We start from the raw sequence: 144,179 nt of genomic DNA on the forward strand, positions 1-144,179 counted from the left end.
TGGAGGGACATCACAGTAGGGCATAAGCCAGGAGGTTGCTAGAAAATGTTGATAATAACTTCCTGCTCAAAGTGACAGGGATGCTAAGGATTAAAGGTGTTATGATGGACCTGGTTCTCGCCCACAATGAGAAGCTGGTGGGGAATTGGAAACTCAAGGACAGCCTGGGCTGCAGTAACCATGAAGTGTTGGATGGAGCTCAAGAGCCTTAGAGAGAGGAGGGCACACAGCAAACTCACTGTCATGGATTTCAAGAGAGCAGTTTTGGTGTCTTCAGGAATCTGCTTGGAAGAGTATCATGGGATAAAGCCCCAGAGGGAAGAGGGGCTTAAGAAAGCTGTTAAATATTCAAGGATCATCCCTTCCAAGCTCAGGAGCAATGCATCCCAGCAAAGATGAATTCAGACACAAGCACCAGGAGGCCTACATGGATGAACAAGGAATACCTGGAAAAACTCAAACACAAAAAAGAAGCCTTCAGAGGATGGAAGCAAGAAAAGGCAACATGGGAGGAATGCTGAGAAGTTGTCTGAGCAGCCAGGGATCAGCTAGGAAAGCTAAAGACCTAGTAGAATTAAATCTGGCCAGGGATGCCAAGGAAAGCTTCTAAAGGCATTTTGGTGATAAAAAAAAAAACCTAGGAAAAATGTATGCTTCTTCATAAGGAGATGAGAGACTCGGTTACTCAGGATGTAGAGAAGGCTAAGGTACAAAATGTTTTGTCTTGGTCTTCACTGGCAAGTGCTCCAGCAGAGAGGACACAAGGATGCTCCAAGGACTGGAGCTCCTCTGCTCTGGAGACAGACTGGGAAAGCTGAGGGAGTTCAACCTGGAGAAGAGAAGGCTTTAGGAAGACCTCAGAGTGCCTGCCAGTGCATAAAGGTGCTCCAAGAGAGCTGGAGAGAGACTTTGGACAAGGGCCTGGAGGGACAGGATAAGGGGGAATGGCTTTCCACTGCCAGATAGCAGTGCTAGATGGGATATTGGGCATAAATTCTTTGCTATGAAGATGTCAAGGCCCTGGCACAGGTTGCTCAGAGAAACTGTGTCAGCCCTATCCCTGGAAGTGTTCAAGGCCAGGTTGGACAGGGCTTGGAGCAATCTGGTCTAGTGGAAGGTGTCCCTGCCCATGGCAGGGCATTGGAACGGGCTGATCATTAAGGTTTCTTGCAACCTAAATAATTCTATGACTCCATGACTTTTTATTTAGCTGGAGATATAGATTTTGAACTCCAAGCAATGCTTTTTCTCTATCAGACCAACAAACCAAAAGAAAGGTAGCCAACTTACCATTATTGCTTATTGAAATCCCCTTAAAATTATTCAGCAGCTATTTATTTCTCCCCAGTTATTCTCTTGTATGGTCCTGTTATCAATCGAGAAGGAGAAAAGAGATACATCTGATGCATAAATTTAATTATCTCATTTTAGGATCAGCTATAGAATTCAATTATTTTTTTATAAAAATAAATGGACTTCTATTGCAGGTGACAATTTTCAAAGGATACCTGCTGAGTTTCTGAGCATGTGTATTATCTTCAGTATGATGACATGTTGTCTGAGGCTTAGATATTTTAAGTCAAATTAAGACATGATTTACAATTTGCATCACTTTTTCCAAATAACCGCGGAAAGTCCCCAGCTGTGAAAGTTTCACCAAAAGAAGTGATGAGCTGGTATTTGGCAAGAAACCCTACAGACCATTTTAAAAATTAAACTAAAAAAAAAAAAGTGGGGAGAGGAATGTGTGGTTTAAAATGATTAACCAGCTTACATTATCCCCTCTCTGTAATTCCACAGTCTTGCTGCACAGTTGGCCACATCCTTAAAAGCAACCTTATTTGATAACAGAGTCATGTATACAGTGGGACCACACCACACACCACAGCCATGATGATACATCCTGGGCCTCATCCAGACTTGGCTGGAGGTGATGGAAAAACTGTGCTTGCCACCTAGTCATCCTAAGTTGCCCATCACTCACAAGGGCTCTGGAAGAGAGCTCCCGTCTCTGCTCTTCTCACTCACATCAAGCTGAGTCAAAATTGCTGGTCATCATCTCCAAGGCATTTGGTAACCTTTCCTGGTGTCTGAAATCTCCCAGCTCCTCAGAGCAAACCCAAACAGAGCTCTTGAGTTGTGTATCAGCTGCAGACACGTACAGCATGATCTGCTATGGTTGAACATATCATTGTGTCAGATGATGTGTCCTGAGGCTCCCTCCCTTCCCTTCCCCTCAAGGATGACCTGCACCCAGGTATTATCCCAAAACACTGTTGACACCCTTATCCATCATCATGAGATAAGAATAAATGGTGTGGCTCCAGCAGGAAAACAGTTGGGATCAAATCAAGCATTGCATCAAGCCCTGCAGATTAGTGTCTTTACTCCAGCAGCCACACAAATCACATGTACCTCCAAGGAATTACAGTGGCATCAAAATGGCAAGTAACAAAGTGAGCTGTAACTGGTTGAATGTGAAATATGAAAAAAAAAAAAAAAAGTGAAATATGAAAAAAAAAACCCTTAAAAAAGGAAAAAGCTGGCAAAAATCTTGTGGCAAGTTGCTGCAACAAATGTGTCTGGCCTCACTTTGAGCAATTTTTCCCAATTTGAGGTGAAATTGTCAATGGCTTCCTCAAGTGACTTGCTCTCTTCTGGCCTTGTGGTGGGAGCACACCCGCCACAAATGACCACCACTTCAAAATGAAGTAAGAAGGAACAATTTTATTTTCATTAATCCAAAGACTTGCACAAGATGATTTATCTTGATGGCAACAAATCCTTAGGAAGAAACTACCACTCACTGACACATCCTACTGCAGACCCATCCCAGATATCCAGACCCCTCACAGTTTGAATAGCAGAAGACCTCTCCTAGGCAGAAGAATTCAGCTTAGGACATCACAGTGTCCTTTGTTTAACCTTTTAATGCTATGTAGGCTCCTACCTGATAGGTTCTGCTTATCACTGACTATAAGACAACTCTTAGATAGAAATGGTGTTTCTTTACGTTCAGTTTCAGCCAAATTTGGAACAGCATCTTAAGAAACCTGACTTCTCTGCAAAGCTTAATGTGAATCCATCCCATGCTCAAGGCTTCAAAATCCCTTACAGATTTTGGGAATGAAAAGTTTAAGTGTTTATTGCCTTCAGACCTGTAAATCTGTGAGCTTCATAAGCAGTTAATTTTGTGTGATTCTGCAATATTACACTTTAGCCCCTTTTTTTGTGAATGAGACCCAGTTTCCACAGAAATGAGATGTTCTCACAACAGGTTTGCAAACAAGTACTGATAAAATTAACTAAAATGAAAGCGCTTTGAGGATGCAAAGGTCGCTAGGTAGGAGTGAGAGCAGGAGATGATGTCAGGCCAAGGGAGAGGAAATGAAGAAATGGAAGCAGTCTATGCAATGGAGACCTTGCTGCTGGAGGAAACATTGCATCATATCTCCGAGTGGCATCACTTGTGGTGGCACGAGCAGGTTTGGGGGACTTTTTACCCTCCAGTTCTGCAGGTAGGGGGATGGTGGTGACTGAGACCAGCTTAGACTCATACAAACCTCTACCCACGCACAAAGGTAGAAGTGGGTTTTCAAGTATGTCTTGCCCTTCTCAGAAATTACTGTCACAATTTAGGGGAAGATAATTTGAATTAGTTCTAGACCTTCTTAGGCCACACGTCTTCAGTAGCTAATTACAGCTAAGACAACTCTGAAAACATCCGGGTTACCAAAACCCGTATCTGTCACACAATACATGTGGATTTCGCCTCAGAACATATAGCCAAACACTGGATTCAGAAAACTGAGTTCAGGGGTAATTTGAGCAATGAAGAACCTCTACCTTTTTTTACCAGTATTATGCAAAATTGAGCTTAGAAGCTGTCTCAAAAAAATCCACTAGAAAATCACATCAGTAGGATTAGGATTTCAGAATTGATCACTTTTGCTCATTTTGAGCCCAGCTTCTGTCAAATCCTTGCTCTGCCTTTTCATCTCTTCTCCCAGGCTTCAGGGCACTGTTGCTCACACATCACCCAATATCAAAATAGTCAACAGTGCAGTGCAGTGAGTGGTGCCATGGGTGTCACAAGTGTCATGGGTGAAGAGACACCTAGGAATACATCCTGGTGACACTGCTTGGCTCAGTTATGATCACACTTCTCCATCACTGTCCAGCTCCATTGACCTGCACAAGAAGAGAATGGGATGAGACTGGACTCCAGTTGCTGCAAGGACGGTTGCACAAGCTCCAGACAGAGACTTCATTAACGTGTGATCTCAATGTGTGCAAGATGGGGACATCCCCAGGGTGTGTCTGAGAGTCTGTCTTTGGGTGTCTGCTCATTAACAGCCTGGAAACCACCACGAGAGGTGATGCTGATGTCTTAAAGAACCTAGAAATGAAAAAACACTTTTGAGATAATATTAGTCTAGGAGGTAACATAAAGACTGGTCTTTACTGGAGGCCTCCAAGGGCCAGATATGGAAAATGCCTAAATGCCCAAATGCCCACCCCCGCCGGGGGGGAATACAGTTTTATAAGTTTAGCTAATTAACATAATTAACAAAAATCACCAATTAGGAGCACAAGTATTGAGGCAATTCCTTCCCAGTTCAGCCCCTTTCTAAATCCTTCCTCCTCAGATGGGAACTAAACTTTGTTTATGAAAATGTGTCTCAAACAGCTGTTTTCAACCTTGGTTCCCAGGAAGAACAAAGATACCATAGGGGCTGTGTACCCCCCAGGGCTTGGAGCTCTGGAATATGTTTTTCTGCCTAGGGAAAAGGTAGGGAGAAGTATTGGGACTAACTACAAATACAATAATAGACTACAAATATATGTGTAAAGAATATAGAGAATATATAAAAGTGAAAATTCTGACAACATTGCCACCAGAGAGCTCAGCAGCTCAGCAGCCAGCCAAGGCACTCAGCTGCAGTGCAGCACGAGAGCACCAGCAGCTGTGTAGGTAAATCCATAAATTTATGTCACCCACCTGCCCCCCAACAATATAGTTTGATGTATTTTGAGGCAGTCAAATCCCTCTGGGCCCCCACTGATCCTCCCTCTTGTTCTTACAGGGAACTGAAGGGGAGATTATATGATGAAATTCTTCCCTGTGAGGGCGGTGAAGCCCTGGCACAGGCTGTTCCACTCCTGGAAGTGTTCAAGGCCAGGCTGAATGGGGCTTGGAGCAACCTGGTGTCCCTGCCCATGGCAGGGGGCTTGGACTAGATGATCTTTGACATCTTTTCCAACACCAACTTTTCCAAACCATTCTACGATTCTATGAAACTCAACATTTTGCATAAAGCCCTGGAGTCAGAAGTGACCTTGAGAAAGGACAAAGAAAAATCTGTTGACCAGAACCCCCTACACATTATTCCCACACACCAGATAAGATTTGTCTTTCAGATTAAAAGACTCTGATATTTACAAATCACTGCGTAGGCTTCCTGATAAATAATTTTTAAGTGTAAATTCCCCAGCTATTCCAGGCCAAAAGCAAACACTGCACGAGAGAGAAAAAGAAGCTCATAAGACTTTACAATGGTAAGATAGGACTAAAGGGATGGGTAAGAGAAGCCCATGTGTGCCCCTATGTAATGAGGCACATAGATACCTATGTTATTTGCTGTGAGATGCATGCAGCATTTATAAGGCAGAAAGGGAAAGAAATGGTGTTAAGAAAAGAGACAGGTCTTTTGAGCAAAGGCAATCTGCAGCTTTGGTCTGTATTGTGGAGAGGGAGGCAGTTAGACATGGAATTCAGTAAGTACCCAATGCCCAACTTTTAATGGCCACAACAATGCCGTGTTGTTCACAGCTTCTAGATATGCTGGGAAGGAAAACTCCAGGATAACCAAGATTTTGGTAAATGCCAATGAACCTTGTGTTGTGCTGGTTTCCTGGTGCAGCAGAGGAAGCAACCAATCTGCTTAGTCATTAGTAGTTATTTCTGTCCACATATCCACCTTGGATAACATGCAGGACAGTGCCATATTGATTGCATTTCTTACAGACTGAGTCAGGAGGACTAATAACTGCACCAGTTTCCCTTGATGCTTCACCACGTTTACTTCAGGAAAAGCATTGATTCCCATGGACTGTACTGGCGCGAATCTGGAGAAAAAAAGAACAACCACTGGTCTAGAAAGAATAACCTAAAGCACTGAGATTGGACATGAATTAGAAATATTAATCATAGACTAACAATGGTTTGGGTTGGAAGAGACCTAAAAGATCTTTGGTTCTAATGCCCTGCCATGGGCAGGGACACCTTCCACTAGACCAGATTGCTCCAAAAACCATTCAACCTGGCCTTGAACACTTCCAAGGATGGGGCTGTGCCAGGGCCTCAACATCTTCACAGCCAAGAATTCCTGCCCAATATCCTGTCCAATCCTGCCCTCTGGCAGTGGAAAGCCATTTCCCCTTGTCCTGTCCCTCCAGGCCCTTGTCCAAAGTCTCTCTCCAGCTCTCTTGGAGGCCCTTTATGCACTGGTAGGGTTTCTGAGGTCTTCCTAAAGCCTTCTCTTCTCCAGGTTGAACTCCCCCAGGTCACAGCCTGTCTCCAGAGCAGAGGAGCTCCAGTCCTTGGAGAATCCTTGTGGCCTCCTCTGGACTCACTTTACATGGTTACTTACCCATTGAGCAAATCACATTGGTGTGCAGGGATAAAGGTATGATACATCACTGACTGTCTCCCTCTGCTGCTTAACAAGAACTCTAGATCCATTTTTTCCCCATTCATGTCATTGAAGCAGAGCTGGTATTTCCTGACTGACCCAATACACTGATTAATATAATCAACAGTCACATCTTATGATTATTCCAACCCACTTATTCCACTCAGCCTGAGCAGAAATTAATTTACCCCCTCAAAAAAAAAGGCCAATGACTTTTATTTTTATTTAGTTTTAGACTCTATTCAGCCCTTCAATGTGAGTCAATCCTCTCTAGCTGTGAATCTCAGCTAGTTCCCTGGCAAAGTAGCTTTTATCCTCCTCAGGATTCCTTTGAGAGCACTACACCATGGGAACTGTCATCTTGCTGTTATTCTTCAGCACCTTTGCCTTCACTCTGAATGTTAATTGCAGACTAGAGGTGCCAGCTGGGATATTTTGTAGACTGAAGTTCCTGAGCAAATTCCCTCCACTACTGTAAAGCAGGAAAGAACATAAATTTGTTATAACCACATAGACATATCATCACAGGTATTGTGAGTTCTCTTGGGGACTTTATGGTTTTGGATAAAGAAACCATTCCCTTAATTTGGACAGGATTCAAGGGTGAGACAGGTGTGGATTAGGCATAAAAGAAAGCATGGAGTTTATAAGAGTTAGCTTCTGAGACAGTTCTGTGTCCTATATTGAAGTTAATTCCTCAAGATATAAATAATAGAAATTTCACAAGGTCAGAGGGGTGGGTTGCACTTGGTTACATCTGAGCTGGACCAGGAAACAAAGTCTAGGTTTAAATAAACAACTTAAAACTATGGAGAGAATAAGACGCTGCAACTCTGAGGTCTTGACCCCTCAGTTACACCCTCTTTTGCTGTCAGACAGACTTAGTGGTGCCTTTAGATAGACATTAACTTAGATACACGGAGAGATGTCTGCCAACACTATTATGATGCCAAATAACTGGCTTCAGACCCCACTTGCCCCCACAAGTGCAATTTCTGCTTAATCACTGTGCAAATTATAGATGGGCTGAAGTCTTACGAGGATTTTTTAAGGTTCATTACTTTATTAGTTCTGTTTATCTTTTTGTTCCATAGTGACAGCTGAAGTAATCCCAGACTTTATGAATAAACTCACCTGTGTGATCTTCACCTGTGTTTAGTTAAAGACCACAAGGCACAATATTTTCCACAAACATAGCCTTGTCAGGGGAATCATACACCATGTATGGTGCTGGAAATTATATTGTCCACATTTAGTGCCTGTTTGGTGCCCAGTGAAGCTGATGGAAACTTAAAAATGCTGACAGCAAATAAGGAAAACAGCTCTTTATTTTTAGTTCTGCCAAAATCTCAGCTGAAGTTTTGTCAAGAGGTCACTGGTCCACCTTTCATTACAAACTTGCTGACTCTGAACTCATGTTGTTTGTTTGTTTGTTTGATTTTCTTAAGTGTCTGATAATCCACATGAAAGACTGAAACAGAGTGTTACTGAACAAGTTTCAACTTTGCAAGGGAAGCAATAGAAAAACAAAAACAAAACCTCCTCAATAAATCTCCAGTTAAAATGTTGCATCTGAGCAAACTACTGGCATCAGTTTCTGCTCTGGGCTGAAACTTTGTCCGTTCCCCAGTGAGCCTTTGAGCCAAAGTAGTTTTTGGCCAAATACAGTTTCTTCAGGAAGGTTAAGCCCTTAACCTCCAGTCCTTTTTTTGCTGGCAGCCTGGAGCCTGAATATTTTGGGACAGATGTTCAGGGCTGTGGATCACTTAAAAAATAGGGGAACTTGTTTGCTTTTCTTGGAGTTAGTCTGACAGATATTATTCAAAACTCTTTGCTGCATGAGGGATTTTTCATTTTAGTTTTAAGTTTGAAGATCTGTTACCTATTTTCTTATTGCTAGTGAAAGAAACAACAAATAATTTGTCTCCTCACCTATATATGTGTGTATATATACATATAAACAGCGGTCCTGTATGGGACACTTAAGAAAAGAGCATGTAACAACCACAAAATATTTGAAGTATTCAAAGCAAGTGAAAACCTTCATAACCTTCATCTAGGAGACACTGGCTAACCATCTGTGCTACACAACTTGGCCTTTCACCCAGCTGCTGTCCCGTGCGGGTTGTATGGATGCACCAAGATAGTGTTCTAATAATCTCCTTGGGGACAAAGAGCAGAACAATTTACATCCTGAATGAAGCAGGGATCCAACAGAAGATTACACTTCTAAGTGCAAGTTAGTTAATGCCTGGATGCCCAAGCTTGCTCCCTAAATCCATATCTGGAAAAAGGTGTGGAAGGAAAAGGGATTTTTGGCAGAAGGTCACTTATTAACTGCATCCTGAAATGGTTGGAGTGTGAGATGGGCATTGGGGAACAGCAAAATAGTAGAAACAGGAAGTATTTCTTGCTCCTAAATGTCTGTAGGAGGCTGGGAACCTAAGACATAACTAATTATGGGTCTCATTTCTCTCGGTAAAGATGCTACCAGTAAATGCTTCTGGCTTCTGGAGCACTACACAAGTTTGCTTGTCAGCCTTTTATTGCTGTTGTTTTATTGTGATTGTACAGACACCTGCACAAGAAAAGCAATGATAGACATCTCTTTACCTTATCCTTACCAAAAATAGGATTCATTAGGAAAAAAGCATAGGCGGAAAGCATATTCTTTTGCTCCTGCATGAGAATGTGCCCTGTATCATTGTTTCTCAAGACATGGTGTGCAAAGCCACATGTGCTGATGCATAAAAGATAAGGAATGATAGATCCTTCATAATATGTTCAGTATAAAGGGAGATGGAAAGATGCAGCTTGGTCTTAATGAAGTTTCAAGGACTTTGAAGGTTTGTGGTCCAAACTAATTTGGAGCCTTTTTTCTAGACAATCAGAAATGGGCAAGGACTGTCCAATTTCTGAAGAAATTGTATAGTATAAAAAAACTCTAGAAGATAAGAAAATACCTTGTGAAAATTAATAGCCAGTACAGTCTTTTGAGCATCATCTACTCCAGTAAACTAAACACAATGAGGACTCAGACTGTGTGTCAGTGTCAGTGCTGCTGAGCTTCCCCTGGGATGCCTCTGTTCTGGCTGAGCCAACTCCATCCTCAAGTGCCACTAAGCAAAGTCTGGGAAATAGCAGAAGATGCTTAGACACCAGGTTTTGGTGACAAATAGATTTCAGTAGTGTGGAAAAGGGGTATCAAGAGTCAGTTGGTCTCAGCGCTGAAGAGCAGCCATGAGCAAGTCCAATTTGTTCATGTAGACAGAACCTTAGAGAGAATTATTTACACCAGACACGCTCAGGATACAGAAATAACTAGCGCTTTTTGATAGGGACAGCTCATGTGCAACTACAACCCAAAAGAAAGAGAGGCTCAAAATTAATTTCCTGAGCCTAAAAGGAACAATAATTGAGCCCTCAGAGAAAGGGATCACAAAAATTCCAACATGCTTTACTACCTGTGATAAATATGGATTTCACGATGGAATTATTCTTTGTTGCTTCTTAGATCAAACACAATACACACAAGGCCTATCAGCACCCTAATGCTTTGCTTTTGCCAGACAAACACCCTTTTTTGCCACTTTGGAAATCTGACTCAGCTGCACAAAGCTGACAGTGACAAAGCCAAAGGAGCAGCTTACATGAGCACAGATTGATACTGCTTCACACGCTGTCTTGGTTTGAAAGACAGGGGTCTGCCAATGAAGGCAGGAACCTCCCTTGGAATGGAGAATATGACCCCTTTCCTTCTGAATTATTATAACCTCGACATTTAGGGGCTTTCAGGCAAAGATATAGGAAAAGGAATAACAGTTCTTTACTAGTATACATAACAAGGTAAACAAACAGCAACAACAGCAACAACAACAAACAAAACTGGGAGCCCAGTCACATCCCTCTCTCTCCCAGTGGTCAAAGCCCTTTCCCCTCTGGTGCAGTTCCGGTCACGGCCGGCAGGGGCGCTGTTGGCTCCCGGCCGGGCAGGGCAGGTGCAATGATCCCCCCCGGCTGCAGGGGGCGCTGTGGCACACGGGGACAATGGCGGATGGGCTCGGCAGACAGGGATGGAGCCGGGGCTGCCTTTACAAACCTCCACGGCAGCCGATCCCCTGCCTCCTCTGGGTAGCAAAGAGAGCTGGAGCTGGAGCCTGGGAAGCTGCAGGCTGGAACGGCAGGGCGAGCTCACCCAGGGCAGCAAGCAAGAGGCAGCAGAAGGAACTGCAGCTGCAGCTGGAACCGCGGGGTGTCCCGGCAGGCGGGGGGGGGGAAGAGCTGCAGTGCAGGGAATAACCACAGCCTGAGGCAGCAGCAAAGAGCGGCGGGGCTGGGCAGTGGCACTCAGGCTCCTCCTCAGCAGCTGCTGCACCAGCTGGGGAGACGTGCCCTCTGGGAAGGGGGAGGTGGTTTGGGTCCTGGTCTTTTTCTCTGAGGCATCCAAACAGATGGCAAGGGTTCTGTCCAGTGGGGCAGGGTGCCAGTAAGGTCCCAGATCAATGGCTGCTCTCACGAGCAAAGGCTCACCCATGTCAGGAGAGGTGGTATGAGGCTGTGCTCCAGCGGTGGCACTGTATTCTCCCCCCAGTAATGGACAGCTTGACCATCCTCCTCCAATGCTGAGAGGAGCCAAGCCTAGCCCCTCGCCCCCAGCCAAAATGTGGTGATATCTCTGCCCTTCCCAAGAGAACGCCCCTCAGCCAGCTGCACACCTCCCCCTTCTCTGTGGCTACTTCTTTTCTCTCTCTTAAGTACTGGTCATTATTGTCTCTTAGTAAGAGATGGGAGAAAATTCCTTGAGAGAAAGAAATGAGTGCAGGCTGCTCCCCGCAATGCCAGTGAGTCAGTGGCAAAGCTGGGAAACAAACTTAGGATCTGAGTCTTTAACCTGGTGTCTCCAGCAAACAAACACTAGAAAACCAAATAAACAAAAGAACCCACCACAAAATAAGGCAAGAATTTCTGGTAAATTTTGCCTGGAAATGTGGCTGAAGTAGCTATGGATAATGGGTAATAACATAGACACAAAGCAGACCCACTGTCCTGGTATTAATTGGCAAGAATTGTCTAGCAACTCAATCTAAACTTCTGCAGGGAGAGTGAGATGGGAAGGGACCCTGAACAAGTCACAGAGGAATTTATATCACATGATACACTTCACATGTAATGTTTTCTCCCCCACCTACTCACACAGTAGGTTTGTGATTTTAATTTGTTTATTTTTAGTAGGAAGTATAACTATGTAAATACATGCTCTGAGCTGATGTTTTAGACAGGGACGTTTAATAGTATATGTGTGCTAATTGTTGTTATGTTTCTGGGTCTTACTGATTTTGGACTTGCTCCTGCTCACTCCTGCACTCCAGGAGAATAGGTTGTTTGGCCACTATCACAAACACTCCCTGCTACTACTGTACAAACTGCTCAGGGTGGAGGTTTCCACACCTCCCACATCTCCCTCCTGTTCTCTGATTAAGAAGCTGGAACTACTGGAAGTTGCCACATAAGTCTTTGGAGAGAATTCTCTTGTATGTCTGCAGGATGGGTGGAGGAGAGACTATGGCCATGTAGGTTGTCCCTACACTACACTGGCAAAAGGCAGCCACCACCAAAGATCATCAAATGAGACACAGGCTCTGCTGTTGCTCTGCTTTTGCTTCCTTTGCTGCAAGAAGTGATGAAATCAGCAATACCAGTGTAGAAACTGGCTGCAAGCTTTGCCCATCTTGCTAAACTACTTGATGACTTACATCTCACTGCCTCCAACACATCAGGGAAGACGCTCAGGGTTCAGGTTCATAACAAACAATCTTTCACCTCATGCCTATGTTGTAGGTCTGCAGTCACTCAAGTAGTCGTGCAAGCACTTGGCCCCAGTTCTAAGTCCCACAAACAGCATAGAATTCCTCAGTCATGCACAGATATCTTCTATCTGCATCTATCCTTGCATGGGAATATTTGTTGAAGAAAACTTTATAACCTGGTAAATTTGCAGTAGACTTGGAATCTTTACACAGCCCTTTCCTTATTCCCTATTTCATTCTGACTTCCTGAGTTAAAAGCTCTTTAGGTAAATATCAGATTTTTTTATAAACACTCAAGTTCAATTCCAGATGATTTACATGGTTTGGGTAACATCATCAAATAAAACACAGTATAAATAATGCCAAAAACCATAGTGCAAATAGGTAAACAAACTACAAGGTCTTGTAAAATTACTTGATTTTGATTAAAACAAAGAATAAAAAGGCAGACCAGAGTTTAGTCTTCAAATGGCTGAGGTCAGATTGGCCTAGTTGAAGATCTCTCAACCAAAGTGTTAACATGCTTCATTTACTTTCTAGACTGTAAATCAAACTGTAATTAATCACCACCACTCCAAGCAAACAATCTCTTCTAATCACCTTGTCATGACAATACATCTTTGTAATATTGCAGATGCTCAGGGACATCTTATAAACAGGATGTAAGTGAAAGTCTATTAAAAGAATTAACTGGATTACTGCAGTTGCTAAATATTATTCCAAGTTTCATAATACCATGCGCTTTAAGGCCAACACATAAAACACCAGCTGCTGTTAGAGGAGTTTGTTTTTCTACTAATAATCAAATTTTGGCTTGTGAAAGGCTGTTGTTTTTCTACCCTCATTTTTTTTTTTCCGGGGTTGGGAGGGGGAGCTGTCTTCCTGATTTTTTAAAATGTGTTTCTTTATTTTTGTCTTTAATCCATCTACCTCCTCTCATCAATTGTTGGTAGCTCTCTTCTGTTATGCTGGTGCTGCTGGAGACAGCTCATTCTCTCTGCATTTATATTGCTAAACCAGATTTCTCAGATCCTGTGTCCAGCTAGGTGCCCCAAACCAGCTCCTAGATCCACATCATGATGCTAATTTTTAACTCAGATTCTTGTACAAATTAGCAACATAAAGATGTTCTTTTTGACACATATTACTACACCCAAGGGAAAGAGCTCCACCAGTCCTGCCAAGAGAAAGATGATGAGCCATCCTGCATCAGCTGCCAGGGTGGAAAACATAGACCAGGACATGGCTTTCCTGCATCATTGCAGCACCCTGAAGGTTAGCTGGAGAGTCTACTTGACTCAAAGTCAAAGAATAAAGCAAGGGGCAGACAGGTCAACACAGACAAGGGAGCACAGGGAAGCAACAGTCAGGCTCAACAAAAGCCATCAAGATTTCTGCAAGGTGTAGATTAATCTGAAGGGGAATTTTATAAAGGGTAAGGCACAGAATGGAAAAGCACAGACTTGTGCTTTTGAAAGTACACATGATCTAATGAAAGTGTCCCCATCCCTGGCAGGGAGTTGGACTAGATGATCCTTAATGCCCCTTCCAACCCAACTCATTCCAAGATTCTCTGATAAGCAACCATGGCCACATCCAGGCAGAAGCAGTTGGCTTCTCTACATTGGAGAAGACAGAGGGAACAATGTCTTTGACAGAACAAAGTTGAAGAAGGTGTCCCTGAACTTTTTCCCACAAGCCTTTTTGCTAGGGCTCTTCTATCTCTAATCTTATTCTGTGTATTGGTGTTGGGCTAGATCATGATTTTGGTCCTCCATGTCTCCTTCTATCCACCTTCCCTCTGGAAGTATTTCATCCATGCTTCTGCCATCCAGCCACTGGATGCTGGAACTTGGCACTGGCTTTTTAGCTCTCTTCCCCCTCTACCTCGATACAGGGAGCTCTCACTACCAAGACCTGCATTTCAAACACACTTCTTGTTCCCAAAAGTGAACATATTTTCCTTCCAAGATCCCACCTCTCCACCTTGTGTTGACCCACAAACCTCTGACTCTTTTTCCTCCTTTTCTGCCCTTGGTGCAGCACATCACTCACGCTTTTCTTTCATTGCCAAGTCCTCACTTCCATCTTGGAGACCAAGAATTCACACAGTATTTAATCACAGCTGAAGTTACAAACACAGCTGTGCTAAGACCTCTTATTTTCTACCTACACTACTCCCCAACCTTCATAACTGCAGTTTTTCTACTCAGGACCAAGATCCAGACTATTATTTCACAGTGCATTGGCTATCTCTATCTTTTAATCTAATTTCTTTTCTTATCTCTTCACATTCTTGGCCTTGTGCCTTTGCCTTTTCTCTGTGTTCATCAGTCAAATATCCTCTTTTCTTCAAAGCAGTGCTTAAGATTCAGCTCTCCAATCAGCACTCCTCTTTTCTAATCACTGGCAACCTCATATAATCCTTGTGATGAAATATTTTCTCATGCCCTGCCAAGTGTTAAACTTGACTACTTTAGACATGTACGCATTTCACACATGTCAGAGTGTCCTAGACATGGAGTATGTCTTACATGCAGTCTATAAAATACTGTTCACATCTACGGTACCCTACAAATGTTTTCTAATAAATGGAATTCATTGCACTGTATTTATGATCAGCTATAAAAGGATGAGGAAGATCAGCTAAGATGTGAAGTTAACAGTTTAAAGCCTAAAACAAAGAACCCAGCAACGTGAAGACTTGGATTAGGCTTTGAGCTGAAGGCAGATAGATTTAGATTGGATATTAGGAAGAAATTCTTCCCTTTGAGGGTGGTGAGGCTCTCTGGCACATGTTGTCCAGAGTAGCTGTGGCTTCCCCATCCCTGGAAGTGTTTAAGGCTGGGTCAGATAGGGCTTGAAGCAACCTGACATACTGGAAAGTACAGAGTGGAATTGGATGAGCTCTAAGGTCACTTCAAATCCAAACCATTTTGTGATTCTATAGCTTTCAAGTGAGATTTTGCTTTGTTGTATAATGAAATTACTTTTTTGCATTTCAGCAAAGTACTGAGTTTTGCTTCAGGGCTTCCACTTAGGCAGAATTTACTCTGAAGCATGTGCCTCAGATCTGTGAATAAGCATTTCAGGTTGCTTTGCATGAATAGCAATTGTGTTAACAGTTAAGGTCTTGACAATCACATGAGTGTGCTCTGATCCTGTTGGGCTTACTAGGAGAGTTGCAGCCCATGAAGTTAGGCTACTGAGACCATGTGTATTGTTGTAAGTCAGGAGAAAGGGAATAACAAAAGACAAAGGTGGCTTTTTACAATTTAGAAGAAGCCAGAATGACCTCCAGTTACTTTATAGTCACCAAACTGGTACCTCCTGACCTTCTGTGTAGTGGGAAGATCACTGGGGAATAGAGCAAAAAGCAGTTTAAAATATTAAAAAATCAATGGAATTGAAGCTCATAAGCAGATTTCAACCAGTGTAGCTCTACTACCTAGAGACTCATTGATGTACAATCTCTTTGAACCCAACTAAATCATCTTAACCTAACCCTGTAAAACACTTTATTTTGTATCAGAACTACAAACACCTTGGACATCACTGCATGGTTGTATTTGCACAGTCATAGCTATGACTTCTGTGGATTTTTTAATCTCACTCATAAACTTGGACTTGAATTAAGTAATAAAGGTTATACACAGATAATCAGAAAATCTCTCTCTATATAAATAACATATAATCTAATAGCAAAATAAGGCTAAATTGAGCTGAGGAACAGATAGTGTGGGGAAAATCCTGGAAGAGGATGTTAGTTGGGACTTATTCTTCAGGCATCACCAGGAACAATGCAGGGAAGGGAGGAATTGCGCCAGAAGAGAGTGATGATTTGGCAATTAAAAGCTGCTAGCTGGAGAGAGAAGTTGCAGGGTCCTGTAGAGAACTGCTGAGCAAGAACACCAGATGAGCAGCAGCTTGGGATGTGGAACTAGCCCAAGGAAAGACACAGCGGTTGGTTAATTACATGAGGAGGGTTGGAGACTAGAAAAAAGACTCTAGAAGATGCATTTTTCTGTATATGTACTTCTAATTTTGCCTTAAGTGCCAACAGTATCCAAGTGACTCAATAACAAATGGATTTTATCTTTACACTACACTGTGGAGAAGGTAGAGGGCCAAAGGCTTGGGGAACCAAGGTGAAGAGCAAAGCAAGTGATTTACCAGGCAGGGGTCACAGAGATTCTGGTGATATGAGCCCTTGTTAAGCCTCTTCACCACAAAGGCATGCTTTCCCCAAAGGAAGGAGCTGATCAGCAACCTACTGGTGTTGATTTGAAAAAAGGCCTGAGGATAGGAAAACACTAATCATGGAGACATTAGGGTTGGAAAAAAACTTCTAAGTTTATCAAGTGCTCCTTAAACCAGCACCACTGTGTTCACCATTTAATCATGTCCTCATCTCCATATCATGGAGAGGTGTCACACGCACACAAAACTACAACCACATTGTAATTATAAATATAAATAAATATATAAATTATTATAAGTGTGCCAAGCTGAGACAGAGCTTACTCTGCATTGTACTGTTGGGTCTCCTCATGAGAGAGAGTTGTGGGATGGGTCCTGATGAGAGGCAAGTATTGGTCCACTACAGCCATTCCTGTGGGTTTTTTTCCATAGGCTACATGAAAAGACTCCTGTGTACTTCTCAACTTTAGAAGCCACAGCTGGTCCAGTTGTGTTTCCCACCATCTGAACTGTTTGGTGAGGTTAACACATTTTCCCCAAAACAACACCACTTCCTTGTGGCTCTTAGACTGGAAGTTTAGTACTGATATAAACCTGATTATTGCCAGGTGATGTTCCCATAATTCGGATACAGCACAGTCTTCCTTGCTTCAGCACAAGGCTTTTGTTTTCTATTACAGAAGTTCACCTGTAAAAGCAGAATATGGGAGATGTGTGAACAGCAGAATAAGAAATTCAATGCAGAAACATATTTTTTTAATTTCATTTGACAGATAGAATCATAGAATGATTTGGGTTGGAAGGGACCTTGAAGATCATCTACTTCCAACCCCATAGTGAAGAATTCATTCTCATAGTGAAAAATTCATATTTATAATGTCATGGTACGTGGCATAACCACATTAAGTAATTTGGGGATTTTCTGGTATTAACTTGATGTTTTTGAGCTATTTCTTTTGTCAAAAGATTACAAAGAAGACCGGTCTGCCACCACACTCAAACTGAAACATAAGAACTGATTAGGTACTGCTCTTCACAGGAAATCATTTATAGCATGATGCAGTTTGGGCTGTTCTGGCTTAGCTTTACTGTGACACATCTGCATGGGATTGTTTACACTCCTGGAAAATGAGAGCTTACAGCATGGCTGGAGAAACCTGGCTATATTCCCAGAGAGCTGCGTGCAGGTGGCATCCAATAAAGGCACCTGCACCTGCAATTTGATTTGTCTTTTCCATCAATAATTGTATGTTTTTGAGGGGAACAGAGTGAAATCATATCTTGAATTTAAAACTCAGGTACATTTTCTGCCAGCAAAATCCTTCATCATTCATAAAAGAAAAACAGAATCATATGACATCATGAGCTCATGTTTTAAAAATGAAGCATCCAATTAAAAGTCAGCCTTTTCGAAACAGCAGTATTTCTTCACTTTCATCACAATCAAGTTATATTATTTTGGCAAAACTATTTACTTTTTTCAGATGAAATAATGAATTCTGAGTAGCTGTACCTGAAAGCAAACAGAAATTGAAGCTGTGGCAGAGAAACCCATGGAAATCAAGGGGGGATCAAGGACAATTGTTTTAAAATAAAAGGAGAATTTTAGACTAGAAATTAATTTCCCAGAGAGTAGTGAGGCCCTGGCACAGGTTGCCCAGAGAAGCTGTGACTGTCCCATCCCTGGAAGTGTTCAAGGACAGGCTGGATGGGGCTTGGAGCAACCTGGTCTAGTGGAATGTGTTCCTTCCCATGGCAGGGGGACTGGCACAAGATGATTTTAAAGGTTGCTTCCAACCCAAGCCTTTCAATGGTTCTATGAAATCCAAAGTATAATTGGCCTTCAGTTTTGTGGTTTAATCTATCCACACTACTCATGGCCCTGAGCTACTCTTTGTCCTTAGTGCATTAGAAATTGCAGGGGCTCCTTGCTTTTTTATTACACAAACAAGTAGTATCCTACATAGTTCAGAAGGGTCTGGTGTTACCTGAACAGTAACAAAATAGTAAATAACAGAAAAGTAAATCTGTGGGCTAATATGAGACTGTAAGGAAAAGGAAGCAGGAGCAAGGTTGAGCAGTCCCCCTGGTGGCTCTTCTCTGGTGAGGAGAAGGTGGACCAACACAAGGTACTAGCATTAAGAAGAAATTTTTCAAAATGCTTGTGAAAGAACAGGACAAATTTGAATACCCCACAATAGTAAAATGGGGATGTTACAGCCACAAACTAGGAGGAACAAGACTGTAGCCAAGACACTGTGCACAGCATGGAACATGTTATGGACCTCTGTAGGGTGGGTCCCTGCCAAGCCAAACCACAAAATATCTACGCTAAGCTCTCCCAAGTTGGAAAATTCATTTTGGTATCACAAAATTAAATGCACAAATTAAATACCAAACAACATTTTTGATGATACTCCAACAGAGCAATAGTGATATTTTAAGTTGCTATTACAAAACATGTCTGGCCAAGGGAAGCAGAAGACAAGTCTGATGGAGAAGTCACACCAGGAAGACACGCACCAGAATTTCAGGAGTGAGACTATTCTGCTTCATTGGGCTTATTGCATTGGTTTGGTGGAAACTTGGGACTCTACAAAAAATATCATGATCGGCAGAATGGTTGGAATTTAACAAAAGGAGGGCTCAAATCACAAGACATTGAATTTTCATAAAACATCAAGCCAAAAAGTAGAAACCTAAATTAGAAACAGATTCTTAAGTCTACAGAGACTTTTACAAGAGGAACAACCACCATTTTCTTTAGGAATAAAATCCAAGCTGTCCAAGTGCATCCTGATGTTTCCATTGCCTATTATATTCCAGTGTTCAGGAGGGAGCTCAAAAAATAATGCACAAGCTGTCATTGCTTTAAGGGACATTGTCATAGGATGCAGCAGCAAATGGGATGTCCAGCAATGGGGAATGTTTTTGAAGTGTGGAGTAATTTATTTGTGGAGGACTGTGGAGCACCCTGCCAATAAACAAGGTGAAGGATGAAAACACATTAGCTTCCTCACAGGAGATTCCACAGGTCCTTGGGGGTCATTATAATGCCTGCCTTTGCTTTTTTTATACTGCTTAATTTCATCACATCCAGGGCTCTTTACATATCCCATGGGAGAGTTGTAATGATTGCATGGTTGATGTCACCACATCTCTCAGGGGTGTGAGCGACAACCTGAAGTTTGAAAGCTGTGTCATTTCACCTGCTGAGCTCACCAGGCTACAGAAGGCATTCTCTTTCTTCCTTCCTGCTTCTCAGTGGCCCCATGAACTCCACTGACCTGTGCAGTAGCTCATGTGTCTCTCCAAAGAAAAAGTGCATGTGTAATACATCGATACCTTGGTCTGTGCCATGCATTCAGAGTGCCACAATCCTCCTTCAAACCATAAACGACACAATTGTTTAGGTTGGGAAAGATTATTGAGTCACATTGTTACCCCAACATTGCCATATTCACCACCAAGTCATGTTCACATCTTTCGGACACTTCCAAGGATGGCGATTCCACCATTTCTGTGGGCAGCCTGTTCCAGTGTCCTATGCCACAGCAAAACTCAGTTCTGTTAGGCAGTCTCCATGGCATGGAAATCCAGATCTTCTAGGCCTATAGTAAGGAAGCTGTCTCATGCTTTTCTTACAGTCATCATAACCAACTAAGGAATTTCTTGGCAATTTCCAAAGGGAATCTAATTTAGATTTGGTCTAAGAACCTCCATTCCTTACATTACTGCTGTCCTGCTAATCTCTAGGCTGTAGATTACTGCATTATGACCACAAAGTCCAGGAAGAAAAGGACAGAGAAGAAGGGAAAGGGAAATCATGAAGTCCTTTGGAAATCACACAAAGGATGCCCTTTATGCCTGACCCAAGATCAAGACTGATTTGTAATGAAAATGAACCTCACTCTCATAAAAAAGTTGTTGGACATGAAAAGTAATTTCTAGTAGCTTTAAGAATGAAGTTGGGTAGTTTAAACTTCTTTTTAGGAGTGAAAGGTAAGGAGAAAAGAGATAAAGGGGGACATAGTCCACCTCAGTCAGGAACTTGGTAACCTTTTGAGTTCTTCTAAGTTTTGCAAACAAGGGTACCACTACCAATTCAACCATCTAAGTGCAAACCATGGCTGTGTCTCACCATAAGAGGAGCTGCAGCTCTCTGTAGGGGATTTTGGTAGTTCCCCTCCAGTTGTTCTGCTGGCATCTGTACAGTGCTGTTTTTCACATTCCATCTGTACACACCACGTACATCCAAATCAGGCAATTTACCAGATCAATTCTTCTATCCAAATTTTGCAATGGGACTAAAGCTCTGGGACCAGAGTGTTCTTGTGCCATCTGCACCTTGATTGAAAGAATTTAAAGGATCGAGGTTACATTTCCTGGGGAATCCTAGTGTTTTGAGGAGGCTGAAATCTGATCTTGCTCTCCTTATGTTATCTCCTCCCTTGACCCAAGCCCTGGACTCCCTCCCCTGCAATACTCGATAAAACCCCACCACCCTGCCCCTGCACTCTCTTCTCTGCCTTCTCCTCCCTCCCTGGCTCGGGGCAGGGGGGGAAATAGAATGGACTCCCGTGCTTAACAAAGTAGAGACTTGTTTCATCTGTTTCCCTGCTGGCGGCTGTACCTTCCTGGACACGATGATCACTGTAGCCATGCAGGGCTACATTTATCCTCAAGTTTCTGGTTTGCAACCCCTGTTCCTCAACCCCAGTTTGTTTCAGCTTCAGGTTTCTATTTTATTTCCAAACAATAGCTTTCCATAAAGCACCTGTGCTAAACCAAACCAAAAGTAACCCCAAGCCCTACAGTACTTCCACAGTGGCTGATCAGATGAGGCAATTGCTCGCTGAGTCCATCCCCTACTATCAGTCAAACTTCATAGCAATTATTTGTAATACAGCTATTTGATAACAATTATATGTAGTAAAGCCTTATCCTGTGTTCTCTGTACTTGCAAGCTCTGCTTTGAAGCATCTTCCTGGGTTGTCTTAAGATGCTTTGGCAGATTTTTATTATGATTTTGGTCGCCTCAATTCTATTTATTGCAGGAGAACACATGCATGCCTCAGGACAAACTCAGAGGGGAGCACAATCTGCAACCAAATGAGTATGTGTATCCTCAAGGAATGGCTCTAGCAAGGCTCTGTCCTGACCAAAATCCCTGCTTCACAGGAAAGGAAGCCCTCCAGTTTTCAAATTAGGCATTCTGCACTTGCATGTGTCACATTTACATGGTGGATTTGAACAAAAGCTGAAAATCAAGAGGAAAAACTGTGCTGTGGTCACCTATAGATCTATATTATGTATTTTCATGCAAAAAAACCAAGGCTGCACAATGCTCAGTAACAGCTATTGCATCCACCCGTAGATTGATGCAGTTGGAAAAAACATTTCCAAGCCTTCAAATCCTTCGCTGGACACCTTTTTAATATTAAGAAATACTAGAAAGTGACATATGATGACACTGTTTTGTTAGTACCCTGTGTCTCTGCAGTCCTGAAGTGGCTGCAGGGAGAACTGAACAAGTTGGAAGTCTGTAGAGGAAAACAAATATCCCTGTTTCTGGGAACACTGCAGCTATGACACTTTGCTCTCACTAAATTTGTGCTTCTTCCTGGTGGTTTGTTCTCATGCTGTTGTGACCCTCTTCTCCATATAGAGTATTTCTATTTCACATATAAAACAAACCAAGAGGAAAAACAGAAAACACAGCACAAACTAGGAAAGAAGAAAAAAGAATGAGTGGGTGGTCACTGGAAAACATTGTTGAGTTTTCGTCATGCTAAGTTTCCAAAAAACCAGCTGGACATAGTCCTGAGCAGTCTGACCCTGCTTTGAGCAAAAGGGTTGGACCAGATAATCTCCAGAGGTTCCTGCCCATCTCAATGATGCATGGGCACAAAGAACTGTTCCCAGCTCTTTGCTGTATGCAGGCCTTGGCAGCATTCTTAACAGCAAAAAAAGCCTCTGCAAAGAGACTTCGAGAGCCTTTAGCTGGTTTCTTGTAATGCCTGATATGAAGGAAGTCATGAAGTACTGGAGATCTATGAGCTTCTGGGACAGTTCTGACTAAGAGCTGTGACAAGCTGAATTATTTTTTTTTTACTATAAAAGACAATTTCTGAACAATGTTTGCTCTAATGAGTAATAAATTAAGCTCTTATAAGTAAGCATTAACCAAGTTTTAGTACAAGTGTCATCAAAAGGATTTATGCTAGGTCATTGGGACATTCAAGTGACAGAATGAAATAATCTTGATTTCTTCCTTCCAAGCCATTCTGTGGAGTCTAAACCCCCTATGTAGTCCATAAAAGACTGGCTGATGTGCCTACCACTCTCTGAAGTGTTCGATAACAGCCCAAAAATCCCATGGTCCTAATCACCCACTCCAAGCTGGGTGACAAGAGTAGCTTTTCTAAATCCATTTAATAAAGGCAGCTACAGAAAACAGGATCACCAGGATCACAGAAAATTTCAAAATTCCTGAAAACCTTACTGAGCTAGAAAGTTGATAAAAACATCAAGAGACCTAAAAAAACAAACCAAAAAACCCTACAAACATACATCAACAAAAAAACCTTGAACAAACAAACAAAAAAGCAAAACAACAAAAACACCAACACCGCCTCACCCCCTGTTTTTTAAAAACAGAGGCCAAGGATTGAGCAAAACTAAAATCATAGAAAGTTTTGAGTAGGACCAGATCTGGAGTATTGGACATTTCTAACAGTTATCACAGAATCACAGAATGGTTTGAGATGGAAAGTACCTTATCATCCTGTTTCAGTCCCTTGCTGTGGGGGCAGTCCTGGGCTTCAAAAATGATATAAGACCATTTGATTACTCTTCAGTCCACAGTGCGTGAAAACTTTTTAATATCTTTTCTGTACCAAATAATTAAAAGACCCTTTTCTCTAGAACTAATGAGCAAGTTCACAGGTACTGATTTTCCTATTTCAACACTTAAGCAACTTTTCACCAAAGTGAAGTGAAAACACCAGCCTCCCAAACCCATCCAAGATGACTAACCATCTTTGCATGCCCTCATAGCTCTACATGTCTCAAGGTACCACCAAATTCTCCTTTCTTTTTCTTCACAGTTTAAATCCTTAGCATACCAATGCAACTCTCAAGTCATTGCTAAGATCAGATCACTAGATTTCTACCTGCAGCATGTGTGCTTATTAGAGAGAAAAGGCTGCAAATTATAAAAATACTATACACTTTGTCAATCTCAGTTAATTATCCTTTTTTTTTTTTTTTTTTCCTCCCATCAGAGTATCAAGGTCCTGGCACAGGTTGCCCAGAGAAGCTGTGGCTGCCCCATCTGTGGAAGTGTTCAAGGCCAGGTTGGACAGGACTTGGAGCAACCAGGTCTAGTGGAAGGTGTCCATGCCCATGGCTGGAGGGTTGAACTGAATGAGTTTTAAGGTCCATTCCAACACAAATAATTTGATGATGATACTGTGCCTCTATACCAGACTGAAATGTCCAAACTACAATTTCTTCTTGCAAAGGAACCCACAAATACACCTAAAGGTACTTCTTCCCTAACTTTCTCTTTGATAAGCTATGTTAAGCTCTAAACTTATCATAAGGTTAAGTGTTTTTTTTCTACTGGAAGAAAACAGATCCAAACATTCTCAGGACAGACTTTGAGTAGGGGAAAAACTCAGTCCCACAGTGTGGAAGGAGACCATGGCTGTTAGCAAACATTCTTCATCATTTACTTCAAAACTTAGGGAAAGAAGCTGAGCATAGACACACTGGTGCTAAATATACTTCTTTTTCCAATACAGGCAAACCCCAAAGCAGTATTTTTCTAGCTCATTATCCTAAATTATGATCAGTCTTCTCTGGATTGAATGTTGCCAAGCTGAAATCATCTGCCTTTGTGTGCACCTGTGGGGATGCAAAACCACCTTCAACTGTGAACTCTTTAGGCTTCAGGAACTATTTCTGCATTAGAAACAAAAGCATATATTCTTAATTCGAGATTTTTTTATTTTTTAGAAGGTTTTAGATAGGTGTGGTTTGTTTTTTTTTTTTTTTTTAATCCCATTGATTTAGTCACGTTTTATGTTCAAAGGGCCCTAAGGGGCCTTTTTCTCTTTAGCCCTGAAATTTCAAGGGCTTGTATTGTCAGTGGGAGAAATACTGAGACTGAAAATAGTTATATAACTATAGCATAGTTATTGCAATGCTTTAACCTTTCCAGAAAACATGTAGTCTTCTGTGATTCCCTGCATCTTTAAAGTATACATAAATTCCCCCTAGTTTCAGTACTTCCTCTAACTTCAGTTCACTTTCTTAGCATCCTTTTTTGAAAATTCATGTATTACTGCAGTACCAGAGCACGTTCATTAAACTGTTGAATTCAAAGAGACTCACTAATGCCATCTCACTTGCTCTACAATTTATCCACAGCTTTCTAATAAGATACAAGCCTATTGCCTGCTAATTCCCAGTACCAAAAATTATCACCACCATACCTACTCTTTCTTCTATTCCAGGAAGGGGCATCAAATTAATTTCAGGAATGAAGATGCAGCTTATGAGGGATATGGGATATGCAAATATTATTTTACATACTGATGTTTTATTTTTAGCAGTTCGCTGATATTTATAGGGCTGTGAGAAGTGGATACATGGCTGCAGGGGGATGAAGTGTCCCAAGGGCTGGTAGGAAAAACTGCACATCTGCCAGGGAGGACAAAAGAAAGGGCAGTGATACCTGGAGTTCATGCAAAGGAGAGAGGGCCAAATGCTCCAAGCACCTTGTCTTACTGTCAGTATCAAAAATCAAGAAAAAACCAGAAACAAAACCCTCAATGTATCTACCCTACATTTTAGCTCATCTTGTCTATTTCTTATTTGTAAAGGTATTCATATGATGAAGTGCTGAAACAGACAAACTAAACAAAAGAATCTGAAGAAAAACAAGTTGAAATTTGGGAAAGCAGCAAGTGAAGAGTGTCAAGAATGAACACACCAATTACCAAAGTCCATTCTTCTAAATTTCTTACATCATCCCTAGACATCATCACCATGTGCTTGAATTTGCCAACCTTAATTCAATCACTTCTCATAGAAACATGAAAAGCTTTGAGGTGTTAAAACAATTTGCTGTCTTCAAAGAACTGTCAAATAATCCACTGTAGTTGTCCATACCTTTGCTCCAGTCATCACTAAAGAGGCAAATAAAATCTTACATAAAACATCAGAATAAACGGGACCGGAACTCAACAATATAGTGAATGCATTAGGTGTTGAATTCACCTTAGGCCATTTCTTGGTATCTATTTTTGGCTGGGGAGAGCATATATCTTCACCTAAAACTGAAACTAAAATTAGGGCAATGTTCTTAGTCATAAGTGCTTAAGAAAAACCTTGCTCTCTCTTATAGTCTCATGACCTTCCAGTCCTAGATATGCCAGGGACACTCAAAGCACTTCAAGAGCCCAGGTGACAATAAAAATTTGATTCAAGCCAGAAGAACTCTGTGTGTCTCCTGCTTTGGGTCCTTCAAAACTGGGTATGGAAACACAGACCATTCCTTATGCTGGCTTATGCAAAGCACAACAGACTGTCCACTGCTGATAACATCAATATTAACCCATTTTTTTGTCAGTCTGTAGCAATGTGGAACTTTCACAACTTAGAGCACAACTTCTTCACTTTTGTTGACTGCTGTGATTTCAGTAAAAAAAAGAGTAAAATCTCCCAACTAAACCTTAACTACCTACAATACTGGTAGGATTATTATCTAACTAAAGAAAGAAATGTGAAATGCTTAATTTATAACATATTTTTCTCTTCAATCCTGAGCACTATGGACAGCAGAACTCAAACCAGTACTTACTTCAATACAAAGGTAAACATAAAAACCATTAGTTTCATAATCCACTATTCCAGTATTTGCATGTCAAATAAAATCTGGACATTTCTCCACAATCATAAACTACATTATTTTGGAACTAATGTTGATGGAAAAAGAAAACAGAAGAAAAAAAAATAACTATATGAAGGTCCTAGTGACTCAGTTTATAGGATAACTGATGTTAGAGAAAACCAAGAGCCCCCTCTAGGGGTTACTCCAAGTTCTAACATAGGTGGATACTCAGGACAGGTAAGATAAGTGGTTTTTAGGATTTGTATTTTTCAGTTTGAGTTACTCCAACTGGAATTTAACCTTAACTACAATATCAACAGTAAAATAACAGCTTAAGAAAAAGACTGATGCAAAAAAGCTGTATTAGACTTTGGATGAAATCTACTTACAGTACTTCAGCACCAAAACGTGGGCAGTTAGGCTTATACATGTATATACAATTAAATGATATGTCAAAGTCATAAAATGCTTAGTTATTTATAATGAAATCTATACAAAACAGTTAAAAACATGGTTTTATATACATTTTGGGAAAAAAATGTATTGTCTTGATTACCAGAATGTATTAAAACTGGTTCTCTTGTCCCATCTGAACCCAAACCACTCTCTGTGACTTGTAACTATTACAAACCCCCAATGTATTGCTTCAACAAGCCAAGGCATAAGGCTAATTTTGGAAACCTACCATTGTATATCCATTTAAGCTTTTAAACTCCTCAAATGGTCGACTTTAAAAACAGCATGTAAGAGTAAAATATAGATTTTAAAAGTCTTAGCTCACTTCTAAATTCTCAAGTTCAACTTGGAAAGATGTTGAACTATTTATCCCCAGTTTTGAAAAACTGATTAACAGCAAAATACACCTCCTTCTCCCTGGTTTGTACTAGAATTAATACAATTGCCTGTTTCACAGGAACTTTTTCAACAACTTCTCACTTTAAATTTTATATTTAAATAAATAATCAAAGGTTAACTAGAGTAGATGAGCATTTTGCATGCTTATGGCACAAAGAAATGCCTCATCTACCATTACCCTACTTCTTGTTAAGCATGAAAACAAAACTCCACTAGCAAATCCACTTTGCTACTGCTAGCAGTTTTGCTCATTTCCAAACATTCACCAACAAGAATTTAAAAAAAATATTTTAACCTTCTGAAAAAAGATTTTAAGTGAGCATGAGTGCAAGAAAGCTAACCAATTCCAAAATTCCTGGGGCTTTTCAGAGACTTTTTTTCTCTCACATGCTATTTGACAATAAAAAAATTATTAAATATTAAATGTTTTGTTTGTTTGTTTTTTAATGGTGTTTGGCTCAACAGCTAAAAAGACACAGCAAAATAACGATCCCTTTTCACTTAAAGCTGTTTCAGGATCTGGGCAAGGGCTTCAATAGCACAAGCTGTAGAATTCATTGCAGATTTGTTCTTGAACAGGAGTACATTCTACTGTCACAGGTTTACTAAATCTTGGTACCTACACCTTCTCTTTTTTTTCCAAAACAATTTTTAAGATGCAGCTTTTGCAATGCCGTCTTGTTAAAACATACTGATGCTTCAAGAGTCCAATGAAAATTCTAATAGGCAAAGTGCTCTAAGACATCACAATAGAAGGGCATCTTGGATGCTCAAAATCCCAAGATATTTTAAAGTGCACTCCAGTGTCCCTATTCCTTAGGATTGTTCAGCAGAACTTTGAGAGGGGCTGGGCTCGGTGCCGTCCTCAGTGCTACTGTCCACGTCTTGCTCCATTGCTGTCTCCTCATCATCGAGGCGCTGACTGGTGAAGTTGTTGAGCTCCAGGAGCCCGCTGGGTTCCACCACCACATTGGAGCTGGAGTGACATGAAGGGATGGAATAGTGAGGGAGAGTCTGAAAGAAAATATTTAAGTTTAATGAACAATTTTGAAGGTAAAGGCATCTGTGCAAGCACAGAGATTTGTGGAAAAGGGAATATTTGGTTTGCAAGGGCAATTTTCCCTAACTAAGGCTTTGAAGCACCCTTTCACTGGATTGGGTTGTGAAAGGTAAAATTTGAATAATCTTGCTCTCCAGGCAGTGATCTTGGCCTTTGATCTCCCCTAAAGGTCTGTGACAGCATAACCAATGCCCATCATCCACCATTCTGCAAAACCCAAAGCAGAGATATTTCCTGTAGCCTGACCTTTTTCAGATAAGATGTGCCAACAAAAGAATAACCTGAGTTAAAATGACTCACGAGGACCATCAAGTCCAATTCCTGGCCCTGCACAGGAATCCCCACCAGGCAAGTGCATTGTCCAAGCACTCCAGGAGGATTATGTTTTTTGTATACAAAGAGTTCAAGCTTTGGCCCTGCTTACAGCTGCAGCTCAGAGGCTGAGGAAACAAAATAGCTATTTATTTCCAAGATTATTATTTTTATGGTTATTATATTATTTATGTTTACTTATATGTTCATAGGTTAGAAGCTAAATCTCTGACTTGATGTGAAATTCTGGGCATTATTTGACTTTGAAACAGTTTATAGCATGCCACAATGATAAATGGTACCAATTCTCAAGAGATACAGGTTTCAAGTAAAACAGAAATCTACCCTTGTGTATTCAAGGAGGACTAAAAATGAATACAGAACTGGTAACTTCTACAAAAGAGAAGTTAGCCCCAGTAAAGACTTCACAAAGTAGCATGAAAAGTTTGAAACCTCTGTACACAAATTGTTTCCCACATCAGAAGTATTTTCACTGTAACACAAATATGATAGATATTAAAACAATTTAAATCCACACTACCATTTGTGTGAACATACTAAATTGTCTACAAAGATCCACATTAGACCAATTGGAAGACTTTAATACCTCTTTAGCTGACACTCTGACAACTCATTGCAACATAAACCATCATATTAAAGGCAATAGAATAAATGAAAATACCAAGCATAGCAGTTAAATAATGATTCAAAGTATTTAGGCTAACTTAGAAGTGGTCTTATCCTAAGTGAAGTTAAAAAGCTTTTTCTGATTTTAGACCTTATTTGCTGAACTTTTCCAGTAAGCACAACCTTACTACATCATTAATTTTATACTCAGAAGCAACATTAATAGATAACATAAAAGATCCTGGAACATAACTCCATACTAAGTGTTGAAGCAGTTCTAAGCATTGCAAATGAAACTACTTTGCAAAATGAGATTAGTTTAGTTGTTTTTTTAACAGAAGAAGGAAGACACTGAGGACAGTGTGAATGATACAGTACTAGAGAAACTTGAGGCCAGTTAAGACGAATTACATTTCAAGGTAGCAACTGATTACAAGCTAAGTAGAAACAGAACCAAAACCTGGAGAATAAACCCACAGGTACTCAAACATCATTCAGTGACTATCACTGCATCAGACACACGTTTGCTTTGCTCAAACTTTGCCTTATTTGCTCAGTCTTCTCTTACCTGGACAACAATTTCTGATGAGCTCTCTTCAGCTTTCTTTTGCGATATATTCTGAATGTGTATAAACTGGTTTGTTGTAGGTATTCCTCGCGCATCGAGTTTCCTCTCTGGTAAAGCAGGACCAACAGCAGGAGGACTTGAGCTGGATTCTGAATGTGTCTGTTGCTGGGGGATGGAAGGTGCCGTCATCCCTACTGCAGCCACCCTCGGGCCCTGGGTACAAGGTGACGACTCTGCTTCACTAGCAGGATTACTAGTGGACGTGGCCTTGTTTGGGGGATCCACTATCGTATGTTCTATGTTTGCATCAATCTGAGCTTCCACCACAGACACTCTCAATATATCTGCTACTGATGTCTCCGTGGATGCCTGCATGGGAAATACGCTGGTAACCAGCAATGCCAGTTTGGGCACAGAACTGTCACCTGCTACCTTTGAAACAAAAGGAGGCTCACGCCCCTCAAAAGTTATCTCTCTACAGTGGATCCTTGCATTACAGTTAGATGTTGCACCTGAAAATCAAATTTTTGTTGTGCATATTACAGTTATTATTTTTTTATTGAAATCCTCATCAATATTTTTCAAGGACAGAATGGCACAAACAACATACTTGCTATTAGGAAGACAATTGAAACTCAGTGTTTTAACAAAGGAATTAGCAATGATAGGGCAACAGTTAATTGAAGCCTGGGGAAAAGCAGCTTTTTAGGCTGCTAGATAAGGATTGTAGCAGTAGCCTAATTTTCCTTTGGGATTTACAGCCCCCTGGTACATTTGCTGGTTTTCACATCTACTCCTGACAGGACCAAAAAAATTGTACTTTTCTGGAGATTGTTAAAATACATTTTTTCCCATCTTCCTCAGTCTCTGCCTTTTTCCCTCCCAAGGAAAATCAAATTACTCCTGTACATGAAAGCCATATAACTTCAGGAAGATGTAAAGGAAGAGGAACAATGGAAAGCATTAGGAGACTGCAGTGTATTTATCTTTATTTCTACAGAAATAAAAAGTGCTACGGGAATGGAAATTACTAATGTGTCGTTATCTAAAAAATTAAAAGAAAATAACTAGGGACAAATTCCATGCACCAGAGGTGGCTGAAATTAATAAAAAACTGTCCAACAAAACACGTTTGTGAGCTCTATGGATTTTTTCCCCTATAACATGTGCTTCTCTCTCCTAGTGTCAACCTTCTGCTGGGGTAATTAGCTCCCAGCAGAATGAGAGATTCTCTCTTGCCAGGACAAAACACTGCTACAGCGATAGGGTCGGTGTTTTATTTTTTTTCCTTGAACAGCGACGTGTATTTTGCATGCTATCAATATTCCGTTACCTGGCTTGCTGGCTGTTTCTCTGAAGAGGCAGGTAGCTGCATTTGACTCTGGGGGGGCTGGGGTTGCACGTAGATTTTTTGTGCCGTTGGTGCCTGTTGCAGTTTGGGCAGCTGCTGCGTGGTTTTTACTGCAAGCACCTGTACTACAGTTTGCTGTGGCTGTGCCACTAAGGTAGGGAGTTGCCTTTCTTTGGCCATCATATGGTGTGGGGGGTGCTGTGCATCTGGTTTGGTCTGTGCTTGCTCTTGCTGCAGGGGGGTTAGTTTTTGATGCCTTATGGAAAGTTGGGGCATTTGTGGGAGTTTGTGCTGGATTTGATCAGCCTGCAGGTGGATTGTCTGCTTCTGCTTAGTCTGGAAACACTGCAGAGTTTTCACTTGCAATTGAGTCTGTTCCAGCTGCGGCTGACTCAGTTTTTGCTGCTTTTGTGTCTGAGATTGTGTCAGAGCAGATCTGTAAAACAGGCCAGTCTGAGGATCTAAGGTGTCCATCTCTTCCACTTCTCCTTCCTCAGTTCCAAGCTGTTCACTGTGTTTGGTAAATGCAGTGTGACTGCTTAAGGCCTTAAGAAGGAAAATTTAGAGCAAGTTAGTAAAGAGAAATATAAGAATACACAATCTAGAAATAATTTTTAATATTTCAAATGTACTATAATTTTTTTACCATTACAGACTCCCAATTTAAGTATAAAAAGATACTCTTACATGGGTATTTCACAATACATAAGCAATCAAGATCTATTTTTATCATGTTAAACTGTGGTACATCTCTATGTGAGAACATGAGCTTCACAACTAACCCTCAGTGGGATTATGTAGATCTCGCTTGTGTCAGACTGAGATTCAAATCTCCCTAAGGCTGCCTGGCAGTTGGATATGAAGCAGCAGGGAGTAGCAGGTGGCTGAGCCAGTAGCTCCTCATTCAAGCCAGAGTCTCTCTGCATAATAAATTTTTATTCTGCCTCTTGAAAGCCTAATCATCTTCTCTAAGGTTTCTTCTGCAGGGCCCCATGTAACTACAGGCTGTCCCATTTCAGCAGAGGCCCTCTTCTTCCCTTCTCAAAATTGCATTGCAATTTTTCTTAGGCATTACACAAACATTTGACTTTTTGAGGGAACGAGCAACCTATGCTTTGTAAACCAAAACACATAAATGTACAGACAAACGGGGTTAGCAAGATCAAACAGCCTAATCCAACGCCTGCCTAATGTGAGTTTATAACTAATGCAGTACTGTTCTGGACTGCACCTGAAGTTCCCACTTCAAGAACTCAGATCCCTAGTTAAAGCGCTGCCAAGATTAGCAGGTCCTGATCAGTCATTCAAGTGGCTTCAGCAAGATTTCACCACAAGCTGCACTGCTTGTTTGAGTTGTTTGGAATCCTCACAGTCCTGATCTAAATATCATCTGAGGTTTTGATTCAGGGAAGTTTTCTTATTCACAAACTAAAGACATCAAATGGAAAAGACACTGTGCGCTCTGTGTATTGACCAGATTCCATTTCAGCCCTCTTACCCCTACATTACCAACATAGCCTAAAGAGGTCAGGCCACCACAACAGTACAACCACCCTCATCATCAAAACACAATCACAGAATGGTTTGGGTTGGAAAAGACCTTAAGGACCATCTCATCCAACACCCCTGCCAAAGGCAGGGACATCCTCCACTAGACCAGGTTGCTCCGAGTCCTGTCCAGACCCTGAACACTGCCAGGGATGCAGCATCCACAACTTCCCTAAGCAACCCGTGCCAGTGCCTCACTACCCCCTACAGGAAAGAATTTATTCCTAATATTTATTTCTAATATTTAACCTAAATCTCCTCTCCCTTGGCTAATGAGCCAATATTAAAATCATTAATTTGCCTGAACGCTGAACATTTTTGGTGGCAGCACCGTGATACATTCAGACTAAGCCCTGGTCCTATGTAATTTATACGACCTACTGCTGTTCATAGACTGCTGGGAAAAGAAAGGATCCAACCTGCTGCATGATATGGGTAATGGCGCCAGTGGAGGATGCAGGAATAGATTTCACCACAACCGAAGTCTGCGTTGCTGTCTGCGACTGAGCCACATGCTGCAGCAGAGTCCTCTGGGGCTGAGATGACTGATGGGACTGGGACCGATGACTGACTGAAAGTAAAGAGGTCAGTAGCACTTCTCCAGAACTAACTGCAGGAACTTCAACTGTTTGCTCTGCACTTAAGCTTCAACTGAAAGCATATATGAGTGAAAAAGATCTAAGTATGGAAAATGTCTTTCACTGTGTGCTAGTGTCAACCTTAATGGATAGATCTATTCTGAGAAACCTTTTAAAAGTAGCAACTCGGGGGTTTTGCTTTTTGTCTCTGTTTTCCAAGTAACCACACTTGGTCCAAGCCTCCTCTGGCCACCCTTTCCCAATGCACCAATTCCACAAGCAGAGTTTATACTTGGTGTTCACCTGGGTTCTATATACAGCACTAGAATATTGGTGTAGAACACAAGTTATTCTGTGGTTTCTACACTGTTAAAGGCACCTCCACAATTGACTGCAATTAAGAACAGCAAGCCTTGCTCACCAGGTTTCTACCACTGATAAACTGCACACAATACTCCCCAGAGCATAAGCTAAATTTGGAAGATTAGCAGACAGAAAATGTTTGGCTATTATGAAAGCAAGTGAGGTTGATTAGAAATGACAGATCAAAAAAACTGAGACCTTGTTATGGGTCTATGTCGCTTTTGAGAACAGATCTACCTTGAGTTACAGAGCTACAGTGATAGGCCTGTAATTACACAGTGGATTGACAGAAAAATCACATGTTGCTGAGAAAAAAACCCAAAAAACATTCTATATTCCAGTCACTGATAAGATATGAACCTAAATCACTTTATGTCTGTCCATACTAATATGCAAATATTTCTGTAATCTCATTTCTTAGTTACAAAACATTTAATCACTGAAAGAGAATAAGCAAAGTTTAAACTCAGTTGTAACATAAAGTTTCTAGAGATCTTCCTGAATGTCCAAAGAAAGGGCAAATTTTGAATTAATATGGTAATTTTACTTTCTCACTCTGACAAAATTGGTTTATATCAATACTGGCCTGCATGCTGTGCCAGATTTATCCTGGATATCTCCCAACAATTCCTACACATTTGAAAACTTAATTTAAAAATAAAGTTTCTAACCTATATGGTTGTGTAGATATTCTTCCGAATGTGAACCAATACAGTGTTGTCTTCCTGAGTCTGCAGACAGACAAAAAATGGTGACACTAAGATGTGTGAACTGCTCCCTTCATCTCATGAGGAAGCACATGCTGAATTCCCAGTTCCCAAATACCTAATCCTCTGGTCTAGGCCCATGCAAGACATTTCATAACAGACTATACATTCTTTACTATCTTACTACTGAATTTTTAGCAGAAAATACAGCTATGTGGGTTACTGATATTCAGAGAAGCACAAATTAAACCAAAAAGAAACTCAATTATTTGCATTCCTTGGCAATGTTCAGAGAAATTGAGGGAAGGGACAAAAGTCTAACAGCAAAATAACCAGTTTAGTGCTTCAGCAGAACCTGCTGCTGCCAACCCACAGGAGTCTGCACTTCTCTGCTGGATTCCCACATTTCAAATCAATGTTTACAGAAATCCTAATATTTAAAATAGTATTTCCATATCTCCTGGAAATTTTTAGCCATTGTACTTTGCATGTCTTCTAAGCTGCAGAAAAGTACTGAAGTCTACAAAGACACTGACTCTTATTTTCCATCCTCCCTGCAAAAGGCCTTCTTATGCATCAACTTCTACAGCAAGACCCTCAAAAACTGGAACCTTGAAGAGAAGCTCAATGCACAATATCTGTGTCAGTAAGATACCTGACTGCTAATTGGAAACCACTTTAACATCATTTATTATACTTTGGAGTTTGTTTTAAAGGAGATCCAAGGCAGCAAGATTCAAGCATTCAAAATTGAAGCCAGATACAGTAAGTCCTATTTAAAATAAAAACAGTAACATCCTCCCAGCTCCAATTTCACACAACTTAAATTCAGGCCATTCAAGGGATGGGAGCAAGGAGAGGAGGTACAGAACAAAGTGAAAATATCAGATTAGGCATTTAGCACTAAAATCACTGCAGCTACAGATATGCAGTAATACACTTTAATACAGTTAAGTTTTATTTCTCTTTTCCAATGTAGACTTTAACACATTTTTGCTTTCATTTTCCAAATAATATAGACCAGCAATGTGGGTTTAATAAATTAAAATGGAAAACAGGTAATCTGATCCTTTCATGTATGTATGGGAAGTGGCTCACACCTAGTGTTCTGAGAAAGTAGGGAACATCAGAGAGACAAGAGAAAGAACTTACACAAAATGGATGTCCAAATAGAACGAGTCAAGAATTTAAAGAGATGAATTTGAGTAACATCTATTTTAAAAGTGCATGTTCAAAGCTTTCTGGTAAATGAAGAAACTGGGACTACATTAGCATGCTAAATGCACACCTGGCTTTAACTTAGGACTATGTGGATTTTAACAAACTCAATGTCTGACTCCTTTCAGTACGTACAAAAACTAGGCTACGGTTCCTATAGCTTTTCTAGTTTCTCCTTACTAGACATTTTTGTTCAAGGGTGGTGGGACAGTCTCTCTTCTATGTACAGGGAACAGAAAATCTACTCAAATGGGCTACCCTGCTCAAATCTACTCAAATGTTTCAGTTAGAAACAAATGTTTCAGTTAGAAACATTTTCCCTTATGCCCCAGCAAGGCAGATGTAATCTCTGTCCACTGCACAGGGTCTCAGGAGTGGAAGAAAAGACTCATTTCCTCTACAGAAAATTACATAAAAAACACAAAAGTGAAACCTATTGCAAGAAAACTCCAAAATTAAGTCCTCAGAGTTCAACTGCAAAGCCACCCTCACACTACCTTAGCCACTTACCAGTTGTGATATATTCAGCCACTAGTTCTGACTCTACAACTGCAATTGAAGGACTTTCTGGAGAATGCCTCTTTTCTTGAGTCATCTGGATTGGAACAGCCATTTGGCTCAAGTCAATGGTAGGCTGCCTTGGCTTTGATTCCAACTTTTCCTTCACTGCTTTAGAAGAAAAGCAAAGCATAAAATCAACCTCTAATATATAAACCTTCATAACAAAATAAACCTATAATATAAATGTACCAGTTTAATTAAATATAGTGAACACTATAGAACAGAGGCAAACAAACTGATACAGGATAAAAAGGAAGGAATCAAGTTGATTCAAGGTAAGTGCTTTTCAATAAGTAATAAGTTTTACAAAACTTATTACAAAAGCCTACTTAAAAAATAACCTCTGAAGTTATCCTAAACATTCTCATGGGCTTTCAGACCTGTTGTCTGCTGAAGTTCCAGCAAAGCTTTTATTGTGGAAGTCGCTGACTGAGATTCACTGGATACATCCTGGTAAATTATTGTAGGGTTTGTGTCCACAGCAATTTCATGTTCTGACCAATCTTGACTTCTTGAAGCAATCACATGGACTACAGGCTGAGAATCTGTTTGCAAAAAAAAACCAAAGGCACATCATAGAATCATGGATTGGTTTTGGGTTGGAAGAAACCTTAAAGCTCATCTCATTCCAACCCCCTGTCATGGGCAGGGACACCTTCCACCAGACCAGGTTGCTCCAAGCCCCATCTGACCTGCCCTTGGACACTTCCAAGGATGGGGCAGCCCCTGCCTCTCTGGGCAACTTGTGCCAGTTCAAGTCATCATAGAACCATTTAGCGTTGAAGGGCTCTCATCCAACTTCTTGCTTTAAAGCTGAGTGATAGTTCAAAATTATACCAAACTGCTCATTACTTACTAGCTTTGAACACTGCCAAGGACACAACACTTTACTTTCTATTTCAATTGATTCTTGAAGTAAAACACTGTCGATGTTACAAACAGTTTCCAGCAAAAACTGAAAGTTCTGTATCTTAGTTTTTTGTAAAAGATTTTGTTTGAAAAATCAAAGTTCAGCAGCTTTCTTTGTATGTTGAATTTGCCTTGGATTGAACTTTTTTCCTGAAGGTTTTAGCAGTTCAGGTGATCACCATGTATTCAGCATTCTGAACTAACAGCACCTAAATTTTGGTAAGGTGGTTAAATGCCCAGAACTTTTTTATAACTTACTTAAATGGCCATATAGACCAACAGTTATAAAATTACATAGAAAAGGTACAAAGCTTTCACTTTGTACACTTTTACTTGCTGTAGTGATACATTTCATGGTCACTCCCAAACACAGGTTGGATTTTGTTTATGCCTTATTATTTATGCTCCTCTTACACACAAAGAACTGCATCCCTATCATGGCTTGAAGCCAGGGCAGAATTCCCATCAGGACTGCATGTCTGGTACATGTCCTGATGCACATACATGTCTATAAAAGGACCGAGGTTTGTACTGGTCCCATGGCAGCTTTCACACATGCAGCAGAGAGATGCTTTGATACATTCTAGAAATACAGTGGCAGAGCATGGACTGCCAAAATAACCTCCAAAACTTGCTACCCTGCATACCTTTGGCAGATTCTCCAGGAAGAGGGAACAGGTTGCATTGTAACAGCAAGTTGGAGCTCAGCAAGACACCTTTATCACCACTTTTCATGATTAATGAAAGCAAGTATGTAAGGATTATTAATGAAAGAAATTATTAATTTAAAATATTAAGGATTAATGAAAGCAAGTAAGTTGCTCAAAAGAAAAAAATATAAAAGTAAGGGAACAATGGTGCTTCACTGCAAACAGATGGGATGAAACCTGTGCTACAAAGAGACACACAGAGCTCTCTGGGGCAAGCTGGCATGCTTGGAAGACAGTCCACTCATACAACACAGCAACACAGACCTTGAGAGCTCTGGGAAGACTCTGTAGAAGAAGAGCTACTTTCAGTGTAGGTTTGTGGTTCTTCTTTCACTTCTGGAAGAGATGAGTTTCCTGTCTCTGCTACCCTTGAAGCCTGCTGTAACGTTTCAGTCACCAGCTGTCTGGTTTGTTCACTCACAACTGTTGCTTGAAATGTCACTGGCTTTGGCTTTATGAGGACCTAATTAGAAAGGTAAATTTTGTTTATAGTAAAAGCACTCAAGAAACGGATCTGAGCAATCAGAGTACAGGGTGCCACTCAGATCTGTGCGCACCACCTACATAATATTTTACTTAGAAAGTCTACCTCTAAATTCAGTTACTTTGATTATTAAACCACAAAGTCCAAGTAAATGGCAATGCACAACAGTGTACTTCTCACTGGGTAATGTGAAATGCTTAACACAATAAACCACTAAACAGTTATTTTTCAGGACTAGATAAAACCAGTGTGATAAGTGAAAGCTACACAAGTGAGCTGGAACATGCACTGCACTGATAAGAACAAGCACTTCCACAATAAATACAGTCTTGAACAACCAAAACACGCAAAATGTTATGTCTGATAAAAATTTAGTTCTTTCAAATACTAAGTGCAGCCAGAGAAAAAGCTGAAACTGAAAGCATCCAAAAATAAGCCAGATTCTCTGTATACAGCCCCACCAACCACACAAGGTTGCAGGGGCAGCCAGAACAGGTATTAAGCAGAAAATAAACTTCAATAAAACCTCAGATTTGATGAATGACCTATGTCCAGACTCTGCATCTTTATTTCTAATGGCACGACCATTAGTTGCAAGATGTAAACAAGTATGGAGCAATGGCCAGACAGTTTCAGCTACAGAAAAGGCTTAGTAAATCCTTTTGGCTTGCTCTAGGCCTTCAGAAACAGCTAACAAATGCAGATACTGTGTTTGAGAAATTGGGATCAAGCCCACCTCATTATACCACTAAGTCTCATTCCCCACAGATATATATTAAACCTGGAACAAGTGAGGAAACACATTGAAAAACTATTTACTGCCCATTAAAATTTAGGGGTGCATTCCGAGACAGAAAGGGGTCCTCACTGTACCTGTGTTTTCCCTTGCTGACCATAAACAATTTTAGTTGGGATGATTTTGGTGGCTGGCTGGACCGTGGACCCTATTCCTTTTGGCTGTGTAACAATCATTTTTGTGATGGGTCTTGTGGCAGTGATGATAGCAGGTTTTGCTCCTGCTGGCACTGCCTGAATAGTTTTCTCCCCCTGCAGAGAAGTCAAAGTTCAAAGGTTAACTTAATGGAATTGTTCAGTGAGACCCAATTTTCAAAAAAAAAATACAGTTATATGTGTACCATGAAATAAATCTGCTGCTACAACTACATTTATTTGATACAAAATACATTAGATGACCAAGGACAAAAGAACCTATGGTTTTGAATGGAAAAAGCTACCAAAATCCACTTTTCCATTACCTTACCTTTTGAGCAGCTCTGAAGGGGTAAATAAAAAGAACTAACTAAAAGACATGAAGTTTTTTAAGTTGGAACTTTCTTCAAATCCTTCACGATTTTTTTTTAAGACCACCAATTTCTATTAACACTAACTTTGGCAAGACATCTATAAAACTTGAACTGAGATTCTAAAAAAAATATTTTAAATACAGATTTTGGCATTGTCTTTGGTACCAAGACATTAATTATGGATAGACTTTTTTTCAACTAGAAGTTCACTTCATCAAAAAATGCAGATTCACAGTGGTTTTACAGGAATCATTTGACTATAGAATAGTGTTTACATATGACTAGACTCCTGATGGTTTAAGAAGAGCAAAGACATTGAGCATGCTTTTTTTTTAAGCTCTGCACAGCAACAAACCAAGTGAGTAACAACATTAGTAGCCAGTTCCTACCAATATCCATGAAATGGCTGAAAATCCTCCAAACCATACCTGTTTCAAAAATACCATCCCACTTTGGTAGCTACTATTGTGTAAATTCGTAAGATCTCCACTTGTCTGAAAATATACCTTTAATTCTAAAACTAGGGAAGTTCAAACCCTTAAAAAAATCTAAAATGACTTAAAAAATATCCATTTTAAATCAAAAAAGCTTCTAAAAAACCCTTCAGTAGTTCTGCTACTGAAGCAGCCTTTTAAATTTTACAGGACTAAGGCATTAAATCTCACAATTTTACCTAGGAACATTGATCGTTTTTATTTACAAGTATTTACAGATAAGCTCAGTTGATGTCAGAAACTTGATTTTATTCTCAGGTATACCTCAGGTTATCCAAAACATAATTCACCACTATGCCATACCCAGGGCACAGGATGTCATAATGTTACACACCACATTTACTGAAAGTGGTTCCCCTACTATGAAGACACAGTTTATTTCTGCCCTTTATACCCAAAAGACAAATGGCTGGAGATGCAAGTTATTAACACAGGACCCCAGTTCTCACTGGAACAATCAGGGTAAGATTCTAGTAATTTTTATCTATTTAATTTAATTCAGGAATACAAAATCATTATCCGTGTTAAAAAACCAAGTTCTAAAGTTTGTATTTTCCTTTACCTCTGAAAATATCCCCAGTTTCCTTTAAACATGGAATCATATTCTGCAAACCACAGCCAGTTTTCAAACACCCCTGACATCAAGGCATGCTGGATCTGTTATGGAGCTCATGCACAGTTTGCTTTTAATTGAGCCTTTAGCAGAATGAATGCAGCAGCCACCACACAGCTTGTCACCAGGCTCTCCATTTGAGACTTGAAACAGTTACTCACCCCAGCATTCAACAGTGTTGTGACAACATTTTTCCCTGGAAGCCCTTGAATTGTAGTTCCTTTTCCCGTAGTTTTTTGCACAACAATCACATTGGGTTTTGATGTCATTGGAATTGTAGTGATTTTGGTTGTAGTTCCTAAATTTTTGAGAGAAAAGAAATAATGTAAAGTTCATCACATTTTGTATATTTCCTTTCACCATTGAAGCTGGTAAGTTATAGAGGAATTGTATTTAAATCTGACAGCACATCAAGAAACCAGCAGCATGTGGAATGGGAATTCATGTCACCCAACTCAACGTGGAAAGATTACTTGACAAATCTTTCACCTACAGTAAAAACAGGTGTGCCCAGGGGAACATAATGTATTCTATATTAGGACAGGCAGCCCCTTCTCACCAGTTACAGAGCAGACTAACACAGCTTTCTCAGGCAAACATGTAGAACTTTTCAAAGGCTGGAGTTGGGGTGGGGTAATGACATCACTAATATTCAACTCAAGGTCCTATTTGCACAGACAAATACTCTTCTACAGATGACCTCTGTAGAAGAATCTACGTACCAAGGATGTATCTCCAGTCAAGAGAAACACCAGCTCTTTCTGTTGTAATGTAAGTGATGAATAGTGGATTGAAAGAAGGAAAAAAGAAAAACATGCTATTGTTTCACAACCAGTCCATAAAAGCTAAGTTTAGAAGTGTGATGGCTTTTTGGTTTTTGTGGTTTTGGGTTGGGGGTTTTTTGGTGATTTTTTTTTTCTTTTGGAGGTTTTTTTTTTGGTTTTTTTTTTTTGAGTTGTCTTGGCTATTTCTCTTCCTATATCAGTATTTAATTAGTTCCCTTCCCTTTATCAGGTTTTTAGTTACCTACAGTGACAGATAATTCTGGTCAGCCTTCCAGAGTCTACAAAAGTACATACATTGGAATCAACCATCAGTGCTATGAGACTGCCATTGCAGTAGCCACTCAGACATCTTTTATCAACAATTTCTCCTTTCTCCAGAGGAAAGCACCATGCAGTCCCAACAGAGCTGCAAACCCAATGATTCCCTTTACTACCTTCTACCCATTAGTCATGCCTGTAGGTACTTCACAACCGATTTCAAATTAACAATTCTACTAATTCTGGGAAAGGGAAGAAATGCTGAAACAAGATTATGATTTATTTAATCCTACTGATTTCAGAGGCATCTAAAGACTGCTCCCTTAGCTTAAACAATTAAGTAAACAAAAGAAAAAAAAGCAGGCATGATTTTCAAACTTGTGTTCTTTCAAGACAATCATTATTATTCTCATCAGGATAACTCACAGGTTTCCCCACATTAGTTGCTGCTCAAGAGAATACTTCCACTTGTGTATAATTCATTACAAGACCTAGAAATCGTCGTAACAATTCATCATATCCACAACAGGCTAAAAAAGTTACTTGTTGCCAAAGAACATGCTGTATCATCACTAAATATAATTTTCTGGAAATCAAAATCTGTAAAACTGCTCTAACAGATTACGGCCCAACAGCTTACAGCCCAGCATTAAATAGCTGGATAGCTTGTGCAGCACCTTACAGTGACTGGAGATGGCTGGTGCCATGTCAGGTCTTAGCCAAACAAAGTTTAAGTCCTAAACATATACTAAGAAATTGTTACTGGTATTAGTGTGCTTGGTCCTGGTCCCAAAGAGACCTTATCATTAGAGATGATAGAACCATTGAGTGTTTTGGGTTGGAAGGGACCTTGAAGCTCATCCAGTTCCACCCCTGTCAAGGGCAGGGACATCTTCCACTGGACCAGGTTGCTCCAAGCCCCATCCAACCTGGCCTTGAACACTTCCAGGGTTGGGGCAGTCACAGCTTCTCTTGGCAACCTGTGCCAGTACATTTCCAGCAGGGAGAACCAGGGCTGGTCAGCAGACTAACAAAGATAAGCAGCACGTTAAAATACAGCATAAAGCTGGGAGGGAAAGCCTAAGGCAGAACATGGGCTAAAGGAAAGACAGGCTGCCACTGTTAAGATACCAAAATAAGGTGGAGGCTGCATAGCTGAATTTACATCCACAGTCCATTTTTATTCTAGCTCTTTGGACATGCAGTAAAACAGAGAAGGGCATCATTGAGATTATAAAATGTTTTAAATTTGGGCCAATAATGTTTTCTGATCTTTCTGCTCTCTGTACAACATATTAGTCCCCGCCACACATTTCTCTTTCCTCACAGTTTTCTTTCACATTTGCTGTTTCCTTCTTAAACACAAGAACTACCACAATCCATAAGGACACTTCAAACTTCTACCTTTTACTTTCTTCTTTGTGCTCAGCTATTTTTCTTCTGAATTCTTCAGTAAAGGTCCTAATAACTATTTGAGCATGTAACCCACAGAAAAGCCCTCAACAATTAAGGCAAGCCCAAAGTTACTTTTGAAATAAAAGTCTTAACAGTAACAAAATACTCATATGCCTACCAGAAACAATATTACTGCTGATGATCTTCCCTCCTAGAGTAGCCAGTGATTTTGGTACTACAGTAATGATGCTGCCACTTGTAGTTTTCACATAAGCAGCAGTCCCTGGAGTTCCAGCCATTCGAGCTCCCAGAGAGGGGCTCACCGTTGGCCGTGTATATGTTGCTTGAGTTCCTGTTTCAAAGAGAGAGAAAAAAGAGTTCACTGTTACAACACAATCCTCTATTAATATATGTGGAAAAATATGTTAGTTTAGGAAATGTGTGTCAGATTTGTTCAAAGATATCCTACCCTGCAATCTATTACCACCCTTTAAAATTCTTCTAGTAATTTTTAAATCCACAGAGCAACATTCAAGTACATACTAAATTTAAATTGATATAACAGTCTTCTGAGTGTTTTAATAAATGTTCCACGACTGCCTTATTTCAATTCATGTCCTTGTGCATAAAATAGTAATTTTCAATAGATGTGCAGATTCTGCCTGTAGCTTTGCCTCTTGCTCCCTTAGATGCCCAGGAGCCAGGCATCTGATGACACAACCAGAACTCATCCCTTCCTCTCAGGAATGACACTTCTCCTATATGACAGATTGCTTATGAAGAGAACCACCAATGACTGCTTTAAGTAACACCCTTAGAAAAAAATACAATTTACAATGATGATGCTATTTTATGGACTTAGCATACAGCAGCACAGAAGAAACCTCTCAACATAGTATAAAGGCTGGGTTTTTAGAACAAATGCTTTTCTGAATGGAAATTGAACCGAGTCCACAAAAGAAACTTGTTCAAAAATAGTAATGGCTACACAAACACTGAAATTCCATTCTGCTTGTACTGCTGCAGGTAGTGCCCTTAATTGCTAAAGATCACAGAGCAAAGCAGTTTGTTTCATCAAGAAAGGTGTGTTCACATCCAAAACAGCACAGTACAGATTTTACCAACTAAATGAACTGCAAAACTTCTGTTTTTTCTAACGTACTCAAAAATGTGGAGTATTCACAAGTTACAAACAGAATATTAACTGTTAGTTTACACTAAGGACATGAGGAAATAGCCTCAAGTTGCACCTGGGGAGGTTCAAGTAGGATATTATGAAAAAATTGCTTATGGGAAGGGTGGTCAGACATTGAACAAGCTGCTCAGGAAAGTGGTGGAATCAACATCCCTGGAAGCATTCAAAAGCCATGTGGATGTGGCACTTGGGACAAGGATTTTAGTGGTGAACATGGTGGTGCTGGATTAGTGGTCAGACTTGATCTTAGAGGGCTTTTCCAACCATAACAATTCTATGATTCTAATATTCCCAGCCCATGCTAAAAAAACCCCCAAACAAACCAAGAAATGAAGAGTTTTCCGAAAACCAGGATAAAGCTACCTTTCAAGTTTTCCTCATGCAAGTTTACAATCAGAACTGTCTGCATTATTATTATCTATCAGAAACACAAATACAATCAGATGCCCAGAAAAACACTGGAAGCTTAAATTTCAATTTACTGGTCTCTTTATAAATTCACTGCAGGACTATGAGCAAGTCACATGTCTTTTCAAGTCCATCTATGCAAAACAAGAATGGTGCTGACCTGTCTGCTTGAGTTAAATCAGTATAAATCATGTAATATAAGGTACTACAGAAGTGCAAAGTATCTGTATAGGTTGCATGAAAACTTCCTTTGAAATAAACCCAGTGGGGAAGAACAATGGTATTTTTGTGTACCAATTCAAACAGAGGAATAAAAGAGCACTCAGTGCAAAAATCCTGATCTAGAATAAATAACAACAGGATTGAGAATATGCCGTTGTGCCCACTATTCAGAAGAGGTAAGTGCTATTTTTTAAAACCTAAGAAACCATGTTTGATCACCTGTATGTCTGGGTTTACCCTCCCTTCCCTTCTCAGAGCCATAACTTACCAGTGGGAGTAGTGACCAGTTTAGTTGTCATGATAGTCCCATTACTGCTAACCACCATAATGGGTGAATTGCTACTGCTGGGCAAGGTCGCTGTAACTGGTTTGGGAAGGATTTTACTGGGCTGCACCTGTTGAGTGATTATTTTAACACCTAGGAAAGGAGAAAGGTTACTGTTAAAATACAGGCACGATAAGTTACTTTCTGAAATGCTTTCTCAGACCAAGGCCTAAGTGGGCAAGTAGCCCCACAAGGCTTCAATTCTGAGCCTATTGTGGTTCTTGTGGTATTCTTGATCAAGAAAGAAATTATTTAATTTTTGAGGGGGTTTTTTGTTTGGCTTTGGGGTGTTTTTTGGTGGTGGTTTTTTTTTTTTTCCTTAGTTTTGGTTGGGTTTTTTGTTTGTTTTTCAAATACCAAGAAATCTTTGCCTCTCATGTGCCTGTTTCAGTTCCTAGCTACTTCCATTGTCCATTCCATCACTGATTTCTTGACATAATTTTTTATTTTTCCTGGTCCATGATACAAAAACCCAGAACTTTCCCAGGAGCCAACAGGCCACAACCAAGACAAAATTGGTCCATATATAATGAACCACCTAGAAGCAAAGTAACCCTTCATCAATTTAGTCTGTAAATCCTAATGTGTAATAAGCCTAGATTAATTTTACCATCCTGAATAAATTAAAAAAAACATTTCTGCACAAGGAGTATTAGTGGCTGTAAGGAAACAACTGTGACACTGGCTGGGGAAGGTTACTTAAAGTAAACTGCTCTCCCTTGATTTACTGGTCATCTTAAACCCACAAAAAAATTTGGCTTAAGCTATGAGTAGAATCAGTAAGAATGAAGGATGAGGGCACCTTTAGTACCTCCAGGATTCTGCTTCCTCTCTCTCCATTTTGTGTTGGGGAATGGTACCTCCGTGAGATTCGCTTCTCAGTTGCAAACCAGCAGATTCACAACATCTGTTTAAAAGTGCACCCAGGAGATGTGCATCTTATGATCTGTTCCATGATGACATAAATGCATTGTGGTGGCCAAAGGCCATGGAACACACAGCCTGGATGAATCCCATCTAGATGAAGCACTTATGTTTGTACACAGGTATTCCTAGGTGAAAAATTTTGTCCACTTGAGATGTGGAACATCCTCTAGAGATGTTTTCCTCTCTCTACACTGACTATAAAAACAGTACAGAGTACTGCTACAAACTGAAAGAGAAATTGAAATCTCTGCATCATCCAGACACAAAACTGGATAAAAAGTAAAGTTTCCATGAAAACTGATTCACATCTTCCAGAAATAATTGATATCAGATAGTATTGCCAAAGAAACTTTTAACTAAAAAGCACAACGAGCCTAAGCTCACTGTAGAATATAAGGAAATGAAGCTCATATTGATATTGTTCAGCGGCTGGAAGCTTTTTTTAAGTCTTAATTAGTAGCTATTATTTTTCTTAAGCAATGATCCTACAATCCAAAAGATAGTTTTATCTAAGGATGGGAGTAGGGCTGTTTATTTTTTCATTCCATGATCTATTTTAATTCTTTGATCTAAATAGTATGATATAAAATAATATTTTTACTGACAAGATTAAAATAAAATACTGATTTTATATTAATAGACATAAAAATACTTTGCACTTTTATAGCACTTATTTGAGAACCAGATAACTTTGCAAACTTTATTTCTTACTACTTCTTGCTGAGAGAAAAACTGTGTGCCACAGCAGAGAGAAGCCAAGGAATAAAGACTACATGACTTGCCCAAAGTCAGCTGAATGAATCAATGTCACAAAAAGAATCCAGTCTAACTTCCACATCTAATGGTATTTGTTTTGACAAGTACCTCAAAAGTACATTTTGATCTCTGGACCAAAGAAAATAATTAAAACATGGAGTAACTTCTTTTTGCAGGTGGTACAGTTGAACTCTTGGATCTTCAGAAAACTGGTATGTTTCATGTTGCCAATCACATTACTTTTGAAGTTATTTATATACCTCTCAACCTCTAAGATAAAAACCTAAAGCACGATCTGTAATACCTGAACCAAACAAGAAGACTGAAAGAACCAAATTCTTTAATTACTGTTACTTGAAAACATTAAAACATCTTTCTCTATCTACTTATATTCATGCTTGAAGCCAAATCCTGCACTCAAGAAATGACGCCTTAATGACCGCTCACTCCCCCATGCACATTTTGGGACAGAATTCTGCCCTACTTTCCTCAGTTGCAGGCAGACCTCATCAATGTGACCCAAGACCAATTCCAACTACCTGATTCCTGTTTGATCTGAATGGTGGGCTTGATGCCAGCTGGCAACTGAGATTGCTGTGGCTGCTGCTGGGCTACAGAACACGGCACCAGCTGCTGCTGCTGCTGCGGCTGCTGCTGCTGCTGTTGGGCCTGTTGGACTTGGTGCAGCTGCTGTTTGGGAGATTGCTGATGCTGTTTGGGAAACTGTGCTAAGATCTGAGTTGGATTCCCAACCAAACCTTTTGGGGAAGGTAGTCTGGTAGAGGCAACTTTAACTGCTGATGTAGATACACCTGTGAAAGAGTAAAGGGTTTAAGATTCAACAGTGCAATGAGAAAAAAAAAATACTATAATTTCTAAAATAATCTTACATTTCAATTATCTTTACTACTGAAAAGTGCATGAAATAAAGCTCCCATTTAGCAGAGGTGCTCTGTTAGGAGGCAACAGAACTTTATACAGATTTTCAGTGTGGCAGCAGAACAGCAGCTAATGGAAAGACCACAAATCCAGTTTACTTCTGCACCTTTTGTAATATGAATAATTCAATAATATTTTGAAAGACTCATCTTCAAGTTTCAAGACAGCAAAATACCTACAGTGAAAGTATTTTAAATGTATATATAGATACATTTATATTTCTAAATATTTATAACAACCTAGTTTAGTGGAAGGTGTTTCTGCCCCTAGCAGTGGGGCTGGAACTGGATCTCTAAGGTCCCTTTCAACTCGCAACATTCTGTGATTCAATGATTCCAAAATCACAATGACAAAAAGTTGGTGATAGGATCACGTCAAATATCAAACCCATCAATGCTGGAAGAGAGTTATCTGTTAGCAAAAAAGTCAGTTGGCATTTAAAAAAAATCAAGTATGTAAGTTGTAAACTGTGGGCCACCTGTTTTGTGCTGCTAGGTGATCTTATAAGTAAAGCAATTAAAAGAAGTCTGCTGTAGGATGGAAAGACAAAGTTCCCAAATAAATCTTACTACTTATTTCTGTCATTCCTCTACATAGCTGTCACAACATCTACAGCAAAATTTTATTCTAAACTACACATCCATAAGCACCAAAACAGACAAACAAAGTCCATATGTTATGAAGTATTTTTTAACTAAATCCCACTTGTAGTGGAAAACAGAAACAGATTGCAGTGATGATGACAGAAATCATAGCAAAGGTACAATTCTGGCAATCTAAATAAGCAACCCTGTTCTCACTGCATCATTTAAGATGATTACACCACTTCCTTGGGCAGCTCTTTTCATTCGTGAGTTTAACTTTACATTTGAATATATTATCAATTCATAGCACAAAACTTTTCACCAGCATCTTCTGCAGTGACACTGACAGTCTTGGAAAAAAAAACCCACTGGAGAGATACTCCACCTAAGGTACTTTAGAATTAAAGTCTCCTCCATGATCAAACTCAACTAAAAATCAACTGTTAAAACAATATGGAAGCCTGATGTGAGCACTTCTGCTCCATAGATTATTATCTGATTATATTAATCCAAGAAATATGGAAGGAAAATATGTCTTTAGCCTTGATCTGGCTACCCAATGTTTTGTGAAATCGAACAAGAATGGAAAATACAGAGTAGAAAAAATTGTGATGTGACACTTATCGTTGTCAGTCAGTTTTTGTTTCAAGTGCTGCTCACTAAGGCTCATTCATTCATTCATTCACAGTTTCCCTTTCAAATGCTAGCTGGTGGCTGTGAAGCTGAAACAGTCAAGCTAGCATACACAGTTGGAATTTGAAATCAGAAACGTAAGAATTTTAATCAGACCCACTCAGGTCTTAATTATAAAGGACTTTAAAACTGACATGCTGATAAAATACATCAGTAAAAAAGGTGTAAACACTTCTTTACCTTTCAGAATTGTCATCTGGGCATGTTAATAAGTTGTATTTACTTGATGTTAACTTTGCATGTTTTTGTAAATTGGGCTTTTAGAGATGCAATCACCTTCAAATATTGAATATACATTTTTCTATGCACCAGACAAAGTTCTTAAAGCCAGTCATTTTGAGGTTATATTGTTTTAGAACTAGGTCACACCACCCCACGACATCCTCTTTAAAAGGAGGATCTGCACAGTAACTGTTGACATAGAGAGGAAAACAGTTCAACAAGAACTTTTGTGAAGTCTCTTGGATTAGTGTCATCAGTCGATTTCTTTCACATGCCCTGTGCCTCACCCATATGTAACCAAAAACTGCATCTCCCCAGTGCTGTTCTCAATGCAAAGCCCAACTCCTCAATGAAAGAGCCTTTGTAAGATAATTTCCATACCTTGTGCTACTGTTGACATAACCACTGATGGTGTGGATGACACTACAGCAGTCACAGCAATGGTATTGGCAGTGCAGGAGGGAGTGGAGCAGGTGCTGCTGCTGCTGCCCACAGAGGACTGGGAAGCAGTGATAACCACGGGCTGCTTTTGAGTCGTCGAAGCAATGACTGATGTCGGGACAAGTTTTGTAACAGCTGCATAGTTGTGGGACTTGGAAAGGATGTTGGGTACGAAAGTTGAGCTTGGAGAGGTGGTTACTATTATGACCTAAAAAAAGAAAAGAAAAAAAAACCAAGAAGAAATTCATTTGTTCCTTGCATCTATTTAGAATCATAGAAATTTCAGTAACACTTCAGAAATTTCAGTATATTTAGTTTTAAGGATACATGTTTATTAAGAGCTTTTAAGACTGTCAATCACATTTGCTCACAAGAAAAAGTTTCAACTATTTTGAAGAAGTGGTGATTAGCATTTCCTTAAAATTAAGATTTTTAAGGAAAACAATTACTATCCAATTAAAGTAGAATTATCTCAAGTCTGAAGGAAAACAGACAGGAATGAATCTGACTTCATTAAACTGCACCAGAAAGCCTGAAACCCATTTTAAGAGAAACTGAACCAATTTCCAGCAAGTTTTAAGTGTCATTCTTCCAAATCTTGCAAAAATATCAAGAAACAGCAATGAGATAAAATAGATTACTTTTTTCTTTAACAATTAACAAGCACTTGCTGAGTCAAGTATTGGGCAATGCGGTTGATGTAAACAATATTTCATCCGTGAAAGAGAAATGGTTTAGGTTTGAAGCAATTTCTGCTTTTAGTGTTCTCAGTAACAAGAAATTCTAATTTGTCTGAAAACTGTTTGTCTGAAGAGAACAAACACCATTCCAGTGCAAGTTACAATGACGACTTCCTGAATCTGATCTGACATAGAAAAACACAGAATTCATGACAGCATTGGAAGAAGTCTGTCCTTATGCAACTGGTGTAGAAAACTAAATATTTATTAAGTATTGAATATGGGGACTGTTTATGTAAAGAAATTCCTTTTATTCAACTTATATGTCCCTTCTTGTACTTACATAGTTAAAATAGAAGAAGCAGCATAAAAATACAACATTTTCAGTTTATCATGCAAGAGTATTGAAAAACCATCTTAATAATGCTGTTGTCCCAACAAAAAAGTTGTTTATTAAAACCTTGAGAATTTAAACATATTAATGATTCAATGTAACCAAAGCTGATAGAAAAATAAGGTACAAAAGGGGCAAAGAAAACCTGTGTCAGCTCACACACAAAGTCTCACACTGCTAGCCAAATACTACTGAAATCTTGCCTGATAAAGAAATAATATGATAATGGCACCAGAAATAGACTTAAGCAACAAATCAAGCAGTAAGAGATTACAAGTTTATAATTTGCTTAAAGAAAAATGAAAAAAAAAGGAAAAAAAAAAAAAAAAGAAATAGCCACATGGATGGAATAAAAGCAGCAGATTTCACCACCGTGGCTGGTTCTGCCTCTTATTTTGCCTCAGTTCTTAGTTTGGTGGTCTCTGCTGCTCAGATAAACCTTTAATATCTTGATCTGAGGAAAATCAAAACCTTACTACCCTGCAAGCTACAGCAGGTTGACCACAACTAACCAGTGATTGAAGAACAAGGTTTCCACATTCTGCTGCTTTTCTACTTGATTGCATTCTCCAGTGAGAGCATTTTCTCTACATCAGTCTTATTTTTGCATTCTGCATAATCTTGATTTAATCAAAACACCTTTCTCAAATTAATCTTAGGCTACAAACACGCAGATAAGCTGAACATGACACAGCTTGTTGTAGTCTAGAGAAATGGAAGTGAACCAATTCTGTGATATGCCTCTGGAGTTTTATCCTGTTTCTTAAACTGTCAGTTAACACTAGGAATACTTCCAGCTGTGTGAAGTTTATGGTCAGCTCCATTCCACCCAGGGTAACTAATTTGGGAACACAGTCAAAGGACAACTTGTAGTTTAAAAAGGCAGATTATAGGTTAGTGTGAATATAAACTATATGACAACAGGGCAAGTCCAGCATTACAACTAAGTACAGATATGTAGAATGAATCTGGGCATAATTGCAACTCCTGTAGACCACTGCACTTCCTTAAGTCACTTAAAAATACTCTATTTAATCAAGGAAGGAATAAAGCCTGTATATCATTACAGTTCAACAGTGGCTACTATACTGTGACTAAGCAGGTTGGTGTCTGTCTATTCTATCCCATCTTTCAAAATTAACAGAGCAGAGCAAGGTTCAGGAATCTTTGTGTATGAAGTATATCCAGGAATCATAAAATTCAGGTAAAAAATTAAATATTAGAGTTCAGATCACAACCACCCTATTTCTGAAATACTATTTTGTCATGTATGTTGAAGTGATCCAAATAATCTCATCAAGGGTACCAAAACTGCATGCCATGTTTTACAGCAGAGAAACTGCCTGACTTTAAACATGCACACAGACACACAAATCAAGGTGCTAATTTTGCTGTTGCTTTTAATTGCTACATACAATCTAATTCCCAACATGTACTGAATTTAGTCTTGTCAGCTCTATTCTGAGAGATGTAAAAACTTAGTCCCTGCCAAAATAAGGTTATTGTAACTGCCAGGAACTTCACTAGCTAGATTCCTTCTGTGTCCTACACAGGTGACTTCATTACAAGAGAATCCAGAAACTGGAGCTGTGACATTATTAGTTGTTATGACAAATCTTCCTCCAATCTACTAAAATGTCAAAACAACTCAAAGAACTGGCATGCAGAAACAAAGAATTTCATTCATATCTAAAAACTTACACTCAAACTGGAAATGTGCTATTGGATATGAATGAACAAGAATGAACTGACTTCTAATTTAAAACTACTAAGAGGGATTTCTCCCACCAAAATCATCCAGTTATGTATTTTGGCCTATCTAAATCCAACAGAAGAGGGCACTGTGACAAGTTCAGATACAAACGCTACTCTGGCTGCCTAACAAAGCAGGCACTGATTTTTCTGTCATTGCAGATTAGGACGACAGTCAAATAACAGAACGCAAAGTGAACTCTAAAATTTCCATGTCAGAACAAGTGGAGAGGCACAACTGCAGGAAAAGTCCTATCAACAGCCCATTCTTCTGGAGACATAGTACACTCCATCTTTAACTATATAATATATAACACCCATACTTAATACAACTTTTCAGATGTTTAAGGCAAAAAATTCTTCCTGCACAAATTGTAACCCTAATGTGCAACAGGATGGACAGGTTAAGCCCTGTAGTAGCTGTAGAGTTGATGCACTGAATTCAATTTGATGGTTTATGCTCACTCAAGGATTTCTCTTATACACTCATGTATTCCGAGAGGGTATTTAATTAAGGACACTGTTAATGAACAGCAAATCAAATGAAAGCATCTTCCTTGGAGTGGGAAGAGGTCAGAAAGCTAAATCATTATTGCACATTACTTCAGTTAATCTTACTTGGTTTTGAAATTTCCAAAAATCAAGACACATGAACTCTGCTAATCCAAAAAGAGCCATAAAGCAACTAAGACGACTAAGGACAAATACATGCAACGGTTTGAGCTCAACAGTCTCCCACAGTTGGCAAAAGTGCTTGTTAGTGGCCAGCCTACCATAAGTCTGTTGGTATTGAGGTAAAATTAATTCCACAGAGACCCTACCACTCACTGAAGTCTGCTGTAATTAATAACTGTACCAAGAATGAACTTGATCTGAACCATTCATCTTTTTTAAATCTTAAAAATAGAAGAATAGACACAGCTGAAATGCCTCCTAAATAATGGTAATGCAGTCATGCCATAGATTAGGCACTTAAAAATCTAAGACCAGTACAAAATTTAAACAAGGAAAACCTTTTCTGCACACTGCATTGTGGTGAAAGCTAGGCACACTCAGCTGAAATAATGCAACTGATTTTGACCACTGTAACACTGTTAAATGTAGAATGAGAAATGGCACACTAGTACTGAAAGGAAAAAAAAGCCCCCAAGACTTTGAGCAGCTCCAAGAATAAGCATTATAGACCCCAAAATCTAGTCTCTAGATAAAAGGCTTGGCAAGGGAAAGCCCATGCCACCTCTCCAGGAATTCCACTACTGCAAAGAATAATTATAAAGAATGAAAATAGAAATAAGAAAGATTACCTTTGACCAACAGTTGTTACCATGTGAAGGCTGTTCAGTGGCCTATGTGATCCAGTTTTCAGTGGACTAGTGTCCATATCACAAAACCCAACACCACAAATGGTACTAACTGGTAACCTTGTTGGCAGTCTCACCAGACAGGCCAAGAATTTAATGAGCATGGAGACTGAATCCCCTCTCATCCCTAGAAGTGGTCCCTTCAGGTCAGGGTTGAGGCACATTGGTGGGGCAGTCTGGGGGAAGCTTGCACTCCCGCTGCCTGTGCTGTACCTGTTCTGTGGATAAAAAGAGGGCTTCAGTCTCCACGGCTGTCAATCCAGGTCCTTTCACACACAGGTGAACTAAATTCATACAAGAGTTTGGTTTTTCCCTTTGTTTGTTTTAAAGAGGGATTACTTTATCCCCAGCGCAATCCTTAAAAAACAGCTAGTCAGATCATAGAAAGGAAGAGTCAAACATCACATCTTATTCATTGATAAAACCAGAATAAAGTAACAGTTGGCAGCTTCCCCCACATACCTTCTGTGTTGTGGTGTTTGTTGTCTGTGTTGAGGGCTTAGTGAAGGTTATTTTCACAGGCGACATGTGTGGTGGTAAGGAGTTGGCAATGCTCTGCATTATATTACTCATTTTGGGGCTCCCACTTACAGGCACTGTGATAGTTTTAGTGACAGGAGTCACTGCCTTCGGGACTTCTTTCAAGAGAACAGGGGAAGAACTTGAAGAATTTGTTCGCCGTCTTTTGCGGGGCTTTTCATCGTCATCTGAGCAGCTGACACCTGGAAAAGAAATACTTTTTCTAAATTATGTTTCCCCTCTCTGCAGATCTCAGTGCTTTCTGAAACACTACATCCTTTTTGAGGCTTACATCCTCTTTCAGGCAAGATAAAAAGAAATAAAGGACAAATTACATCTTATGGTCACAACCAAGCTGTATCACACCTCAGATGCTCATAGTCCTTGATAGGGGCAACACTCACCATGAACGAGAGAAAAATCGCCCAAAACCCCAATCTACTTGGTTACTGGGCTACTTCATTCAGTTTGAGAGATTAAAAGAACATAAGAGCCAGTACAGGGTTTTCATTCTGTCTACAGAAGCTTGACTAGCGAGACTACACACACAAGGGGATTGGGATCATGCCTCACATAATTTAAAACTTTACACTACTTTGGGCTTTTTTGGTGGTGGTTTCATTTACAGCAACTGGACTATCAAAGTTTATTCCCCCATAGTTTCCTTAGACTTCAGCCTTTGCACCTACTTCCATGTCATGTTTATCCTTACAGTACTCTTCTGCTTTTCACCTCAATACAGCATCTTAAGATATATATTTTTTAAATTATTATGTAGTTTAACTGTGAAGGTCAATCCTCACTTCAAGTTTTTGCCTTCTTTGGTGCATTTTGTGCTACAGATATAAAATGGCACCTAACACACAATCATGAAAAACAAAAGTCCAGGCTCAAAAGAGTTCTTTCTTCCTCATAATCATGTATTGCACACATAGAAAAAAAGACCTATTGCAATATTCAGCTCAGCGAAGGATAACAGCATGATTAATGGATCTTCAATCCAAACGAAACGTGCCAAAGTAGGCAACAGATTCATAAATTACAGAAAGACACAGGTCTAGATTACAGAAAAACACAGGTTAGTAACCTTGCAAACCTCTTAGAGCTACTTGGTAGCACTGAAGGCAGGAAGGCTCTGCAGAAGGATCTGAACATGCCAGATCCATAGGCTGAGGTTCAATGGTGCCAAGTGCCAAGGTCCTGCCCTTGGATCACACCCACTCCATGCACAGCTGCAGGCTGGGGGCAGAGTGGCTTGAGAGTGGCCCAGCAGGAAGAGACCTGGGGATGCTGGCCAAGAGCTGGCTGGATATGAACCAGGTGTGCTCAGGTGGGCAAGGACAGTGGCACTGGCCTGTACCAGCACTGGTGTGGCAGCAGGACCAGGGAAGTGGCCATTCCCTGTGCTAGGCACTGCTGAAGTGCCTTCAGTCCTGGGGTCACTTTTGGGCACCTCTTGACAAGAAACACATTGAGATGCTGGAGCACATCCAGATAAGGGAACAGTTGAGGAAGGATCTAGAGCACCAGAAGCAGCTGAGGAAGCTGAGGGAGCTCAGACTGGAGAAAAGGTGGTCATGGGGGGCCATTCTTGCTCTCACCAACTCCCTAACAAGAGGGTATAGCCAGATGGGGGCTGGGCTCTTCTCCCAGGTGAGAAGAGGAAATAGCTTCAAATTGTGCCATGGGAGGTCCAGATTAGATATTAGAAAAAAAAACTTCACTGGAAGAGTAGTCAGGCATTGGAATAAGTTGCCCAGGGAGACGACAGTCTGGAAATGTTCAGGAGGTATCTGAATGAGACACTTGGGGATGTAGTTTAGGGGTGATTATGATGGTGCTGGGTTGATGGTTGGACTAGATGATCTTGAACATCTCTCCCAACCTTGACAAATCTGCAATTCTGTTATTTATGCTTACCATGTTAACCTGTGTCAAACCATTTAAAAAGAAAAACAATCAGAGAGAAACTGAACAGATACAATCCTGCCTATGCAAAAGATGATTGAAAATCTTGTCCCATGTGCCCGGAGCTTAAAGACAAAGAACACTATCAAAGCAAAAAGCAGTCCTGCTGATAAGCAAAGCATACTTGGTTGGTAGTCAATCTCTAATTAGGGCCAAGATCTAATTATAGCCAATCTCTAATTAAAATTACTAAATATTCTGGCATTCAAAATGTGAAGTTGCAAGAACTAACATGGACAAGAAACTGCCCAGCACCACAAGAGGCATTTCTGAAAAATGGTATTCCCTCTCACCAGGAGTAGTAGCTTATTTGCAGGTATGCATCCAAAGGCTGACAGTTTTATCAGAGATAGGAATCTGAACTAGGAAAGAGAAACAAACTTCAAAAATGTAGCTTTACTTGGCAGTAGCAGTACAAGTGAAGTGTGGATCTCCAAAATCAGATTTCAAAGCTCTAATCAATAATTTACTTTATGCCTCTGAACAAGCCTTGTGGCAACCTCCCACTGTAAAGCAGAGATTTGGTGACATAACTTTAAGGTTTATTATGGACAGGCTTCTATGTATGACTGTGAGTGCACTATAGAAACTTTTAACTATGAGTGCACTAAACATATTGAACGTGCAGTAATTTAAAAATCTCAGAATCCATTTAAATCCAAAATCCACATGCAACTAGCATGTTAGGACACAATTATTTTGGTGGGGCACCGAGAAATAAAGAAAAATTTGTTTGTGATTCTGATCCACAAAAAAACCCACCAACCAATCAATCAATCAATCAAGACATAAGAAAGTAACGTTAAACAAGCAGAGCATTATTTTATGTTAAGTACAGCTCATTTCACCTCCTGTTTTCACTGCTGGGGTTTTGCAAGAATATTATTCCTATAATTTCATGTTAGAAATTGCTGTACAGTTTTCCACAGACATTTAGTTAAAAGGTAATACAGCTTTGACTGTAACTCACACTTGATAAAAAAAGAAGCAGAGCCATGGAAAGGTTAATGGCTCAATCAGACTGACTTGGAAGAGGTTACACCACAGACCAGTGGCAAAGTCCTGACTGTACATCAGATCTCCCAAATCTGCTCCTAAGCAGGTTTGTTAAAATCAATGTGACTGATGTAACGTACTCTGAAAAAAACACAATTCCTTAAAAAAAGTCAACAAAAACAGTAACAGTAAAATGAAGCACATGAAGTAGGGAAGAAATTAAATCTAGGGACAGACAACAAAAATGATCATCCCTGTATCATGTGTCTTATTTGATACTCATTACCATGTAATAATTCAATAACGTCTATATTAAAATTTTAATATGTTAAGAACGTTTTCCCCTGAATCTTCAAACTAAAGCCAAGTGATTACTGCATAGGTCAGAAAAATAAAAAACCTTAATGAATGGGTTTAATGGGTCGACAGAGCCATTAACAATGGTTTTTTTACACATAATATTATATTTATGTACTATGTGGCATTTCTGATTAGCTAGAAGATTATACAGATGTATACCTAAAGCATAAAAATAGTAAATTTTAATAATTTAATAATAAATATTTTTAAAAATACTAAAGGTATACAGAGCAAGCATAAAAATAGAATTTATCTACTTCACTATTAATTTTTACTTGTTGTTTCAATAGAATCAAATAAAAACTGAAGGAAGCATTTTAATAGGAAAATAAAACACCCCCATGATGAGGGCATATATATGAGAATATAATCTGCATTTAGACCCAGCCGATTTATTAGCCAAACAAAGATGGAGACACATACACACTCAAGAGAAAAGACTGTTTCTAGACTGTATGTCCTGGATTTCCAGATTTAAATACATGAAGACGGGTCTCTGGTAGGAATTCCTATGAAGTTTTCACAGCTGCCAAGGAACATAAACCTCTCTAATACTGACTTCCAGGTAAATCACAAAATGGCCAAACATAGCATGTAAACACAAACTCTTGCCAAACTGCACCCAAAAACTCTATATCAACTGTGAAAGCAGAAGAGAGACCTATTCTAATTCAAGTAAGTGACTACTACACATTAGTTCTCAACAAGATGGATCAGAAATTCACTGATATCCAGAAATTTCTATACCTAATTTTCAAAATATTTTTCATTTGTCGTATTTGTAGCTTTAGCGCTCCTTGCAGCATTTTGCAGTGAGTGGATTTACCCTGGACACTATTTATCTGAAAAAGGGAAGCAATAAATTCATTCTCTAGACTAAACAAAGGCACAAAGGCCTTAAATGACTTGCCCAACGCTGGAGTGTTTAACCTGGTCTAACTGTGGCTTCAGCCACATTCTCCCTTTCTTTCCCTTTGGTTAATCAGTTGCTAGTATCACTTACTTTTGACGTAAACAGTACTTCCACTTGGCAAGACGACTACATTGGAGGCTGGACTGGCAGGTCTGGGGGACTTCACTGTTGCTACACTGCCACTTGGAACAGGGGTAGATGTTGGGGTTGAAGTGGTACTTGTGTAGGAATAGCAAACCACCACTGAAGAGGAGAAAAGACACCTTCCGTATAACTGAAGTGCAGAATCCCATTATCCTATCACTATTTTTACAACTGAAATGGAAGCCAAAGACTTACTGGGTCACCATCTGTGTATTTGCCTCTGCATCCCTGTTACTGTGGAATACTCCCCAGTTTTAGCTAAGGATGGCCATGGAATGAGTGGTCTTCAAAGACAACACAAAAATCTAAACTCCCATCTTCTCATACCCAAAAATCTGTGCTGCCAATGTGAAATTTTTTTGAGTTAATCTTTGTTTTACTTTTTTAATTTGTTATTTTTAATTTTAGCATTAATTTAATATGATAATCTTTTTGCTTTTCTGTCAGCCACCACCTCTAGACCAGTAACTGATAGAAAAGTGTTATTGCCTCAACAGTACATCAGCTGAAAAAACCCAAAATATTCCTTCAGTAGTGAAGAACTGATTGTGCTAATCACCTTTTTAAAACCACTGCTTTTAAGTAATTATACAATGATGCAGCATTTCTCACAAAACCAGGATGCAACAGCTTGTTTCAAGAAGTGTTCCACATTCTCCAGTTGTATGAAGCCTAATTCAAGCCTGCTGAGTAAAGCCAGTTAGAATGTATACTACTATTATTTAAAAAGCATAGGGAAAGCAGAAATGTACTATTCTTACGATAGTACATTTAATCTGAAGGAAGAAACCCAAAGCAGTATTTTCTTGACTTTCACCAAAACCTACTTGCGTTCTTAAAATAAAACATTCTGAAACAGCTTTCATCACTTACAGAACTGTACAGAATCCAGCCATTACTCCAAGTTTTTAAAGTTTACAGAGCTGAAGAAGTTTATCAGTGAATGTCATTTCCTGACAAATTGGGTTGTTTTCGTATTTCAGTTGCTAGAGTGTTAATAAAACAAAGCAGTCAGATTAATGCTGCAGATACCACAAAGATATCTTTTATAAAAAGGGGTGTTTAATATTTCTGTGAATAATGTCTTATGAGAAAGATTTGGATTTTTTTCATCACTTCATTGAATGGTTTGGGTTGGAAGGAATTTTAAAGTTCACCCAGTTCCAACCCCCTGCCATCAGCTGGTGGGGCACCTTCCATTAGACTGGGTTGCTCCAAGCCCCATCCAACCTGGCCTCAAAAAATATCTTTAATATTTAACATTTAAAATCTAAGATACCAATTTCTACTGTGACATTCCCATAGATTGCAGCAGAATCCCATCTTTCTCTCACCTTCTTTGTTTCCAGTTTCTGCAGGGACTGGAAGAGATGCATTGTGCTGAATGGCTGCATTGGCAACAGCGTTGGCAGTAACAGTAAAAGCCGTCTGTGGAACCAGTCGCGGCATCAGCGGCACCAGTCGACGACCTTCGATGGACCACTCAGAGGAACTGTTTGGTCCAGACATACTAAACAGAAATGCATGTCCTGTGAGTATTTTGACAGGTGCAAGTCTAAAAGGCAGTTTAAGACATTCTAGAGCACAAATACTCAACTTTATTTCATGAAAGCCCTTGTGTTTTTGTCATCTGATATAAAAAGCATCCCATTTTAAATTGAAGAGTAGACTCTTCTTCTGTTGTTTTGTTTTAGTAGAGCTGTTAATGGGCCAGAGGTATGTGAATGCCATACTCAAACCCCCATACTAGGTTAGCTACTACTCAGGTACAGTTGGTATACTCTCTGCTTCTGGATTACAGAAATATCAAGAAACCAAAGAGATATCATAAAAGACTATTGAAATGGATTATGTTATAGGGAAAAACTCTCAGGTTCTAAGGCAAATTCTGTTTTACCTGAACAGAAGAGTTTCTGATGCTTATTAAAGTAGTCCCAAACAAGGTGACAGAACATGAGATTATTTAATAAACAGAAAGCAGTCTTCTGCACTAATTTACTCTTAACCTTAGTACTTACACCCACACTAGAATGCTTCATAAAAACACTGTTCTTATCTAGATGGAGAAATATTTTTTCACTGTTCTACATGAGTCATTTGTCAAATCAGCAAAACCAAAATGGCAAATTATTTTTTAATGCTGTAATGTTTTTAAGCAAATCAACCCTTTTAATGTATTAATATATTCTAAAAAATAACTTCTCACATGAAATATTTTGAGCAAGTTGCAGCAAGAGATACTACAAAGTAGCTTGTAAAATGCAGAGTATCTGCTCTGTTGTTAAATCTTGATATGCTTCAGCTTTCCTCATACATATGCACATCATATAAAAAGAGCTACATAAGCTGAGGTAAAAATACATTTTAAAAACAAAAAATAAAGGGTACAAATATTAGCAAAGTAAGCTTTCCTAATGAGTTAAGAGAATTATGTAAGTCAAATACTGTATTACCAACCATCATTCATAAGGAACCACGACAGGAAAAAGAAAGAAAAGTGGCACTTCAAAATTATAATATTTCACTGAAGTGCAACACCTCAGGACAAACTATTTGTGTTCTGCAAAGTGCTAAGACCAGAAGTACTACTTAAAAGGAAAACTTGATTCAGGAAAAGAATCCTGATTTGACAACTATATGTTTTTCATTATTCCCTGTTCATTTCTTTAAAGGGGTGTAAGGAAGTTTGTGGGGTTTGTTTGGTGAACAGCATACTTCTAAATCTTTAAACTTGAAAATTCAAACTTAAAAGTCCTTCTACAGCAGTAAACAAGTATGCTGATTTTGACTAGACTTGGATCCAACAATTGCTAACACCAAGTGTCCTGCTATTCATATTATTTCCTCTCTTTCCTCCTCATAACACCTAAGCTACAACAAACTTAAAAACATCAACAGTTGTAACACAGAAAAAGAAAGTAATGCAGACACAATGCAGCTCTGTCTGAAGACAGTCCTTAACAGTAAGACTGTTAATTATCAAGCATGCAAAACCACTTGATCTATTGCTCCCCCACCTCTCAAAATCACGTGGAGCTTGTAAAAGCAAATCCAAGGAGGCACCAGCCCAGCTGATGCCAGCACAGCAGCTGCATCACAGAGAGTGGTGGACACTGATGTCATCAGCTTGCTACAGCTTTTTCTACTCTGACTACTTTTTCCTTTCTATGCTGATACACTGTTTTCCACTAATCTGCCACCACTTTCCCTCTCTTTGTTTTTCCTATGTAGTTTTCTCTTTACTCTTAATACAGCCTTTCCAAACTGATAAAAATAAAACTAAAAGCAAAACAAACAGAAGCAAACGTGTCCATCCCACTTAAGAGCTTCTCTATGTTCTCCAGTCTCTGTTTATTCTGGTCTATCTTACACAAAGGTCTCTATACCAAAAAACTGGAATGGGATGGCCTTGGATCCAAAGCATAGTGGTACTAAATAACTTTCTAGTACCCTGTAGGTCTGATACAGTAATTCCTTCATCCACACTGTGTTTTAACTACTGGTTCTCTAAACCATCATCAATCTTCAAAATTCTACCATCCAGTTAAAGCATAATGAATTTCCCAAAAGGTACTTTTGCAAATCAAAATGAGGTGGAACGTACTTGTGTGCAATCGTTGTTAGTCGTTCATCATTAACTGCTCTCCGAACCTCGGCACGATGTCGCTCTGTTGAAATACTATTAAAAAAAACAATAAAGCAATATATTTTAATCAGAGGAAGACATGAACACTCACCTAAAAATTCCAGCTAAAATTAAACTTATGAATACTCTATCTAAGAGAAGATAGGGAACAGGACTTCACATTTAAGAGACTGCCACTTAACCCTTGCTATCACAGAGAAAATGAATCTTATTATTTCTGAAAAATATTACTAAAGAATGAAAAGAACATTACTGTTCACAGTGTACATTCATTTCTCGGCTGTAACCCTTTTAACACTCAGCATCCCATAAAGCACCAACAAACAGGTTTCTACCACTGAAGGATGGTTGTTTTCTTTATTAAAAACTCCAAGGAGAACAGGAATGAAACCTCGACAACATGGAGAATTACTTCTCCAAATTCAGATTTACGTTGTGATCCCGGTGAAAGAAAAAGCATGTAACACCTTAAAAGAAAAGAGGTCACAGTTCTTAGTTTAAAAAGATCAGGGTTACCTAAGCACTTTAGAGAGTTCTCCAAGAAGATCCTTCTTCTCTTTTGTAAGGTCTCCCTGCGCACGTAAGGCACTGATGACACCTGCATAGGCCTCCAGTTCTGAAGAATTAGAGTGAAGAATATTTCTATTTAATGCTCAGCAAAAAGGGGAAAAAAATATTGTTTTCCATATTACTGACAGTATTCTAATAATTTTCAAAATCGTTAAGAAGAACGTGTCTTTCAATTATGAAGTGCTTTTTCAAAAGAGATTGATGATTTGGAACTCTCTCAATTACTCTGCAGCACAAAGCATTCCTACAAAACAATTGTCTCATCACAGAGGATTATCTAGTTTACAAACCCAAATGAATATGTCAAGCTCTCTCTGACCTGACAATTCCAGCAAAAAGCTTGAAGAAAGTGTTTGGAAAGTGGTTCAGAATTCTCTTAACATATATCATTATTAAGAGTTCTACGGAGAAACTTGGCTTGGAAAAGAAATACACTATCAAAAGAGCAATTCGTTTTTTTGGAATGCCTTTCCTCAATTAGCATGGAGAACATCAGCTCTCATTTGTTATATACGATCACCATAATCTTTTATGCCTATTTACTTGGTATGGTACAACTGCTTGAATCTGACAGAAATGCAACACACTTAATTAAACCTGCTCAACACAAAAGAAACAATCCTGCTATTCTTAAACATAGAGCTACCACAAAGACTAACTCACAAAAATGCAACTCTGCTTTACCAGAAATATAAAATTCCAGATGACTGTGATGTCATGCCATCAGCAGTTTAAAAAATTGGATCCATAAAAGGCTACTGATATTTTTGAATTTTATCCTACTAAACAGGGTGAAGATACACTTAGTGCAAATATTGAAGCCTAATTGGCTTCAAATAAAGCTAATTTGGCAAAGAATGACTTGCTATTCTCCGCTTCACATGGTTTAGGGAAACCAGAAACAAAAATTCTTTTGATCCTTACATAGGTGCCTTTCATTTGACACCTCAGCAGCCAACCCAAACACCCCCACAACAGATCCCAGTTAACTAAAACCAAGAATAAAAGGTGCAGGCAAAATCTAACATTGCTGAAGTTTGCTGCAAAAGAAAAGGCTCATGCTACTCTGAAAAGCTTTCAGTTTAGGATTCCAAATAACTAATTTACACATGAAATCAAGGAATTCTGCTGAAAAGAAATTCTGCTCTCCTGTCCCAATTAAGCATATAAAACAAAAAGCAGAGTAATTTTGGTTAACTATGCAGCCTGCACAAGGATGCTGAGTGACCTACAGAAGCATTAACAACTTCAGTTATAAAACATTCACTAATTAATGCAATGGTTATTACTAATATCAACATTTATTTAGACAACCATGTTACAATATTTACGATACTAATTATTTTCCTCTGTTAACAACTTAAAGTAATTCTCAGATGCAACCATATAATTATTTATCAAGAGCACACTTTTTTTCCTTCTGCATTATAAATAAAGATCCTCTACACTAGAGCTGTAAAATTGCACATTCTGGTCTTTTGGAAACTAGTAAGAACAGGTGTAACTTCCACCCCTTTGTGTTTATGCAGCACTCACTAACTCGTGCACTTTCTTTCCAACGAAAAACACATGGAATAGCTAAAATGGGTTTGGCAAGTAAATACCATTACTGCTAGTGTTAGGTGCTACCATCATCACCTCGTTCAGTGAGAAACCATGATCAACAAACAGCAGGTCCTGCACACCTCGAGATGCATTTCAGCCTCACCGACATCCCTGCCTCACTCCCTACAGTCCTCCCAGCACGGCTGTACCATCAGCTGAATTGAATGCTGGGCTGTGGGCTGGAAAAGCAGGACCCTCTAAAGCAGATGGCCATTGCTGAACGTGACAGTCGCACAGCTACTGCTCTCACTCCCTGTGCTCCCTCACCCCCCAGTGCCACGATGTCCCTCCTCTCAGCTCCTCTCAGCAGCGCCTCGGCCTTTCGCTGCCGGCAGGGCCCCCTTGTGGGGACACGGCTCATGCCAGCAAAACAAAAATGATTATGTTTTCAATTTTATTCCTTCCTGTCAGCCTAGATTATGTCATTGAAGGAGGTGTAGCTGCAGCTCTGTTTGGCTCAGCTGCACCAGCACACGCTGTCAGATCAGGTGGAAGTGTTTTTTTCATGCTTACAGCCAGCACAGCTACGTTAATGAAACTTAGTAGCAGGGATCTGGCCAGCTTTTGGCACTCTGCACTTTCTCCTTGTTTTTGTACTTCTCGAGCCTCGCTGAAGAATTAGGGCTGTCACCTTACAAAGACAGTACAGCTTGTTGCATTGTTGTGTGCAACATCTGCATTAGTGTTTCAACAGGACACAAATTCCATATTCCCAAGAAATGAAATAAAAAGGGCAAAGGGAGGGAAAATAAATTCGCAACTCTCAAAAAGGAAGTGGATGACTCCACAATATATGAGAACCTTGGCACAGTTAAGAAATACAGCACACCATCTCTTAACAGTCAAGCAAAATGAGAACAAGAAAAGCAGTCACTTGACAGTCACAGGAAGTTAGAGGGAACCTCAACTTTCTTCTGGACATCGTCTCCTAGATCATGATCCTCAGGAGAAACTCTGAAAAATCTAAGGCTTTTTTTCTTCCCCATCTAGTATCATTTAACTGGCAAAACCCTAAACCCTTAATTACACAAATTCAGCCATAGGAACTCAAAACCAACTATGCCGGATCAGATCGAAAGTCTAACAAAGGATTCTCTCCCCTGCAGTAGCCAAAAGCAGATACATGAGGAAAAAGCAAATGGTTTTATTACTTCCCAAAACACAGAAGCATCTCTCCTCATACACTTAGATCTACAAGGACAGAGCACAAAAATATCTCCCAGTGTCTATTTCTTGGACAGGGGCCTCAAATACTGAGCCAAATCTGAATGAAAAAGGCTCCCATGGTTATGGCAGTTGAGTGAGGACATCATTTTCCCACTTCCCTGACAACCTGTGTAACTGCAAACCACAAACAGCATTTTTTTAAATCCTGTTTTATGTCTTCACAATAACACCTTAATTACTTGAATTCATCCCTACAGTGCCAGTTAAACCAGGATTCCACTAGGTTTTTTTGGGGTACAAAAAGGTGTCTAATACAGAATTGGGGAAAAACAACCAAAAAAACCCACACACACAAAACAAACAACCCCAAAGGTTCTCCTTTCACAGAAAATTTTGTTGCATGTTAATAGTGACAGAACAACCCAGCAGCTAGGACATCCAAGAGAGATTCAACCAAATCAAAACAATTCTTCTCTACTCATTTTGCTAGAGCTGAGTGTCGGCCAAACATAACTTTAAGCCAGGGCTGTCAAACCAATGACACGTGGAAAACACAGGAAATTACTTGCAATTTGCCTGGAGATATATTATTGCCTGTAGAAATATTAAAATACTTCATGCAAGCTGCATGAAAGAAAATATTAAAAGGGCAAAATACAGACCCACAAATTGTATCTTACTGTACCCAGTTTGCGAAGGATCCTCTTGCACTCATCCCTGCTGAGGTCCAGAAGAGTTGGCCACACCACAGGCATCCTTCCCTTGTGTCTGTGCTCCCACAGAGCTCAGCTTTGCTGGAAAAGGAATATAAGCGCTCAAGCTCATAATTTATTGGTTTCCCAAGCCGTTTAATGTAAACTCCTCTCAGCCTGCTCACAACTCCACCGACATATTTGCTCCCATCCCCACCCCAACCTTTGTAGTGCCATGAAGGAATTCGGCAGCTTCACAAGGGCACGGACTTCCTCTACTCTCTAGCGCAAAGGCATCACCCAAGCCTTTTTACAGAGTTTCCTATCTCCTTCTCAAGCCTTTTTCTTTTTCACGGTGAAACGCTCTTCGAATTGATGTTCAAGTCTCCTCCCTCTCTTTATGCGGAGTACCTATTAAAAGAATTCTTCCAGTGAACCGCACGCTCCCTTCCCCCCCAGAGAACGCCTTTTGCGCCAGCCTATATTATATGACAGGATGGCAAAAACACCGTGTGTGAGAATCCGCTCTCCACATACCAACACCAGCCCCCTCCCCCTCACAACAAGCCAAACACGGGAACACCTCGATCCCAACGAAGCGAGATTTCCGGGGATGGCGGGGAGAAAGGGAGCATCTCCCCGAGGCGACGAGGATAATAAAGGCAAAAGAGCAGCCGGAGGCGAGCTGGGCAAGCGGGGCTTGGGCTGGGCAGGGAAGAACGGCACGACAGCGGGGTGGGCACCGGGAACAAAAGCCCCGGCGCCGCCGCAGCTTCCAGCGGGGGCTGGAGGAGGGGAGGGTCTCCTACAAGGGCGCCCGAAGGCAGCCGCCACACGGGCGCTCCCTGCCCGCCTTCCCGGGCCCGGGGCGCGGGGACCGGCCGGAGCCAGCGGCGCTGGGTCCCCGCCGTGATGGAGGAAAGAGAGAGGGAGCGGGCGGCGGCTGGCGCCGCTTCCCCGCATCGGGCGGGGGCCGGGGCGCTGCCCTGGGCCCGTGAAGGGGGCGGCGGATCCCCGCCGTCCCGGAAACAGAGCTGCCCCTCTCCCCGAGGCGGACCGCCCCGGGTAGGGCGGGGAGCAAGACCCACCTGCCCGGCCGTGCCCAGTACATCGAAGGCTCCGCAGCAGCCGCACCCCCCCACACACCGTTCGCCAATGCCGCGCTCGGGTTTGTTTAGTGGCGGCGGCGACGGCGTTTACTCGGGTCAAGATGGCGGATGAGAGCGCTACGCATGCGCGGGCGCCGCGAGGTACGCTGGGAATTGTAGTCTCTGGCGCCCCCCTACCGTGAGGAGCTGGAAGGAGCGGGTGCCAAGATGGGCACTCGAGTAAACACTACGCACGCGCGGTGACGAGGAGCATGCCGGGAATGATAGTTCTCTCGGTGTTTCTCGAAGCGTGGGGAGCGGCGCCCACCTTCCCGCCATGGCTCGGCGGGAGAGTACGGGAAACCGAAGGGGACAAAACAGGTTGCGCGTTCTCTGCCCGGGCTGGGGCGCGCTGCGCGGTACCCTGAACTCTGAGAATTAACAGCTGGCCAACACCCCTGGAACGAAACCTGGCAAGCGAGAACATCACCCCGACGCCATTTGCAGTTTTCTAACTTAAAACGGACGCGCGGGACTGTAGCGAAGCGGCTGTAAGGAACAATAAGGGAATAAATTCCGTGCTTACATCCCCCTCTGGGTTGTTTCTGCTCCCTCGGGTTCAGCAGCCACCTGCACCCCAACACACCATCAGTCACATCCACGGGCCTGGCCGCTGTTTCGTATATTGCAGCGATTATAACTTGTTTGCATGAAGATTTCCACGAAAAAGCAGTAAATTTTATCTGTTTGAAAATCCTCGGATCAAATTAGAAATAGAAAATAAATAAATAAGCTGAAAAGCAACGCATCATCCAGCTGTGGCTGCATGTTGCAGTGAGAAAGTATAAAATAATCTGATCCATAGGACTGCCTGCAAGGAAATCACTGAAAAATTACACCCTCCTGTGTGAAAAACGAGGTTCTTTAAAAATTAAGACAATTAGGAAATAAGCAAAGTACCGGTGGCCGGGTGGCTTGGCATTCAGCCAAGTCTGCATTCTGCCATATTAGAGACATTTTTAAAATATCTTTTCTATTGCATTAGTTTGTGCATATTCATATTTTTCTATAAACTAGTTTCCATATTTTAGGAACTGTTTAGCATGACATCTCTTTGGGTCCATCTTTTTAGAGCATATGTGTTTTTTTGCTGTGTGTTCATTATCACCTCCAACTTGACCTTTGGTCCATACTTTCTGCAGACATGCTGATGATTGGTATATCAATAGCAGGATCTTCTTTACATGTTCATTGGATTTTATCTCGACTAAATAGACAGTTTAAGCATACTTATATCAACTACTACCACTATGCCTAATTTTCTTTACTAATAGCAGGAATAAAGAACTTATATTTTTTACCACAACATTATTAATCATATAGCACACATTTTGCGAAAAGCCAACTTTGTAATATATGTTTATAAATTTATAACATCCTGGCTCTGTTGCCCTGGGCTCCGTTTTTGCTGCAGGCACTGGTTTAGCACGTTTCCCCTCTTGGACATGTGCTGGACATGGGTGTTGGGACCAGGCAGTTTGGTGAAGAGGAATGAAGGTCTCTTTGTCCTGCTCTCTCCCAGAAAATCTTGTGCCACAGTTTGCTTTCAGAATGCCAGGATCAGCTTTGCCGAGGAGGATAGTTGGTGTGCACTGAATTGTAACACCTCTTTCCAGCAGATCTGCAAGGGCTGTTTTTTCCACCTCCCTATAGATAGAAATGTTTCTTCCCTGTTATCGCAGATAAATTTTTTCTCGCTTGCTGTTTCCTATTATTCTTCACAGTGGTTTAAATCTCAAGTACTTGAAAAAAATTACGCTGAACAGAACAAGACAGCTAGAATTTTTTTTTCTGCTTTTAATGTCTTCCTAAACAAGAGCGAGCTGAAGGCAAGTAGCATCATCTTTGCATAATATTGCCTGATAAATGTCCTAAGATTTGCACAAATGGGAAGATGCAGGTTTGTGCCAGAAGTTGAAGTTTTCCTTTCTAGGTCAGAGACTCAAATGGAAAGGAAAACACAAATTCCAAATCTTGAAATCACAGAATCCCAGTATGGTTTGGACTGGAAAAGACCTTAAAGCTCATCCAGTTCCAAACTCCTACCATGGGCAGTAACACCTTCCACTAGACCAGATGGCTCAGAATGTGTCTTTTAATCAGACTACTCTGGTCAACAGGAACAGGCAAGGACAGCCTCACCACCTACCAGAATGTAACCTTTTTGAGATTTATTCAGAATCTGTAATTATGATGCTCTAGCAGAGTATGAGTTTTATTGCACCCAAGATGTTTAACAGCCAGCCCTGATATTTGTACAATAAATTATTCCATGAGCAGAAACTACCAAACCTGCATTCTTAAAGAACACTTATCTACTAAGATCTAGATTTTAGCTGCATGTTACATTTGAGTTTGTGTGTTTATGAAAGCACTCTGTTCTCAGAGTGAAATCACTGCTAATGATGCAGCACAGAAGGAGCAGAAATTTTTCAGACCTGCTTAGTAGCTAAATTCATTAAAAGTAATTAGATCTATTTTGCATTTGTTTTAGATCTTCAATTTTTTTTCCAACATGGATGAAAGTAGCCAAGAGAATTGAAAGTTACTGTGTGTAAGGTGGACAGAGACACACTGACACTCACATATGTTCATGTGTATGTATTCAAGAAAATGGTATTTGCTTCATTTCCTTTAGCACACAGAACAGAAAAGTGATGTAAAAAATTAGTCAGTTATGTATGTATGAAATGTCTAAAGCTGTGATTGCTGCATTTCCACAGATGTCCTAAGATGATGTCCAAGAATAGTTCTTTTTATTAAGGATGAAGACCCAGACTTGGAGATGTATGAAAGTTTCAGAAAGTCTGAAAGCCAATTTTCCCTTGTAGTTAAAGCCATTGTGTTACCCTTTACTTCAGACTAGCCTACAATCAATTCTCCATTATCCAGAAAAATGGGAGGGCTGAGATAGCATGGACAAAGTAAAAAAATGCCGAAAGCACATAAATAATGAGTCCTCAAAAGCCTAAAAAGGCCAGAGCTCTGTAGCAGTTGATTGTCTTGGGTCAATAACCAAGGTTGTCCGAGCAGATGCAGCAGAACTACCCCCAAGCCCAGCAAGGTCTGGTCAGGGGGGTCTTCTCTAGTCAAATCCCACATAACATAGAAATCATTATGCTGCTGTACAGTCTTAACCAGTCCAAAAAGAACACAGATCTTTCTGTAAAACTAAACTAGGGTTGTCTGAACTCAAAATGACTGCACGCAGCCAGCTCAGATCTCGTAGCCTAATCCAGGAGACTGAGACTAGACAGCATTTCTTTATGCCTGATGACCAAAATATCAAGTGTTCCAGTTATAGACTAAAAAAATGAGAAGAAAAAAAAAGACAATATGGTTTAGGCTTACTTCATTAACACTTCATCAATACAGAAACATGGCTAAATGTCCCACATTCTGTCAGTAAACTCATATAAAATAAATGAGGTCATTGCAGGTAAAGGAAGAAAATGCATTGTGAAAATGCCAGCATTTTTTCTAGCCTTAGATACCTCACAGATACTAATAATTTTTTCAGTTGTCATTACTTAGACCCTTGGTCTCTGAATCATCATTTAAGGAAGCCCAAAATTACAGAGCACTTTCTGAGTGTCTAGAAAGTAAAACAAGATACAAACTTGTTGACAGCAGCATTTTGTCATCTTTCCAAAGGAAGCAAAGCTCAACATATAAAAAACCCACAAGATGAAAATAATTTGTTGCTCAAGGGGAGCTAAGAACTCAAATGATCAAATCTGATGGTGACGTGATCAGCAACACTCTGCAAGTTGTGATTTCTCTTGTTCCTTCATTTCCCACTTTTGTAATGCATTTTAAAAACTAATGACAGACAATGATATATAACAGCTAGGCACTTTATGTAGGGTGGTGAGGCCCTGGCAGAGGATGCCCAGAGAAGATGTGGTTGCTCCATCCCTAGCAGTGTTCAAGGCCAAGCTGAAAGGGGCTTGTAGCAACCTGGTCTAGTGGAAGGTGTCCCTGTCCATGGTAGGGGGCTGTAACCAGGAGATATTTTAGGTCCCTTCCAACCAAAATCACTCTGAGATTCCATGATTAAATTTATAAAACCATGCTGCTTAGTAGTCTTTTTAAGAATTTGCTCAATTGTATGCATTTAAACAAAATCTGTTCCTCCTTTCAAAAAGGGAAAGAAATGACCATCAATTTCTACTACTTTTTGTTATGTTCTCTACAACCCAAAAATTTCAGATTTCCCATTGGCTTAAGTAATATGAATCTCATCAATAACACAAACGGGTCTAATTAACCACAATTTCTGGGGGCTAACAGAATATTCTGTCTCACCACACTGATTTTTTATCCTCAAAGACAATGGAAGAGAGAAGGAAGTAAGCTTGGAAGCCTCAGCAGTGAGATGGCCCAAGGAAGAGCTATGATTTTCCCAGGGAGGTGATTTGTATGCAGCTCGGGTCACCAGGACAAAGCTGTGTTTCTCAGCTCTTTAGGAGCTCATAGGAAATGAGTGGAGCAGCCTCGCTGTAGTTCTCTCGCTGGGTTATTAACTGCATCTCCCCTCACATCACTACAACTTGATTGATACAGGCTCTGCAATAATCTCTTTTCTTCAGAATGGTCTTTCATGGGTAGAAGAGATGTGCTTCAGCTTGGTACTGTATGGGAACCAGGCACAGCTACTGCAGCTGCTGCTTTTATGAGGTAAACGGTGAATTTCCAGCTTCCACGAATGCTAATAATTTTAAAAGTATAATTGGAAAATCAAGGGAAAAATGTATTTGATTCAGTCTGCCAGCAACTGAAAAAGAAGTAAAAACTCCACAATGCTTTTGATACTAAGATGTAAATAATTTCAAATTTTAGGGGATTTAAGGATAGTTTAAAGTATCTTCCATGCCTTGCATAGGAGAAAAATAGCCTAGATTCTAACAGAAGTTAAATTATTTCTTGGCCTTTTTTGTTTCCAAGTGGCTTAGCCAATGGAGTTTCCACTTCTCCTAATAGGTTATTCAGTGACTCAACACATTTTCCTGACATAAGCAGCTCTAATTTAATGTCATTCTTCTGCCCTCAGACCACTCTTAAAATCTCTCTTCTTCCTCAAACACCTTCCCATCACATTTTTCCTTCTGGCTAAGAGAAAAGAAGAAGCCTCAACAATGTCTAGATGCTGGCAGCTTGCAGAGGAGCTATTTATACACAGCCTTGTCAGATAGATTGTCACCCAGGACTATTCATATTTAAATTCACAAAGACATTTCAACTACTTTCACTGAAGATAGCTTTGTTTTGCCAATCAATAGATATTTTTCCCCCTACTGTAATACATATTCTATTCAACAAATGTTTTTGTTTTACAAATCCTAACAGCTTCTGAGCTGAAAGTATCTTAATTCAGCAAGTATTAAAAATTAATCAAACTGCCACTGTGTATCGAGTTGAGCATCTATTTAAACACTTTGCTACACTGAGGCAAAATTCAACTACACAACCTCAGCTGATGAAAAAAATCACTTCTGTCATTCTGTGACGTATCAAAGAAGAAATTAAACCTGGTACCCTCTGCAGTCTTGGGAGGTAGATGAAAACCTCCATCCTCTGTGGCTTGCTGTACAAAGAACATATGCAAAGAACATATAAACTTGCTTGCTCAGAACAGGAAGCTAGGGAATAAGGCAAAGTATTGAAGTTATTGATCCACTGAGCCACTTGAGTCCTTACCTATGGCTGCATATGTGTTATACAAATGCTAGATATCTGTAACAAGCCTCTGCCATTCAAAGAACACATATCCCAGATCAGCAATGAGCAGAATTCAGTCACACTGGGACCTGATTTGCATTTTAGGGGAGCTTGCATTCTCTTTCAAGTTGCACTTTTAACCCATCAACAGACCATCTATTGCTTTAAAGTTCAAATCAACTCACCAACAAATTACTTGCTCCTGATTTTGACTAATTATTTTTACAAGGCTGGGTATACTATAAATACTGATGAAAGAAATTAATATTAAAGATTATATAATCATAATATAAGTATTAGAAATTATATTGATCCTGGAACATCTTGTAGATGAAAGTTCAAACTTAGAGTACTGTTGTAGGGTGACAACAGCAACAGAAAAGCAAGCTGGTGCTGTATTTGCAAACCAGAAACTAGCATTATTGTCACTGTGCAGTTTTCAGTGATACTTGGGCAAAGTTCACGCACTTTAAGAGGTTGATGTTAACACTGGGGATTAGCAAGGCTTATGCAGACAAATAAAGACAACCCTGAGCAGGGGCAAGCAAATAGGGAAAAGAGGAATCAGACTCTCATTCCTAGCTCCTTCATGGTGGTGTAACTGTGTACCTGCATGTCCTGGGTTGTAGTGTAGGATGTACATGAAGTATTTATTCTATCACCATCTTCATGAAGTGTTGAAACCAGGTGGGGCAGTGTTTTCCCAGGCCCCTCCTTTGGGGTGTCTTCTGCTAATGGCCCATCAACGCCTGGCCCATGACTCACAGGTAACTCCCTCCAGGAGTTATCTCTGTTTAATGGGCCATCAAGGACACACTTCACACTCCTCATCCCATTGTGAGATGCTCCACCCAGGGGGAGGGGCCAAGCATTCTCACCTGGATATAAGCTGGGATTTGGGACAGTACTAGCAGTCCTTGCCTACTGGATTCCCAGAGGACCAGAGCTACCAGACCTTTCTACAGGATCACTGCTTCAGGAAGAGCACCTCACCTGGACTGCTTCCACTATCCTGCTCAGGTTGTATTCTGACTCTGTCAGTGGTCCTTTGTGTTACTGCATTTATTTCATTTTATTTTACTTTTTCCCTTTTTTCTTATTAAATTGTATTTCTGACTTGAAGCCTCTTACTCGTTTTGCTTTCAAACCACGACACTGCAGCAAAGCACAGTGTAGGGAGGCTGTGATCTTGTGCTGGGTGGAACTTCAGAAACTGCAGCAGCTCAGGTAAAAACCCAGACTAAGAACAGTTGCTTGGAATTTAGATGGCTGCTTCCCTCTGCAGCAGGGAAGTACTGTAGGCCAGAATCCACAGCTGAGTAAAAAGAGTAAGAAGTAGAGCAGGCAAGAGTACATACAGCCTGTACACAAAACCATGGGTTTTGGGCAGATCCTCACATCAAAGTCCAGTGCTGCAGACAATGGCCCTCTGGGTTTCCTCATATTGAACGTCTGATAGGACACCTATGAAAATCACCATTTTTAAAATCAGAACCATAAAAAGATCCCAGTGAAAGAGGGAAAATGCAATGGAAATTTGGTCTAATAACCTTTTCATATCATCACAGACATCGTTAACTTTAATTTGCAAAAAGCTAACCTCAAGGGAGGACCTGGAATGCTGCATTACTGTAACTTAGAGTGGGAGTTAAGTTGCATGTTTGTCACTACTATTGCTTACTCAGCCTGAATTCACCTGTCCCCAGAGATCTGACACATACCACTTGCAAGACTTGGTTATTCCCCACCTTTGCCCTCCAGTTCTTCAGAACAGCAGGCACTTAGGAATAAAAAAAGAATGCATCATCTTTGGAAGGAGGGTCAGGTCTCTCAGGAACTATTTAAGGGGTTTGCTAGGACATGTAGGAAAAAAGTTAGGGAGGCCAAAGCTCAGTTCAAATTTGGTAACTTTTGTAAAGAATAATAAATGTTTTTACAAATACATTAACAGCAAAAGGAAGGGTAAGACCAATCTTTGTTCTCTACTGGATGCAGGGGGAAACTTAGTGACTGCAGATGAGGAAAAGGTGGAAGTGCTTAATGCCTTATTTGCCTCAGTCTCTAGTGGGAAGACGATTTGTCCTCAGGACAACTGTCCTCCTGGGTTGGTAGATCATGCCACGGAACAGAATGGTCCCCCTCTTATCCAAGAGGAGGCAGTCAGAGAACTGCTGAGCCACTTGGATGTTCATAAATCTATTGGCCCAGATGGGATCCATCCCAGGGTGATGAGGGAGCTGGCAGATGAGCTTGCAAAGCTGCTCTCCATCATTTACCAACAATCCTGGCTCAGCAGTGAGATTCCGAATGACTGGAATCTGGCCAATGTAACACCCATCCACAAGAAGGGCTGGAAGGAGAATCCTGGTAATTACAGGCCAGTTATCCTGACCTCAATACCCGGTAATAGAACAGTTTATAGTGAGTGTCATCATGCAGCACTTACAGGATGGCTGGGGTATCAGACCCAGCCAGCATGGGTTTAGGAGGGGTGGGTTGTGTTTGACCAACCTGGTCACCTTTTATCACAAGGTGACCCATCTGGTGGATGAAGGAAAGGCTGTAGGTGTTGTCTATTTGGACTTCAGCAAGACCTTTGACACTGTCTCCCACAGCACACTCCTGGAAAAGCTGGCAGCCCAAGGCTTGGACAGGAGCTTTTTGCTGGGTTAGGAACTGGCTGGATGGCCAGGCCCAGACAGTGGTGGTGAACAGTGCTGCATCCAGCTGGGAACAGTCACCAGTGGTGCTCCTCAGGGATCTGTGCTGGGGCCTGTTCTGTTTATTATTTTTACTGATGACATGGATGAGGGTATTGAGTCTTTCATTAGTCAATTTGCGGGCGACACTAAGTTGGGAGAGTGTGTTGATCTGTTGGGAAGTAGGAGGGCTCTGCAGAGAGACTTAGAACCGTTAGATGGATGGGCAGAGTCCAATAAAATGAAGTTTAATAAGTCCAAGTGCCGAGTCCTGCATTTGGCCACAATAACCCCCTGCAGCGTTATAGGCTGGGGACTGTAGTAATGGGGAACAAAGACACAGACGCCTTGTGCATGCAAAGGAAATCACTTTATTGTAGAGAACATCTTTCTTATTTACCTTTAGTTTCTACCAGACGTAACCAAAGCTGAACAGAAGAAGGGCACCCATTGGCTGCTCAGCTGCAGTCTGCTGTCCATGTGTCTCACCTCACAATCAGCTTCCCGCTCACAACACTCCACGTCTCTCCTCACAAGTGCCTCTCACCCCCTGACTGACCTCTGATGGCACAGCCTGCTGCCGTGTCCTCCCACAGGGCTTTCTGCTAAACATAACCACTAACAACTTTAACTAACACAACCTCGTATCTCCCCCCTTCTTTTTAATAACACTGACAACAATAATGACCACATCAACTTTTCAAAATCTGTAACGTCTGTAACACAGTAACTACATCAGGATGGTGTGGCAAAAGGCTGCACACTCCAGTGATGGAACCTGCTGTCTCCTGCATGCAGTCTGTCCTATCTCATCTCAATTTAGAAATTGAGGACATACAGGGCTTTAACCAGTTTGTCATGAGGGCACCCCAACTCCCCCTCTTTTTTTTTCAAGCATGGTCTTTAAAGTTCTGTGGGCACGTTCAACAGTAGCTTGCTCTGTGGGAGAGCAGGAAATGCCCGTTTTGTGAGACACACCCCATTGCTGCAAGAAGTTATGGACTTGCTCTGAGGTGTAGGCAGGTCGATTGTCCATTTTGATGGTGTCTGGAAGGTCTCTTCCAACCCAGTGATTCCGTGAGAGTCTGTGAACTGGACAGAAGTACCTGGGGGTTCACTGAGTTATTGGGAATAGATACTTCTGGATACAAATCTACAAAACTAGCTCTGTGGGACTAGCCCAATGTCTTATACTCAGGTTATCCCAACAAGGGGGCTATAAGGCTTGGAAGAGAAATGTAGTAGTGAAAAGAATCATGGAAGCATTTCAGACTTTAAATATGTTCTTGTGAACAAATTTTTCATAGCAGGAAACCTGCAGGAGTACACTGTCACACTAACAGTACTCTCAGAAAATTAAGGCCTACCAAGTTTCACCTTGGAAAAGAGACACACAGTCCATTTCCAGAAGCACACAGAAAAAGTTATTTTATACCCACTATTATGTGAAAGAAAATCCTGCATTTAAGATACAGCTAACCTTTGAAGGCACAAGGAAAAAAGCAACACCAACACACAAAATTTCTTTAAGAATAATTTATATAAGAGTACAGATTATATGTTCAACACCAATACAATACATAATCCCTGTTAAATGTTCTATAGACACACTTGGAAACATGCTGTAAATAAGACTTGAATAATCAAGAGGATTATTTAAAATATGCATGTACACTTCAGAGGCTACTGTGCAGGAAGTATAGTTTCAGGGATTTCTGCACTCTACAACAGAAAATAATTTTTGAAATTTCCAACTAAGTAGTAATGTAAACGAATTTTTATTTTTAAATAAAGTGCTTCTAGCATTACTACTGGGTTTTAAAAACTATTAAGTCCATTTCCTTTCCATTACATTGAAAGCACTTAAGAATAAGTCTCCACATAAAACCCACCATTCAGCAGACCTCAGTAAGTCCACTTTAAAACCAAACCCTTGCCTTCATTTCATTAGCATAGTTCCTATGCAAATATACCCATCTGGAAGGTAACAGCCATAACATACTTCTATAGTGCTTCAAATGATACAACCAATATCAACTGAGACTTTGGTCAGAAGTGGAAGATCAGAAATATGTGCAATGGCTAAATTTAATTTTAATACTGCCACGGTAACATTCTGGTCTGGCTTGCTCAGAGCCCCAAAAAGGAGTTTAGCATGCCAGTACTTCTGTTTGGGGAAGCAATTTGGAGGAGAAAAGGTCTTTCAATATTGGGCAGAACATACAATTTTCTTATTAATTTTGTGAGAAGAAGTAATTTCTTTCTACTGAAATAGATTTTAAGTGTTTTAAAATTCACTGTAACATAATGTAATTGTGCTCCTACAGTATTATAACAATTGAAAATAATCCTGCTCTCTTTTTTTTTTTTTTTGTATTTCCTTGTATCAGCATGTATGCAACCTGCACCACAGATCAGATGGCAGCTATCTGGACTAAATCTAACCTGAGTTAATTTTAAAAAAGATTACTTATCTGATTAACTCATTTATACAGTTCACTGTCCATGAATGTTGGTGACTGCTGAGTAAAGTCAAACCAATGGGATGCAGCTACAGTTATCTTTAGCATTTGCTCAAATGACTACTCAAAACTATTTTGGGTACATACCCAAGGCAGAATTCAGGCAAACAATTAACACCATAAAAACTGATGTTGTTATAATTGCTCAAGAGCACTTGATGACAAGACTTCCTCACGTAAAAGAGCTTTAATCCTGCTCATACTAAACAAAGAAAGCTTAAAATATTTGAAGCCCAAAAGGAATCAAATAAGTAGGGCTTTTGTTGCTATTTTTCTTTTATGCATTCTTTTGTATATTTTTTCCCCTAAGCTTTATTTTATTTTTACCTAATAATGGTTTCTGACCAGTACAACCTCTATCTAATTATTTCATTACTTAAAAAGCTTGTGGCTTTTACCATTACTTCTTTAACTACCTGAAAGGAGGTTTTAGCCAGGTGGGGGATCTCCTCCTCTTCTCCCAGGCAACCAGTGACAGGATGAGAAGACAAGCTGTGCCAGGGAAGGGTTAGGCTGTACATCAGGAGGAATTTTTTTCACAGAAAGGGTGATTAGATATTGGAAGGGTCTGCCAAGTGAGGTGGTAGAGTCACTGGAGATGTTTAAGGAAAGCCTGGATGTGCTCTGGTCTAGGTTAAGATTGGCCACAGGCTGGACTCAGTGCTTGCAGAGGTCTTTTCACACCTGATTGATTCAGTGATTCTGTGTGGGATTATCCATCAGGCTGCAGAGTAACAACATCCTCCTAGAGCCAAACAAAAGAAAGTAAGTAAGACAAGAGAACAACGTTATGACCTCGATGTCCACCCTCTATGCCTGGTTTTAAAGCATATATATAGATGTGGCATATATATATATAGATGAGAAGCAGCCCCAGGTGAAGGCACACCAGCCCTGCCCTGGAAACTCACCTCTGTGAGTTTCCTCAGTGAAGGAAACTAAGGGAAACTTAGCCACAAACAATCAGAACTGTAACAATGAGGCTGGCTAGCTGGAGACCTGTGGCTAGTGACCAGCCCTGTGAGCAAAGAGAGGGGGGAAACCAGTAGTGGAGTTAATGGGGGAATGGAGGTACTGCACTTAAGAGAATAGGGGGTAGATGAGAAAACTACGTAGAGCTGCAAATACATGAATGAAGAAAAAGGGGAAATATGGCAGGAAAGAGCAGGAAGACCAGGCTGACACGAATAAGTCGGACAGGAGAAGAAAGAGCTGTGAAGGAAAGTGTTTGTCTCAACAAAAAATGCTATGATCTCCCTCCTACACTGGGTGTCCCATGGTTACACGCACAGTGGAACACAAACGCACATGCCCTAACACACACACCCGGTAACACGCACGGTGTAATACCGCACAGACGCGGTGTAACACACACAGAGCACACAATACTTACATGGATGAAATCCACACACAGACCCCCGGACCCTCCGCGCATGCGCGCCCCCCGCAGCGTCCGCTCCCCGCGCGCAGGCGCAGCGCCGTGCCCGCGGCGGGGGCGCGCGGTGCAGGGTGGGAAGGAGGCGGCCCCGGCCCGGCGGAGCGCGGCGCTGAATCCTCCCGGCCGCTCACAGCACTGTGGAGCCGCTTCCCGCCCTGCCTCCCCTCCGGCCGCCGCCTCCTCCTCCTCCACCGCCCCACACGCGCACCCTCCCCCCCCGCCCCCCTCCCGCCGGCCCGCGGATTTAAAGGGGCAGCGGCGCCGGCCGGGGGGAACCATGCCGAACTTCTGCGCGGCGCCCAACTGCACCCGCAAGAGCACCCAGTCCGACCTGGCCTTCTTCCGCTTCCCCCGGGACCCGGCCAGGTGAGACCCCCTCGGCAGGGGCGGGCTGGGGGTGGGGCTCTCCCCCATCAGGCCCCGCCGGCCCGCAGCGCTGCCTGCCCGAGGAGACACCGCCAGCCGCCTCCCTCCTTCCCTCCCGCTCCGCTTCCTCCGCGCCTCCCTCGCCGCGCCTCCTCACCCCGGGGCCACCGGGCGCCCGCAGCTCCGATGGCGCCCGCCAAGGCCGCTCTGGCTCTGGCGGCGGCGGGGCGGGGCCGCGGGACCCTCCGGCGGTGGCGGCGAGAGGCGGGACGGCGGCTGCGCCTGCGCCGGGACCGGACCGGACGAGATGGGATGGTATGGGATGGGATAGCTGTGGCTGCTGCCCCTCGGGGAGCGCTGGAGCGGGAGCGGCGCCGCTCCGGGACTCGGCGGGCACGGGGCGCCTGGCCCAGAGGGGCTGAGCGGGGCTGTGTGCCCGGCGGTGCGATGGGATGTGCGGCTGTGAGGGATGTGGGGCAGCCGGAGGGAGCAATGGGCTGAAGTAGGAGAGCCCTGCGCTGTGTGAGGCTCAGCACTGGCTCAAGCACTGAAGGTCTGTCAGTCCTGCGATGTGGTGCCGGACGATGAGGTGTGTGCGCGGCAAATGGGACACCCCTGCGATAGGGATGGTGGCAAAGCATCATGAGCAGCATTAGAAGTGAGGGGAGGAGTTCCCAATGGGTGAGAAACAGGGGTGGTGTACTAGTAGAGCAAAAGGAGTGGGAGAATGTGGAAGATAATGGAAAACACTATGGAAAATAAATCATGTACTTAGACATAGAAGCCCCCATGTAATGGTTCACCCTTAAATTGAAATAACACTCTTAAAATCACTTGACTTAACATGATGCTCACAATACTGAAAGGTGCATCGGCATAGAGCAATACCAGTTACTTCTTTTCTAAGAGTACATAGTTAAGGCTGAATTTCTTATGATTTATACATGATGTTTACTTCCTTCCTTGAAGCTGCTTGACCTGATTTTTGGAAAAAAATCAAAAACCCCTGGGAATTATGCATATGTAGTATTTTCTAAGGAAACATACCCTCCAGGCAGTTTCAAATGAAGGTACAAAAAGCTTATATAGGTAGTAGCTGCTCTCCAAAGTTGTCATTTTGGATGTTATTAAGTTCTCCTGGGTGAATGCAAGGCCTTGCTGTAAAGCTTGGCTACCCAAACCTCTTCTTGATGCCTGGTACATGCAAGGTATTGCAGTACAATCCATATTCCATATGCTTTTGCTTTAATAAGAGCTGAAATCAAAATGGTTGCTTACCTACTCTTATTCTTTCATTTTTATGATTTGTTCCTACTGTTGTCTCTTTCTGCCTTCTGTCCTTTGAGACCCTCAGGATCTCACACAAAGGAATGTCTGCAGTTTGTGTGGAATTGAAGAAATTTGGTGCTGCCTGAGCTTCAGTCTTAATTTGTAAGAGGTCCACACTGTAAAATGTGAGTCACATCAAGCTGTACAGAATTCATCAATGGTGACAGTTTACTGTATGAAGAAAATACCCTCTTCAGTTTAGAATTTTTTTATGGAAGGACATTTTGAATGAGTGTGTTCCATGGTAATAGTGTGGAGATGTAGTTAAAGGTGTGTGACTAAGGGATTACATTTCAAAGATTAATTTTTTAAAAACTCTGTTTTATAAACTCTAGGATGGTTTGGGTTGGAAGGAGCCTTAAAGCTGATCTCATTCCAAGCCCTGGGCAGGTGTGCCTTCCATTAGAGCACCTTGCTCCCAGCCCCAACCAGCCTGGCCTTGGAGCACTTCCAGGGATGGGGCAGCCTCAGCTTCTCTCGGCAACCTGTGCCAGAGCCTCCAAACCTTCATTGTAAATAATTTCATTCATAGATCTAACCTGATTTTCCCCTCTTACAGTTTGAAGCCATTCCCCCATATCCTGTCACTACAGTTCCTGATGCAGAGTTCCTCTCCGAGTTCTCTGTAAGGCCCCTTCAGACACTGGAAGGCTGTTCTTCACTGAGCCTTCTCTTCTCCAAACTGAGCAGCCACTACTTTCTCATCTTGTCTCCATATGGCAGGTGCTCCAGTCCTCTTACCAACTTTGTGGTCCCCTCTGGACTTCATCCAACATTTCCATGCCTTTATTTATATTGGGGCATGCCTTTATTTATATTGGGGCATGCTGTACACAGTATTTCAGATGGGCTCTCATGAGAGGGGCAGAATCTTCTGTCCAGAGGAAGGAGAAACTATACATAAACTGTTTGTATCATCTTTGTGCTCTTAAAAAGTCACTGACAAAGATGATGTTCTAAGTTCTCTAGAAGTTTCCCCCCTTAATACCTTACAACTTTCTGTCCAAAGTTGATCATATATTCTATTTTACCAAGAACATTTAGAGATCGATAAATCCGTGCATCCTTTTGGTTTTTAGACTTGAGGGTGTTGGTTTATTCTGTGGTCTACAGCAGTCTGCAGATGGAAATGACAGTATGTTCCTTGTACTGCTTGCTCTCACTTCTGTGGGTCAGATTGAGATGGTGGCCGAAGTACTTTGTGCCAAAATGTTGTTTGCACTTGGCAGCTTACAGTGGGAAAGTTGAAAATAAAGTTGTTATACGTCTTAAAACCTTAATTAAAAAAAAAAAAATCATTGATGGTAAATGGATGGTCTGGAATAAATTGTTTCTACTACCTTACTGTTTTCAGTGTTTCCATAATAGCTGGGTAATTGCCTTTAATGTTTTCCCAGTTCAATGCTAAGCAGTTCCAGTTACACATTCCACGTCTGATCTTTCAGGTATTAGGAAGTCAGTGAGAGCTAACCTGTTAAGACTACCTTCTTTCATTTTGGCTACTTCAGAAGATAAAGGGTTCAGAGATTAGCCTTTGGAGAAGAACCACCAGCATTAATGGGTGGTATGTTGTCTTTTCATACCAAACTTGTGTAAGTAGCCTCTGTTACCTCCATAAGGTTGTGTATTTTTTTAGTTTTATGCAGTTTAGGCAGTGATCCTCACAGTAAGATATGTTTGCTTAACTCTCATCTGTGATTGTGGCTCTGTTCATCACGGTGGCTCGAGTTACAGTTGAGGTATGAATGTTTAGAACAAAATACTTCTTAAGCAAAGAGATGCTGTTCTACTGCAGTTGACCACTACTGAGGTAATATACACTCTAGCTGCATCTCAGTAAAATGCTGTTTCAACTTTCATGAGATGTCAGCAGATCTCTGAAAATGTAAAGTTTGTGACTGAAGAAAACTTTAAAAGCAATGCCTAATGCAGTATTAAGGAAACTTTCCTGCCTGACCACTCCATTCAGGAGCCACGCTGGGAGTCCCATTTGTGTGGCCCGAGACTTTAATTGCTGTGACCAAAGCCTCTCCAGGGCGGTGGCTCCAGTGAAACAAAGAGTGCTGTTTGACTCCCTGGACATGCCACAGTCATGGTGGTGGACAAGTTTCCTTTTCAGCCTTGACCCTGGGTTCTGGGTTTTCTGCAGCAGTGTCACATATCTGTTCCTTTCAGCACTTCACTCATAATGTGGTAACAGTTTGAGCTGATGCCTCTGGGGATTGACCCTGGACCAAGAAATTCTTGGGCTTTTATATGGTTACAATCTATACACCCATTCTGTAACTGCTGCTTTATGTACAGCATTATTCCAAGTACCAATGTAACAAAGCTAACAGGATTACCATAGGGTAGAGTACAACATTATAGATTCCTGTGCACAAATACTTAAATGGTTACCAATAAAAAATCACAATAAATTGGTTGACCATCCACTACTCATTTCATGTGAGAATGGTGTATCCAGTTTCTTTAACTTACAGCAAATAGTATATGGCAGTATATGGTCCTTCCTATTTAACTTCCAATTTGAATTTTACTGAAAATGCCTTAGTTAATCCTTCCTCTCCAGTTGTGTGTCATGTGCCTGCATTTTGTTTTATTTATAATTTATTATTTTGTGTGAAGTGGTCTCCAACCATTTGTTTTCTAAGAGGCTGGTCCTGGATATCATTCTCATCCAAACTCTTCCTGCTGATGACCACGCGAGAAGTTGGCGAGAGTTATTTCCAATTTCTGTCTATCCCATAGTATTACTCCTAAACTCCAGGCCATTTTAAATCTACCTGACTACAGGTTTGAGCAGTTTTATTATTTCTTTGTTTCACAGGAGCCTTTGGTGTGTGTTGGACAGTGTACTAAAGCAATTTCTTTGTAAGCTGGGTGGCTTCCAGCAACACTTGTATTTCAGTTCCATTAGATATGTTCTTTTCTGCTGACATATAAAACTATGGTTCCTTCTGTACCACAGATGTATGACACTCTCCAAAAGCATGTTTAGAACTAGTATAGTCACTCATTAATTACATCCCCACCAGGCTGCTCTTCTTAATGCCAGTTAATTGAGCCCCTTGGGCATTCACCAAGGGTTATAGAGGTTCTGCTTCAAGTACCTCTAGGTTTCACATTCCTGTGTAGCCCGTGTGTCATTTTCCATTTATGTATGAAGATCCACTGGAGAATGGGATTAGGTCCAAGTTCTCCAGAGACTGATCATGCATATCTCTCTGTAGGTGGCTGGAGTGAAACACTACCTGAGCAGTTGATGATGCAGCTAACTGTTGGAGGGAACAGGAAATAAAGTTCTGGATAAAAAAAAAAATCTCAAAATAATATGTGACTGTGGGAAATCCCTGACTAGCCCCTCACTCCAGTCAATGCCAGGAGCAGCCACCCCCAGACCACAAGGGGTCCAGATGATGGGATGGAACAGATGGTGTTCTGTTCCCCACAGCCTTGGATGAGACAGTGCCAAGGACCAGGACAAAAAATGAGGAGCGGCCTTCTGTGTGATTCTCAAAGGAGTTTATTCCTGGAGAAGGTCAGGGATGGAAAAAACCAACTTACAGACTTTACACTGAATTTTAAGTGGGGGTGGAACAAGAGGAGGGGACAATGCAGAAACCAATCAGTGACAAACAGGGGAGGAGCTCAAGGAGGGACTTACAGAACAATGACCAATGGGGAACATAATGGGAGGATACAATTTGAGCAAACCAATGGTGCTTCAAACACTATAGAACTTTCCAGAGCTAAAGGCAGGGACAAACACAGATTGACAACCAGGTAGGTGGGGCAATGAGCAGGGGGTTGGTTCAAGGGAGGACTGACATGGGACATTCTGCAGCAAGGGACAGATTTTGAGGAGAGACAAACAACTGGGGAAGGGAGGAGTAACTGGGAACAAGCTAACAGGATGGGGGAGAAACTGGAACAAACCACTTAAAACATACAGTGCAGAAAAACACACCACCACAACTCCGCCTCTTTTGTTTAGTTTGAGAAGAAGTGGTAGAATAAAAGAAAAATGTTTAAACCTCAGTCCCATTGTCATCCCAACCAAGCCTCAGACTTGGCAGCAGCAGTGATGTTCACTTCAGCTGAGACTTAACTTTTCAAAACTCTTAATTGGGACCCTTTTCAGGATCCCGAAGACTAAAAGGGCTAAAAATAAAACTAAAATGACCAACAGAATCTTTTATGATTGTTGACCACCATCCTGATAGTCCCCAGTCTTCAAAAATGTTTCCCAGCCAGTCCTCAGTCTCCTGGTTGATTTTGCCGATCGTGTTCTTCATCTCGGCAATGGAAACATGGATGCTTTTGCTCTTGCTGGACAAATTAAAGCAGCAAATCCCCTCAAACTCATCACACCCGTGCCCATGTGCTAATAAGAATGAGTCTATGGCTGCCTGTTCTGGAGAGTCGCCTGCCTGGTAATCTCGTTTTCTAGGACATTACTAAGAGTGGTTAAGATTTGCCTGTCTTGTCACCCAGCACTCCACGTCCCCAGTTCACCCAGAGCCTTGGCTGCTGTGACCCATGGCAAGAAGATAGACACGGCAAGCCTTTTTGACTTGGCTCAGTGGAAAATTTCAGCATCACAGTGCTCATCTAATTGGTTTGCACCCCTTTTCTGGACTCTCAATTTATTCTGCTTGTCCAAATTAACCTTTTTGGTCATGTTGGGCAAGAGCAGGGACAACCAACCCAGGGTGCACGGACCTCTGAGAAGGTGAGAGGGGGTGCCAGCACACTCCCTATCACCAGAAATTATGAAGCCCCCCTTGTCTAATTTCCCAGGGTGCCCATCCTCAGTGGAGGACCAACTTGTTTTGGCTATTGCAGAGCACCAATTGAGTGCCAATTTGCAGCGGTAAAATTTTTGTTGTACCAAATGACTGATTCAAAACAATCCTTCTGGGAAAACTAGCCACAGATACAACAGTAGGCTACAAAGCTACAAATTTATGTATAAGAATACAGAGAATATATAAAAGAAAAAAGGCAAAATTAATTTGGGATCACAGACAGTGTTTACTTCAGGATAAAAGGCAACAGCCGCAGCCTGTTTTTGTGTAACTGTTGAAGAACTTCGTAAGGGAATGATGCCTTGAGAGGCTACCTAGAACAGAGGCTAGACAGTATTAAAAGAACAAAGTAGGTATTTATTAATAAGGTCTTCAAAGAATATACCTTGGCCGGTACAAGAGCCTGGCCCAGGCTACAGCCAAGATGTACAACGGGTCACACGTTTTCACACTTTTATAAGTTTTGGATCATTTGCATATTAGGGTTAATTGTCCAATTACAGCTTCAGGTTATGAAGTCCCATCCTCCCAGATTGCTCTCCTCAATTCACTGTTGTTTATACTTTCTGGGCCTGAAGCTGCAATTGGTTCTCAGGCTGGAAAAGGATTGTTTTGTCTAACTAAACTATGAGGAGATCTTGCCAGCACTTTATGTGAAGTTGAGAATTATATACAAATGCAGTACAGAATCTGGGTAATATGAAAGCAAAAACTTAAGGCATTAGGAAACTAGTATTGGGTAGTTAATGAAATCTGTGTCAGACTCATTTTGGAGTAAGCCCCCTCTGAAGAGCTGCTGATATCTCTTGCTGTCACTCATTGAGCTGATCTTAGACTATTACTGCCTTGACTGGTACCTACTTGGGTTCTCTGGTTGGCATTAACATGGGAGGGTGTTATGGGTCAACACAGTTTGGTTTTTAGTTAAAGAGGAATATGGAATACTGCCCTGTCAGAACCTTGGAATTGTTTTGGAAAGGACAGGGACCCATCAGAAGCCAGTTCTTAGCTACTGGCACATGGTTTGACCACCATATGAGAAATTGAGAAAGCTGAGTGTGAGTGTTGGTAATACCCATATAAAGCTGAGACTTTGTCCTAGCCAGCCCTTTTCCTTCCAGCCCCAGAGGAGGTAAGGCAGTCCTGGCTTTCTCCTTGTGGGGGGGCTGGGATGGTCTGGCTTGCCCAGGCCCAGGTTTTCAGGGGGGACCCGCCTGGCTCAGTGACTCCCAGGCCGGGGGAGAGGATGAGGATATGCCTTGTCCTGGCCCAGATCGGTTTTTTAGCAGCTGTAAAACACTCTGCTGTTATGCTGCGGGGACTGAGCCTCCTTCCCCCTCTGGTGACTCCCAGGCAAAGGAAGAAGAGGGAGGAGGAAAGCCCAGCCTGCTGGAGAGATTGTGCAGCTTCAATCAAAGGCAGCTCTGCAGTCAGGCAAGTGGCCCTGCAGCAGCCAGAACCCAAAGACTCTGGCCCAGCCAAGTGAGGCCTGACCCTGCCACCATCAGTCACTGCTGGGAAGAGCCATCATGCCCTCTGTAGACCTGAGCAAGATTTACCTCTTTCCTAACACCAGATGGAACTTCCAAAGCTCTGGCCCTTTCCTGAGTGAGAACAGACAAAGTGATTGAACTATAAGGAGAAGCAGCATGGAGTCAGTGAAGGGAGAGTGAAAAGACTAATTGGGAGAAAGGATTGAGGACTTGTCATTTTAGACTGGGCTCCTCTTATGAGCTATGGTAATGAAGGGTAATATATTGATATCCCCTTTAAATCATGGGAAAAATATGCATTTGGGGAGATGATTGTTTAGATTTGTAAATTTGAGCAAAGGTCTCTGTGACAGACTGAGTGAAGTAATTGCGAGTCTTGTGATCCCATGAGATGCCTGAGCAGAGAGAGATGAGAAGCCCTCTGTGCCAGTGAAGAAGTGAGAAGACATCTCTGCTCCCTGAGATGAATAATCCTTTCTCTTTGGAGCTGTTTATCTTTAAAGGTGACACCCCAGATGCCTGATTTCCCATGACCCATAAAGCAGCTTGGGAAATTGCTGATGGGAGGAGACACAAGGAAGCAGGTTTCCTTGGCTGGCTGTTTTTGTGAGAGTTCAGACCTACAAGAGAACTGTTCTAGGTTGTCAGTAGAGGAAATTCCATGGGAAACTAAGAGACACTCCTCTCCTAAAGAATTGATGAAAGGCTGTTTTCAGATGGTGAAACTGACTGAAAATCACAGGTTTTCTCTCTTAATGTTGTTTGAGGGAAAGTGAACAGTTTGTGTGGGGAAGGAAGAGTGTTTTGAAAGTTTCATTTGATTCTTATTTTCTTCTTCTTAGTGTGTGTTAATAGAACTGTTGCCTTCTAAGTTTAGGCCTGCTTTGCTTCTCCTGATCCTGTCAGGAGGACAGAGGGAAAAAGAGAGTAAAGACTAAGACCACTGCACTAAATTTGGTAAACAGAAACAGGTGAACATGTAACCTCTACAGAGGGCAAGGAATTCAGGCTGATGTTTGCCTGCCCTTGACAACTGTATGCCAGTTCCGAATGCACCATTCCTGCCACCAGTTTATCTCCCTGTAATTGCCTGGAGGTGATTCAGAGAAGTTAACATAATATAAGGAGCTCTGGCTTTGCTCTCTGTCAATGTTTGTCAGCTTCCCTGAATCACTGGGAAGCAGGTAGAGACCATGGAGTCAGGCTGTTTCTCCGGACTGAAACCCTCCCCAGTAGCTATAGAGGAGGCTGATCAGCCCTTGTGATCACATTTAATGCGTTGTTTAGTAGTCGACACCTACTGAGAAAGTCTGAGAGCTAGAGTCAATACACTTTACATGCTACAGGTCTCCAACTTTGAAAGAGTCTTTATATTGATTAAGTGTTTATTGTTGAAGAAATAAAGTGAAGAAAGCTCCTCTGTTCTCGTTTTGGGGTGATTGCGCTGCCCAGATAAGAGTGCAAGGTTTGTTGTGCCAAAAAACCCGATCTTTTTAAAACATTGTTTTTCTTTCTTTAAGTTGTTACTAAGCATACTCTCTGTATGGATCTCTGAGAGCAAATATTAGAAATGATTCCTGACTTGTGGCATTTGCTATCATTGTTATTTTGATATTTTGCCTGAGCAAAAAATGGAGATTCACAAACGGTTCAGCCAGCAGAGATCAGAATCAAAGACTCCCCTCTTTCATCTGTGCAGTTGCCCTTTGCTGAGCTAAAGTAGAGGTGAAGCCACTCAGACCTTTGATTTCTTCATTTGGGGTATCCACCAAAACATCTGACAAGACAGCCTTTGTTCCTCTGTTGTTGGGTAATCACTAGTTGTTTTTCTCCCTCCTTACTGCTATGAACAATAATTTCATGTTTGCAGTCAAAAGTAATAGTAAAATTGCTTTCTCCCAACTTCTGGCAACAGAACAAGTAATTTTGTTGCTCACAGAGTGATGGCATACACCCCATTAGCAGAAGTCAAAGCTGATGCTGCATTTGCATTAATTACTGCAAGTGGTTTACTCACCAGAGGAAACAGTCTCTTACATACCTAAATGAGTCCTATCAGTAAGGGAAATATTTCCTTATCATTGTGGTGTATTTTGGAGAACTACTCCAAAGCAGAAGTAAATACATGTAAAAATACATATATAAGGAGAACTTTCTTCGGGTGTGGAAACGCTGTCTGTAAAATGGTTGCTTTTCTGTTGTTATTATTTCTCTTTCATAAATCTACTCTAAACTCCCCAGTGACCACAATAAATAAGAATACTGTATTTTGGAGGGAGGTGGAGAAGACAACTATCTTAAAAACTGCCTAGAAAACATTATGACTTTAGACTACAAGCACACCACTTTGTTTTTTAATTTTTCTTTTAAAGAGTGAATTCTTTGGAATTAAATAGTAAGGTTTTATGAGCAACTGTGCTACAATCTGCTCTGTGTGTGGGGGGGGGGGGGCAAAGGCAAGAATATATAAATTAAGGGAAAAGACTCCTGAATTTGCTGGGGTGATGTTGCATGGCAACCAAAAGCAGAAAAAGTAGTTTCTACAAAGAATTGATGGGATGTTCCAAAGGAAGTTGTAAAGAACTTTCCTGAGCCTTCCATCAAGGTCACTTGCACTCACTTGTGCTCCAATTTTGAGTATTGCTTGAAATTGTAAAGGATTTTGTTCTATCCTAAGATTATATAATTCTTCTCCTTACATGCAGATGTCAGAGATGGGTAGAGAACTGTCGAAGAGCAGATTTAGAAGATAAAACTCCCGATCAACTCAACAAGCATTACAGATTGTGCGCTAAACATTTTGAGACTTCTATGATATGCAGAAGTGTAAGTAAAATCAAGCATTTGTTTTCTGCATCTTGCAAAATGTGACTGACATTTTTCACCAGAATGCTGCCTTTTAATGTTTCAACTCCTGGGTAACTGGTCCCTAGGAAAATTAATTTCTTAGTTTTAATTGGGATCACTGCCATTGTCTTGGGCTCCACACAGGCTCACAGCCTTTGAAAATGATAATGAAAATGAACAGTCAGAGGAGTTAGAAAATGTGGTGCTCCTGCCAGTTTAATGTGTTTGTTGAACACTGGCCCTCACTGCAGTGCTTTCCTCCTGCTTGTTTTGATTCACTAGAGATTACAAAATTATATAAGTTTATTTAGTGTATGTTTGCATATATCTAATTATTTAAACTTATTAATGTCCTGTTCCTGAAGTGTTTACATGGTATGATTTGGTTAAATTACACTCTGTTGTGGCCACAAGATTTGAATACTCTTTACATCTGTCAGGCTTTTATTTCCTGTTAGATTTTCATCCCGCTATAATGAAGGCACTATTTTCTCTTAATGAAGTAATAGCTTTCAATTCTTTTTGTCAACAATATTTTAACAGCTTGCATAAGAGTAGGAAAGGGTGGTGTTGGGACTTTGCATCAAATTTTAATTTTCAGGCTGAATTTCACTCTGGTACATAAGCAAAACCAATCTTTTAGTTATGAAGGATAATTAAAATACAAGTCAAACTCTGAACTCCTGATGGTATTACCCGTGATGAGGTCTCTAATTAGCCAGCATCCCAGAAACAAATGAAAATTGGAAGTAATTATGACTCTGAAATGAAACTCTATGAAACTGGGTTTGTTTGAAATGTATTTCAGTCTGATGACAGATGCCATCAGTTACAATTTTGTACTTAGTGGAAATTAGCCGGTATAGGCAACACAGGTTTCCAGTGTATCCAAATATAAAATTTTACTTAAAATATTTTTTTTTAAGTGGGAACACTTACATGATCATCTAGAAATCTTTTCTTCTTTTTTTTTTGTTCACAGATAAATTTTCCCTCAATGTGATCTTTCACTGTAGTGCTTGGTGGACTTCATAGTTCTAGAAAAATAAACAATTGAACATTTTCACAATGAAATGTTTCTAGAATTGTGAAAGAAGTGATAAAACCCAGAACACAACAGTGACAAAATGTTTCCTTTCTGTTGCATAATTGTCTTTTTATCCAGAATATTTATTCTTAAAAAAACTATAATATTGCAGTAAATTAAAAATATTGCATCCATGGTCTTTGCTATGAAGATAATGGGGCAAAAAAATGGATTTGCAGTTTGGATTGGATTCTAATTAGTCAGCATCCCAGAAACAAATGAAAATTGGAAGTAATTATGACTCTGAAATGTAGTATCTGTCTTCTTATTTTCAATGTTTTTTTTATGTCCCTGAAATGTAAATTGCATAGCTTAGCTTTCTCTTTGGTAACATCAAAAAGTCAAAGCACTTTAGAATAAAAACATAAACAAGAAAAGAAAGAGAGGAAAAAAGGGCACAATGTCTGAAATTTCTCAAATTTTCCCTGGTCTGGTTTCTTACAGAGCCCCTACAGAACGGTTTTACGGGATAATGCTGTGCCAACTATATTTGATCTTACAAGTCACCTGAACAATCCCCACAGCAGACATAGGAAAAGGATAAAAGAGCTGGTAAGTTTTTAATGTAAAATCATTGGTTTGTTATTAAAAGAAAATAGGCAAGTAAGTGAATGTGAAATTGTTACACATAAATGTCAAATAAAAATATTTAGCACTTGAGTGTTTGTATTTTCCATCCTGCCTATTCCTGTATCTTCTTTGTTGATTATAGGTTAAATGCATGATAAAAATTTTGTCTACTAAGGAAGTCTTTAAGAAATAATCTGTAAAATTAAATGTGTTGATCCAGAGCTGATTCTTTCATCCAAATCAAATGTATAGTTTTCTTTTCCTTGTTACTACAGTGCCAACTGAAAACAACTGAAGCATGATATCCCAGAATTCTTGCTGGATATTGATTGTGATCTTTGGTTCACCCATTTAACTTCTGAAATATGAATCAATTCAGACATGCTTGTTTTAGCTTATTTTTCTGAAAAAATGATCCATGGATAAAATGAAGATTTAGAAATTTTTTTTGTGGGATTGTGTTTTGTGTGTCATTTAGGGAGAAAGTGTCTCTGTGGTTATAAGTATACTGACAATTAACAGGAATTCCACTCCTAATCTCTGTTTACACTTGAAAAATTATGGACAATTTCTAAACACTTCCTTGTGAGTTTGGTTGCATTTGTTGATTGAAAATGGAGTCCAAGATAGTTCTGTCTACTGGCAGTACATTATCAAATTGCAATAGAATCTATTTAATGGAATCTATTTAGTAACTATGCATATTGAGGAACCTCCTAATACAACTCTTCTATTTAGTAGATATATGTTTTGGCAGTAGTAAACTACCTCAAGAAACCTCCTGGTCTTAGAAATCTAGCACTTTTTGGCAAATGTTAACTGGTCTCATCTCCAGTATTTGTATCTGTATGTGTTAATATTTTAAGGTCACATGTTAGTCATTGTCATCAGTATAAGTTCTTTTTGTTTGTTTTTTTAAGAGTGAAGAGGAAATAAGAACATTGAAGCAGCAAAAGAGTAAGTGGTCAAAATAATTGATACAGTTACTTTATTTGCTAAGGCTGACAAGGTAATGCAGGACTCAACTATTATATTATATTATATTATATTATATTATATTATATTATATTATATTATATTATATTATATATATTATATTATATTATATTATATTATATTATATTATATTATATATTGTTATATGTATTATAATATATAATTATTAAATTATAATTAATAATTAAATATATAATTATTATATATAGCAGGAGGATAATTGAGTTCCTTCTTGATTCAGCCAGCCAGTCTAAATTGTTTCCAAAATACTCATTCACTTTTAAACTGGAAACAGTCTTCTTGGGACTCTGGTAACTTAAGGGTAATGGGCAAGTAAGTGTTATGTTTTATTTTTGATACTAACAGTATTTTTCATTTTGTAGTTGATGAAGCTTTTGAACGGAAACAGCCAACCCAAGAATCAAATGAAAACAATGAACAAAATACTGTCCCAGAGGAAGGAGGGGAAGAACAAGAGGAAAAAGCTGTTCCCTTAACACTGGAAGAAAGAGAAAACAAAGATTACCTTAAATCATTATTTGAAATTTTGATCCTAATGGGTAAACAAAATATTCCATTGGACGGCCATAATGTTGATGAGCTTCCAGAAGGTGTTTTTACTTCAGATAACTTTCAGGCTCTACTGGAATACAGAATAAATGGTGGTGATGAAGTTCTGAGGAGACGGTTTGAGATGACTGCAGTCAACCTTGAGTATTGTTCGAAAACGCAGCAGAAACAAATGCTTGAGATCTGTGAAAGCTGTGTAAGAGAGGAGACACTGAGGGAAGTAAGAGACTCACACTTCTTTTCAATTGTCACTGATGAAGTAGTGGACATAGCAGGAGAGGAACATTTGCCAGTGTTGGTGAGGTTTGTTGATGATTCTCACAACCTAAGAGAAGAATTCATAGGGTTTTTACCATATGAGGCTGATCCTGAAATTTTGGCTGTTAAGTTCCACACAACTATTACTGAAAAGTGGGGTCTAAACATGGAGTACTGTCGGGGTCAAGCCTACATCGTCTCCAGTGGATTTGCTTCTAAAATGAAAGTTGTGGCTACAAGACTCTTGGAAAAGTATCCACAAGCTGTGTATACGCTGTGTTCCTCATGTGCCTTAAATGTTTGGCTGGCAAAATCTGTTCCTGTTGTTGGCGTTTCCATTGCATTAGGAACAATGGAAGAAGTTTGCTGTCTTTTTAATCAGTCTCCACAATTACTGGTAGAACTGGACAATACAATTTCTGCTCTTTTTCAGGACAATAATGAGAAGGGTAATGAGTTGAAGAAGATCTGCCGTTCTCAGTGGACAGGCAGGCATGATACTTTTGAGGTTTTAGTGGACCTCCTGCAAGCACTGGTACTCTGCTTGGATACTGTGAGCAGTGACTTGTCTGTCAGGTGGAACAATTTCATTGTTGGTCGAGCATTTGTACTTTCAAGTGCATTAACAGATTTTGATTTCATTGTCACTATTGTAATTATGAAAAATGTTCTGTCTTTTACCAGAGCATTTGGAAAAAATCTCCAGGGACAAACATCAGATGTGTTCTTTGCAGCTGGCAGCTTAACAGCAGTATTGCACTCTTTGAATGAAGTGATGGAGAATATTGAAGTTTACCATGAATTTTGGTTTGAGGAAGCCACAAATTTGGCTACAAAACTGGATGTACAAATTAAACTCCCAGGAAAATTTCGCAGGACACAACAGGGGAACTTTGATCCCGATATGACATCAGAAAATTACTACAAAGAAATCCTAAGCATCCCAACAATAGAGCATATTATTCAAGAATTAAAAGATATTTTCTCAGAACAGCATTTAAAAGCTCTTAAATGTTTATCATTAGTGCCCTCAGTCATGGGACAGCTGAAATTCAACACGTCTGAGGAGCATCATGCTGACATGTTCAAAAATGACTTGCCCCATCCAGACACGCTTTCTGCTGAGCTTCATTGTTGGAGAATCAAGTGGAAGCACAGAGGAAAAGATATTGAACTTCCAGCTACTATTTATGAAGCACTTCACTTGCCCGACATAAAGTTTTTCCCTAATGTTTATGCACTGCTTAAAGTCTTGTGCTTACTTCCACTGATGAAGGTGGAGAATGAAAAATACGGAATAGGACGAAAGCGCTTAAAGGCATACCTGAAAAACACCTTGACAGGGCAAAGGTCAAGCAACCTTGCTTTGCTGAACATAAACTTTGACATAAAACATGACTTAGATTTGATGGTGGACACTTATATTAAACTCTATCCAGATAAAGTGGAATTTCAAGACTGTATTCCTTCTAACAATTCTGAAGTAACAGATGATGCCTAACTTTTTAAGCTCTAACTAATCTATTGGAACAGCTTGTTCTTAATTAAGTTTCAAAACTGGGGAGAAAAAACCCTTGAAATCTTAAAAAAATCACTGCAACTGTGTTTCCATTGTAGGCCTTGGACTGAACAAGCTGTGGTCAATGACCTAAATTATGTATTGTTAGTCCATACTAAATGTGTTTGGCAAAGAAAATCAAGCCTGACACAAGCCCATGCTCTTGACAGAGGTGCTTTCTACATCTGATTGGCTGAACTAGGTGCTCGTTTACTTCATTGCATCGTGGAAAAAGTACATTATGATTGTAGATCTGATGGGGCTGTTACATATTCACTGATGAATTAGGATAAGAAAGAAACTCAAACTATTAAAAAGAGTATAATCTATTTCGGTTCTGTTACTTAGGATTTTTTTTTAAAACCCAAACTTTCAAGAAAGTCTTTGATGTATATTTAAGTGGCATTTTGGAGAGTGGATTCAGCTGTTGCACGATCCCCGTGCTGTGGACAGGTCTCAATGTAAAGTGAATGTCAGTGATATAGGGGTACTTTTATGGTTTTGTTGGAAGAGTCAACCTCTTTAATCTCTTGATGACTGTTTACATTCCTTTGTGTCAGACACAAACTTTTCTTTAGGCTTAACAGGCATGGTAGGAGTATTTAAATTCCTAAAAGACACTAAAAACTTAAAATTTATTTCACAAACATTTAAATCTGTTTGCTCTGCCCAGACTCTGACGCAAACCTGTGCATCTTATAGTATGTTTATTTGTAAACTCACTCTGGAAAGATTAAAATAAGAGTTTGTTGTTTGTCTAGAAGTAAGACTGAAAATATTGCTGTTATTTTTGGCGAGAATGAAGCATTTTTGTACAGTTTATGGAAATTTAAAATAAAATATTAATTGCTTTTTATATAGCATTGGATTTCTTAGTAAAGCTGTGCCTTTGGGAATGTGTTCTGTAAAGGTACCTTTTATTTTAGCAATTTTTTCTTCATTGTTTCTGCATGTTCTGCAAGGTTTTAAAGTATTTCGAGATAGCAGTAACTACATACTGATGGAAGTTCTGACCAGGCTGAAAGGGATTAAATTTGAAATGGTTCAAAAGTAAAGTTTTGCAGCTCCCCTGATGCACGACAATTTTATAACTTACTTATCAAATCAAACATCAAAAATCAAAAATCAAATGGTTTGGGTTAGAAGGAACCTTAAAGCTCATACAGTTCCACTCCCTGCCATGGGCAGGGACACATTCCACTAGACCAGGTTGCTCTAAGCCTCGTCCAGCCTGGCACTGAGCACTTCCAGGAGTGGGGCAGCCACAGCTTCTTTGGGCAATCTATGCCAGGGCCTCACCACCCTCACAGCCAAGGATTTCCTCTCTATATCTATTGTAAATTTCCCCTCTTTTAGCTAAAAGCCATTCCCCCTTGTCCTGTCAATACAGTTCCTGATGCAGAATTTCCCATCTTGTGCTCTGTGAGTTCCCCTGCTAAACACAGCAAGGTGGTGCTGATGACCTCAGAGGTCATGAACCCTGTGTCAGTAAAGTCAGGTCGGATGTGCCTGGACTCAGAGGTACAATCAGAGAAAGAAAATTGATATCCAGTACCATAGAATTGGCCAAAAGAGCTAAAGAGTGCTTTCTGACTGTGTAAATGAGGCCTTTCTAGCCAATGTATGGAGACAAATTGGAGAAGGGAAGTGCAGTAAAACTCTACTTAAGTTACTAAATGTCTGCTGGAGCTCAGCAGAACACGCATGCTTGTGATAAGTGTTGCTAATTACCTGGCTCAATCTTCTGTTTTTTCCACAGGTATTTAGCTTGTCTGTAATAAATCAGGAGCTCCTACAATTTGTCCTGTTGGTGAGGAATCTCTTGATTTTTTTGACACCTATAGGAGTTAGTCGTAATAGTGGTGATTTGGTAGTATGCTGAAAACTACATGAAGGGAGATTAAGATAGATGTGCAAATTTCTTGTCTGTGTGTGTGGTAAAATACTGGCACAGGTTGCTCAGGGAAGCTGGGGCTGCCCCATCCCTGGAAGTGTCCAAGGCCAGGCTGGACACTGCTTGGAGCAATCTGGTCTAGTGGAAGTTGTCCCTGCCCTTTCCTGTTTTCCTCCACAGAAAAAAACCTACAGTGTTTCCCATCTGATTTCTAGGGGTGCATAGAAAGAATGCAAATGTTATCCAGTTATACAGTTCTGCTAGAGCAGGTCTGAAACTGATACAAATGTGTCTGAAAATGAAACAATCACTGAAGATAAACTTGGATTTTGTTTTGTTGAAGAGATTCTGGAGGCCAGGAATTACAGTTTTTAAATATTCTGTCAATTCAGGACAGCATGTATTTCCAAGGTATATGTGAGCTATTTACCTTGGTTTGACCTGGCATTTTGGTACATTCTATGTAATGAAGTGATTGGTCTGTTAAAATTAGTGTAAGTATTGCTGCTCAGATATAATTTTTAGTGGAAGTGGATTTCCATAACTGCTCAGCCTATCATGCTCTTGAACGCAATGCTTGTTTTAATACACAAAATGTATTTCCTTTTCCCATGCAGAGAATTCCTGCTAAAAACCAGTAATGATACTTGGAAAAGGAGCATGTATAATTTTGTCTCTTGTGTTATTTCTATCATTGTCTTCCGAAATCCTGTATCCACTTCTTTGGGTGCCAAAGTTATGCTGTAAAGAAGTGGATGAGCAGAACTACTTAAGGATTCTAGGTGCAGCTATTCTGTCTTCCACACTCACTTTCTGTGCAACAGTGCAAAATCTCAGAGTGGCCAGAAATATCCCAATTACTCTTAAGCAGAGGCAAATAAATCTCTTTATTGTATCTGTTTCAAGAAACAGCAACTAACCTAGAATAACAATAGGTGTTATCCCAAAGAAGCTTAACATTCTGTCATTTCCAGGTGTGTAGTGCTCCCAACTTTCCCTAAGGAAAACAGTTCCAACAAGGAATAGGAATATCCCCAACATTTGCCTAAATGTGATTACTGAGACATCAGCAACAACAACAACAACAACAACAACAACAACAACAACAACAACAACAACAAAAAAAAAAAAAAAAAAAGGAGTTGGAAGTTTTAAACACATTTTAAACACATTTACAGCAGTTTGAAAACGTGTATATTCTTTATAAGTGTTCTTTACTTTGAAAAATAACAGTTAATCAAATAGAATTCAATGTGCATGTTCCATAACACAGTAATCGTTCATTTTATTATTGCCATATTGTGCAGTGTTTCTAATTATTTATTTTCCCGCAGCAAACTTGCTTTTTTCTTAAAATCCACATGCGTGTGGGTCTTCTGTTTTAGCTGGCAAGAGTTATCCCTGGAAGTGTCTTTGTGGTCAATGCGAGTACTAGTGCAGTACTAGGGAGGTTGAGAAGCAGAAGTGACAGTACATATGTCCCTACAATCCCCTATTCCTCTGTTTTGTAGTGTCTCAGAGTTAAATATATCAGTGAGTAAACTGCTCATGTGATCTTACAGTAAAAGATACTCCTGTGTTGCATAAGGCTCCCAAAGCACCCCCCCCATGCATGTTAGCTGACATAAATACCCTAGGAAGAAATTTGTTTTCTAGTTGTAGAATTTGAGGTGCAGAGTAGATGATGGCTGCTGCCATCCCCAAAGACCACCCAAGCAATCTACAGACCTTCCTCAAACCCTCGTGGCTGCAGGCTCCAAAGAGCAACACTATAATAAAAATACGCTTTTTAAAAAATAGTTATTTTATATAGGCGCCTCCTTGAGTGCCTTCTTGCTACAATACCATGCTCTGGCCTGGCACATGGAGTCCCAGCTGGAGCCCAGGCTTCTCATAGAGCACCCAAGAGCTGAGGTGGCAGCTCCACCTTTATTAAAAGGTACTGAGAAACACTGATTTACATTTAAAAATCGAGATCCCTGTGAAAGCCAGTGCTGGAGGCAGCCCAGCACACCTGCCAATAGTTTCAGGTATCTCACAGCATCTTTCACTGAGAGGGGACTGCTGAGTGTCTTATCATCTGTGGCAGTCTACAGTTGGAGCTGGGACCACACACACCACTGCTAGAGTGAAAATTCAGCTTGTCACCTCTTCAGGCAGCAAAAATCTGAGGATCTTGGCAAAGGAGTGTCTTTCATTGCTCCTGGAAGAATCTCTAGGAGATCAGCAAGAGAATACCTTTTGCATGGCCCCCAAGACTCAGGGTGATTTCTTAGCAAATAGATTCTGGCAGCCAGATGTCTCCAGCATCTATTGTCACCAGGACACAGAGATTGAGGACAACTCACCAGAACCTTGGGTTTTTTTATTCTGTCTTACTCCTGGAACATCACTTCAGTCTTCATAGATGTTTCCTAGTGAAGCATTTCCTGGAAGCTCCTCGTGTACACAGACATTTCTGTGCAATAAGCACTTGCTGTCATGGTGAAGGAAAGATACTTGGAAAGTACTGGAAATGGATTTGGGTCATTAGGGAAGTGGGAGAGGTGTTGGGGAGATACATGAGAGAGATCAAGGGCACCATTTCATTGGTAGTGTGATGCTGGAAGCTGTGTAAATTCTGCACCAGAACAAAACCCAAACGGAATCCTGGTCTTCTCCATCTCCACCTGCAGTGGTGTCAGTCCTGATTCTTTGTGCCCTTCAGGAAGGACAATACAGTAGAACCAGGATGCAGTTTCCCATCTGAGAGTACAACATTCCTCCTGGGAAACTTCAAGGAAAAAAAAAGTGCTGAAAATGCAGACACAGCCTATTTGCTTCTCCAAGATATGCATAAACTCCTGAACACCTTGCTGGTATGATCCTTCAAGTCTCACTGGTCTTCTTTTCTTCCAGAACTCTCTGATATGCAAAGAGCTGCAAGGAGGACAGGTCTTTTTCCAGATCTAGGTGCCATTTTTCTGTGCCTGCATGTGTCATAGTTTTGTGCTCAACTTGCTGCCCTCTAAGGTCATGTTTTGAAGGTCAGTGTTCTTAGTTGCCTGTGTTTTACTTTTCCCATTTGGAGATGTATTGAAAGGCTGTGGGTTTTAGAAATTGTTTAGCACTACCCCTCTCTGTGGAAAGGAGTTTGAAAGTGGTGTCAAGCTGGGCATGAACAGTCAAAGGCAGGAATAAGTACAGACTTTGAAGATCTCCACTGAGGAACAAAATTCAGCATCTGAATAGAGCAATGTGGTTGTCTTTGTTTAGTTATCTTGGTATTTTATTTTATTCCCCAGATGGCTTTCTGTAGATGCTGAGGAATTTAACTCTTTCTAAACTATTTCAAGATTTGTCTTTTTGATATATCCACTTATTTTAATGGTGGATTGGAGAATAAAAAAATCTGACTGTACTACATTTCAGCTATTAAATATTACATGTGCTGTATTTTTTCCCACTTTACACCTTTTCATTTCCCCTTCCCAAATTCAGGCCAACAGTCCTCCATTTTGTTTGTCTACAAAGTAACCTTTCTCAGTTTCAGTTCAGGTGTTGATCAGTTGTTGCTTCTGATCTTTATGACACTTTTTTCTGTTCTGACCAAGATATATTTGCAAGATATGTTGGGTTTGGTTTGTTGTTTAAATAAACAAACCCATAATTTTTTTCACCTAGCATTCTGTTTGTCCCCTCATCCTAAAATGATGCTTTTATGGAACCCAAATGTAGATAAGTGGCAAGTTCCTTTTCATTTTTCTTCAAACACCAATATTCTTCAAATATTAAATAAAGATTTGTGCTTTCCTCCCTCCTGCAACCTTGCATGTGCAGGGAGCTACACTGGGGAAAAGGTGACCTTATACATCTCAAACTGATGAAAAAATGTTCTGTGCTTTACACTGGCATGTCTCTTTATTTTCTCTGCTCTGGCTCTCATCTTTTAAATTGTTGATTTGTATAATTAGGTACCACTAGCTACTAATGTGTATGATGGTAAATCTTGCTGAGCATGGCCTGCTTTGGTGTCATACAGGTCTCTGATCTTTGTAGGCACTTTGAGCACACCCTGTGCTCAGCTCATGGTCCAAGGAGACTGGAAACCAGGAACCTGCAGTTGAATCATTGAATCCCAGACTAGTTTGGGTTAGAAGGGACCTTAAAGATAATCACATTCCATGCCCTGCCATTTAGGGACAGCTTCCACTAGACCTGGTTGCTCCAAGATGCTTCATTTTGCCTTCCCTTCCAAGGGGAGCTCACCTATGTTGTTTCTCTATTTGATAAAGGGTAAGTCCACATCCAGCTGTGTGCTATAGCAAGATGAACTTCAGAGTCTCTGTCTCTCGTGGCTCTGTAGGACCCATCTTCCTTTCCCATATTTCTGTGAAATTGGCCAGCTGGTTCAAAGATTCTAGTGGAACCTTGATAAGCTGACACAAATAGCCTAAGACATTTACAGGATTTAAAAACTTGTTTTCCTTTTGGGCTAAAAATATCAAGTTGAGGAACAGTATATGTAAGAGCATGCAAAAAACTGTTATCACCATTTCTGCCTGGCAATTTAGTATATTCTAGCAGACAGGCAGTGTAATTAATTTACTTTTTTTTTTTTTTTTTTAACTGAAAAGTCAGGCATATTTGGATTATTTTGGGTTTTAAATATGATGTATATGTGGGGACTGGATAGCTTACTAGATCACTAAACCTGCTGATTCCCAATAAGCAGCTGAAATTGAATTTATTCTGATGAATTCAGTCTTGCAGCCCAGTCATGTAAGGACTCTTTGTAGTGTGACCAGTGGGATTCTGGTGCAGGGATGTTGTCCCTGCATGGTTGCTTTAGAGTCATTCTTGACAATGGCAGCCCTAAAGGACTCTCAGGCTGCTGATGACATTTATGAAGTGCAGCTGCTGAGGAAGGATGCTGAATGTACACAGCCCATAGTATGTCATGGAGAAAACATTTCCTTCTTCTGTGCTTTCCAAGTCACTGTGCAAACAGAGACAACGCTAAATTGCTGCTTGGCAGCATTCAGCATGGCCTTACGGAGCTGTCTGCAGAGACCCACCTGTATTTAAATAACAACCACCTTCTTTTGCATTAATCCCAATGTGCTCAGAACAACTAGGGATGTGCAAGGAAAACCAGAAGGGAGAGCATCTGTTACTGGCAAGTGTATCCAGATTTTATAATGAGGCTGGTGATGGATGCCTCAGGTTTCAGCTGGTTGATTTGCAGCCCCCTGCCCCTAGCTGTGTTTATGGACAGTGCCTTTAAAATCAGATGCTATTAAAATGTCTTCTTTCATGTAATTTCAGATCTCTGAGTACTTTAGCTATTCTGGGAAATGGTGGCACTGAAAAACCATCAAAGGGATTCCAAGACTGTAATAACTGGTTTTATTGGAATACAAGAAACCTAGAGAGGGACTTGTGACAAGGATGTGCAGTGACAGGATAAGAGGGAATGGCTTTAAATGGAAGGTGGGTGAATTTAAGGAAGAGATTTAGAGATTTAATTCCTAATTTAAAGATTAGGAAGAAATTACTGGCTGTGAGGGTGGTAAGGCCCTGGCACAGGTTTCCCAGAGAAACCCTGGAAGTGTTCAAGGCCACATTGGAGGAAGCTTGGAGCAACCTGGTCTATTTTCCCTGACCATGGCACGGAGTGGAACAAGATGAACTTTAAGATCACTTCTAACTGAAACTCTTCTATGGTGCCATGATTCAATGAAATAAAATTCTTGGTTACCTGCTCTCAGTAAGTGATTGTCTGCTTCAGTGGTAATTTCTAAATATTTAAACAAATGGCCTGTTTTTGATAGTTCAGAGGTTGCCTTGACTCTCCCTTGGCCTTTTTGGACTGACTTTTCATATTTCCTAAGGAGTGAGAAGCAATAGCTCGTGAGCTGGAATTGATGCCAAGGAGCCTTGTAAAACCTAAGAGTCATCTGGTCTCTGGCCACGCATTTTCCTTTACCTCATTGGCTGACATTTTGAAAACAAGTCCAATAATGATGAGAGAAGAGGAGGAAGGGGTTTCTGGGAAGAGCAGCCAAGTCTGTCCAGAAGAAGTACTTGGAGCTCAATTTGTTGTGGATTTGAACTCTTCATGTTTGCACTGAAATGAGGTATCAAGTGACAATCCACATTCATTGGTTCCTACATTAGAGCAATAGAACAGAGAAAGAGATCTTCCCAGTTTTGTGAGCTAAACAATTACTTATTTTGTGTCTTCTCCATTCCCAAATGAGAAGCCATCCTAGACAATTCCTCCAGTCTTTTATTTTTCTTTTGGGAAATGATGGGCCTCTTTGGTTTGCAGTATCACTAAAATTGTCATTCTCACTAAAACTGCAGCTCACTATCTTTGTGCAGACACTGACTAGACTCAACACCACAAGGAAAATCACAAACCTCTCTTTAGGATCTTTATAAGGTGAGATGCCTGAAGCAAAAGCTTTCTCCTCTTCCTTCTCCATAGTAGCTTGAAGTCCAGCCACACATAAGGCCATAGGTATTTATAGCCTCCCTTAAGATTAATATTACTGATTATAGCTTTGGATAGTGTTTTTATCCTTATACAGCTGATCTTTCCTTTGAAAGGTTTTGGAACAAAGCAGGACCCAAAATATTTACTGCAAGAGACATAGTCACTAATACTGCAGAGATGCTGGTTGCCCTCAGGTTATTGCCTGTCTGCAGAGAAGGTGTTACGAACCAGTCTAAACACAGAAGAGCAAAGAAAATTAAGTCTGTGAATAAAACACATTGAACCCAGAGAGGTTCAAAATGTACCCCAAAACTTAATTAAAAACAAAAGAGGTTAGATCTGAATGCAAAAAAAAATTAAAATAATGATTTAATACTAAAAGAGGCAGAAAGAAAATGAAAGAAAAGGGAAAGAGAAAGGAAAAGGGAAAAAGGAAAAAGGAAAAAGGAAAAAGGAAAAAGGAAAAAGGGGAAAAGGGAAGAGGAAAAGGAGAGGAGAGGAGAGGAGAGGAGAGGAGAGGAGAGGAGAGGAGAGGAGAGGAGAGGAGAGGAGAGGAAAAAGTGTGGAACAAGGGGAGTGACAGGGGTTAGATAGAAAACACATTACCTTTCTGAGTGTCCCAAAGATGTCTCATTGTCACCAAAACTGTGGGAAAACAAACAAACAAACAAACAAACAAACAAACAAAAAAATCCAACAACATTTTTATTATTAGAGAATCAAGGCATTACTTTATTCTGGCCAGGATGTTGTTCTGGCTAGGATGTGCAACAGAAATAATTTCTTCCACACATTGCTCAGGTGGTGCAGAGAAAGTCATTCCATCACACATGGATTTTACTAGATTTTTCACATATTTTACACAGTCAAAACCCATAGAAATTCATTGGTTCAATGTTCATTGGTCCCAAGTTGTGCAGTTCTTCGTATTTGGTTCCTATTGGATACAGATTTCTTCACCTCCAATGCTAATTTGGTTCTCATTCCTATCTATTTTTTTCCCAGACCAGGTGTCTCCAACTGTGCCAGGGGCGATGTTTGGAGTTGATGGTCATTAATGGTTGTTATTTTTTGTGTATCTTCTGTGCTACTCCCAGTGTGTTGGGATGTTAAACTCCTTAGACCTCTCCTGGTAGGATAGTCCCCTGAAAAGAAGCTTCAATTCCCTTCCCCGCGGGGCAATGGGGAATAAAACTGAAAAAAGATACATGAAATTTTTAAAACTTTGTATCATTTCCAGCATCGTCACTTCCCTCCATCTCCTCTTCTTGGTGATGAGGGTCCCCTGCACCGAAGAGTATAGAATCCAATGGATTAATACAAATTTAGACAGATGGGAAGGCCCTGAGGGGGGTAGGTTTGACACTGTGCCTAGCAAGAGTCTGAATCTGTTGCATCATTTTGCATTACATGCAGCAGTCTGGTGCAGGGTCTGGGAAGCCCTTTGTGGGGGAGGCTTTGATGGGCCATGACACCCCCTCTGCTCTCCTGGAGATGCAGCTTTCCTGGAGTGGGGACCCCACAGCTGAGCTGGTCTGCACAGCGGAGGATGGGTTCACTGCCTTGGACCAGAGGCTACTTCACCACACATCCAAAACCTCTCTTCCTCCCCTCTTTGGTGTGAGGGTCTGTGTGAGCCTGGCAGCAGATGAGCCTGAGTCTGCCATCTCCACCCCAAAGTGCTAGGCTTGATCCTCCTGTGAATGTATCTCCACCAGCCCAGACCTGAATAATTTTACCTTATCTCCATCAACTTGCAGTCCAGGGCCTCAGTCAGGAGGCCCACTCAAGGTGTGGTGGTCTTCCATGCAGCTTTTGTTATACAGTTTTGCTATAACAGGCAAAAGTCCTTTATAAAAATGTGTAAGACATAAATGATAACATTTCAGGCTCTGACAGAAGGACTGCAGGAGTTAACAGGAGACTGCAGGCTTGGAGACAAGGATTTGACAAGGAAGGCAGGGTGTCAACAGGGTGATTAATTAGCACTAGAGAAGGTCATTAGAAAGCAGGATGGATTCTTTATCATGTGAAGGCGTCAGAGTTAAATCAGATATTTTGCTGTAGCATGGTACTCCAGCTGGGTGCAGAGGCATTAGTGGAGAGAGGGTGGCTGTGGCTCCAGCTGTGCCCTGCCTTGAAGTGCAAGCCCAGGGAGGGTGGGTGTTGTTTGCTGCTCTCTGCAGGGATCCTGCAGACTATGTTGTGCAGGAGAGGGGACAACAGCAGCCCCTTCTAAGGTGAACATCATCTCCAGATTCTTCTGGGTGATACCTCCTTTTGCCTGTGAGAGGTGGTTCTCTTTTGCCAGCACAGCCAATGTTTGGCAGACTTTCTGTGTCTCCTTGTCTGAAGTTGTGCTTGGAGGTGGAGGAGACTTTCTCTACTGGATGTGACAAATCAAAAGGAGAAGAGAAGAAATGATAGGACTAAGGTATTCAGCAGAGTGTCTATGTGCAGAGCTGAAAGGTTGCAGATAATTTAAAAGTGGTCTTCATTGGTTTGCTTAAGATTTGATGTGGACATTAGTAGTAAAAGTGATGTTTCTCTTTGCAACTTAAAATGTTGTAATTACTACCACAAAAAACATGACTACAAAAAAAAAGTCACTACTAAAAAGTCACTACTAAAGATGAAAGGGTAATTTCAAAACTCCCTTGTATTTCTTTTTCTATTAATTCTTCTAAACTTTTTAATGTTTCATAGCTGACATGGAATCACAATAAATATCTAATTCCAAATGTTTTCAAGATCCCTAGCTGCCTCTTTGGCCCAAACCAGCAGGTAATTAGGTATTTCAGTGTTTCACTTTGTGATGCCTATTTGACTTCAAAGCTTAAATTTGATTTTTTTCCAAACCAAGCTAGCAGTTTACTGGCTTTCAGTTGCAAATGAGTTGGAGTAGGACCATGGATGTAGTTGGGTACCACAGACCAGGTGATGAATAGAGATTTGCTTACTTTAGCTCTTGACTGCTTACTTTAGCCATAGCAGTACTGAACATTGCTAAATTCCCATTAGAATTTGGGCCACATCCCACTCTTGGTAGAGCAACTGTCTTGTTACTGCAGCAACAATCTTCCATTATTGGCCAAAGGTCTCTTGTGAACCCCGCAAAGTCATTATAAAAGTGAGAATTCCTACCTAGAGTTAGACTACCTAGTCCTAGACAGTGTTCACATATTTCATCTTTCATTTGCAGCATTCATTGGATTAACCATTGTGGATTTACCATTGTCTGTGACTGTAGAATAAATGCAGAGTAAGGACTACAGATTTTAACAAAGGTAACTCAGATTATGAACCTGATAGGACAAGAGGAAATTACTTTAAACTGAAGCAGGGTAGATTGAGATTAGGAAGAAATGCTTGGCTTTGAGGATGGTGTGCCCTGGCACAGGCTGCTAGAGAAGCTGTGGCTGCCCCATCCCTAGAAGTGGGTCTGGCCAGGTTGGACAGGGCTTGGAACAAACTGTTCTAGTGAAAAGTGTCCTTACTCATGGCAGGGGGGTATAACAAGGTGATCTTTAAGGGCCCTTTCAAACCTTTCTATGATTCTGTGATTCACTGCAGGTAAAATGGCAGTATTTCCTGCTCCACTAAGAAGTTTAATTTCACCATTGCAAAGATTTAGGGGGGATGTGTTTGTTTGGGGGTTGTTTTGTTTTGTTTTTTAAGCAGCTGCCAAAGCTGAATAGTGACTGGTTTGTGTCCAGTGAAGAACAAACTTGGACTAAATGGAACAGCTGCACAAAGATGTTCAACATAATTGGTGAGTCTTTAAACAAAATCCACTGACATGAAAGCCAAAATACAAAAAGCTCTTAAAAACCATTTTTGGACAGAAGAGATGGTAAAAAACCACTTTTCTAAGCTGTATAACAGGATCATGTCAATCAGCAGCAATGGCATATAGAACCCTTCACACGTAGGCAAAAAACATAATCAGACACAATAGTGATATGTCCAACTCCTCAAAAAGAAGGAGAGAGTCAGGGTGAACAGTGTCTTGGGAGGCTGAGGACAGGCAGAAAACATAGTAGTTATAGTAGTGCTTTATCTCCATAAAGCCGGAGTTTGGAAGATATAGGAAAGCATTATTTCAATACATTTTTTCAGCTGATCAGTTCAAAATGTATCATTGAACTCTCAACCAGTCCTTTTTATATGTGGCAGAAAGAAGGTGATAATCGAGCTGTATAAAAAATGAAGCAAGTCTTCAGAGTCGAGTAAATTCTCCTGTGTATTTCAGCGTTATTCTGCCACTAGATGTCCTGCTGGCCTCACTGAGTAGGGGATGAGCTGCTTTCCCTGGTGAACAGCACAGACCAAGGTGGACATCCAGCTGTGACGTAACTTGCTTGTAACTTTTAATTCCTAGGGGATCGTTTTTGATTAATAATGCTTCTTAACACAAAGAGTCAGTGAGAACTTTCTCATCTGCCTCCTTTTTTTCAAGTGTCACAGTGGGAATATGACTCTTGCTGTCATCTGTCACTGATCCTATTTTGAAGCACTTGTTTTCTACTTTGATATTTTGACTATCTTCTGCAGCCCATCTCCCTGGTGGTGTCTTTTCTCATTTGCAAGGTGTTTGTTCTCCTTGGATCTCATATGCACGAGTGTGGTAGACTAAGAGCAGCTCACCACTCTGTGTTTCCATTCATTCTTGACAAAACTGAGAATCCTTCAGCACCAAATGGCACCTTCCTAATCTCACTGTTTCCGACAACAGTTCAGGACAGTGTCCAAATGCAAGGAAATTCCAGGGATCCTCAGAAGCTTATCACGGGAGGAGCTTGGAAGAAAATATCAGAGTTCATGTTTTAACAGACTTCCCTCAAGACAATGGTGAGAGTTTTCTCCCCTTTCCATTATTTACCTCTGTATCTCAGTAGCAATTATCAGAAAGGAAGTGCTGTACAGGATAGGTGGGGCTTTGACAAACAACTGTATGATATAAATTCTAGGACTGACAAAAATGGTCAACATATCTTCTGAACAAACATGACAGCACACTCAGCCTGAGGGAAATACCAGTGGCTGCTGGACTAGAAGGTGGGATCCAGAGTTTGGGCTGATCCCCAAGAGCTTGGGCTGATCCTGATATGGCATCCCAAATAACAGACCTGAGAAGGGGAGGATGTGTTGGTGTCTCCTCTCTTTACCTGCTCCCAATAAAGGAAAAGCCGTGCCTAAAACTGATGTGTATTGAGTGCAAATCCCTTTTCTGCCTTCCACATTTATTCTCTTTGCTTTCTTTATTATGACTTGAGCCAGTGGCAAAACTCAGCGTAGGCCTGAGCACTGTTCTGAATTGCAAAGGAATACCTTCCCACCCTGTGGGTCAGGTAATGCACTGAACATCTCCACTCCTCAGTTTTATCATCTTAAAGCAGGGAATAGCAGGAAAAGCAGGGAATAGTGACCAAAATAGCTGGTGACATTTAAATGCTTGACAAGTTCTCGGGGACAGAGATGACACTGCACTGCATGAGTTCCTGTGGCACACCAAGTAAGAAAACCATGCAAATCATGCTCCAGCATTGAGACTGTTTCCAGGAAGCAAATAGTCAAACACCATACAAACCCCTCTGCCCTTAAATCTCGGATTTTATCCACAGAATAAAATGGCTTTATCTGTGCATTTTCTTAGAGAACTGATAATCCCCTTAGGACTTAAGAGGAGTTACATGGGGATTTTTCCTTTATTTGAAGTCTGATTGTCTCTAGCTTAATTATCTAGTTTGATCTAATTAATCATCCAGCTCATTGACTTTCATTTAGTCATTCTTACAACCTACTCCAAAGCCTCTAGTGCCTGGACTCCTTTGATGATGGATGGAGACAGGATGTTACAGCCACAGGCATGAAGACACCAAATTGTCTCATTGCTTCATTAAATTAAAGCAAAGAACTGGAACTCAAATGGGAATGTGACACACTTTTTCTAGTCCCTGTCAGCTCATCCATTCTGTAGCTGATTCCAGATAGATGCTGATAGGAATTGTGCAGGATAATGCCTGGTTTACTGACAGAGAAGGCCACAAGCACAATATAAAGTGAAATAGACATGGGACTGAGGGTTTTTTAAAAAACATCTTCCTTCTCCTCATCATAAATAATAATATCAATTAGGTTTTCATTTCACTCTTTGTCTCTTTGCTCCTAGGCAACATCTTGGGCTTGATCTGACTCCTTGGCCCTGACTCCAGTGGTAAGATTGGACTAGTGTTCACTGATGAGGCTGTGGAACTATTATTCTTTCAAGTAAATAAAACTCCCTGGCTACATCCATACTAAGAACCAGTGCAAGTCACAGCTGACTTTACAGTTAAATTTTATGCAAAGTCCCTGGAACAGCTTTGGACAGTACCAAACAGTCCTGTAGTTGCACGGGCCAAACAGCTTTCCTGGTGATGAGAATGGACATGACCTGTTCTGTAAAGAAACAGAGATTAGTGATAAAGGTATAGAACCTTGCATCCCATCTGGCCATGGGGCCAGGGAACTGACCTTGGCAGTGCCCATTTTTGCTGGACAACTGTGATGCTTAAATGCCTGCCTTAGAAGATGTTCTGCTAAGATGAGCTGCAGAAGTCACAGTTTTAATGTGTTTGTTCAGTTCCTTCGCTTCACGAATATTAAGTGTATTTAGGAACTTAATCCTAAAGCTGGCAGGGGAAGAGTGAAGAAAAAGCAGAACAGTATTTATTGGCCCACTTTTACTTGGGCCTGTTGTTCCCAGCTTTCCAAGGACATCTTGCATCTCATGACTTTGCTCAAAGCATGAAGTCAAGGAGTTTGGCAGCAAGTGAGCTATCAGTCACTTCTCCCTGCTTTACAACTGTCCCTAGTTCTTCATTCCAGGAGGAACCACTGGATTCAAAGTGGGAGATTATAACCATTGTGGATGGTAATGGCAAGGATACAGAAAAGTTTTTGAGTAAAGTTTACAAATGGCTTCTCAAATATCCTGAAATAGGTTCCTTTGGTGGTATGTCAGTTGTTTCGCCAACCAGTTCCTCCTTTGCCTTGTGAAGAGTTTGTACACAGGGACAGCTGCATTTATGCTTCATAGGTGTTCTGTTCACATTTTCTGTATTGTATTTGGGTCAAACCAGAGATGGGATTTCCAAACTGCAAGTAACCCACTCTTGATAAATTGACTTGATCTGAAGAATTTACCTGGTGATTCCTGGGGTAGCATTTCCAAACAAAGCAGGTGAAATCTCTTTCCCAAAGCTGAATTTTGCTTCTGTAAGAGCAGCCATTACCCCCAGCCAGCACTAACATGACATCACAGCCCAGCATTCAGCTCTCATTTAATGGCAATGCTCATTAAAGCCCGGTCAGTACCAGGAGAAAAAGACAGGCCCACATCAGACAGATGGGGAGCTGCAGGTGCAAGTGCAGAGGAAACTATGAAGATGCTCTGAGGACTAGAGAACCTCTGCTCTGGAGACAGGCTGGGAGAGCTGGGGGTGCTCAGCCTGGAGAAGAGAAGACTCTAGAGAGACCTTAGAGTCCCTGCCAGTGCCTAAAGGGGCTCCAGGAGAGCTGGAGAGGGACTTTGGACAAGGACCTGGAGGAACAGGACAAGGGGGAATCACTTCCCACTGCCAGAGGGCAGGATTAGGTGGGATAGGCTGCAATGGTGGTGAGGCCCTGGCATAAGTTTCCCAGAGAAGCTGTGGCTGTCCCATCCCTGGAAGTGTTCAAGGCCAGGTTGGTGTCTTGGTTTGGAGACAAATTTAGGAGAAAAACACTCTGAAATGAGTGTTTCCTCCAAAGAGAAGGACTCCACTAATCCCTTTTGCCAATGATGGAAATTAATACCAGTGGGTAAAAGTGGAAAAATCTGTTCATTAACAAAAAAAGGGGTGCCTGCAAGGCATGGAAAAGGATTGAATAAGTACTAGACATTGAACTCCCAGAAACTTACCCTTCACATGTCCCCTGCTCCCCAGAACAAAAAAATACTCAGAAAAGCCTGGGGAGGAAAGACATAGGATAGACACAGGACAGACACAGGACAGACACAGGATAGACACAGGCTGATGACATGGCCAAGAAAGCAAAATGGCAGTTGGGCCCTTTTATGTCCAGGAAGGGAATAGAAAAGGGGTTCAGGCAGCAGCCTGGAGCAAAGCAGATGGGAAACCTGGTGATCCTCTAGCATTGGTATTCTCCTCACAGCAGGCGAAGCTGGCAGATTTTGGTGTCCTTTCTCCAAGCTGGTTCAGTTTCTCTGGGGTCTCGAGCTTAGAGCAGCCCCCACTGGCTCCCTGAACCAAAAACCCAGCTGAGAACAATTAAAAAAAAAAAAAATTAAAAAAGCCACCAAAAGGATTCCCAGTACAGCCTCCAGGCTAGGGGAGGGGGAAAAAAAGAAAACTTTCTTCAAGCTAGAGATAACCAATGCAGCAAAAGTGAGAATGTAGCATCCCAGTCCCTGCTACTGCCAAGCACAGTCTGGAGAGGGGCTTTGAATAAAACCCCTGCAGGAGCCCAGGGCTCTCTGCCCCTCCTCTGGGCCCATCTTAAATCTACAGCAGCCATTTCTGGGCATTAAGCAGATGATTAGGGAGTAGAGTATCATCATAAAATCACCTTAAGACAGTTGGATGTGGCTTGGAGCAACCAGATGTAGTGGAAGGTGCCCCTGCCTGTGGCAGAGGGTGGAGCTGGATGAGCATTAAGGTTCCTTTCAATCCAAACCATTCTGTGATTCTATGATTCTATGACAAGCAAAGGGAATAAGGAAGATGAGGCAGAACAACAATCAAAATGGCTCTGAGCCCATTACTGCAAATTGCATCTTCTCCCAAAGCCTTCTTTCATGAACTACTGGTGTAAAGGCAAGGAGGAGAACTTTCTACTGGTGTAGAGGTAGGGAGGGAAAAGGCAAAAAATAGTAGCTGCATCTAGATTTAGGATACATCAGATTTCCATTTTCTTGCACTGTACATGTGTTTTCATGATGCCAGGAACTACCCATGCCAAGAGTCAGTAATATGTGGACACACAGTGTGCACGACATTGTCATAAATTAACGGTGATCATTATTGTTATCTCACTGCAGACAAGGGCTGGAGCTGGATAACTGAGATAAAGGGAAATCATCCACGGAAATGCAATCTGCATGGCTGAAAGTGGTTATAGAGGAGACAGCAGGAGGGACAAATGGGGCATCCCAGAAGAGGGTCCAAGGACTTTGTTGGGTAGCCATCTGGGGGTGGATTTGATTAACCTTGGTGATACCCTGCTCTCCCTCTTACTATGGGAGACCACTAGGTGACTACCTTGTGCTGGACTTAAGCAGATGAAAACTACTCCCACCACATCTCTTACAGAGGAAAAACTGGGAAAATCCAGGTCTGAATGTCCAACTGACAGCTTGTAAGATACACAGCTAACCATCAGCTTCAAGTGTGAAGGGTGAGAATAGAAGGCTGAAAGAAGGGCTGCCTGGGGTGCCAAACCAGAGAGATTATTTCAAGTGGATCAAGGGAAAAGGAAATCGACCCTGATAATCTGGGACTGCCCTTCTCCAGGGTGGGATCTGCTGGGCTGTGAGCTCACATCTGTTGGGAGTCAGCAGGAGCCACAGGGACTGGATGTGTGTGTGCTCTAAGGAACAGTCCCAGAACAGGCCAGAGACAACCGTGCCCTAGGTCATCTCCAGCTCTTATTTTGTTTTAGAATAATAATAACGGTTCCTTTGGAGATTATTTTGAGTATTGTCAAAATAAGGCAGTAAGCCATGGAGCACATCCCCACCTGGCCTTACTAAAGGAGATGATTTCACTACAGTGAATAAAGCTGCTACAACTTTCCTCAGAGGCGGCTGTGAAGACGCTTAGTGAACATGAGTCACACTGTGAACTCCCACCTTCGGACTCTGACTTTGGGAACCATGAGGTGGCGCAGTTACTCTGGATGTCAGATCACAACTAGCTACATACCAGCTAGGTGTCTTCCCAAAATATGTGTCCACTTCCCCAGCCGCATAACTACAACCACATGTTAAGGAGCTGCTGCTTTATACATGGTTTAGCAGCATCACCCTCTTCTGTTGTGCCTTCCAGGAGGTCAGTGAGGTACCGTGGGAGAAGAAAGCACAGTTAAGTTTGTTGTGCTCTCATGTAAGCAAGTGCACCCCTTGCAGGGATCCCCTTCCTCTCCTTTTCTTAAATAGGACTTAACAAAAAATAAACTAACTCCAAATGCATTTTATGCTTCCCCCCAGGAAAGCACTACAAGGAGATTGCCCATGTTTTATTAGTGAGGCAGCAGAATGCAAACTAACAGATACAGACCATGTGGCAGAAGATGGTGGTGGTGGCTACTCTCTCTCTACATGTCCCATCTCCACAGTGGGAAGAAAATGTTGAAGAGCTGTCTGCTGTTTGTGAGTAGCATTCTTTGCTCTCTGTCTTTGGGTCCCTTTTGGACTTGCAACGGTGTGGTTGCTTCAGGGCTGATTTCCAGGGATTCCCCTTTGGTTTGAACTGGAGCTGGCTTTTTTTTTTTTTTTTTTTTTTTTTTCTTCTTCTTCTTCTTCTTCCCCCAGTCATTGCAACACTTTGCTGTGTTCTCACAGATTGCCCCAGAGGGGATGAATTCCAGTGGAAAATCTGCATCTGCTCATGAACTGGGACACTGCACATATAGAGAGGACAACTTGAATCCTGTGTTTCGCATGGGCTCCATTCTGGGATTAAAAATACTTTGGGATACAAAGAGCATTTCCGCCCTGGAATGTCGTATTTGCTCATGCAACGGCTGCAACTCCACTCAACCTGGAGTTTGCCTTCCTGTGGTGAAACTGAGGCAGATTGAACCTGTCCTACTCCTGGCAGTCAGCATGGCCACCATGCAGTGTTACATGGACAGGTGCCTTGCAGTGCCACGCAAGCACCATGTGGGAAGCATGTTCTACCAGGAAGTTGTGGTATTCTTCCCCTAGAGCATCACAGATCTCAGGTGTGATATGATTTGAACTCACCCTCCTGCCTCACAGGCATGTCTTGGTTTGTCTATAAGTGCCCTTCCAGTACTGTCTGATGTTGATTCTTATCACCTGTATACTTCAGAGATCAAAATAGCCTTGAAAAGGCACCTCCAGACTCTGCTGAGTGCCCTGCAGCCTGCCTGTTCTGGCCACATTCCAGCTTCCTCCACTCATCAGGTGCCCAGAGCTCCTGAAAGAATATGCTTCAAGACGCAGTTAATTGTATTTAATATTTTCTTCACCTTCCAAAATTGTTACCCACCTTCCCTCGGCAATTCATATGATGCTAGTTCCAGGAGCAGTTACCCAAAACCTAGCAGGTCTCCCACTTGGGTGGGCTGAGATGTGGAGATATGATGCCTCCAGTCCCCTGTTTCATCTCTGGCCTTGAGACAGTGCATTGGGATCAAGGATGGTGGCAGCTGCTACAGCAGGAACCTGACCACCCTTGACACCTCTGGCTGGGGTGCACTCAGCCTGTCCCCAGCACCCTTGATGCCTGACTCAGGCACCACGTCTGCTTTTGCTATCAGCTCCTGGTTGTGAGATGAGCCCTGCAAGCCTACACATTCCTCCTTGCTTACACATCACAAGCTTTATTTGTTTTAATCAAAGGAGGCCCTGATAATTATTAACATGTTTAATTATTTTTACTCTGAGTCACTCAGCTCAGGCATGGAGTGATCACAAGGATTGCTTTACTGCACAGACCCAGCCCTGGAGCATTTGCATCACCAAGTAATCATTCTTTGCAGACAGCTGCCATTGATGCTGGTCTCACAACCTGCCTTTCCTCCCAGTTTAAGCTGCTTTTTGCTTTGCTTGGAATCACCGGCCTTCACAGGAGTAAAATTGGGCACATTCAGACAATTTTCAGGGCTAAGGCTTTGCATGCTTACTTAGCAGAGGTTGCTAACTCTGGGACAGCACTGGGAGGGAATGATGTGCATCTGAGCTGTGCTCCAGCCCTGCACCTCAGGAGTGGTGTTAGTCCAGCTGCCCTCCTCAGAAACTGCATCACCTCATCCAAGACCTCCCCTCCCAGGCTTGCCAGCAAGTTGCATGGCCTATCACCAGCAACAAAAGCAGACTGCAATTAGTGGTCTTTGTCTGAGGAAACCCATAACTCTGCACTTCCACATGATTTATGAGGTTCTCCAGCCTGGGCTGTCCCATGAGTTGCAATCATTCCCAGCCTCAGTGGTTCACGGTGAGGCTACCTGGAACTGTCTGTGTGATTTCCTCCTTTGTTGTCCATCAGGGCTTTAGTGAGAGGTGCTGCCCTTGGAAAATGCCCACCATCTGTTTGTAAGGTCTGGGCAGTTTGGATGGGGACCAAACCCATGTTTCTGGGATGCCTTTGCATTGGAGTGCATCCTGAATGAGCTTGGTTCCTGCTGACTCCTGTGTGACCTGGGACTTTCTCCCTAAAATATATCAGGGCACAGTGATCATGGATTTTCATTTGGACAGTGCTCTCAGGCACATGGTGTGACTCTTTGGGATGGTGCTATGCCGGGCTGAGAGTTGGACTTGATGATCCTTGTCACTCCCTTCCAACTCAGTTTATTCTGGGATTCTGTGATTCCATGGGACTGCCTTGGTCCTGAGCATTCAGGAGAATGAGTGTGGCTTGTGAACAATAATTACTTTAATTCTCTCTCCACCAGTGACGTGAGATTGCATTAGCCAAATATGTAGGTACAATGAAATTGTGGAGGGTCTCAAGGATGCACAGAGGAGGCCTTGGCAGGGCTGGGAATTGAGCAAAAAACTGCAGACTCATATAGAAGATGCTGGCACTTGCTGAAATAAATATTTAAGAATAAGTTTTTTGTTAAATATGTGCATAAATATTTATAGAAAAAGAAGAGGTGGAAAGAAATAAGTTCCACAAACCAAAACCTTAACAATGTTAAACATATTGAATTTTTAATGAGAACCAGAACACTGATAGTACTTCAAAAGTATACAAGATAAGGGTCAATCTCTGCTTTCCCAGGAGGAAAAAGATTGTAAAATAGTGATCAGGCTGTTCCTATTAAGGTTGGGGTCTTGCTCAGAAAACACGTTTTTTTTTTTTAATCTGCATTTTCGTTAGCTCCAGTAATAGCAGCACTTCTTTTGTCTTGGCTGATTTTACTGCAGACTCAAGGAAACAGAGCTGATGTCCTGGCATGTAAAGGCTTGTCCCTATCAAAGCCTGTTTCTAATCTTGATCAGGAATTTGTGTGTGCAGCAATCACCCCAAAGTCCTTGTATTTTTGGTGTTGCCTCATTGCTCTAAAATTTTTGTGTGTGTCTTGAATCAGTCCCCAAAAGCCACATGGCCACAAGCTGCTCATGAGACTCCACTAGCACAAGGTGCAGGGGAGGGGGGCAGAACATGTGCTTGGAGCTGATTTTAATTCCTGCACCTTAAGTACAGCCTGGCCCCTGTGATGGCCATGTAGCACTTCTAGGCAAGCACCATTCCAGCCTCACACCTGCTTTCTTGGGATAGACACAGTGGAGAAAAAACAGATGTTAAATGTGGGGTAAATTCCCAAGCTGAGTTCCATCTTTATCCAGTCCAGGGAAGAGTTTGGCTTGTGAATATAATGGGACTCCTCTTATTTAGAGATGATTCAAGACCAAGTCAGTGATGAATGGGAGAGTGGTTCCCAGCTCTACTTGTGGATGCTGCCATCAAGGAAGGAGGGACTTGCCCGAAGTGGCAGATGACAGTAGCTGGAAAGTGTGATGGAAGGCTGGAAAGATGCATAGAAAGAAACACCCAGCATCCCAAAATTACAAGAGATGGGAAGAAGCATCATCTTCAGTCTTTTCTTCAGTTGTAGCAGCTGAGCATCCTCTTAGGACATGTCAGGATCTCAAAAATCTCTGCAGTACTTGAGCCTGGGTTATTTTAATCCAGATGGACTGCCTGAGCTAATTCCCACCTCACATGAGTGGCTGTTCTTGCAAAATGAAATAAAAGACTATGAGTGGTGGCTTTCTCAATGCTGCTGCTACCAACAATGCTGCTACCAACACTGCATCCTCCATCCATCACTGCTCCCCATCCCCTCTGCAAACAACTAGACTAAGCTCCTTTATTGTACAGCCAGAGCAGGGAGGGGAAAAAAACACAGCAATTAAAGCCAAGACAATATTAAGACAGAGAAAACGACAAAAATCAGTACCTGCAATCCCAGCAGTGCTAAACCTATCTGCTGACTTTCCTTCTGAAAGCAATCTTTACCCGACCCAGGTGGGAAAACACCTTGTAGTTGTAACCACTCCTTCATGAAAACACAAAACAAGGTATTTGTTGGAGCATTTGATTGCAGAGCTTGCACTCAATTCATTTCCCTATACAAAACAACAAAACCAAGATGCTGCATGTAACAGGCCAAAAAGTCTGGGAGTTTTGCTTCCTACAAGTTTTGGCACAGTAGCTACTTCACACACAATCAATTACTTCAGCACCAGATTATACTCGTGGACTCCAATAGAAGTGATAATGGGAGCCAATTAAATTAATTTATATTTACTTCGTAAGCATATTTTCCTTTGGTAAATCTTTGCTTTAATTTGACAGATTGGATTCCAGCATTTTGTTTTTATTAAAAGATACAACCCTAAAACCAGTGGATGAAATCCAAACCTGTAAAGCCAAGAAATCCCTCCTTTTCATGTTCAAAACCGTGTATGACATGCAGTTAAAAAAACCCAAAACAGAGTGTATGCACGTGCCTGGATTAATAAAAGCATACCATGAAATATGTGGTAAAATGCCAGCATGTCTTGCTGGAAGTGCATGAGCATGAGCTGGGTTGGAGCTGGTGGCTGACACAATGTTCACGCCAGAGCTTGAAACGGAGACAGACTTTGGTGTCACAGTGGGCAGGCTCACAAAACAGTTTGCACAGGAGAGAGCCTTGTGGTGTAATGTCATCTGCTGTCAGGGCTTGCTAATCACAGCTGCTTAAAATGGGATGGTCCCAGTTTATGCCATTATATTTTGGCATAAATCATAAATAGTTAAAAGTTCTGTGTTCCAGTAGCACTGTCTGCTTCTTTTTTATGCAGTTTGGATGTTTCTACAGCACACACATCTAGGAACAGCTGAAGGCCTTTGTGTCTTTTGTGAACTCCATACACAGTGACTCAGAAGAGAGGTTTATAAACCATTGCATTACCTAATCCACATCTCAGGGAACAACCCTAATAAAGTATAGCACTGGTCAACTACAGAGTGACCTGCCATAGCCAGAGAAAGCCATGAAACCTGTGCCCCAGGATGGGATTGCTGTAGGGTTTTTATACCTGTTCGCCTTCCCTATCTCACTGGCAGCCCTTCCTTCCTTGCTCCAGCACAGGCCTCACAAGCCTCTGAGGATTCATGAAGTTCTTCTTGTCATCCAACCAAAGTGTTCCTGAAATGTTTACGGCATCCTGTCCCCACCTGTCCTGTCCCATTCCCATCCTGGCGGGGCAGGTGCCAGGATTCCCACTGGGCGCGGTGCCGGGAGTTTCGCCCATCCCCCTCCAGGCGATGGTGGCGGATGCAGCTGGCACACGGGGATGGAGAAAAGGCTTCCTTACTGTTGCTAAATTTCTTAGGGAAAGAAAATATGATTTATATATAGATGTTGAACTACCTTGACTGAGGCCTAACCTGAGTCCTAACTTGAGGCCCAAGGCCTGTGACACAGCAAAAAAATTTCAGTTAGCTGTGGTGCAGCTAGAATTACATATTAAGGTGTTTGGGAAAGATAATAGAGTGTTGAAGGTCATTGAATAGAATTGTTAGTATGCAGGTGTTAGCCACCTTAAGGGTAAACCAAACTATGTGTCTTTACATTCTTTCCTCTGCTGTGTGCCAATGAAAATGTGTCTGCATTTGTGTCCTGGGTTGCAGTGTAGGATGTACACAAAGTATTTATCCTATCACCGTCTTCATGAACTGTTGAAACCAGGTGGGGCAGTGTTTTCCCAAGCCCCCTGCCTTTGGGGTGTCTTCTGCTAATGGCCCATTAACGCCTGGCCCATGACTCACAGGTAACTCCCTCCAGGGGTTATCTCTGTTTAATGGGCCATCAAGGACCCACTTCACAACTCCTCATCCCATTGTGAGATGCTCTGCCCAGGGGGAGGGGCCAAGCATTCTCACCTGGATATAAGCTGGTATGAGGGACAGTGCAAGCAGTACTTACCCACTGGATTCCCAGAGGACCAGAGCTCCCAGACCTTTCTACAGGATCACTGCTTCAGGAAGAGCACCTCACCTGGACTGCTTCCACCATCCTGCTCAGGTTGTATTCTGACTCTGTCAGTGATCCTTTGTGTTATTGCATTTATTTTATTTTATTTTTACCTTTTTACCTTTCTTCTTATTAAATTATATCTCTGACTTGGAGCCTCTCATTCATTTTGCTTTCAAACCACAACAATTTGTAAACTATCTGAAAGAGAATATAACCTGCCATTTTAGATGAAATAGATGGACTTCGTAGGATTAACCATACTGGTCGGATCTACGCCTGTCTCAGTTCAACCCTCTCTTATTATCGGTATCCCTGGCTTCACCTTACTAACTCACAGGGGGAGCTGATCTTGGTGCCCCCTCTGGATAGCAAAAGGATCTATAGTAGGAACTTTGGAGAAGCAAGCTGGGCAGGCAGGGATAAGCAAGGTGCTGGAGTGGCAGATGAGATGTATCTGAAACTCAGCAGGCAGCAGTGTGGCTCCGAAGCAGGGCAGGAAAAAGGCTCCCTGGGAGGGGAAAAGGCTTGTAATCCCAGGTTTTCCTCTGAAGCATCCCAGCAGATGGTGGAAGTCCTGTTTTTCAGTGAGGTAGGGTGTTAATAAGGACCCCGTTCAGTGGCTGCTCTAACAAGCAAAGGCTCACTCACGGCAGAAGCAGCAGAACCGGACTGGGCTAACCGGACTGGGCTCCGGAGGCGGCAGCGAATTCCCTCTCTCAAGCAGCAGCTCCAACCATCCTCCTCCAAAGCCGAGAGCAAGAGAGAACCAGCAGCTGCCCCAGTCCTATTTTTTTCCTAGCCCAGTTCTTGTGGTACCTCTGCCTCTTGGAGAAAAACCCTCAGATAAAAGAAGTGCACCCAGATGCCCTCCTCCCCTGAGCTTGGCAACTCCTTTTGCCTCTCTTAAGTACCCGGTCATTATTGCTCTTAGCAACAAAAGTGGGGGAAATTCCCTAAGAGAAAAGAAAAAGAAAAGGAAAACCCCTAAACTCCAACAACATTAAATGCAGTGGAGCTAGGGATGCCCAAGATGATAGTGTGGCTCTGTGACTAAGAGATCAGGAGAGAGATTTATTTGCACTGAGAGTGGTGGCCTGGACATGTACAAGATGGAAACAAATGCATATCCTCATGGACTCTCACTTTTATTTCAGGAGGAGCTGAGCAGAAACCTTGCCTTCCTCTGAGCTGCAGGAATGGGGGGACACAATGGGGAAAACTTGCCTCCTCCTTTCCCTGGGGAGTGAAAGGAAACTCAGTAACATTGCCAAAGACCCTTTGCAGATGCTTTAATACTTTTAGAAAGCCATTGAGTTTCTCTTGGGCTCTGAAAATCTATTATTTCCAATGTTGCTGTTTTCTCAGCTTAGAATAGTGTGTGGATTTTATAGCCATAGAATTGCTACTCAGTTTTCACCCTCTAGATGGTGATTTATGGATTCTGTAACAAAGGCTAAACCCTCTTCCTCTCCTTGTTAGTGCTGTTTTACACACTTCACATAGATCAGTGCCATAGCACTTGGAAGAGTTTGTTGGCCAAAGTGCCATAAAATCCAAATTCCTCTTAATTTTGGATCTCCCATGCTTTAAGTCAGGGAGAAGTGTGGCAATCTCATCTCAGCAGACCCTCAAACAGAAAGTGGAGAAGGAGTAAAAAAAAAAAAGGATCTGCAAGACAGCACAAGGACACTTCTCTGGTATATCATAATGAGACACTAACATCAAGGTATCACAAAGTGCTGGATAGGTCTGTTTTCTTTGCTCATGCAAAGGTATGTTCCTCACTCAACAGAATATTTGGGAAGATAGAGAGAAAATCATACAATCATAGACTATCCTCAGTTGGAAGGAACCCACAAGGATCATTGAGTCCACCTCCTGGCCCTGAACAAGACATCCCAAGGATCACAACACATGCATTTGTCAGGTCAACAACTTTGTCTGCTTCCTTTCAATGCTGCAAAAAACCTCCCAAACCAAGGAGACAAAACCACTGTGTTAAGTGAAGGACATGCTGCATCTCTGCAGTCTAGACTTTCCCAGACCCATTTGAAATGATTTCTCATTCTGACTAATTGTTTTCCCATTTATGGCTCAGCTTGCTTTCTGCTGGTGACTGTGATGCAGAAGCTCCTGGGGACAGTCTCTCTGGCATTGGCTGTTCCCACAGGGCTGGGCTGTAGATGGAGTCAGTTGCTGAAAGTGAGAGCTGGGCCCTGAGCAAAAGACACCAATGCTGATCTGTGTATCTCATGATCCACCTGCTGGTGACCTGTGATGGAAGAAGCTCTTGTGGGTGGTCAGTGTCCTGAATCTAGAGGAAGGCTCTGATATGGGGTTCCTCATTCACAATGAGACATTTTGCTACTTTACCACCACATCCCACGAGCCATTGTTATACTTGGCCTATTTTTCCCCCAGATGTAGGTTTTCTGTTTAAAGCAGAACTTAAAAATGAAAACTATGCAAGGAGTGATTTACAGGTTGTGTTACCACCGGGCCAGGAAATGAGGGCCTGAAGAGCGAGCTAAACTTAGTCTGTGCAAATATTCCAGTTCTGCTTTTCGCCTTCCATGAACTCCATTGGACGGGTTGTGCATGGCCTCTGTGCACTCTTGTGCAGTTGAATTGCAGTTGAATTTGGACATTCTTTAGAGCAGGAGATCTAGCCAGGCTGTGCCAGAAGAACTCCAGATGTGAATATATATGAGCCACCAGTGCTGGGACATGCTCAGCACGCCATGAGAATATCACGTTATCATATCTGTGCCCTCAACCCTTCTCCATCCTGATTGGAAACCTCTTGTGAGCCCTGAATGAGCTTCTTCCTCTGTCTCCCCTTGAAAACTAGTTTCTGACTTAAAAATTTTAGGAGAGGAAATTATCTTACCAAAACCCACAAACATTTTAACACTGCGTCATGGGTTGATACAGTTTGGAGGTTTTTTTGGTTAATAGAATATCACTCTGCTAGGACCTTAAAATTCTCTGGAAAGGACAGGGACCTATTAGGGCACAGGTTTTGGATTGACATGCAGTTCTGACCACTCAGAAAACGGAATGCGACTTTTGGTAATATCCATATAAATTGAGGCTGGGTTTGAGACTTCCTCTTTCTCCTTGTGTGGTGACCAGGTAACATCGTGGGCAGCCGAGGAGGGCCATGGTGGGGATCAGGGATCAGGGCTGGCCCTGTCAGGGCTGTGCCCCCCCTGGCTGCCAGCACCCCTGGCCTGAGAGGAGGATGGGATCTCCCCCCACCCTACACTGTGCCCCAAAGAGCAGCTGTGAGCAGCTCACACCATCAAATGGAGGGGTGGAGGAGAAGGCATCCATCAGCCTTCCCCTGCCCCAGCATGGCTTTGAAATCTTTGTGGCTGCCATGGCAGAGATTACATGACCCCCACAGGCCTGGGCAAGCTTTAACTCTTTCCTGACACAGATTGAGACTTTCCTAAACTCTAACCCTTCTCAGAGATGAGAGAAAAGGCCAAATTGGAGACATGTAAGGGGACAGTATGGAGATCCCAAAGTCAGTAAAGGAAGAGTGACTTCTTAAGTGACAGAGATGACAAGTTGCCTTGGTTCTAGGCTGAAAATCTCCTATGGGTCATGGTAACAGACAGTAATATGCTAGAATAATCCTTTAAATCGTGGACAATATGAATTGGGGAGATGATTTGTCAATTTGAGCAAAAGTATCTGTGATGGACTGAGTGAATGTTGAATTGGAAGCTGTGATTTGGGTTGATCCCATGAAAGGCTGGAACAGAGAGAGATGAGAAGAACCCTCTGCCAGTGAAGAAGTGAAAAGACATCTCTGTTCCCTGAGTTGAAAAATCCTTTGCCTTTGAAATTGCTCATTTTTAAAAGGTGCCACCCCAATCTGTAAGTCTATGGCCCATATGTGTGGTCATGAGAAAGGCTACATAAATATTGCAGGTTCCACAATTGCAGAATCTCCTGGGCAGGCTGCTTTTGTGTGAGCTGGAAGCCACAAGCAGAGTTTCTCTTGTGGAAAGTTACCAAACAACAGCAGAGACTTCTCAGTCTCAAAGACTGAATGAAAGACTCTTTTATAAGTGGTACTGACCTGGAGTTCTGAGTTTTGTCTCTTTACATTGTTTGTAGAAAATGAACAGTTTGTGGTGGGAAAAATGGTTGGTTTAAAAATTCATTTGTGTTTTTTTCTTTTCTGATTTTCTTCTCTTAGTGTATGTTAATAAAATCTGGTTTTACACTTAAGTTGAGCCTGGTTTTAACTTTTTTTTCCTCCCAAAATCCTATCTCCCAAAGTTAGCAAACAAATTCAGCAAATGTAAAACCACCACATAAACGGTGCCGTGACTCAAATAAGCAAACCAAAACCACAACACACTGTCAAATGTCCCCAACAGACAGGGAAATCAAACTCCTGGGCTGTTTCAATTCTTGTCTCTTCATCCCTCACCCTTTTCCCTCACGTGCATTGACTGCATCAATAAAAATATACTTTGTAAGTTGGCCAAGCTATTATTATGTCAACCTATTTTGAAAGGCCCTTCAAAAAAGTGAAAAGTCACAAAAAGTCTCAAAAGCTTGTAAAAAACCAAATCTCATGGTAGATCTTGACCTGCTTCACTTACCAAGGGAAGGCCAAGAGTGGGCTCAGAAAGGATGGAAGTTTATCCTCAGGAGAAAAGAGCCAGAGGCAGCAGAGCCTTGTAGTCTATCAGAGGTCCAAGGCTGGAACCCAAAAGCAGACACATTTCATTTCAAAAAGAGCTTTAACAGTGGGAATGATTAGGTGTTGAAACAAAATACCAATGAAAGTAGTAGAGTGTTCCTCTTCAGATACTTTCAAATTGTGAGCAGATGCCTGTTGGAATACAGGTTTCAGCCAAGCACAAGTTATTGCGTTCCTTATTGGAGTATGCAATTTTATGGCCATATTATATGGAGCTCAGACTAGATGATCCTGTGGCCCACTATGACTTTAAAATCTAAGAAATAGGTAGTTCTGGATCAAAAGGAGCCAGGTTTCCTTTGGATTTGTATTCTGACGCTGACTAACTCTGCTAAGAGGACACAAAATCTGATTGAAGGCTTTCTCATTTTATAGCTGTGCTTTTAAAAGAGCAGACTCTATTTTCAAGTTGTATTTGTCTGGCTTCAAATGTGGTTATGGGTCTGCCTCTCTGCTTTACTGACTAGAAAAACTTTCTCTCAGGAGGATACCAAACAAAGCCTCTTTGGCCTCTAATCTCCTGCAAGAGTGGTTGAGCTTGGCCAACAGAGTCGGATGCTGTTGGAGTGGGAATGGACAGACATGAGCACACACTTTCTCACAGTCTGACAGAGAGAAGTTTGCAGTAGCTTCCATTCTCCAGACTAAAAGTAGAGACTGATAAAAGTTAACATTAAAGGAAGTTTTTTCTCTTCACATGGAGGCTGATATGTTTGAATACATTCTTTGTCAAAGCAGTTGCCTCTGATAGCAATCAGATGACCCTGAAGATCTTGTCTCTTAGGGTTATATACTAAATATTCATGATGACCTGACTTTATTTATTCTTGGCTTTGTAAAATGTGAGAGCCAATCAATGTAGAAATCTGGTCCCCACTCAGTTTTCATGAGAGGATGGCATCTCAGCCTCTTTAAGTAAAAGCTATAGCGGAATTCATTGTCTGCATCATCTAGTCCAGTGAAGATTCAATTAAGAGCATTTCTGGGCTGTATTTTAGGAGTTAGTGTCTGTCAAGCTTTTACCTTGCATTAAACCCTTCCTGTCTCCGTGTCATGCTGTGTGGAAAAGCTTTACTCTTTGAAGGAATCCATCTCCCCTATCTTTCACCCCACACCCACCCCAGACACAAGGGTGAGCTGATTTTTGGTAGGTAGGAATAACAATTTGTCAGGATGCCAAGTTCAAAGCTTCTAACTACTGCCAGTGTGAAGCCCAAGAGTGAGGTCAGGACTAATCTCAGACTTCTGACCTTCCAGTCACATCCACCATTACTAGATCAGAGAACAGAAGTGGAAGAGCTTATTTTGAAAGGTTTTAGATTTCAGGTGAGGTCACCAAAAGATTTGCCCAGATGGAAAAAATTAGGAGGATAATAATATGGCACGTATTAGGGGAGATGAAAGGCATTGTGTAAAACAATCTCCTCTTTAGCCTAGAAAGGAAAGTCTAACTATGAGGGTAACCTTTTTGGTAATGGCAAGTAAGCCCAAGCCATCAGAAAATGTAGCAGAAACCAGGCACTGTCCTGGAAAAAACAATGCAAGCTTAGAAAGTCAGAGTGACACTGCTGGAATTTATGAAAGCTTCCAAACAGTACACTCCAGTCTCTTAAGCGGTGGGATTTAGGTGTCTTGGTATTTTGATAATTCCATGAGGCATCTTTTTGCATTTTAAGCAGAGTGCATATCTTGATAACCTCACTGTGGGAGCTTGATTTCCAACATTTTGAAAAATTTTGAAAAATAAGGGTTGTGTGTAAATTAAAAATATTTGGGCACTTCACCCCGAAGAACCACACAGAAAGACATTTGTGCAGCATCCAACCCACTTCCAGCTCAACAGACATCAACAGACCTGGTATCACCATGCCATTTTGCAGATATATGTTCCCAGCTATACTGGAACCCCATAATGGGCTTGGGAATTAAAACTAGATTTCCTGACTACCAGGTCTGAGCTGTTGAGTAAACGAAAAAAGCATCAAAAATAGATTTCTATTTCTGAAACCACCTTTTGAGAAAATGATGGGATTTTTTGTGAAATAGGTTTTCTTTAGAGGAAAGAATGGAAACCCCATAGAGATGTGACTGGAGTCCTCCTCTCTCCAGGTTTCTCCTATATGCCCTCTTGTAGGTTTTCTTACACCTGGGTTTGCCTCAATGATGATGCCCTGGAGGAACAGAAGCACTAGTGAGTCCTTTGTAGGGCATACATCACTTGGACTGGCAGTGGGATGTGTTAGCATTCAAGGCTGTATTTCATCTGCATACAAGACTGCATCAGAAGAAGATGGCCTAGGCTAAAATGATAAATTACACAGAAAAGAAGTCATGCTGCCTTTTAAAGAATTACACAGAAGTTTTGCTAATCTGAGGTGGCAGATGTGTGAGCACTGGTGGACACAGATCTTGTGGGCACTTAGAAGGAAATCCAGCCCCAAAGGGTACTTGTTGCTCTATCCAATGCACTCTGAAAGGTCTTGTACAAGAGACATCATTTTCCATTCCTTGGACACTTTTGTCGGTGTTTTGGACAAAGACAACTGAAAAGAGATGATGCTGTCAATCTCCCATTTTATTCATCAGATATTAAGTCTATATTTAAGTTGGAATATAGACAGAGTGAGGAATGGTTTACCATTGGAAGCAGCTTGAAGTCCTGAATCATCAGGGAACAGATGGACATTCCATTGAGATGTTGCTATCTGGGCTGATCAGAGAAAGCATCTTGCCAAAGAAATGGACACAAATCTTTGGGGACAATTAATTAATAACCCAAAGGTGTGGGGTTTTTTTTGGTTTTGGGTGGTTTGTTTGTTTGTTAATTTGTTTGGTTTTGGAGTTGTTTTGTTTTCCCTTACAACCTGTTATGTTTCTCTGCATTTCATTCCAAATGCATGGTGACTCATTTGCTGTAGCCTGTTTTGTCTGGTTGTTCTTCTTAGAGCTTTTCCTAGTGGTGGCACACAGTCATCTTTCTCACAGATGTGATATTAGCTATTAAAAAGGTACGTAGTTAGATGTGGCAAATTCTAGTATATTACCTGAATCCATTTCTTAGGAAAAAATTATGTCCTTTATGTACATGGAGTGCAATATATGGACAGTTCCATCTCTGTGGCATCCTGTTGCATTCAAATTCACATCACTATTATATAACAGCAAGTGGTCTTTACTCTCTCCTTATTGCCAAATTGTTTTTTGCCAAAATGCCGTCTGCCTTTGAAATGGCAATGATAACATATTCATGAGATAGATTACAGAAAAGTAATTACTATCACAGACTATTAGTACAAGGACATATTCTAATGAAAATCTTTGCCCAGGAAAAGCAATGTGTGATGTTCCCACAAAGCTATGACTGAAATCTTCACTTGTCCTTCTTCTTTCCTCAGTTCTTTGATCATTGAAGCCATTTACAAAATTATTACTTTATTTATAATTTTTTGTTCATATTTGCTCAGATGAAAAGGAAGAGATATTATCTTTTCCATTACAAATGTGTATTTCTGGATTGATTTTGCTCAGAAAATACTTTGAATGCTTTTTAGAAAGGCAAGCAGAAAGGGATTTAGGTTTCTGCATTGAGAAAAGAAATATGAGGCACTGAGTTGTTATGAATTAGCCTAATTTGATTTAAGCAGAACAGATTTTAAGAGTGGAAATTAGGACTTGGCATCTTTTTTCTTCCTCAGATGTAATTTAAGATGGAAATGATAAATATTAAAAAATGTTTGATATGATGTGAACAGAGATGTTGACAAAATTATTAATTAGTCTTGCTGCTTATTATTATACATGGCTTTAATATCACAGGGGAAAAATACTCCTACTTATTTTACTAATTTTTTTCAATTTCCAGAAAATGAACCATAACTGTTGTCATTCAATCAGTTTCTCTTCATAGGAAACCTTGAGCACTTCAATCAATGTCCTTCAAGAACCAGTTTTTAAATCTGCAAAACCACATTTCTCTATGTCAGAGCAAAGAGCTGGACTTAAGAAAGACCACCTCTCCATCTCTGAAAAGATTATTTTGGGAATTTTATTTATTTTTAAATCCTGGACAATGTTTAAAATTAAAGTGCTTTGAGCAATATTATTAACAAGATCACTACAGAGATACCAGTGTGGGAAGGACTGGGAGAACTGTGTGCAACACTGTGTTGTGTTAGTGTCTGCCTGACCCCAATGATGACTTAATTTATAGAGGCAAAATTACTCATCCCATAGCAATATGTTTGGCACAAGAACAAGGAATTCATGCCTCTGTAACCAAATGCACTAGTGAGCAGCAGAGGTATTGGGAAAGCTCGTCTGAGTGATTTTTGCTTGGCTTCACTTTGGCACCCATCTCCAGCTCCTGCTGAGCCCGTATTAAATGGAGCAAAAAATCAAACTGTTTCACACCGATTTCAAAGGAGGTGAGTTTTCACAGCTCCCTGGTCATTTCTAACAAGCTGTGTCTACAGCAAGTCCCTTCTGGGTCTGGCACAGCTGCTGTCAGCTCTTCTACCAAAAACTAGTAGCCTATGACTGACGATGCATAAAATGAAATATTACTCTTTTTTCTTTTTCCCTTGGTTCTCCTTGCTTGATGCAAAGCCCACTGTAGGTCCCTTTGTTCTTTGCAAGAATGGAGATTAATCATTTTTATGATGAAAGGCAGGCTTGAACGACCTCCCTCTGAGATGAGCAAAAGTGACTGCAGAGGGGGCTGCAGGAGTGGTGGGCAAGTGGTCTGGGTTTTTTCCCCTTGCTATTTGCTTTTATTTTATGAAGGACATATTTGGGACTGTGGATGGCAAATCTCAGGCTGAAATCAGTGTTTTCACCTACTGAATATCAAATTGCCTCTGCTGAGGATCAGCATTCAGCACTGCCACCAGGCATTTCACAGCACATTAATTAATCTGGAGATCCAAGCAATATACCTCGTGATTCTGGCAGTACTGCAGTGCCATGCCTTGGGCCATCTCTTCCTGAATGCAGCCTGACATTTCATGCCAACACACCAGGAACCCAGACCTCCTGCAGTGTTGATGGATAACACAGGACGTGGTAGAGCCTGTTGTGACCAAGACATCTCCTTGTGGAATCTAAGAAGGCCTTTTGTAAATGTGCTCTGCAGCTCCTGCCAGCTTTCTTCCTGCTGCCTGGTTGGCCTTAGCTGTTGCCCAAGGGCAAAGAATCCAGCACCAGCTTGTCAGTGAGCAGCTGAAGGTATTTTCTGTATTTACCATGCATGTGCATTACATGGGGTCATAGAATGCTGTGGGTTGGAAGGGACTTTAGAGAGACACCATCTAATTCCAACCCCCTGCCATAGGCAGGGACATCTTCCACTAGAACCAGGTCATTCCAAGCCCTGTCCAACCTGGCCTTGAACACTTACAGGAATGGAGCAGCCACAGCTTCTCTGGGCAACCTGTGCCAGGGCCTCACTACCCTCAGAGAGAAGAATTTCTTCCTAACATTTAATTCAAAATTATTATTTTTTTAGTTTAAAATCATTTCCCCTTTTCCTATCACAATATTCCCATATTAAAAAGCTCCTCTCCCCCTATTATAAGCCCCCTTTCATCACTGGAAGCTCTAAGTTCTCCCTGAAGCCTTCTCTTTTCCATGCTGAACACCCCCAGCTGTCCCAGCCGTCACCAGAGCAGAGGTGCTCCAGCCCTTGGAGCATCTCTGTGTCCCTACTCTGGATCTCCTCTAACATGTCCCTGTCATTCTTATGTTAGAGACCTCAGAGCTGGATGCAGAATTCCAGGTAGGGTTTCATGAGGGCAGAGTAAAGGGAAAGATTCACCTTCTTACCCACCTCTCTTTTGGTGCAATTCAAACCATTCCCAGAGTCACTGCAATACTGGGACAATGCATGAAGCAGAGAGAGCGAACTCCAGGTCCAACTCCCATGCCCCAAAGTCTATTTAATATAAAATCCTCTCATCAAGGGCATATCAGATATTAAACTTTTAAGATCAGATACTATACTTGGCCCACACCAGCAGACCGAATCCATCCATTCTTTTTGCATGGTTCCTTCAAAGAGTGGATAGATGCATGTAGATGACACAGCTGTTGGCAATACTTACCACTGTCTTGTTATTTCTTACCTGGAGCTTGTGAAAGGAAGAAGCCATAGTAAAGCCACTTCAGTTCTCCTTTTGCTCATTTTTGGGTCTTTTCATGCAATGTCAAGCTCCATCCTTTGCTGGGATGGGACCAATTCATGGGCAATTTTGGATGCAACCCAAGCAACGTTTTGGCCTCTCTTGTCCCAGACTAAGATGCTTCCATGACAGCAACATCAGCTTCCTGAAACCAATCCCCCACCTCCAACAACCAGCAACACAAACCAAAGCAAGTCCCTGGTGGCAACAACATTTAAAGACTCCACCAGAACTATAAAGTAGTGCATTGTCAGCTGCGAGGCACATGTCATCACTCAAGGTTTGCAGTAGGGTAATCGAGATCCAGGCTTAGAAGCAGATACTTCACATTCTGTGTGTCAATGACCTTGAGAAATGTTCAGGGTTATAACAGCAGGTAGCAGCTATTGGAGTTTTTTCTGTTAACATGGAAAATAAAATAGGTACAGGAGGAGCAAAATTATTGCTCTGAAATGGACTGCCTCCATTCACATACTGGCTGATTGCATACATCCATATTCTGCAGTGCCAACTCCTTCTCCTCATACAGTTGTATTTCCATTTGGCTTAGTTCCCCAATGTAAATCAGCCAGAGTCTGGCACAGTGATGGTGTCAGGTATCAGCCTGGTGCTTGGTTTAAGCCCAGCTTCTCAAAGTTTACCATAAATAAAGACATAGGGAGGCAGCAGGTGGGTGTCATTTATTCCCCAGACCCTTGGCAGCTATCTGGGACTCTTGTGAGAGGGTCTTCAAATAGTGTTGGAAAAACCCTCCATATAATGACAATAATATAAATAAGTAACTAGCCCTGGAAAATGTCAGAAGACACACAATCAAGATAGCAATGCTTAAAGGTAATCTAAACCACAATTAAAACACATTAGAGTCTCTGTGTTTTGCTTCTCATTTTGTTCTGTGCCAGTTTGGGATTGGATGGGAGACTTATTCCATAGGGGAAACCTGGAGTATGACTCAAGTCTGGGAAGGTCAGAGGGCATATCATGAGTTTCTCTTTTCTGCTCTCTTTCTTCTTCACACTGTTTATTTCATTAAGAAATAAAAGGGCCTGAGGAAGATCAGCTCTTTCCTTCTTGAAGCTATCATGATTTCCATTTCACACCAATGATTAACTCTTTTTTTCCCCTCAATGGAAATTAGAAGAGAAAAACTCAGAATAGTTGAGTAGAAGCAAACAAAAAAGATTGGATTTTCTTTTTCCATTGAAAAGTTGTTTTTAATCCCCCCAAAAAGGTCTGATAACTATTTTACTACCCTCTTTGAAATTAACTTCTTTTTTTCCTTTGAGTTAATCAACACACTTTGTTCAACTCTGAGCATTTCCCAGTAGAGTATAACTATTACAGTCCTGTTGCTTCTGTTCCAAACCTGCAGAAAACCTGATGTGCTGGAAATCTTACCTGCTAATCAATAGCAGATTGGTGTGTAAGGAAAGTTATCCCCAGCACAAACCTAGCCTATCAGGAGCTCCCCTTACAGCAGAGCTGGGTATGAATATTTGTGTCCTGCTTGTGCCTCAAATGGGGTAGCATATGTGGAGAACCTCTGTGGTTCACCACCACAGAGATGAGCCTGCAAGGTGATCTCACTGCTTGAGTCTGGATGTCATATGTATGGCCTCTGCTCCATCACCCTGTCCATCCTCTCCAGGAGGAGTGCATGGTTTAGAAGCAGACATATGTCTTCTTCTTTGCATTGAGCGCTGATAGCATTGTAGTCTTTCTTCACTCAGGATCATCATTTACCAGTACCTCCATCTACCCAGCAGCCCATCAGTAATCCCCTGACTGCTCCTGGGGACAACTACCAGGGATGTGCTGCAGGGAAAGAGAGAAATGCTGTTTCCATAGAATCAGCAAATGGTTTAGATACAAAGAGATCTTCAAGAGCATCTTGTTTTAACCCCTCTGCCGTGGGCAGGGACACCTTTCACTATCCTAGGTTGCTCCAAGCCACATCCAACCTGGCCTTGAATGCTTTCAGGGATGGGACAGCCACAGCTTCTCTGGGAAACCTCTGCCAGGGCCTCACCACCCTCACAGCCAGGAATTTCTTCCTAATATCCCATCTAACCCTGCCCTCTGGCATTGAGAAGCCATTCCCCCTTGTTCTATCATTCCAGGCCCTTGTCCGAAGTCCCTCTCCAGCTGTCATGGAGCCCCTTTAGGCACTGACAGGGATTCTAAGGTCTGTCTGGAGCCTTCTCTCCTCCAGGCTGAGCAGCCCCATCTCTCCCAGTTTTAGTGTCATTTCAGTGCCTCTGCAGGGGTAAGAGAAGGCTGCTGGTGACAGTGATTTTCTGACCTACCAGAAAGTGGATTAGAGATTCATTTCCCACTGTTGTGGTTTGAAAGCAAAATGAATGAGAGGCTCCAAGTCAGAGATATAATTTAATAAGAAGAAAGGTAAAAAGGTAAAAGTAAAATAAAATAAATACAATAACACAAAGGATCACTGACAGAGTCAGAATACAACCTGAGCAGGATGGTGGAAGCAGTCCAGGTGAAGTGCTCTTCCTGAAGCAGTGATCCTGTAGAAAAGTCTGGGAGCTCTGGTCCTCTGGGAATCCAGTGGATAAGTGCTACCTGCACTGTCCCAGATACCAGCTTATATCCAGGTGAGAATGCTTGGCTCCTCCCCCTGGGCAGAGCATCTCACAATAGCATGAGAAGTGTGAAATGGGTCCTTGATGGCCCATTAAACAGAGATAACCCCTGGAGGGAGTTACCTGTGACTCATGGGCCATTAGCAGGAGACACCCCAAAAGTCATTAGCAGGAGACACCCCAAAGGCGTTAATGGGCCATTATCAGAAGACACTCCAAAGGCCATTAGCAGAAAAGGCAGGGGGCTTGGGAAAACACTGCCCCACCTGGTTTCAACAGTTCATGAAGATGGTGATAGAATAAATACTTTGTGTACATCCTACACTGCAACCCAGGACACCCACCAAACAACACTGTGATCCTGTGGTCATTTTTGGATACAAATATGGAGGTTGGTAATCTTTAATTTGAGCCATGGGACTGACCCAACACAACATCCTGCAGACAGTAATTTATCTGAAGGAGAGAAGGAGTATATTGTGGAGCAAGAAATGGGGCAGAAGATGACAGTTGCCTGGCATTCACAGGCAAGGGTAGGTGCAGGGAAGTTAAAGAACAGGCTAAACTGATTTCCTAGCAGCAGTTGAGGAATAGAAGAACTGAATAGCCACAAGATGATGGATTTGCCAGCCACAGGGTTGTATTGTTAACTCTCTGCAGCTGAACATTCTGGTGTTACATGTGGTTGACACAGATGTAAAAGTTATTGGTTAAACCCACTTAACTCTTCTCTCTATTTCAGCCTTTTCTTTGTTGCACTTCAAGAATTTTTTGCCTTGCATTGTTTATTCAACCAGCTTCAGTTTTGGATACATTTTCTCTGTTTCTTGCCACAAATATGTCCCTGTTTAAATGTCAGCACCAACTATTTAGGAGATTATCAGCCTCAAAAAAAAAAATTCAACATACTGTAAAAATATGCCATGACCCTGGCATGTTCTCACCACAGCAGTGCAAGTTCATGCAGATAACAAGAACATCAGGAAATAAAATAATCAGCTTTTATGATACAAAGAAAAGCAGAGATTTTGAAGGGAAGTGAATCTTCAGTCTCCAATACAAATCTGATGTAAAACTTCAATTGCCTTTTTTAGTCTTTTCTTTTTCATGTTTTTTCTCTGAGGGAGATGGAAGGATTTCTGAACAGAGAGACCAAAAATTAAAATACTTGAACTTTCCTTTCAGAAGAGAAAAGCTCAGAACAGTTGAATAGAAACAACAACAGAAAAGGGTAGATTTTTTTGTCCTTTGAAAATACACTTTTAATCCCCCCAAAAGGTCTGATGAGGCAATATTTGTCCATGTCTGCTCTGGGAGTTTAAGTCAATATTTGCTGGAAGTTAGAAAGAGGTTCCTGCTATTGATCCACATTTGCTTATTCTGGGGTTTTTGCAATTTTCCTAACACCATGGGATTTCTCAAGGCTCTGATCCATTCCTGGCAGCCCCTCTCACTTTAGTTTTCATGGCTCAGTCAGGAGGTCGGAACAGTGTCCTGGTGGGGTAAGGTGGATTGAAATGTGAAGGAGGGCTCTGGATGTGCCCAGCTGAGAGCAGAGCTCAGTCCACACAGCTCTTGGGTGGGGGGTAAAGTGTTGTCCCCACTTCAAAGCACCTGGCTAGGCCTGATGGCTGGACTGGGCACTGAATTGCCCATCTGCATCTTCCCAGGTCTACAAACCTCATGTCAAGACAATAATTTATAAAGACTTGCCAGGAAGGAGTTCAACATTTCTAACACCCTCATCCATGGATTATTTCTATCATCTTCCACATCTTTTGGCATCTGTAGTGGTGTCACTTTCGCCGAATTTAGTGTCTGCTCTTTTTAACTTTGGGAGATAGGATTTTGGAGAAAAAGGCAAAACAGGCCTCAACTTAAGGTAAACAGATAGTTTATTAACACACACTAAGAAGAAAAATATAAGAAAAAAAAAAAAAACACAAATGAAATTTCTAAACCAACCCTTTCTCCCACCACAAACTGTTCATTTTTTCTACAAACAATGTAAAGAGGCAAAACTCAGAACTCCAGGTCAGTACCACTTATAAAAGAGTCTTTCATTCAGTCTTTGAGACAGAGAAGTCTCTCCTGTTGTTTGCTAACTTTCCACAAGAGAAACTCTGCTTGTGGCTTCCAACTCACACAAAAGCAGCCTGCCCAGGAAATTCTGCAGTTGTGGAACATCCCATATCATGTAGTCTTTCCTGTTACTACAATGCACAAGATGTCATACCCTTCCTGCTGTTGTGGGCCTCCTATATGTACCATCAACACTCACCCCAGGAGAAAAATAAGACTGAGAAAGATGCAGAAAGACTTTAATGAGGACTATAAAATGGGGGGGACCTCACCACACCAAAAAGCAAGGGAAGACTGTGACCCACTCATCTATGGTGACACCAACAAGCTGTGAAGTGCTTTAAAGGACATGCTTCTCAGCCAACTCCAACATGAGGTCCAAACCTTCAGCCAGGGTAAATGTATGTGACTCCATGGCATGGGAGGCATTGACAGCTATAAAGCATGTGGGGTCTCGGCTCAAGTGTCCCAGGAGTGAGAGCTGGAAAAGACCTGGGAGAATTTTGATCCATTCATCTTGCTGAGGCAGAATTGCTACTCACTGCGTATTTTCTATTGGCCTTATTTTAAAAGCAAGGGGTCGTTCCCCAAGGTGCTTTTGGGGGATTCTTTACAGCTTGTCTAGTCAAAGCTTTTGAAACAGATGAACACAGTAAAGGCGATGACTGGGAAACCAATCAAGCTCCTTACATGTGGACACATTAAATTGGACCCACCATGAATGATCCTTTAAGAGACCAAATCCTATTGCCTCCCCATATCTGTGCTGGGTTTGAAGCTAGTAATTTTTAATTTTTTTTTTTTTTTGTGCATGGTCCAACTGTCCCAAGTCTCCTTCTTTTTCTTCCTGTTATAACTTGGCATTGAGTGCTCCAAGGTCGAGGCTCTGGAGGACAATACAGACTTTGTTGGTTTTTAAGCATTGTAAAGACAAATGTGGCCACAAACATGATTCCACTCAGCACCGTTAACCCTTCTGAGTGGATGCAGTGGTGATCATGAAAAGGCTCTGCCTTCGGTGAGGAAAGAAGCCTTCTTTTCTTCTCTGCATGAAAATCTGCCCTGTAGACCCATGCCAAAATCTGTGCCAGGCTGTGTTGGCTTTGGGCAGGAGGGATTTTAGCCTTCAGTCCTTGTTAGTGCTGCATTAGACTCCAGAAGCTGGATCCAGGTCATATTGGGGTGGAAGACTGGGGACTTGTTGTTCACACAGAATGAAAGAAGACATGTGGTGATGCCAACCAAAAAAACCCACCAAAAACTGAAAGCAAAAAAACCTCCAGAACCCAAACCCCCCAAATTGTCTTGGGAGGTGAGCAAATGAAAGCAGGATAGGGAAAAAATTACCATCCTGTGGGTTCATTAAGGAATGTAATGGAAAACCAGGGGGATTTGAAAGGACTCTGGGTTTGGCTCCATCATATTAATCAATAGCTAGTTTTGCCCTCCTGTAGCCTCCTTGACCACAAAACAACCCAAATGGGTTTTTTCTCATGCACAAATGTCACTTTGTTCATGAGTCAAAGGCAACCTTCTGTTGTACAGAGCACAGCAAATCTGTAGAGGAGACTGAAGTAAGAAATAAAGAACAGGACAGCAAGAATGGGAGGAGGCGAAATGTATCTCCTCCTGGAAATACTCTGAACGACCAGTCCGAGGCCGACTTTTCAAAGGGCCACATGAGCTGGCAGTCTGCACAGGGGTTAGTTTTCAAAGGTTAAAGTGAAACTTTTGAAAACATCAGAAGACAAGCCTTGAGTTTATGCCAAAATAGTGGTGGAAAATCGTGGCACAATTGTTCTTAAAAGACCCTGATTTTTTTTTTCCAAACTAAGTTGGATGGATCACTTGGAGAAGCAGACACATTTTTAGGTACTTGTAAGCTCTTGAAAGGTGTGACACAATTCTTTGCAATCAGTTTTCTTTCGAAGACTTGCATGGGAAAACTATAAACAAAAGCATAATTCTAGATCAATGAGTTTCTGCTCCTCTTGTGAATGTATTACTTTGTGTGTCCTCTATTCATGTGGATATATGACTGCTTTTTTTATGTTGCTTTGGATCCAGTTTCCACTGAAATTTTGTGAGTGTGACTTAAAAGATCTTTGGAGGGCAGAAGGCCTGGGGATAAAAGCCCTTCCTGCAGGAACAGCAAACAGTTATGTTAGTGATTGAATGCACAGCATGTGGGTACACTCAGTATTGGGATCTCCACTGTTGGTGTGATTCAAAGCTGAAGCCTCGGCTGCTGCCAGGAGCCACAGCAGGGTCCTGATAAAATCCAAAACAGGGTAATGAAAATTTTGGAAGCCACAAAGTATTGCTCCTGTAGACCCAGCTGAGCTTGGGTCCAAGCTGATAGAGCTAGGACTGCATCCCACCGGAGCAGCCACAGCTTTCTGAGCCCCTTTCCAAATGTGCAGGTACATGCAGGTGATGTACCAAATGACCCCTGGCACCATGAATGTGCCAGACTGTTAAATCTGTGCTTGGTGTCCCACCAGAAGCACATAACATCTGGTTGAGGTGACACATCTGCCTGATCAGGATCTCTTGCTTATTACTGATTTCTGTAGGAATTTCAAAATTTCTATCCCATCACCTTTCACAGTCTCGGGTCACCCAGATCCTCTTTGTTGCCCACATCTGCTCTGTGCTCCATCACGCCTCCAATTCATTTCTGTGCTGGGGAGACACCACCACATGGTGAGCCTGGGGTGGAATGTCTCATAGGGATTTCCTGGAACCTTCTGATGGTTAAATGCTTTCCTCTATTCCTTTTGATTCCAACTGAGGGATTATCTGAGTTTCAGTACCTGGTTTTAATAGGGTATGTGAAATAGCCAGGGAGTCAGTGTTTGTGGCTTGTGTGTTTTAGCCATCATACTTGATGATCAAAGCATGAGGAGGCAGGCATGGTGGCATTTAATTTCAGCAGGGTCCTTGCTGACTTCTCCAAACCAAGCCATACAAAGTATTACTACCTTCCAGCTTTATTTTACCTTTACTAACCTTGAGTGCTTGTTTTTCTTTCCTTCTCCTTCTTCTCCCCCTTCTTCTTCTCCTCCTTCTTCTCTTCTCCCCTCCCCCTCCGATTTTTTTTTTGCCTACCTCGGTATCACCGGTTGGCTCTGAACCAAGAGAAGCAAAGGATGATAGGACCAGTTTTAAAATTAGACATGTGAGGAGCCCTTATCTCCAGCTAGGCTTTATCAGACAGGCAGGCAAACCTTATCCCACTTCGTAATCCCCTCTTTTGGAGGCTCTTGAATGCCAGCAAGAGCACAAAAATGTGCTGTGTAGTTACTGTTGCCTAAGGAAATATGAAATATCACACGAGGGCTCCCCCACCCCCCCTTGCCCTGGCCCACCATCCCCCTTGGCCATTGTCACGTTCCGTCAGTGGATAATTGCTCACTTTGCAGTAGTTCCTTAGGAAAAGCTGAAGCATCTTTTTTTCACCTGGCTCACTGTCTGCGGGGAATGGGTGGATTATCTTGCTGGTAGCCTCCTTCAAAGAGCTCGTTAATGTCATCAGGGACCATTTCTGCTGAGATAATGCTGGTGGTGTTTCAAGGCTGGCCATATCTGATTCTTAATATTTTACTTCAGATTAGGTGCTGGAAGTGTTTGATGTGGTGCCAGTTCAAATACCAAAATGAATTCTGCAGAGGGACGGGCTGGAAAAGATAAATTCTACCATGAGATGAGGGTTCTGAATTGAAACCTGTCTTGGGGTGAGATTTATGATGATTAGTCTCTTCCCTGATCGTGTGCTTTATGCCCAAAAATGGGTTCTGTATTTTTACGGTGGGTTGGGAGGAGCCTTGGGCTTTTCTGTGGGCTTTTCTGGAAGCCTCACTCGCCAGGTGTCCAGTGTGCTGTGTGGTCTGGGTGTTTGCTTGCCTAGCCTGGTTTTTGGTTAGCATAGCCAAGAAGTTTGTTTTTCCCTTGCCTGGCCTTGGCTGCAGCAGCAGTACTTCGGTGGTTTTTTGGAGTGAACTGGATGGTTTGGTTCTGGTCCGAGACCAGAGGGGATGACTGGTGGGAGAGGAGTGGGCTGGAACTAGTGGGAAAGGTGAGGGGCTGCTCCATTTCCCCCTCACGCCTCGGAAAAAGCTGAGCTGGAGAGATGAAGTGCACCAAGTCCACCTGCGGCATCTGCTGTGAAGAGGAGAGACTGACACCAGAGATTCACCAGATTCGCATCTGTTTGCCCGAACTGCTGCTTGAAGCTCCTGGGATTTTTTTTCCATTTGTTTGTTTTCCCTGAAAGCCCATGACATTTTCTACCTACCACATGGCAAACCTCTATTATTTTTTCTTTCCCTGGCATTTTGGGGTTTTGTTCTGGTGTGCATGTGTGTGTGTGGGTAAGGTCTGACCATTCAATATTTAGCATTTATTTACCTTTTCCCCTGCCATGTGGGCACTTTGTCAGTAAACGGTTGGGTTTGTTTGTTTTTTTTTTTTTTTTTTTTCATTTTTAACCATTAGTATTCATTTTTTATTGGTGAAAAGGGATTGTTGTAACACCTTTCTTAGAGGAAACACTCATTCCAGAGCGTTTTTCTCTTAAACTTTGTTTCTTAACTGAGACAAAACTTCAGACCCTAATGGCCTGGGAACAAAAAGGATTTAAGTTTTATGCTTCCCCTGAGGCACCCAAATAAAATCCCGAAACCAAACAACTCTTCCCCCTTACTTCATCTGCCTTCTCTCAGGGTACCTCTAGTTTTGCATCATTAGACCTTGCACTATTTCTTCTAGCTGGGATGTCATTACATCCTGTGAACTTTCTCTAACCTGAAAGTGGTGGTTGAAGGTGAAAATCAGTGCATTCACAAGCTTGGTTGGGTTTTTTATTTAACCCTCTCTGGCATCTCCACTTTCAGGTGCTCAGTGTGGGTCAGCAGTCCAGATCCAGGCAAGGACTCTGGCTAGACTGGATGATGTGAAGATTTCCATCTCTCTCCACTGAAAAATGGGTTATGGTGAGTTTGCTTACAGAGCAGCTCTAGGATTCAGTAACTTGAACTAATGTGTCCTACCTGCTCTTCACATTCACACTACCTCTGCTTCTATATTTTTAATGAGCTCTTGATAATTTTATTCTTCTCCTCTCTGTTGCAGAGGTGAGTCTGTGATCCACAGCCTGCACACTTGCAGATAGTGGGACCAATTTCCAGGTGTTCCACAGCAAAAGTGGGGTAGGACCTTTAGGAGCTGCATTCATAGACCACCCTTGGCCCAGAGCCCTCAGCACATGGGCCTTGTAAAGTGTGTTGAGCATTTCCAGGGGTCCATAAAAAGCAGTCAGTGGCTGCCAGAGAAGCTGTGATGAGAAATATTCCTCCCTTTCTGCTGCCTTCCATTCCATGTTGATACCTGATTGATAAACCAGCAATACATAAGGATGTACATTTGATCCGCAATTTCTCTTAATCACCTTGGATAATGGGTTGTCTCATCTTGCACTTTTCCTTTCCTTTTTTGAAGAGTGTTAAGTTCTTCTTTTCCCTCACTGCTCATATATTGTTCTTTTTGCCAAGAAGGCTCAAAAATGCCTCTTCCAGGCTTCCAGTTACTCCAATGAGTAATTGTCTCATCAAAGCCCTAAGGAGGACAGGGAGAAAGGAGAGGGAACCCAGCACATTTTGGCCACTATAAACAGCTCCATCAGCATCCACTCTTCAATGACCCACTATGGTCTCACCCAGAACCTGCAGACCTAATGTGGTCTCCTCAAACCATCTCTGCAGTCAGAAGGCTTCTCCAGCAGCTGGAAGCACAGCCTCAGCACTGCAGATAAATGCTTTTACCAGCAGACAACATTTTGGGATATTCTGACAGATGTCCCAGAAAGCTCAGCTTACATGTGTGCTCCACCATTCTGCCATCAAGTCCATCCATGAGGGCTCTGCTTCACCATTCATTTCCCTGGGCTGAAATATATATTTACTTCCTTCTCCCTTATGCCACAGAGGAAGAATGGAAGGATAGGGGTCAGAGAAATACTTTATGTGCAGTGTAACCAGTACAGTTTTAATGGGAAATGTAAAAAGGGTCCTTGATATCCTCTTGGCATAGATCTAAGTGACATGAGGGCTGCTGCAGCTCCTGAGAGCCTTTTGTCTTCTCTGGAGGATACATAGCAATGTTGACAGGTCCAGCACTGCAAAGAAGAGGTTAGGTCCTTGCAGGGGCTTTTGGTGCTGGAATGAACCCCAGCATAAATAAATACCTAGATGTTGCAGTTCCAAGATTTTCTAACTGTATTAAAAAGGGGTGAGGACCTGACATGAAGTGCACTAGCAGCAGGGAGAGGAGCAATGTTCTTGTGTCACCATGCAAAAGGAAGGTGTCTTGCATGATTCACATAGGAGCTGGGGAGGATGTTCTGCACCCATGACCTGCTGTACCCTAACATTTCTGTGTGTTTGCAGTTATGGCAGCTTCAATATTTATGTGACAGAGATGGATGCTTAGAGTCTAAGTTGCTCCAGCAGTAGGAAGCCACAAGCCACAGATTGGCATGGGGGGTACATTCTTGCAGCACTGAAGTCCCCACAGAGAGAGGAACAGGCTGCTAGCTGCCATTGCAGTTTCTTTGCTGCTAGGAGCCCTGTATAATTTGAATGCAAATTCCCTGCAGATGAGGTGACACTTTACTTATGAAAGAACTACTTGAGCATGCAGAGACAGGAGCCTGGCCCACCCAGCTTAGTGGGAGCTGCAGGATGTGGCCAAGGGTAGCCTGTTTGCAGAGGGGAGCATTGCTGGCATTTCCTTCAAAAGGATTCCACTGGCTCCAGTCTTCCCTTAATACCCACTTTGAGCTCTAAAGAAGTTAAAAATCTTTGGGCACATTCTGACACGTGGAACAGAGCAGGCTCCCAGTTCCCAAGAGCAAAGGGGTGGGTTTGCTTCATTTCAAGGATGTGTGCCTGGATCACACCCAAGTGAGACAAAACCAACTATGCAAAGTGCATCAGGATAGAAATGAAAGCAGCAGTGAGTCATGGCTTTCCCTGCAGCTGATGGTCTGAAGTGTCCCTTAGACTAGTTTGCAATGAGCACCACAGTCCATGAAGGCCCCTGCCAGCCCAAATACTTGGTGACCAGCTCTCCCAACCTATTCCACTGACATACTGTCAGCTGTTTTGGACAAAAGTCTCTGTGAAATTTTAACATGAAAAAAAAAATCTGCAATTCTTAACTTCCTGTTGAGAGTTTCAGCTGAAAATATGCTGCAACTGAAAAGGAGAAGACCCAAAAAAATTTATCTTCTCATCCCTCAATATGAACTGCATAGAGCTAACTAAGACAAGAGTTTTTAATGTCACAGGAGTGAAAGTGAGCATAGAGTGCTAGACAACATGGAACTGCAGAGCTGAGCAGCTGGAACTGAATCTACAGCACTGTTTGGGAGTCTCACTGTACCCTTAGACTTCATTGCTTTCCCTCTAGAGACATTGATGAAGAATTAGGAAGCCACAAGACCCAGCTCAACTAATTTCAGCCCCTCCATGCAGCAAAAGTACAGTTCATGGGCTCTTAGTGTCTTGTTGTAGCAGTCGTCTGATGGTACATACCATTGCCAAGGCCAGTGGCACTGTGAGTATCTCACACTAGGAAGGCTGCTCGTGGGAAGGGCACCAGTGGGAGGCAGAAATGCCCTACAGACATGACAAGACTGATTTTAAATCATTGCAGGTGCCCCTGAATGGGTGGAAGTTGTGCAGTCTGCAGT

At 41.4% G+C, this 144,179-nt stretch overlaps 2 protein-coding genes and 1 long non-coding RNA gene across 11 annotated transcripts; 1 reads left to right on the top strand and 2 right to left on the bottom strand.

Annotated features, from left to right (window-relative positions):
- Positions 1 to 24,744: 24,744 nt before the first annotated feature.
- EMSY (EMSY transcriptional repressor, BRCA2 interacting) lies at positions 24,745 to 67,979 on the bottom strand. 7 transcript variants are annotated; one of them, XM_083854756.1, is made up of 21 exons: positions 67,871 to 67,979; positions 66,776 to 66,884; positions 63,265 to 63,364; positions 62,707 to 62,781; positions 60,437 to 60,612; positions 59,049 to 59,201; positions 54,665 to 54,924; positions 49,956 to 50,223; positions 47,676 to 47,948; positions 45,397 to 45,546; positions 43,482 to 43,655; positions 41,027 to 41,163; positions 39,328 to 39,501; positions 38,235 to 38,433; positions 36,732 to 36,896; positions 36,301 to 36,456; positions 34,537 to 34,596; positions 33,344 to 33,495; positions 31,359 to 31,922; positions 30,026 to 30,394; positions 24,745 to 28,472 (listed from the first exon to the last, which is right to left on the bottom strand). In XM_083854756.1, the coding sequence occupies exons 2-21, from the start codon at positions 66,843 to 66,845 to the stop codon at positions 28,275 to 28,277; spliced, it is 3,873 nt and encodes a 1,290-aa protein (XP_083710882.1). In that variant the 5' UTR covers positions 66,846 to 66,884; positions 67,871 to 67,979; the 3' UTR covers positions 24,745 to 28,274. The 7 variants fall into 7 exon arrangements, with proteins under 7 accessions (XP_083710882.1, XP_083710881.1, XP_083710886.1 ...); XM_083854755.1 differs by having other exon boundaries at positions 36,301 to 36,459; XM_083854760.1 differs by lacking the exon at positions 59,049 to 59,201 and having other exon boundaries at positions 36,301 to 36,459.
- Positions 67,980 to 78,679: 10,700 nt separating this feature from the next.
- Positions 78,680 to 80,935, bottom strand: LOC310906450. Of its 2 annotated transcripts, none has more exons than XR_014589403.1 (2): positions 80,834 to 80,935; positions 78,680 to 79,617 (listed from the first exon to the last, which is right to left on the bottom strand). It is a non-coding gene; the product is annotated as an uncharacterized lncRNA (long non-coding RNA). The 2 variants fall into 2 exon arrangements; XR_014589404.1 differs by lacking the exon at positions 80,834 to 80,935 and adding an exon at positions 80,642 to 80,787.
- On the top strand, positions 80,534 to 97,039 carry THAP12 (THAP domain containing 12). Of its 2 annotated transcripts, none has more exons than XM_083855748.1 (5): positions 80,534 to 80,676; positions 91,015 to 91,135; positions 92,688 to 92,795; positions 93,734 to 93,770; positions 94,193 to 97,039. In XM_083855748.1, the coding sequence occupies exons 1-5, from the start codon at positions 80,588 to 80,590 to the stop codon at positions 96,136 to 96,138; spliced, it is 2,301 nt and encodes a 766-aa protein (XP_083711874.1). In that variant the 5' UTR covers positions 80,534 to 80,587; the 3' UTR covers positions 96,139 to 97,039. The 2 variants fall into 2 exon arrangements, with proteins under 2 accessions (XP_083711874.1, XP_083711875.1); XM_083855749.1 differs by lacking the exon at positions 80,534 to 80,676 and adding an exon at positions 83,545 to 83,569.
- The last annotated feature ends 47,140 nt before the right edge of the window (positions 97,040 to 144,179 follow it).

Source organism: Zosterops lateralis, assembly GCF_965231275.1.
Source record: "Zosterops lateralis genome assembly, chromosome: 2".
NCBI lineage: Eukaryota > Metazoa > Chordata > Aves > Passeriformes > Zosteropidae > Zosterops > Zosterops lateralis.

Coding starts and splice junctions, on each gene's coding strand:
- EMSY (XM_083854755.1), bottom strand. CDS start 66,845: ATGCCTGTGGTGTGGCCAACTCTTCTGGACCTCAGCAGGGATGAGTGC. Junction 62,782..63,264: donor GAACTCTCTAAAGTGCTTAG/GTAACCCTGATC, acceptor TTTTTTTAATAG/TATTTCAACAGAGCGACATC. Junction 47,949..49,955: donor TATGTCAACAGTAGCACAAG/GTATGGAAATTA, acceptor ACTCTTTCACAG/GTGTATCTACATCAGCAGTT.
- THAP12 (XM_083855748.1), top strand. CDS start 80,588: ATGCCGAACTTCTGCGCGGCGCCCAACTGCACCCGCAAGAGCACCCAG. Junction 91,136..92,687: donor CTTCTATGATATGCAGAAGT/GTAAGTAAAATC, acceptor GGTTTCTTACAG/AGCCCCTACAGAACGGTTTT. Junction 93,771..94,192: donor AACATTGAAGCAGCAAAAGA/GTAAGTGGTCAA, acceptor TTCATTTTGTAG/TTGATGAAGCTTTTGAACGG.